The 144,179-nt window shown below is 42.5% G+C and overlaps 4 protein-coding genes and 1 long non-coding RNA gene across 7 annotated transcripts in view; 3 read left to right on the top strand and 2 right to left on the bottom strand.

Moving 5' to 3' along the window:
• The window catches only part of SCRG1 (stimulator of chondrogenesis 1), a 10,632-nt gene extending 5,593 nt beyond the window's left edge, over positions 1–5,039 (top strand). Inside the window, exon 3 of the mRNA XM_035113200.2 lies at positions 4,562–5,039. Within this exon, the coding sequence (XP_034969091.1) occupies positions 4,562–4,616 (55 nt within the window). The 3' untranslated portion in view covers positions 4,617–5,039. The remainder of the gene's footprint in view (positions 1–4,561) is intronic.
• An 11,210-nt stretch (positions 5,040–16,249) lies between these two features.
• SAP30 (Sin3A associated protein 30) lies at positions 16,250–25,742 on the bottom strand. The gene is made up of 4 exons (XM_035114022.2): positions 24,793–25,742; positions 22,527–22,649; positions 21,257–21,355; positions 16,250–19,228 (listed from the first exon to the last, which is right to left on the bottom strand). The coding sequence occupies exons 1-4, from the start codon at positions 25,129–25,131 to the stop codon at positions 19,106–19,108; spliced, it is 684 nt and encodes a 227-aa protein (XP_034969913.2). The 5' UTR covers positions 25,132–25,742; the 3' UTR covers positions 16,250–19,105.
• A 10,471-nt stretch (positions 25,743–36,213) lies between these two features.
• Positions 36,214–39,744, top strand: HMGB2 (high mobility group box 2). 2 transcript variants are annotated; one of them, XM_035111667.2, is made up of 5 exons: positions 36,214–36,384; positions 36,804–36,987; positions 38,292–38,434; positions 38,565–38,739; positions 39,215–39,744. In XM_035111667.2, exons 2-5 carry the CDS (start codon positions 36,838–36,840, stop codon positions 39,380–39,382), a joined length of 636 nt encoding a protein of 211 aa, XP_034967558.2. In that variant the 5' UTR covers positions 36,214–36,384; positions 36,804–36,837; the 3' UTR covers positions 39,383–39,744. The 2 variants fall into 2 exon arrangements, with proteins under 2 accessions (XP_034967558.2, XP_060134690.1); XM_060278707.1 differs by having other exon boundaries at positions 36,265–36,282.
• A 4,698-nt stretch (positions 39,745–44,442) lies between these two features.
• LOC132592641 (uncharacterized) lies at positions 44,443–45,788 on the top strand. Its single transcript, XR_009558147.1, has 2 exons — positions 44,443–44,836; positions 45,197–45,788. It is a non-coding gene; the product is annotated as an uncharacterized LOC132592641 (long non-coding RNA).
• On the bottom strand, positions 45,557–97,689 carry GALNT7 (polypeptide N-acetylgalactosaminyltransferase 7). Of its 2 annotated transcripts, none has more exons than XM_035111666.2 (12): positions 97,276–97,689; positions 71,094–71,554; positions 64,225–64,391; positions 62,344–62,474; positions 62,019–62,098; positions 60,013–60,195; positions 57,734–57,851; positions 56,115–56,237; positions 55,303–55,521; positions 53,707–53,805; positions 51,784–51,912; positions 45,557–48,200 (listed from the first exon to the last, which is right to left on the bottom strand). In XM_035111666.2, exons 1-12 carry the CDS (start codon positions 97,399–97,401, stop codon positions 48,063–48,065), a joined length of 1,974 nt encoding a protein of 657 aa, XP_034967557.1. In that variant the 5' UTR covers positions 97,402–97,689; the 3' UTR covers positions 45,557–48,062. The 2 variants fall into 2 exon arrangements, with proteins under 2 accessions (XP_034967557.1, XP_034967556.1); XM_035111665.2 differs by lacking the exon at positions 60,013–60,195 and adding an exon at positions 59,677–59,859 and having other exon boundaries at positions 45,559–48,200.
• Positions 97,690–144,179: the final 46,490 nt, after the last annotated feature.

Below are 144,179 nucleotides of genomic sequence, written 5' to 3'. Positions count from 1 at the left end.
CCATTTGGATCCCTTCCAGTCAGGATTCAGGCCTCATCATGGGACTGAAACTGCCTTGGTCGCACTGGTCGATGATCTCCGGCGGGCTAGGGACAAAGGTAAGAGCTGTTTCCTTGTTCTGCTGGATCTCTCAGCGGCTTTTGACACCATCGACCATAACATCCTTCTGGATCGTCTAGAGGGTTTGGGAGCTGGGGGCACTGTCATGCAGTGGTTCCGCTCCTTCCTCCTGGGCCGTGTTCAGAAAGTGGTGGTGGGGGATGAGTGTTCAGACCCCTGGGCTCTCACTTGTGGGGTGCCTCAGGGTTCTGTCCTCTCCCCCATGCTTTTTAACATCTATATGCAGCCGCTGGGAGAGATCATCAGGGGGTTTGGGCTGGGTGTCCATCAGTATGCTGATGATACCCAGCTCTACCTCTCTTTTAAATCAGAACCAGTGAAGGCGGTGAAGGTCCTGTGTGAGTGCTTGGAGGCGGTTGGAGGATGGATGGCAGCTAACAGATTGAGATTGAATCCTGACAAGACAGAAGTACTGTTTGTGGGGGACAGGAGGCGGGCGGGTGTGGAGGACTCCCTGGTCCTGAATGGGGTAACTGTGCCCCTGAAAGACCAGGTGCGCAGCCTGGGAGTCATCTTAGACTCACAGCTGTCCATGGAGGCACAGGTCAACTCTGTGTCCAAGACAGCTGTTTATCAGCTCCATCTGGTACGCAGGCTGAGTCCCTACCTGCCCACTGACTGTCTCTCCAGAGTGGTGCATGCTCTAGTTATCTCTCGCTTGGACTACTGCAATGCGCTCTACGTGGGGCTACCTTTGAAGGTGACCCGGAAACTACAACTAATCCAGAATGCGGCAGCTAGACTGGTGACTGGGAGCGGCCGCCGAGACCACATAACACCGGTCCTGAAAGACCTACATTGGCTCCCAGTACGTTTCCGAGCACAATTCAAAGTGTTGGTGTTGACCTTTAAAGCCCTAAACGGCCTCGGTCCGGTATACCTGAAGGAGCGTCTCCACCCCCATCGTTCTGCCCGGACACTGAGGTCCAGCTCCGAGGGCCTTCTGGCGGTTCCCTCACTACGAGAAGCCAAGTTACAGGGAACCAGGCAGAGGGCCTTCTCGGTAGTGGCACCCACCCTGTGGAATGCCCTCCCACTAGAGGTCAAAGAGAACAACAATTACCAGACCTTTAGAAGGCATCTCAAGGCAGCCCTGTTTAGGGAAGCTTTTAATGTTTGATGGATTTCTGTATTTTAATGTTTGATGGATCTCTGTATTTTAGAATTTCTGTTTTGTTGGAAGCCGCCCAGAGTGGCTGGGGGAACCCGGCCAGATGGGCGGGGTATAAATAATAAATTATTATTATTATTATTATTATTACTTTGTCGTAAGATCCCAGGGTGGATTCCGACTTCTGTTTTAGACCACCACCACTCTTGTTCCTTACCTAATAAACATTCAGATATTTTGGACCTAAGGTTAGCTAACAATATGTAAGTCCACTTAAGTCTTTGGTGTTAACACAAATCTCAGGACTATTTAATTGCTCATCTTCTAACATTGTGTATGCCATCAAATGCCAACAGTGCCCTTCAGCTCTCTATATTGGACAAACAGGCCAAACCCTACGCCAAAGGATAAATGGACATAAATCTGACATCAGGAACCAGAAGACAGAAAAACCAGTAGGAGAACACTTCAATCTCCCAGGACATTCTATACAAGATCTCAAAGTAGCTGTCTTACTACAAAAGAATTTCAGAAATAGACTGGAAAGAGAAGTTGCTGAATTGCAACTTATCACCAAGCTCAAAACCATGGAGGGACCTGGTTTGAACAGAGATATCGGATTTTTATCTCATTATACATGATAAGCGATCTTCAGCCATCTCAACCCTTGCTTTTTCATGCAAAACCATTTGCAGTCGTTTGCGGTCATCAACAGCTATCAGTCAGTCAATCACCCATTTCCACCACCCTTCTGAGTGATCCCCCCTCCCCATCCCCACCCCTCCCCACCCCTTCTCTACATAAGTGCCTGGAAACTTCCATTTCACTGTATCTGAAGAAGTGTGCATGCACACGAAAGCTCATACCAAAATAAAAACTTAGTTGGTCTTTAAGGTGCTACTGAAGGAATTTTTTTATTTTACTTCGATCCAGACCAACACGGCTACCTGCCTGTATAGGACATAGGGCCACTGATCCAATAGGTGTGTCCACTTGTTCATCAGGGAATTCTGGGTAGAAATGGTCATTCTGAGGACAGCACTGGTTGTTACAAGAGCATCTCTGTTGCTGCTAATTTCAAAGATGAGCAGCATAGACAAGAGGGACAAAGGGAGGGGGTGGTATTTTGGAGGTACCGGTAGCAGTGTGTGTACCGAGGTGGCGGCGGTATGGTAACTGGAACACACAACACCATGAAATCAGGTTATATGGAATAAGCAACAGGCAGGTTCAGGAGCTAGATGCTTCACATTTTCCCTTCTCCAGTAAGTTCCTTTCAATCCTATTCTATTTATCTGGCAGAAAGCCCAACATAACCATGCAGAACATTGTGCTGTTGGGGAGGAAAGTAAATGGGCTTGATATTTAGAAATTGGTCAATAACCCTCATTTCCAGAGACATTAGGAATTCAAATAAACTGAGCTCTTTAAGCTCTATCTAATTCAGGGATGGGGAGCCTGTGGCTGTCCAGCTGTGGTTGGACTACAGTCATCATCAACCACCTGCCAGCATGGTCAATTAACAAGCATGATGGAATTGCTGTCCTGCAAAATCTGGAGGGCCACAATTTTCCCATCTCGGTGTAATTCATAGGCTATAGAGAGACGGTGGCCAATATAACTAAGCATAATTGGTATACAAACAATGAACAAAAAATGGTTTGCTGAGTTGACAAAAGAAGTGATGATTAAATGGGCAAAAGATTTGGGGAATAATATTGAATATGATGCGTGGTTGAAACTATGGAATCAAACTTTAAGATTTACAGCATGTACTGCCTTGAAAGAAAATGTATATAAGATGATGTACAGATGGTATTTAACTCCAGTTAAGTTAGCTAAAATGTATAGAATGAGTGATAAAAGTTGCTGGAAATGTAAAGAGAAAGATGGTGAATTTTATCATATGTGGTGGACATGCGAAAAAGTTAAAAGATTTTGGGAAAGTTTATATAATGAATTGAAAAAGATGTTTAGATATACCTTCCCAAAAAAACCAGAAGCATTTTTGTTAGGAATAATAGGAGGAGAGATTAGAAAAGAAGATCAAACACTGTTTATGTATGCAACAACCGCGGCTAGGACTTTGTTAGCCCAAAAATGGAAATTACAGGAATTACCTACAATTGTGGAGTGGCAGATAAAAATGATGGACTATGCTGAACTTGCTAGATTGACATGCAAGATTCGTGACCAGGGGGAGACAAGGTTTCAAAAGGACTGGAGTAAATATGTGGACTATATGGAGAAAAACTGTAGATCATTAAAAACTCTCGCAGGATTAAAATAAACCTTACGAATTGACCAATATGTTAAAAAAGGAACTGCAAAAAAAAGGAATTAACAAGAAACCCGCATGAAGGGAGGGGGGGAAGTCATAGCTCGGCGGAGCAAGGTAAAAGATGTGAATATAAGATCTTGTATAAAAGATTGGTTTTGTTAATTTGTTGAATTTGGAAAATTGGAATAAAATGTATTTTAAAAAAAAAAGAACAAAAAATGGTTTGCAATAAAGAAAGGAAAGAAGAACATAGTAGTGTTCTTTTAATGAAACAAGTGTTTGAATACTAATGGAGCTTATTCTGAAACACCACTGCTTTTAACTGAGCAGTTTTAAGTAAGTATATTTTAGGACCCCTATATTATTAAAACCTCACATGTGGCCATGAGCCTTTTAACCTAAAGTTCAGGTAGAAGCCTGGGTAGATTTGCATTTAATGAAATGATTTGCCTCCAGTTTCAGTAGGGAAATTGAAAGACCACCTGGAAACTTCAATTGGTCAAAAATGTGGCTGCCTGATTATTATGTCACCTCTCTCTTGTAAGATCTGCATTGCTTTCTTACTCATTTTCTGACTCATGTATGAGTTCTAACCTTTAAATCCCTAAATGGCTTAAAGTTGAGTTACCTGGAAGACTACCTACTCCCACATGTCTGGCCAGAAGTTAAGGTCATCATCAGAAGCTCATTCCATCTTTACATGGAATTAAGACTAGTAGGAGGAACTCAAGGCAGAGCTTTTTAAATGGAATCATCACTGAATTGTGGGAATACACTCCCCATGGAGACCTACCTTTTAGTCTTCAGACAGTTGCCGAGAACTTTTATTATTATTATTTGCAGCTTCCCTTTTACATTTAGTTGCCTGCTTCTAATTTGATTGCTGGCTATAAAGTGCCTGCTTTTATATGGTTGTTTAGTCTGTCTTTCATTTATTGTATTTTCATAATTCTTGTAAGCCACTTTGCATATTTAAGAAACACAAGAAAAATGAAAGTATAATACCTATAGGATACTTTCCAATTTGAATTTCTGCCCATTTCTTTCAGGGGCATCTTTTTTGGGCCAAAAATATCATTTGTGATTCCCTGCAACAAGCCATGAAGAAACATTGTGTTTGAGAAAGGACGGCAAATGCAGGACTTCGTTCATGAAGGCTGTAATAAAGCTTATGAGGTCATCAGGTCTAAAGAAGATGGACTTTGAATGCCATATGGAAGCTACTATAGGCACCATTTTTAGGCAGTGTTTTGTTTAAACAAGACTAACAGTCCCACCATGTTTATCACTCATTGAATGGGTATTACCTCCAAGGAAGTAGACTTTAGAGACTGTAAAATTAAAGTCACTAAAACCCCATATGTAGCAGAGCTCTCAAATCTAATTTGGTAGTGATGTTGATGGACATTGACCTGACCCAAGTAACACAGCACAGAAGATACACTGTTTGGACTGCCTGGGTCTTAATAACAAAGACTAAATTAACTAAGACTTAGCTAAAGTGTTTCATATGACTGTTTTCTTTAATTCCTGGTGTTTTAACTATTTGTACGCAACTTGAAGCATCAGTTGTTACACAATTAAAGCAAGATTTAATTCTCAATTCTCTCATTTAATAGACTAAGACACTGAACTACAAGTGCAGTTAATCCTATCATACTACTTTTTAAGAAGGAATTCAATAGCCATTTAAAGTGATGTAGTTTCCATTGAAACAGCTAGTGCACACTTCACAGAAACTGTTAGCACATTTGCAAAGCTAAGCAGGGTCTTACATGGTTTCAAATTGGATGGGAGACCACATGTTGAGATGCCTGCATTGCAGGGGAGTGACCAGGTGACCCTCAGGGGGTCTCCTCCAGCTCTACAATTCTGATTATATTATCTGCCCTGCCGTTTGATGGCAATTCTTTACATTTTGGTTTCCCCACTCCCTTCCTCCTGGTTTCTTGCCATCTCTCTGAAGATGGGGCTGTTGCGACTAGTGGGACTTCACAAGCTTCTACATACATTTCAGTTATAAAATTCTAAAGACACCTTTATGCTTTTAAGGAGACACAGCTGCTATAAAAACAGACTTACAATTGAACAGCAGCTGGTCACGCATGGACTTGAATCAAAGCTCCATGAACACAACACAACTTCAGCTGGCTTAGATCAGGCCACGTCTGAAAAGAAGCAAGACATTAATAACTTTAAATGCTTCTCATCCTTAAAGGGAACACGGAGACATGACTGCAGTTATGCAAATTCATTTTTAAGCAAAATAAAATACGGCAACGTGTTTTTGTTTTCCAGTTTATGTCCCATTTAACGCTCCTTCCTCCAGGGGGATTTTGGGTAAGTGTGGGTTAAACCACGGAGCCTAGGGCTTGCCAATCAGAAGGTCGGCGGTTCGAATCCCCGCGATGGGGTGAGCTCCCGTTGCTCGGTCCCTGCTCCTGCCAACCTAGCAGTTCGAAAGCATGTCAAAGTGCAAGTAGATAAATAGGTACCGCTATAGCGGGAAGGTAAACAGTGTTTCCGTATGCTGCTCTGGTTCGCCAGAAGCGGCTTAGTCATGCTGGTCACATGACCCGAAGCTGTACGCCAGCTCCCTTGGCCAATAAAGCAAGATGAGCGCCGCAACCCCAGAGTCTGTCACAACTGGACCTAATGGTCAGGGGTCCCTTTACCTTTATCGGTGCTTATTATAGGATTGGGGGGGGGGGGGGAGTAGCTGTGACTGGGGTTAAGCATTTCTTTCCTTCCCAAGACTCCATTTTCCCGCCTGAAACTGCTTTTCCATTTTTTTAGAAAAATGGCACCAGTGTTCCATTACATGTATTTGCGTGTAAAACCAGTTAGCTTACGGAAATTGCTCACAACTCCTTGCAGTGCGCATTTTGCATGACATTGGCCATAAACACCCAGCCAGCAACAGAAGTATTTGGATATGTAGAACAGGACATGTGCAGTCTCTCTTGGTTTGTCAGCAATTCTCGTTCCAAGTACAGGATAAAAGAGAAGAAATTCTGTGCAACTGTGGAAGCACTAACAAACACAAAGCCTTCTTTGTGGAAATGATAAAAGGGTCGATAAAAAGTGCCAGGAGTAAAAAAAAAAAATTAAAGGGAAAGGAAAAGCAACAGATACATTTGCCAACAGGAAACATAAAATATTTTTCATTGATCTATGAAAACTTCTGAAGCTTCCAAATGTGTTTCACCTAAAAACTGCCAGGAAATACAATATAAACTGTAACATATTAACAGGGCTAGACTGCATTGAACCCAGGTGGCGCTGTGGTTAAACCACTGAGCCTAGGGCTTGCTGATCAGAAGGTCGGCAGTTCAAATCCCTGTAACGGGGTGAGCTCCCGTTGCTTGGTCCCAGCTCCTGCCAACCTAGCAGTTCGAAAGCATGTCAAAATGCAAGTAGATAAATAGGAACCGCTACAGCGGGAAGGTAAACGACGTTTCCATGTGCTGCTCTGGTTTGCCAGAAGCAGCTTTGTCATGCTGGCCACATGACCTGGAAGCTACACGCCAGCTCCCTCGGCCAATAATGCGAGATGAGCGCGCAACCCCAGAGTCGGTCACGACTGGACCTAATGGTCAGGGGTCCCTTTACCTTTATTAACAGGGCTAGACTGCATTGAAAGCACATTGAATAACTGATAATCTTCTGTCCATTAAGGTATTTAAATGCTGCTGGCATGTGTTTTATTTTTGCATAGTAAGTACAATGAGCGGCAACATAGCTTACCATCTTCAGCTCTTAAATTTTTAGTTTTCATTGTTCTAGGTAGCCACTATCCCATTAGTAAAATTCTTTGATACTTATGTACCAGGGGACAATCCAACAATTTTGACACTGCTTAAGAATGGGTCAGTAAGCCACACTTGAACACAGAGGGTTATACTTCAGAGTAGATATACATAGGGTTGCATTTTACATTTCACTGTTAGTGGGACATGCCTGCGGAACTTGTGATGCCCTGAGCTGATTGTATCTCCTTAGCACCAGCCATGATTTGTTGTCTTCATGGGAAGAAAGGTTGGAAAAAATAGGTATGTTTACTATGGAGAAATAAAAGCTTTGGGTGGAAAAGCACAGAAATGCAATTTTCAAATATTTAAAAGGCTCTTGGGTAGAAGAAAAAATTGCTCAATCCTATTCCTGAGATTGGAGCAAGAAATATGTTTCAGCTACCAGAAAATTAATGATAAAACACTGGGAAACTGTCCAAACGTTTAAGGGAAGCAAATAAATAAAGCTGCCTGTGGCTGTTGTGGCTAATCTTTTGCAGTATCTAATTAGAAGCTAGATAGGAAGCTTTCTTAGAGCAGCGAGTGGGGGGGGGATTTCAGCCATTCATTCAACAGTGTGCACACCTAGCTCAATTTTCTCAATACGATAATTGTGTTTTGCATTCATCTTACCTTTTTCAATCTCAAGAGCCAATCGAAGTACTCCCAACCAAGTCTAACGCTACTGTTAAACAAAGCAGGATTAACTTCCTAAGTCTGCTTCTAGCAACACAAGAGTATTATCCTCTTGTACCACCACAACACAATTTATGATTGTTCTACATATTGAAGTATTTCACAAAACAAATACTGCCTATGCAGTTATTATCTTAAAATTTATTTATAGGCACCTCCTTTTTCCCATTTGTAATAATGATTCATGTACGGTCAGTTCAAAAAGGTAATGCTTGCCTACATGCCAAGACTTATTTAAATATCGCTTTGAGCACTCATATAGTCCTCCCCCCCCCCAAGTGCTCATTTGTCCTTCTGGAACTAGACTTTTGGCACCAGTCCATCTCTGCAGTCTGAGGTCATTTTGAATGCTGTATCTATTATGTCTGCGATTGCTCTGATTTTTGCATTATCTACAAAGTCTTCTGTCTAATCATGACGTAGTACTGTACTGTGTAGGGCTACTAGTATCTCTCCTTGAGAAAGTTTAATACCACAGTCGCATACTTGTCCAAAGGATCTTATTAACTGTATTGCTTTTTTGCAGCTGAATCAAGCAGTTCTTATTGAAGAGATCATTTAGGTAATCAGTGTCAGTGGCCACAGGAACAAACACATCTGTATAGTAATCAGCTATATTTAGGTTTCTCACATGGGGGGGGGGGCTAAAAGGCTATTAAAGGAAGCCCCCACCAAAAAAATTTTGGTTACATTGCAGACCGATGCATAAGCAAGTCCCAGTAAATTCAAGGGGACTTACTCCAAGCGTGTGTATAGTATTGCAGCCTAACTTTGGTAATCTATTTCTTTTGGCAATGTTTCCGCACTATTCTGCTTCTGATCCAACAGCATCCAAAAGGGCAGGAAAAGGTTTATAGGTTTTTATCTTCCAGGGGTCTCTATGTGGGTTGTTGCAATTGGTATTCAGCTGTAAGGCAAAGATTTCAAATGATGGCGCTCACTACAGTACAACTTTTTATATATATAACTACACACAAAAATGAAATCCTTCTACGAGTTCTCAAATTGGAGATAATACAAACTACATGTAATTCAACCAGGGTTTCTAATGTCTAAAGCTTTGCCTTTTGTGTCAGTGGAATTCATTCCTAAGTTCTAAGAAAGTGTTAAGTAACAGCACAATGTTGGAGAAACTCTTGGCTGTCAACTGCTGGCTTTAATTTCAAAAAACAAGCTTTATACTCACAGTCAGATGGTAGAAGATGAGTGTTAGAACTTCAGCCTCACAGCAATCCTATGCATAGTCGTACCTTGGTTTTCGAACAGCTTAGTTCTTGAACCTTTTGTCTCCCGAACGCTGCAAACCCAGAAGTGACTGTTCTGGTTGACAAACTATTTTTGCAAGCCAAACGTCCAACAGGGCTTCCGATTGGCTGCAGGAGCTTCCTGTGGCCAATCAGAAGCCGCACTTTGGTTTTCAAACGTTTTCGAAGTCAAACGGATTTCCGAAACGGATTCCATCTGACTTCCAAGGTACGACTATACTGTACTTTCCTGGAAACAAGCCCCACATAACGCAGTGGAACATATTACTGAATAAACACACATAATTTGTGCTGCATTTAATATACAGATTTCGGTTGCTTTTCTAGTCACAAATTCAAACCCAAGTTCTCAAATTGACGAACACTGGTTGTGGTTTTAAATAAAACAGCATCTTTAGGTATCACTTACCTTTTGCAGGCTGCATCTTGTCTAAACTGGGAGTGACAAAACATGAAATGTGACTTTCAGTATAGGTGATGGCCTTGAGAAGAGCAGGTGGTTTGAAGATAGTATGTAGGGTTGGGCTTACTAATATTGCGCACTGGAGCACTGGCACAGAAGATAGGAAAAGGATATGCTACACAGCAGGGCCCAAAACATGGAAACAAGAGAGTGCATTAGGCTACACACTTGAAGCTGCGTTTGCAAAGACCCACTTCTATATCCAATCATCACTGTTAAGTCTCTAGGGCACCAATGTTGAGGTGGCAAACAGACGCAACACAAAGGTAGTATATTCCGGGGGTGACCCAGAGCAAAAGCAGGAGCCCCCTTTTATTGAGATTTTGTAACCAAGTAAATCATTAACAACCAGTGCAGTCCTCCTCCAATGACAGCCAGGACATCCCAGAAAAGGTGGAACTTCCCCATGTGTCACATCCTGCCAACACCCAGTTTTCCCTCCATAAGGGAAGTGCCTGATCCTCACGTATCCCTCAAACACCTCCTTGTCACATGTGTGCTCTTTACACATCCCCCTCCCCTCAATCTTGTGACTGCTGCTAGCCTCCCAGAATCTCCTCCCCATTCCATTGTTTTCCTCCCGACCTGGGTTCAACCTCTCTGGCTTGGACCTGCTTCCCTTGTTATAACTTGCCCAAACCAGTTCCATCCTGTTCTCCCCACCTCTGCCCAGTCCTATGGTGACCTGCTGCCCTGCTCTGTCCCAATGACCTAACCTATAGATACGTGTATGCTTATACCGACGTACAATGTGGCTTGCCAGCATTGCACGCGATAAGAACCTTTAACATTTGACAGCTCTCCTGCCAGGCTTGATGCGGCTTGCCGACATCAACCCCAGAATCACTCCCACATCTCCCCTTTCTTAGTTTTATTAAAATGTACAACTGGGACTAATGGGGTGAGTGTGTGCTTGTGCATACTGCATCCACCTTTCCAAAGAATGAAACAGTTGCCGCTTTTATGGGCATGGGCTGTCAAAACCAAAACCTCTTAGCAGTAAACATTCCACACCTTGCAACATGTAAACCTTAGTATAAAACATAAATAACATTGTGTCACACATTGTATCCAACCTTCCTATCATAGAAAAGATTACAAGTAACTTAAATAGAATACTGTAACAGTCTCTTAAATGTAGCAGCTGCAAGAAGGTTCAGTCTCTCGATTTGCGAGGGCTCAATAGCATAAAAATCCTTTTCAAACGTTGAAACGAAATTAACTGCATCCTTCAACGGAAGGAAGACTTCTTGTGCAAACTTTTAATCAGAGTTCTCACTGTCCTTATTGCGCCCGCGGATCGTTGCTAGTGCGCAGTCTCTCAGAGTTTGCAGCAAGACAGGAAAAGGCAGCGAGCAAAAGATTGTCTGGCGTAAGGTCCATGCCATGCGCCTGGAGCAGAATGACAGCTTGCGAGGACAGCGCTTTAATTGTCCCCCACGTCGGCTGGTGATGCTGGCGCGGAGCCCGGTCCCGATCCCTGTGCGCATCCTGAATCTGGAGCGACGCCAAGTCCGGAACTGGATCCTGAAGGCTGGACAGCGGTGGATTCAGGCCTCGTTGCCACGCCATCTTTCCAGGGCTTGACACACCTCGCAGGAACCCAAATCGCTTTTCCTGAGGAATCAAGAACAGCTGCATGTCCCCTGCCCCACACTAGGAGTGGAGCTGGACCTAGCCAATCAGGGGACGGCAAAACACGATAGCGAACCAGTGGGTGAGGGAAACTTTCCCTCTTGCCAAAGTGGTTCTCCACAGCTGAAGATAAATTTGAATTTGAAATATTGAGATGATTAAGAGTAAAGAGAACTCTGTTTAGCCATTCTTGTCTAGGTGGGAGTCCAGGGGGAATATGAGTTCCCCCTGTTTTTTTATGTTTGTCAAGAGCAGTCTTTAAAGTTAAATTAGCTCTTTCCACTATAGCCTGTCCACGTGAATTATAGGGAATTCCAAAACGATGTTCAATCTCCCACTGTTGGCAAAAATCTGCAAATGCCTGACTAGTGTATGCGGGTGCATTGTCAGTTTTAAGAACTTTCGGACGTCCCATAACTGCAATTGTCCTAAGGCAATGATTTATCACATTCTTGGTAGCTTCCCCCCGCTGGGGGGTAGCCCACAAAAAATTAGAATAAGTGTCTATCGTCACATGCAAACGACTCCAGGGTGCAAAAGGAGTGTACAGAGTACAATCCATCTGCCAAATTGAATTTGACTCTGTCCCTCTTGGATTTACTCCAGTGGAGGGAGAAGCAACAATCTGAGAGCATTGAGCACATTGCTGCACAATAGCCTTCGCATGTTCCAATGGAATTTTAAACTGCCTAGCCAAACCTTTTGCATTTTGATGGTGAAAAGCATGACTATCAATTGGAGTCATTGTATAAATTAGTTCCCTAGTAGCTCTGTCAGCTCTAGCATTACCTTCAGACAGAGCACCAGGAAAAGATTGATGTGACCTTATGTGTGCAATGTACACCCGATGTATGCGAGACTGCAATGACTTCTGCAATGTAAGAAAAAGACTTAAAAGATTTTCATCCAGGCTGGGAGTTACATAAGCTCCTGGAAGACCAAGAACTACCTGAGTGACATACTGACTATCTGAAATTATATTCATCTCTTGCGCTGCAAATTCCTGTAAAGCCAAGATCACTGCAGCAAGCTCCGATCGTTGAGCAGACCTTTGTGGAGGGGTGATTTTAGTTATCCATTTACCTTGATCCAGCCAGGCTACCGCACCCCACTGGGGTCCACCATCAGTGAACACAGTGACAGCCCCTTTTAAGGGTTGCTGTGACACTACAGAATGCACTGTGAGAGGGACCTGATTAAATGCTAACAGACGTGGATCAGAAGGTACATGATAGGCAATACGACCTACATAGTCTGTTAAAGCAATTTGTAAAGGCATGGAAAGATTGACCATCCTCTCCCATTCTCTTATTGGAAGAGGGACAATTATATTAACCAAATCAAAACCAATTAAAATCCTGCTTCTCTCCCTGGCCTTGTAGACCAGGTCTGCACACATCTGAGATAAGGAATAAATAGTTGCAGATGGTGTGTGCGCTAAGTAAAGCCATTCTACAATCAAAACAGAAGCCTTTTTCTTATCCTGTGCTGGAATTTCTTGGACCAAAGCTCCAGTGGGCATTTTAAGCGTAGAAATAATAACCAATGATAGGGGAACATTTTCCTGGCAACGATCTACCCAAATCAATTTAAGAGCCTCATTAACCCGTTGTATAACTGCTTTCTGGTCAGATGTTAATGAAATCAACTCTGCCGGTTCTTTTTTGGATTTTAAAGCCTCAAATAAGGGTGCCAACATGCTAGTAGGAAGTCCCACATAAGGACGCAGCCAATTAATTGCACCCAATAACTGCTGAAGCTGAACAAAAGACATTGTCCTTTCTATTTTGATCTGTGGAATTTGAGGATGAGAATAAGTTTGCAACAATTTATGACCCAAATATATGAACGGCTCCTTTAACTGAATTTTTTCCGGAGCAATTTGTAAGCCAGCTTTAGCCAAATCATTGGATAATTCCTCCAGCCACCCAGGTTCAATTACAGGTGCTGATACAAGAATATCATCCATGTAATGCACAATATACGCCACTGGGTGGCGCTCTCTAAATGGTTTTAATGCTTGTGCAACATAATATTGACATATTGACGGAGAATTCTTCATACCCATCGGTAAAACCCTCCATTCATAGCGTTGATTAGGCTCTATATTATTAATTGATGGTATCGTGAATGCAAAAAACTTTGTGTCTTTTTTACATAACGGAATAGTGAAAAAACAATCCTTTAAATCCACCACCATGACCTGAAAATCACGTGGGATTAAGTTGGGGTTAGGCAAAGCACTCTGATGCACTCCCATTGGCTCCATAATATTATTAATTAGCCTTAAATCATGGAGAAAACGCCATTTTCCATTTTTCTTCTTAATCAGGAAAACTGGGGTATTAAAAGCGCTATGAGAACATTGAAGATGACCAGCACTTAATTGCTCCTTTACCAGCTCTCTAAGAATTAAAATTTTCTCTTTGGTAAGAGGCCATTGTTCCACCCAAATTGGTTCTGTGGACCGCCATACTAATGGCAAAGCAGTGGGCTTTGAATAGCTCATTATGAATTTCAATCATCTATCACCAATCTTGTATCAAATTGAATCATAAGATCCCTTCCCCACAGGTTTACATGGATAGGAAGGATCACTGGCTTGAGACGTGCTGTTTTGCCTCCCTCAAGGGAAGTTACCGTTAACCAATTTGTGCTGCGCCGTGCTGATTGGGCTCCTCCGACTCCCCACACTGCTGGAGACTCACTGGACGGCCAATCCTGAGGCCACTGGGAAGCTGCTATCACCGAAACATCCGCTCCAGAGTCCAACACAGCCTCAAAGGATCTACCATTTAACAAATAAGTCCTGGTTGGCTTCTGTTCCTTAATAAATTCAGTGACAGCCAAAATATTAGGGTGCAAGGCGCGGTCAGTAGACCCAAAGCCCTTAGCTCCACGCACAACAGCCTGTCCCCCAGCCGGAAGGACATAAGGTAAAATCACTAGTTGTGCAAAAGAATCCCCTTGCTTTAATGTCATAGGAACATTGGTTTCAAACTGTATCACACCCTCATAATCCCAATCTATAACTCCTGGTATGACAAAAACTCCCCTTTTCCCTGCAGAAGACCTTGGAAGAATTAAACCCACAGTTCCCTGTGGCAAGGGTCCCCTCAATTGAGAAGGCATGAGAACCACAACCCCTGGGAAAGAAACAAATCTATCCTCCTGATTAATCAAATCTATACCTGCGCTACCTTTTGTAGCTGATTTCGCTTTAGCAACATCAGAAACAACTGGAGCACTAGTGACAGCATTTGGTCTAGGGCTAGCTGTCTGCCCGCACTTCAGTTTCCCTGCTGACTTCCCGAGGAGTTAGGGCATTGATTTGCCCAATGAAAACCTTGTTTGCATTTGGGACAAATCTTTTTTGGCCTAGAACTTTGCCCTCCTCCATTCCTATGAGCGCCCCCTCCTGGAAGTCGACAATCTGAGCGGTAATGCCCCACGCGTCCACAATTGTAGCAATTCCCCATTTTATTTACACCCTTTTCACCAAAACCTTTACGCAAAGCAGATGCCAAAGTCTCCATTTGATAGACATTAGTACCAATATCAGAACATGCTCTAAGCATGTCTGCCAGCTGATGATCTCCTCGTGCAACCACTGACTGCAATGCTCTACGACAATCTGCATTAGCCTGCTCATAAGCTAACTTCTTCATTAACTCACCACAAGCCTCTATATTGTCCACTTGCCGAGAGATAGCTTCCTGAAGCCTGTCTACAAAATCTGCATAGGGTTCAGTTGCTGCCTGCTTGATACTGGCAAAGGATTTTAAAGGTTTGCCAGATACTGGAACCCTGCGAAATGCTTTAAGTACACAGACATTAATGATAGGATAAGCAGCAGCAGGAATTCCAACAGCCTGCTGTGCCAGCGTAGAGAACTGACCTGCCCCATACAGCTGATCTGCAATATACAACCCTCCTGCATTGGCAGCAGCCTGTAAAGCCTCCTTTCTGTACTCTGCATCCCAAACAACATACTGAGCAGACGTAAGAAGCATTCGAAAAAGATCTTTCCAATCCTGAGGTATCATATTATGGGCTGTGCTCACGCTCTCCAATAAGCCTTGGGTAAACGACGAACGCAGCCCAGTCTCTGCGATACTCTTCCTCAGTTCTCTCAAAATCTGATACGACAAAGGAGACCAATTGTACTGAGCTTGTCCCTGGGCATTAACAACCTGAGTTACAGGGAAAGCTTGCATTCCCGCTTCTAACTCCTCGCTAGACAACGCTCCCTTATCTCTTTCCATCTGAAATCCTTTACACACTGCGCTCACCATCGGCTTTTCAGGGGCCAATGGAGAGCCCAAGGAATTAACATCCTGAACCCCTGCTGTTTCTGCATTAGCAGCTACTGTAGCTGTCTTTGCCTTAGGGGCTGAAACTGGAGAAGTTTTAACCTTCTCCCCTTGGAGCCGAGAATCGGGCAGGGACGGTCCCTGATTGCCTGTTTCTGATCTCTTTCGGTTAGATCCCAATGCAATCCCTACCTTTGCTATCGCGTCTCTACACCTTTGCCACAACAACACAGTCGCTATGGGGGCTCGGGGGGAGGACAACAACACTGTGCCTACTCTCTCCCAATCCCGCAGATTTAAAGAGCCCGCTTCCGGGTAGGATGGGCAATAGCTCTCTATATCCTCCAATAATTCCACTAGTGATTCCACACTAGGCACTACCTGACCAGAGGCTTCTATAAGCCCCTTCAACTTTTCCGCGTGCTGCAGTCACTGAGCTGATTCCTGTTGTCCCATACTCACGTTGAGCGCGCTGCGCTGAGGATCCAGACTATCTCAGTCTCTTATGAATAGGGTGATCACGTCGGGGTCACCACCAATGTTGAGGTGGCAAACAGACGCAACACAAAGGTAGTATATTCCGGGGGTGACCCAGAGCAAAAGCAGGAGCCCCCTTTTATTGAGATTTTGTAACCAAGTAAATCATTAACAACCAGTGCAGTCCTCCTCCAATGACAGCCAGGACATCCCAGAAAAGGTGGAACTTCCCCATGTGTCACATCCTGCCAACACCCAGTTTTCCCTCCATAAGGGAAGTGCCTGATCCTCACGTATCCCTCAAACACCTCCTTGTCACATGTGTGCTCTTTACACATCCCCCTCCCCTCAATCTTGTGACTGCTGCTAGCCTCCCAGAATCTCCTCCCCATTCCATTGTTTTCCTCCCGACCTGGGTTCAACCTCTCTGGCTTGGACCTGCTTCCCTTGTTATAACTTGCCCAAACCAGTTCCATCCTGTTCTCCCCACCTCTGCCCAGTCCTATGGTGACCTGCTGCCCTGCTCTGTCCCAATGACCTAACCTATAGATACGTGTATGCTTATACCGACGTACAATGTGGCTTGCCAGCATTGCACGCGATAAGAACCTTTAACATTTGACAGCTCTCCTGCCAGGCTTGATGTGGCTTGCCGACATCAACCCCAGAATCACTCCCACAACCAATCACCTGTCATGGCTCTATCTAGAAGAAGCTTGATCCAACCTATTTTAACTGGCAACTGGAGCATCTGCAACCCAGATGCTGGATATACACCCCCTCATCCTAAACAGAAAAGCAATTGGAAATTGCTCATTGGACCCATGTGACAGTCCACCTATAGTGCTGAAAACCGTTGCACCACCTTCTGATAGTGCACAGTATTACAAACAGCAGATACAGTCACTTTTCACATCACACCTGTCATATTTAGTAAGGCAAAAGGAGTGTTTTTTTCTTTTCTACTACTGAAGTGCAGAAGTCAAAGAGTGCAAAATACATTACTTAAGAAAGCAATTTAAAAAACCCACTATTCCCCAGTGGGAATGCTGTACTATACTGGCTACAAGCCACTGAGTCCTCTTTTTTTAAAGCTACAGTAGTACCTCGGGTTACAAACGCTTCAGGTTACAGACTCCGCTAACCCAGAAATAGTACCTTGGGTTAAGAACTTTGCTTCAGGATGAGAACGGAAATCGTGCTTTGGCGGCACGGCGGCGGCAGGAGGCCCCCATTAGCCAAAGTGGTGTCTTAGGTTAAGAACAGTTTCAGGTTAAGAACGGACCTCTGGAATGAATTAAGTTCTTAACCAGAGGTACCACTATACTAAAATTTGTGGGAGGAATACACCATCAATGGTTTGTCAACTATAACCCATACCCATAGAAGCACTATACCAGAGCTTTCCAAAATTTTCATGTTGGTGACACACTTTTTAGACATTTATCTTTTCGCGACACAGTAATTCAGTTTTGCTAGCAAATCAGAGGTTAAACTAACCCATTTCCAGCCTTGGGAGGAGCGCGGGGAGCATTTGCGTGATACACAGAGTTTGGAAAGCTCTGCGTTAGACAATAAACAATTTTGCTGTGTAAAACTGTGGTAGTTAATATGGAGAGCTGGACCATAAAGAAGGCTGATTGCCGAAGAATTGATGCTTTTGAATTATGGTGCTGGAGGAGACTCTTGAGAGTCCCATGGACTGCAAGAAGATCAAACCTATCCATTCTGAAGGAAATCAGCCCTGAGTGCTCCCTGGAAGGACAGATCGTGAAGCTGAGGCTCCAATACTTTGGCCACCTCATGAGAAGAGAAGTCTCCCTGGAAAAGACCCTGATGTCGGGAAAGATTGAGGGCACAAGGAGAAGGGGACAGAGGACGAGATGGTTGGACAGTGTTCTCAAAGCTACCAACATGAGTCTGACCAAACTGTGGGAGGCAGTGCAAGACAGGAGTGCCTGGCGTGCTCTGGTCCATGGGGTCACGAAGAGTCGGACACAACTAAACAACTAAACAACAACAACGTTAATATGGAACTGCAACCAAACCTTCTTTTGGAAGTATGCAAGACTCAACAGCAAATATTAAGATTCATTTTGAACATCCTGCCAAACTGTGGATTATGTTACCATAGTTTAGAACCCAGACCATAGTTGGAGCTTCTAAACATAGACAAACCTTGCCTTAGAGTCAGTTGTCTGCTTTCATTTTTTCTCTTCTCAGCACTTACAATTTACTCCCCTCTTTTATGGCAAAGCAACCTCGGGCAGTAGAGCAACAACCATTCCAATAGTTTGTCAGTTCAGGCACTGTGTTAAAACCATCAAGTAGCACAAATTATTGCTTTAAAACTCATTTCAAACCATGGTTTCTGTGCCTGGTTTGCCACCCTAACCGTATATGTCATGGTCTGCCAATTCAGACATCATATCAGCCCCTAGGAAATATTTCTGTACCATGGCTTGGCATGATTTTTGAACCAAACAAAAGATGATACTGAGGAGGAAAAAGCTTCAGAAAGTATGTTAAGAGCTGTGTTACACAAAGGTCTCTTAACGTATTATTCAAATATAATCACTCACCTTTGCAACTGAAGCACAAATTAATTCATGATGAAGCACAACCTTGACACCATTAGCTGTCTCCCTCCCAGCCCAGGAGAGATTTATAGGAGATATATTTGGAGGGTATTCCACATTTCAGCTTATTTTTACAAACTGAAAAGCAATATGAGTACAGTAATAGCCTTATACACTTGCCAGACACCATACACATGAAGGTGCAGCAACACCAATAGTATTTATTTAAAATATTTTTACCATGGAAATATCATTTATGAGCAGTATTTTCCCCAAGAAAAATATCAGAATTCTCCGTCTGAATACCAGTTACAAAGAAATCTTCAGCAAATCCAAAACAGTCTTTACACCTGCAGAGTTTCAAGTTTGCTTATTTAGTGAACACCACTGTCCATTTTTAGATCAGATTTGTTCTTATCGTTCTTCACAGAGTAGATGAAATAGGCCACAGTGTCTTTTTCATTCACTGGAATTGTCCGAAAATGACACCCAATTATCTGCAAGAAAAAATATATATCCTTGAACATAAGTAGGTATTGTGCAGATTTATGAAGAAAACACAGCAGAATCTAGCCTTGCTTTCAAACATAAGTTCTTAGAACTTGAGCATCAGAACTTAATAGGTGGTGCCAATTGGCACACAAGGAACAAGACACCAGTATTGTATTAGCACATTTGCATTTATTTTATACAGTACTGATTTAAAGAATTGTTGTCTCACTTTCCTTGTGGAAAAAACTCCTAGAAAAGCTTAGGAATATCAGTGATAAAGTATTCTACCCTATTTTCCAAGGAATACAGAATGTTCTTCTTACATTTCATCCAATACAAAAACATATCACATAAGCACTTAACTAGCCAATCCATGAGATGTTCTAAATCTGTTAACAACCTGCTGCACTCCATATGTTTTGGACTACAACTTCCATTGGCCCTAACCAGAACAGTTACTGGTTTAAGTTGTAGACCAAAACATATGGAGGGCACCAGTGGTGAAGTCTGTCCTAAACTGTCCAAATACAGAGGCCAAAGCAGTGGTGATAACTGGGAACTCTGGAGCCACTGGGAATTATTTCCATTTGTCCATTTCAGCAAAAAGCAACTGGAAGGAGCATAGCTCCAACTCACTGGATCCAACATTGGTCCCTGAACAGGGAGAGAGCTATAGTTCTACCAAGCAAGACAAAGTAAGTCCATACAAAAAGGTAATGGTTGTTATTGAAAACTTGTTCAAGAGTTCAACATTTTGAAGTGATGTAGAAGAACAATGGGCTACAAAAAAGTAGTACTGGGACTATTCAATTATTCAAAAACAACCTAGAATAAAAAACAGACAGTGAAGTAGCCAAGTCTGTAGATACCAAAATACTAAGTATGCTAAACCGAATGAAACATTCCAAAAGGATCTCCAAACTTCTGAAACGCCCCTAAGAATCTCTAAAACAGTGTTTGCCTTAACAGCCATCCTCCATTGTTTTTTTTTTTTAAAAATACTTTATTGGAACTTTAAAATGAACACATATCATTAAAAGACAGATAAATCATAATTTTTAAATCCACTCACTCCTCAAAAAAAGAGAAAAGAAAAAAAAATTATATACATATAAATCATATAACTCTTATAAATCATATAAATCATAAATCATATATAATCCATTCCATTCATACATCTTAATATAACACTTCGAGAAGACAACAGCAACAAAAGATTAAAAAGAAGAAGAAAAAAAGAATCCGGAGAAAGGGAGAAGAAATAGGAGAGGGTTAAACAAAAGAAAAGAAAAAACAATACAAAAAAAAACAAAAAAAGAAAAAAAAGTAATAGTATTAGCTAATCTTCCTACTAATTAACATCCTCCATTGTTTTGTCTACATTACAACATCCAGTAATCATCTGGTAAGCAGTGAATTCCAGGAGTTGTAGCTTTGTAGAATCTGAGATGACCCACACAATGCAACAAGCTTGAAAGAATCATTATCATACACTGTTCCACTGTTGCAGCATACTCAGCTGACATTTTCAATTAGTTTTCCACTAAGTCTCCGGACCTCTTTCTTAGCTGGTTAAAGTCAATTCAGACCTCCACCAGCATTTATGTGAATTAGCGCTGTCTTGTCTCAGGCACTTTGCAGCGATACCAAATATTATTATGTTGCCCAGCCATCAAACTTGCAGGTATCCTTTCCTTCACTGCCTGCTTAGGGCTTTAGCATCCCAAAGGATTTTGTTTCATGTGCACTCTTGGTTACATCTCATGTGCACAGTCCTATGCATGTCTACTTACAAGTAAATCCCACAAGATTTATTCCCATTTAAAATGCTCATAGGATTACACCTTAACCCTGTCAGAAAGCAGCATAATCATCAGTATGAACGAGTACCAAGGAAGCAATAGTCAGCAGAAAGGAAAGAAGAAAGTCGTCAGAATGCAAGGATTGGAGAACTCTAGTTCAAGTGAGCCACATAATGTAGCACATTGTTTATTTCTTTTTACTGAAGTATAAAGAAGTGAAATTTCACATACTTCAACAAGCTGTGCTTTGTTAAGCCCCGGTCTGGTCTGTAATTTGAAGTGCCTTTTGTATCTTCTTAGTGTGTTTACTTGCAACTGAAACAGATCAACCTGCAAGGGAATTACAAGATGCTTTTAACTCGAGAGCCATCTCAACAAGTTATTTTATAGTGTGGATGCTGCACAGAACTTTCTGGGCGATGTGCTTTCAGTGTCAGAAATCCTAAACTCTAAACATGGTAGATTACATGTTTTGCATGTATATCTGAAGGAGCGTCTCCATCCCCACTGTTCAGCCCGAACACTGAGGTCCATTGCTGAGGGCCCTCTAGCAATTCGCTCACTGCGAGAAGTGAGGTTACAGGGAACCAGGCAGAGGGCATTCTCGGTAGTGGTGCCCGCCTTGTGGAACGCCCTTCCATCAGATGTCAAGGAAATAAACAACTTTCCGACTTTTAGAAGACATCTGAAGGCAGCCCTGTTTAGGGAAGTTTTTAATGTTTGACGTTTTATTCTGTTTTTAATGTTCTGTTGAAAGCCGCTCAGAGTGGCTGGGGAACCCAGCCAGATGTGCGGGGTAGAAATAAAAAATTAGTATTAGTATAAAGCCAATGTTTCAATCCCCATAAATTCCAGCTAAAGAACATCAGGTGCTGGGAAAAGCCTGCTTCGAACCTTGGATAGATGATGTCAAAATTATGAACTAGATGGGCTAATAGCCATTATGCAGTATTCAGCAGCTGCCTATGCAATGATCCACACTGCACATTGAGGCAGTGGGAAAATGCAGAAAGACATTGTGAAGCAGGCCTAGTAAGGAGCTTCACAGCAAACGAAAGGGAACTTCAAATAGACAACTCTATGACAAGTATTTTGTACAGATCATACACCGGGGCCATCTAATTCACTAGCTTCCTCAAACTGGTGCCCACTTTAGTTGTTTTGGACTAAGTCCCATCAACCCCACACAGTACAACCATCTGTCAGGGAAAATGGAAGCTGCAGTCTAACATTTCTGGAGAACAGCAAACTGGAGAAGACTCGTCTGTACCTTCGAAGCTCCCAACTTCTCTCTCTTTTTTTTTTTAAATAGGATGAGCTAAAATGTCAATACAATCAAGGCACAATAAAGTAAACATACAAAAGCATGTGGGATTCAGTAATAAAAAATAATGTCTGTATCACCTAGCCCTTTTTAAAAAAACAACAACATTACTTTGTATGGCCTCCACAAAACATTTGCTTACATGGAGATAATACCAGGAATATTAATCTACTGTACCTCTGGAGCGTCAACATCTTGCACTGGTGAGTCACCATCATCATCACTGCCTTTTCTCTTTCTTCTGTTTCGAACACTTTGAATTAAGTTTTTGTGGAAATCACAAATATAGAGATGCCTTGCCTGAAAGTTTTTTAAAATAAAAAAGAACAACAGGTTAACATTGGGCAGCAACAACATTCTCAAACTTCACTACTCACAAGCTAAAAGGACACCAGTGATTTTCAGTAAAGGGGTCAAGTGACATTAGCCACAAACACATTCAAGGGTACCAAAAGTTGCCAGAGGAATCTTGTTATGTTAACAGGCTACTGCAGTGTTAGCAGCTTGGCTCAGGAAATGCCTTTTACTACTATTTTATTCCCACTGGCCAAGTAAAAATAGTTATCAGAAACTCAGTAAAGCCTTTTCACAAAAGCGGGCAGAATACAAGGATAGGAAAGTGACAACTTTTTGTTACTTCTAATATGATTTAGTATGTTAATGGATGTAAACACTATTTCCACCTTCCAAGAGTATATTCTATACAAACTTATGTTTCTTTGGATTGAAAATCCAAAATTTAGGATGCTATCACTGTGAGTTAGCAGCTGCCAAGATTCAGGGCCAAAGGGGTCTTTTTAATTTAATACATCTGTACACAAAAACTGTCTTCCACTTGGGTTCACTACCTAGAAAGTTCCCCACAGAACTATCAATAGATTTACAGTAAAAACCCTGCAGGATTGGCTGAAAATCTACTAGGAACTACTTGGAAATATCACTTTCATAATACAAACTAAGGAACACCTCCCCCACCAACCCTTCAAATTACCTCCTTGTATTATATTTGCAGTCTGTTATTAGCAACCTTTATTTGCTGCCAGCCATCAACAATGCACTTTTAACTGAGTCGGTAAAATAAAGAGATTCAAAATACTTGTTTGTTCCAGTTAAAAAGCGCAAGCACAGTGTTGGCCATGCATTAGGGAGCCATGAGCCGGCAGACATTTACTCCGCAGGTTAACGTGCTCCGACTTGAGGAATGTCTGTTGCACTAAATGTTTTTTTTCCCCTCTCTCCGCCTTTCCTTTAAACATGATGGAGGGAGTAAGGGTGGGGGAAGAATGAGGAAGACAAGTCGGACGACCAGCCCTCAGGGTTCCTACGATTGCGGGTGTTTCGCCGAAAGAGACAGGATTATAACGAGAGAGCCTGATGGCTGCCAAGGGGAAGACGACACAGTGGCAAAAGTAGGACGTGCAACACTGCAGCACGAGGCGGAGCAGCCAAGTACTGCCCTCTCTAGAGAAACAGAAACACTCCATGAAACACACACGTACACACACGAGACTGGTCCTGGGAGAAAGCGAAAGAAGACCAGGGATTTCTTACGAAGAGACATGCACACGATCACCACCATGATTTGCAAAGGGGGTTGGGGAAGAAGCAAAAGCAAAACCGAAGGGGGGTGGGGAGAGGAGAGAGCATTCACTTCCACCCGCACTTATAAAGAAAGACCAGTACCCCAGCTTTTGCAACGTCAGCCACGCAGCCAACTATATAGCAAGGGCACACAGAACAGAAAAAGGGGAGAAACCCACAACGGCCAGACATTCAATGACCGGAGGCGGGGGGAAGAAAGCAGAGCAAAAAAACAAATCCAACTGCCTTTTACTGCCTTCGTACGCCGGGAAAGGGGGTGGGGGTGGTGGTGGAGGTATAATCCAAGCAAGCACCTTTCACTGATTTCCTTCTTGTTAACTCACCCGGGGCCGCGAATGGATGGGCTGCAAGGGGAAAGGGGAAAGAGATCGATGGCTATTACCTGGGCTCCCCCTTCCAGGGCATTTGCCAGGGACTGAACGCCAGCCAGGTCGCCCAGTTACAAAGAGGCAAAAGGCAAGGAATGCCGCGTAACACTGGGCTTCCCAAGGAAGACCATCTCGCCCATTCGTTTCCCCCTCCTCGCATAGCTGCCAAGTTCTCCCTTTTTTTTAAGGGAAATTCCCTTATGCTGAATAGGCTTCCTCGCGAGAAAAGGGAAAACTTGGCAGCTATGCCTCCTCGGCTCGCTTTTGTTTCCTCCTCCATCGCAGCGTGCAATGTTAAGCGGGGAGATCTGAGGGCTACTGATGTTTTGTGTGCTTGCAGCGGGGCTAGGGCAGAGTGAAATGAAATGAGAGAGAGCAGGCGGCGTCGAACTGCGATGCCTTCGGGTGGGATCAGGCAGGAGGTGACAAAGCCATCCCGGCACGGAAAGCGAGTGACCTGCGCCAGCACTTACGCTCTTGTCCAGCTCGATCTTCACCTTCTTCTGCGAGATGCTCTTCTGGATGCGCTTGCTGAAGCTGGCGTTGCCCGCGGCTCGGCTACACCTCTCGCCTTCCTCCCGCAGGCAGCACAGCTGTCCCGCGCCGGGGCCCGCCGCGCCCGGAGGTCTGGCCGAGCCCGCCGCCGTGGCCGCAGCAGCGGACGAAGCAGCTCCGAGCCCGGCCGGCGGCTGCGGGAGGGGCGGCGGCGGCGGCAAGACTTCCACGGCGGCGGCGGCGTTGGCCACCACGGCCGGGACGGCGGCAGCTTCTCCCCCGCCGCGGGTCACTTCGTCGGGGCCGAAGCCGTTCATCGCCTACCTCCGCCCGGGCTTCGGGTTTTCTCCGTCGGCAGCCGATGCCTCGAAAGTAAAGTACTGTACAACTCAACGGGGCAGCGTTGCTGCTGCCCCCCGCCCCGCCGCGGACGCTCAGACGCCGCCTCCGTCGCTCCTTTTGTCAAGGAGCGGAGGGGAGGGAAGGCAGTAGCGGGCGAGGGCGCGAGAGCCACCCAGATCCCCTCCTTGCAGCCGCCTGCGCCGAGCCCCTCGGGGTAGCGGGGAGGGAAGAGTAGGGGGCTTCAACCCCGCAGCTCCAACTCTTTGGAGGGGGGCGGCAAGCAGAAAACGTCCACTCCGCTGCCTTCCTCCGTTGGACACCGGGAGGGAGGAAAGACACAAACACCCCCTCCTCCCTGTGTGTGGAAAGACTGGGCAGGACGAGGGAATCGCTTCCCTTCGAGCAGCGGGATCCGCACTGCGCGCAGCCGCCCGCGCTGGCCTCCCTCTCCTCCAGGCTACGGGCAGAGCAACTCGGCTTGCTTCCCTCTCATGTCATGTGCGGCGGACTTTTCAGCGGTTTCCCTGTTGCTACAGCAGCAGCAGCAGCAGCAGCAGCAGCAGCAACCTGCCGTACTGTGTGCGCTGGGGTGTTCTCCACCCCCCTCCCCATTCCTGCTCCTTCTCTTTTTACCCCCGCCTTCCACGGGCGCTCATGGGGGTTGTAGTTTTTCGGCATCGCTTTCGCTCAGGTCGCGGAAGGGGCCAGAGACTACAGATCCCGAAATGCACCGCGAAGCAAAGCACCCGCCGCCAGGGTTAAGCATATTTACCAAAGCGAGCGACGGAGAGTGCAGACGAATTTGCAAGCGTCTCCTCGCCTGGGCGCGCGCGCACCAACACAACAGGCCATTTTACTGGCTCATAGCGAGGGAGATGCTTGCAAATTACACACCAGAAAGGTCTTTCCGCTCGCCTTCCCCCAGCTCCGCCTTCTCTTAGACTCAGAGGATGTGTGCAACGGGAAAGAGTTAATGCGTTTGTTAGTTTGGCTGCAAAAAAGGAAGAAAGACGCAGTCCAAGTACGTATACGCAGCAAGCACTGCGTTCCTCCTTCCACAGCCGCGGACGTGAGGGGCGCATTAGTTACACAAGAGAGGGCGCTTTCAGTAAGCCCCTCGCAGCCGTTAGTGCATTTGAAACGGAAATGCTTCGGGAAAGTTGAAAATGGAGCAGCTGCCTTTTGCTGCTGCAGCTCAAGCCGCAGTAACCTCTCCCATTTGTGTTCATGGAAGCCCCGGCGCAGCCGAATTTACAGCTGCTGCCTTCCGGTGACAGTGCAAAGCCGAGCAACACCGCGCGCGCGCCCCCTCCTCTCCACGGACACCTTTTGTAATCGTTACCAACAAGCTCCTTGGGGCCTGCTGCATGTTTGCAAAAGCACATTCAGAACTCTGTTGGGGGAGGGAGCCTTTAGACTTGAGGCTGGGCCTCAATTTTAGGAAATTTCCCTCCCACCTCATAGACATCCATTAGGGCAGACGCCTCCGTCACAACGTTCTAGCCTCGGAGAGATACTCCTTTTGTGTTGTCACGTGTCCGGAGTTAAATACAAAACTCGGGCAGATAATCTCCCTGCTGTTAAAATGACGCTGCCTCCGAGACTGTCGTCAATGCGAGGGGGAGAGAAGTAGGCCTTGGGTACGTGAAACCAGGGAGATTTTAAGCGGCCGTGATTCTACAAAATCCTCTTTGTAAAAAATTATTTGTGTGTACTCAAGTGGAATGACTGAAGAGGCTTCACAAAAAGAAACATAAAAACCTTGTATCGGTACCAAGAGGGTGACTCATGAGATACTGGTACCCAACGTTTCAATTTAAAATGCGAACTAAAGCCCCTATTCTGTACATGCTGCATTTGCTACTTCAATCAGTGGACCCACTCAGATGCTCAGGCACCAGTTTCTCTCTCTCTCTCTCTCTCTCTCTCTCAAAACAAAAACCAACGAACAGCAGCAACACATGCAGATCACTGGGATTCATACTGCTTTATACCATGTCCTGAAAAAAGAAAATGTACAATTGCTTATTTAAATGCAGGAATCTTTCACCCAATGTGCGACTTGAACCCACAGCCCTGAGATTAAGAGTTTCATGTTCTAGCAACTGAGCTATCCCTCAGGGTTGGCAATCGCAAAAATGGCCTTGAAAACTTATCATTTACCATTTCTTTAAGAGAATTTTGATGGTGTTATCCATTCTTATTAGTCTGCATTTGATTCAACTCAATGCCTCATTCTCTTGAGTTTCTAATATTTTTATTTCTCTTGGTAGGCTGCTTTTGCTGGGGGTGAGCCCTGAAAAGTACAGTACTGTAATTAATAACTGCAATGAATAAATAATGTGTTCAAGATGGTCATCCCTGCTCAATCTCTTTGCTGCGCAAAAAAGCAACTCAAAGCACTTTCAAAGGATGCAGTTCTTAGTACTTGGAATAATGCTTTAGCCTTCATTTGACTGAAGAATTCTGTACACTGTCCAGTACAGCAGCAGCAGCAACAACGTTTACACAGGCAGTTGCCTGGAGACCCTCAGAAGGGCATGAAAGAGAAATGAGGGGTGACATACAAAAATGACAACAACCCCCCCCCCACATACCAAATGTATATAATTTCCATGTCAAAAGCAGAAAGTTCAGTTAAAATGTAGGCAAAGCAATATCTAAGGACAGAGCAGCTGCATCGCAATATTCTGCAAGCATTACATACTTATTATATGTCTTTGCTTTTCTCTCTCGACATTGCATAGTGTGCTTAGTTGATTTTATCCGTATAAAAGACACAGAACAGCGGAAAACTGGCTAGTTCACTTTCTGTCCAGATAACACCTCTGTTCAAGGATACTCTGGTGATAACGTGCAGAGCCTTGAATTTTCATGTTCTGCCTATCCCACTCAATAAGAAAAAAGCATTACTATATTTATTTATACTTTGCTTTTTTTCCCCTCACAGGGACTCAAGGCAGCTTATGTAAAAAAAATGAGAACTGCTAAAAATAATAATAGAAAAAGCTATCATTAAAAAGTAATTAAACCTTTTATGATGTATATACAGAAACAATGTACTGAAATGAGCTCACTTGCAGGATTTGATTAAGACACTTACAATTATCAAATATAAATAGAAAATATAAATATGAGGGTAAAAGGTTAATATGTCAATAAGGTATAATTTCAACGTACAGTGTATAAGGTATAGAAAATTACATGCAGAAGAAATGAATAACTGATAAACCAGAAAGGGAAGTTTGGGTAAGCCCGGGGGGGGAGGGATAGAAATGTAAAATGCAATTTGTGGTTTTTTTTTATTTAGTATTGATTATGGTAAATTTTGTTGGAAAAATTTAATAAAAACAAATTTTTTAAAAAGTAATTAAACCTTGAAATAAGTAGAGCTATATACGTACAGTATATAAAATCTATTAAAACCAAACAAATAATTACAATAAAAACAGCACGGCACCAGCCCTTTATTAAAACCAGTCGGTTCCCAAAAGTCTATTGGAACAAGAAAGTCAGCAGAAGGACAACAAGGAAGAAGCCAGTCTGGCTTCTTTAGGGAGGGAGTTCCAAAGTCTGGGAGCAGCCACCAAGAAGGCCCTCTCTCGCATCCCTATCAAGCATGACTGCGAGGATGCAGTACCAAAAGAAGGGCCTCACCTGAAGATTTCAAAACCTGGGCAGGTTTATATGACGGAATATGGTCTTTTGGATAGCTTGGACCTAAGCTGTATAGGGCTTTATAGCTGATAACCAGCACTTTGAGTTGTTCCAGGAAAGAGACCAGTAGGTGTGGGGATTACACAAGAAATGTGTGGGAATGACAGATCTGGTGCTGGCAAGCCACACCGATCTTCAAGAGTGTGGGCATTAGCGCGGCAAACCGGCTAATGTCAGAATGGGAAACACGTGAAGAAGGACAGGTCAGAGGCTCAGGTCAGCAGGGCAACAGGTCACAACAGAGCTAGAAGGATCTAGGCGGAACTGGATGAATCAGGACAAACCAGATGGGTCAAGCCAAGGAGGGCAACACAATGGGAACTAGGAGGGGGTGTTTACAGAGTGACATGTGCTTGGAGCATGGACAGAGGGCATGGCAAAACAACACGTGGGCTATGGAGGATGTCTTAGGGAGTGACCGGGTGTGACGTTACAGGAAACATCACCTTGTATGGGACTGCACTGCTGTAATTGGCTAGAAGTTACACTGTCGTAATGATTAACTGTCATCCTGAGCTTTCAATAAAAGGAAGCGCTCGAGCTCTGCTCTTGGTCGCCTTCCCATTGAGTTCAACCTGCCTTGAGTTGTGTCATCTTTGCCATTACAACAAGTAGGCAGTGGAGCGAGTTGTATACTTCCTATAACCAGCCATAGCTGCCAAGTTATCCCTTTTTTAAAGGGATTTCCCCTTATGCTGAATAGGCTTCCTCACGAGAAAAGGGAAAACTTGGCAGCTATGTAACCAGCTCCGCTCAATGATGTCGCTGCAGCTCTTGAGCCAGTTGACGTTTCTGAGCACTTTTCAAAGGCAGCCCCACGTAGAGTGCAATATAGTAATCCAAACAGGATGTAACTAAAGCAAGCATCACTGTGACCAAATCATACATCTCAAGAAATGGGCGCAGTTGACGCATGAGCTTTTACTGTGCAAATCCACTCCTGGGCACTGCAGAGACCTGGGCATCCATACTCAGGGCCGAGTCCAGGAGTATGCCCAAACTAAACCTGTGTTTTCATGGGAAGTGTGAGTGTGACCTCATCCAGCACAGGCTGAACCCTATTCCCTGTTCCATCTTCCAAATGACCAAGAGCACCTCTGTCTTGTCTGGACTAAGTTTCAGTTTGCTCACTTGGCCCAATCCACACCATAAAAATATATTGACTGACTCTACCAAGGCCATCCTGCTCCTGGAATCCTGTGGACACCAAGACAACCTTCTATAAATTCTAATTACTCATATTTATGAAAGAGAGAGAAAACCTAATCTGACCCTCCTTACTCTCGAACTTGGGGAAGTCACACACTTCAAAGACTTAAGCACAATCTTACGTATGTTTACTCTGAAGTCCTGCTATGTGCACATCAGATTAAAGACATAGATACCATATATTTATATCTATATACAGCCATTGAAAGCCTTCTTGTAAAACCTACAAATTTTACTTTCAGGAAATTCCTATAATTCATCAGGGCTCCCTGATAAATTCCAAACTCAAGGAACAATCACTAAGAATATATCAATACCTACCTCCCCATACACATTTGACGGTGCCATATAGTTCATTAATGAACTAACAGAACAATCCTAACCATGTCTACTCAGAAGAAAGTTCTGCTGAATTCAGTGGGGCTTATTCACTGTGAGTGGAGTCAGGATTGTAGTTTAACTTACGGTATTTTTTCTTCGGTGCACTGGCCTTCTCAGCACCTGAGCTCTTACCTCTGTCTCTGAATCTGAAGCAGAGATGGCCAGGCACTGTAATGTCTGTTTTGAGCATAGGAAGAAGGCAGGACTACAGCTATGCCAAGTTAGTTTTGTGGCCTGTCTGGGCACAAATCCTCCTTGATGAAGGTTGGAAGCAGTCTGGCAGCAGTGTCAACCTACCTCTCTTCCAAACCAAGCAAAGGGAGAGGGGTATGTGCCCGGCAGGGGAGCAATGGTAACTCAGTAAAAATTTGAAGGATGGGTGGAGACTGCACAAGTTACATCCCATAGCATCTGGTTGCAACACAAGCAACCCATGTTGGAGGCATACAGTAGTGCCTTTTAGAATTGGCACAAATGTTTCCCTGGAAACTCCAAACCAATGTCTGCATTGGATCTGAAAGTCAACAAGAGTCAGTATACATCCTGGAACACATGCTTCCAAGAGTTTACTGTTGTCAGGAGGAATGCAAATATTTTCTTAACCAGCTGTTATATCTGAACAATTTTAAAGGGTTGTTATTAATGCAATGTGCTGGTAGGAAAATAAAAACTTGCTGGATGTCACTCAAATGTTACTTTGCATTAGGAATACTAATTTTACAGACTAGACTTTTAAATCATGCATTTGCCCATGCAAGAATTAAACTCATGGAGTGCTGTCTGTTTGGGGTGGGGTGGTTAACTCTAAAAGTTGTAGCAATAAGGTTGGAAATACAAATAAAATTGAAAGTAGATTCCATTGAAGCAAATAAGTTTAGAAAGTCACGTTTAGGATCAGAGTGCCAAACTGGAAGTTAAATTCAGAATCTCATTTCTTACCTCATTTCATGGCTATACTTTGTAAGTGCTAAAACCCCCATCCCCGGCTGAGATGAAGTCTAAGTATGTGTAACAGCATTTGCTTATGTTCATCCCTTGTTTATCTTGCTTTCCCTATTTTCTACCCCAGCCATCTGAAAGAGGAACATTCTTCAGTAACTTGTGCCCTGAAGCAGATCATTCTGTTACATGAAAATTAATTATTCTTATATTCATTTCCCATATAACTCTTCTTCCAAAAGCTACTGTGCCAAATGTTAGCTAGCACTTTCTGCTGCAAAAGGCAGATTCTTTCTGAATAGTTTACTGTCTTATTGTTACTCTAATCTTTCAGTGATGGCTTCAACTCTGCAGGGAAGGAAACCACAATATAAAGGCAGAATGAAACTATTTTCCTTAAGAAACTATCTGGCTTAATCCCAGTGCCAGGATATAAAGGGCAAGCCTGTTTCTTTAATCACAGCTCCAGGGCTGCTGTTTTGAAGTACAGCAAAGTAGAATACTTCTTTTTTTAAAAAAATCTGATTGGACTTCAAAAAGTTTCTTCACACATAGTCTTTAAATTCCTAGTGGAAAGGACTATTAAATGTTACTTTTAAAATTTACTAGTGAAGGACTTGAGGACCATAGAAAATTTGAATGCTTATACTAATAGATAATATATTTTAAAAATCAAACTCATTTCATTATGTATCCTATGCATGTTAAAGACCCACTTTTGTTTTATTGGAGCTATGCCAATTATATATATAAAGCATTGCAACCTTAGCAAGTTTTTCTTTATGCCAGTGGCAAATACCGTGACAAAACCTATTTGGTTAATTTGATGTTGAGTATGTTAGTTTATTTATTTGCAAAATGCCTGTGCAATGTGTAATTATATCAATTTATATGAAAATGCATATGCTACAATGAAAAAACACACATTGACTTTTGATTTTTTAAAAGCAAGAACACTAGTATACTGGGGGGGAAGTTTAATTAATATGAAACACACACAATTTATATAATTATTTTTTTAATAATCCCTGAACTCCTCTTCTCCCTTCCCAGCTGCTTCTGGGAGAGGCTAATTGCTCAGCTGGACTTGATTGAGGGCAGGGGAGGCTGTACTTTATAATAAAGTGCAGGATACATGCACATTTTGGATAACATCTGTGAACACAGATTAAACACCTGGCACTGGAAATGCAGTGAGTGCACAGTAAATGGGAGTGTGACCACAGAAGCTGAAAACAATAGTCAGAAACGGTGCTCCCCCTTGCCACTTCCAAGCAGCCCACCAAACCTGGTTAACTTAAATGACAATATGGTACTCCAAAATACGGAATGCTGCTTTAAGGTCTGCTTTCTAACCAGAGTCTTAAATAACACACATGGTTTAAGATCTTGGTTAGTAAACCGATATTCAACTACCATTTCCCATTTGGGAACGAACAACAATGAATTGTTGTTTCAGCAGTTTTCAGTGAGTTGAGGAATTCATGGATCATTTCCCACTCAGGGAACACAAATCATGGTTACTTGTTGAATTAGTTTCCCTTGCTCCGCTGTTTCATACTCTATACAAGAACATTAAGTGATTTAAAAATATGTCAGGGTGGGGAATCCCTTGAGACTTAATGTGTACACACTATACTTTAAAAGTACTGTACATTATTTCCCTCCTCAGGGAATTCTGGACAATGTAGTTTACAGAGCTACAGTTCCCAGCAACCCTTAACAAACTATATTGCCCCAGATTCTTTGAGGGAAAGGATGTGCTTCGAAGGTATAGTGTGTATGGAACATAGCTGCCAAGTTATCCCTTTTTTACAGGGATTTTCCCTTATGCTGAATAGGCTTCCTCGCGAGAAAAGCGAAAACTTGGCAGCTATGGTATGGAAAGAGGAGGATAGTAGCCATGTGTAAGACATAGTAGTAAAACCCTCTCACCTTATGCACCTTAATAAGGCCTTTCTTTGCAACCAGCATCAATACAAGCCCCAGTCCTACCACAGTAGCATAATTTGCTTTTGTATGTAATGGATGAAAGAAATTGTCTGGTTGCTACCCCCTTTTAAAAGCCACTTAGATATATACTCTAATAGATCAGCCATTAAAATTTTAAACTACCAACTAACGGTTTTAAAAATGCTGCTTCCTCTCCTCCACCCCCTTCCAACCCAGGTGCTGTGCCTTTAAGTACTACCATAAATAAAAAATTAAGCAGGCTTGATTTCTGTGTTTCAGCAAAATCAGAACTTGTTGCAACCTTAGTTGCTCTTCCTTATTGCTGGAATTTATAGTCTTATAGCAGTTCGAAAGCACGTCAAAGTGCAAGTAGATAAATAGGGAATGCTACAGCGAGAAGGTAAACGGCGTTTCCGTGCACTGCTCTGGTTCGCCAGAAGCGGCTTTGTCATGCTGGCCACATGACTTGGAAGCTGTACGCCGGCTCCCTCGGCCAATAATGCGAGATGAGCGTGCAACCCCAGAGTCGGTCATGACTGGACCTAATGGTCAGGGGTCCCTTTACCTTTACCACAAGATTAACACAAGCAGTGAGATTGTCTTAGGGGAGTAGCACATTATATCCATGATCATGGGTTTCTTGAGGAATATATGCTATACAGTCATACGTCAGTTGAAGTACGCTTCGGTTTGAGTACTTTCAGTTTAAGTAATGTACTCCGCGGACCCGTTTGGAATGGATTAATCCACTTTCCATTACTTTCAATGGGAAAGTTCACTTCACGTTAAGTACGGACTTCCGGAACCAATTACAGTCATACCTCGGGTTAAGTACGCTTCAGGGTGAGTACTCTGTGGACCCGTCTGGAACAGATTAATCCACTTTCCATTACAGTACTGTACTTTCAATTTCTTTGTTTGTGACTCACTTGAGCACAATCTAACCATTTTGTTTCTGGAGGGACCCAATACCAAATGAAAGCAGCACATTCATATTCCACATAGTTGGGAGGAGTTATTCCCTTAAGATCACCACACAGTAAACATGGGGAATTATATTGGAACCTGTAATCAAACACATACACTAGAGTAGACGGTTTTGTTTTTTTAAAAAATGAGGGCCGCTTTATCAGGCATTTCATCAGAGTTTGAGGAAGTGTAGTTGTGTTGTTGTTACAGGTGCCTTTGGAGTATTCCCAATGTTTTTGGATGCTGCCCCTTAAGCCCATCAACTCAAGCGGTAGATCAATATACAGTGGCTAAATGCGATTCTTACACACAATGGGAAAAAATACTGCACATACACCCACACCCAGAACATAAATCTACATTTTATCCATTCTGAAACGTAATAAGAGTACTGGCAATATTTCATCTTGTCCACGTCCACTAAATAAATGAAAACTAACATGTAGGTGGGTGTGCGTACCAAAGGCCTCTTCTTTATATTTAAGGGAGTCTGTCAATCATGGACACCTATAGAAAAATTTCAAGGTAATGTATTTTTTTGGGGGGGTGCCTGTAGATTTTGCCTATTATCTCAGGCTCTACAATCAATAGAAACTTACTCCTTTTAAATAACAATAGTAATGAATTCTGGCAATTATGGTTCAGTGGGGAAGGTGCGTGCCTCCTCTTGCTGCCCACCCCACATAGACAGAACTGCCTTGAAAGTTACGACGGGGGCTGTTCTGCTTTTGAGATGTTCAAAAACCATATCCCGCCCCCCTTGGGGGCCAAAGAGGATCGATGAGGGACAGTCACCGCTGGCCAGACTATGGGACAACAGCCTTTTACAGTAAAGGACAGCTGGCTAAGCGACCATGAGGCAGACAGCGTGGAAGCAGCCTAGAGAAGCAGCAACAGGTGGCGACGGCAATGCGAAAACTTTCAAGCTGCCTCAAGCAAGCAAAGGAGGGGAAAAACCCAAGGCTCGGCAGAATCACGGGAAAGAAGCAAGGCGTGCACCCGTGTTATATCTGTTATAGCAAAAATGGCGAAGAGGGGTGTGAGGTACTTCCTCAAAAGGCAGCAAATCATCTACCCGGATGATTTGCAGTCGCTTCCTCACTGCAGCCAGAACAATGTTTGCAGAAGACAAAAGTAATTTTTGAGTAAACATGCGATAGATAAAGGCGGCCGGCGAGCCTGGGCACGATTACTTGGGCGTCCAATGTCCCTCGAAGTCGACTGAATGGACAACCGAGGACAAGACTTCTCTCCCCGACCCCTCCCCCCCTTTTTAAAGGGCAAATGTTGTGCAGCCCTTTCTTTAAAGCCAGAGGCTAGTGCAGCTTCCAACAGATTTACAACAAGGAGCAAAGCACAAACTCATATACGCTCCCGCCCGAGCTGTTTTCCTTCCCTCTCAAACACAGGAAAACTGTTGCCACCCGCAGATGTTTCCCCCCTCCCCCCTATTTCTCTGGAGCTCTTCTTGTTTTTCTCACTTCTTTTCCCTTCCCCCTCCTCCTTTGTATTTTTAAACCACGCGATTTCACCTTCCTCGGACCAATAGCAACTCCTGGTTTATGCCTTGGCCAATGGCAGTGGTTTCTGCGGGATTTTCCCTACCAGCCCTCCAATCGGAGGCGCGCTCTTAATCCCACTCTCTCCACACTCCCTAACCGGTTTCAACGGGTATGAAGCGCAAGCAATCCCCTCCCCCCGCCCTCTTTTCTTCCCGCCCCCTTTCTCGACCGAACATAACGACTTATGCTGGCGGCGTCGCATGAGCCCTCAGCCAATCGCCTGATTCGAAAGGCGCGGGGGCGAGGTTCAAACCAGCCGGGTAGCCAACCGGAGAGCTTGAGGGGCGGGCCCCGCCGCGAGCTTTGCGGGTAAAGTTGCTGTGGCGGGTAGGGCTGTGGAAAACAAGAGGCTATCAAGTGCGTTGGAAACGACCCATTCGACTGCGGCGAAGGAAGGTGATCTGTGCGCTTTACTTGACCCCCCCTTCTCGACGTCGCCAACGGCCGCTGCTTCTCTTCCTCAGCTCCACCAGGCGAGGGGCTAAGTACCACAAACGTGTAATTTTTACCCCCACCTTTTCTTAGAAAAGCGGGGCTGGGGCGGCTTGAGCTCTGGGGCGCGGCTGAGAAATGGTGACTGGACTGTTTGGGGCTGGGGCGACCTGGGAGCCGTAGGGCAGGCTGAGGGGGTGAAGGCGTCGTGTTTTTTTCGGGCAGGAAAGAGTACGAGGGTACTAGTGAATTTTTAGCCTATCGGTAGGCCTGTGTGAAGAAACCTCGAAAGAGCGGTTGGTGGTGAGGCGCGGAGGAGGGGGGCGAAGTATTTTGGGCGGGAAAGTGTCGCCTCAGGCCCTGGGGGTGGGGCGCGAGGGGAGGAAGGCCAGGAATGCGGACCTCATTGTAAGCGGCCTCTTTTCCTCGTTGCTTACTCGTTAATTTTCCCTCCCCCTTTTCTCTCTTCAACCCCCCCCCCCCAGTTTCCCCCACCGATCAGGGACCGTTGCCGCAGCCATGGGCAAAGGCGACCCGAACAAGCCCCGGGGCAAGATGTCCTCGTACGCTTATTTCGTGCAAACGTGCCGCGAGGAGCATAAGAAGAAGCACCCGGACACTTCGGTCAACTTTTCCGACTTCTCCAAGAAATGCTCCGAGAAATGGCGGGTAAGGAAGAAGCGGCTCGGCCAGGCCCAGCCAGGGCCCGCCTCGCCTCGCCTCGCCTGGCGTTGCTCGGCTAGGCACCGCCTCCCAGCACACTCCCCCCTCCCCCTCCCAGCGGCGTTGGCGCGCGTTGCAGTTGCTCGCGCCCGCCCAAGGACTTAAAAGGCGGGAACGGAGCTGGAGTCGGGCCTGCCAGCGGGCCCGCCTGATAAACAGCTTCCCTTCCTCCTCCCCCTTGCCGAGCTTCTTTCGGCGGCCGCAATTTCTGGCAGTGCGAAGTTGCAGGAGCGGCTGGGTTTTGTAAGCAGGGATGGAAGCAATATAGAGCAAGTTCAAAGTTTTCTAGGCCTGTGGCAAAAGCGCTAGCATGTTTTTTAAAAGAGTAACCCCGCCCTTAAATTTGTAAGGCGAGATGCTTGAAATGTTGCAACAATAAAGGCTGCTGTGCTCGAAGTGCAATTTTAAGCTACAGGTACTTCCAAACCGGGCTTGCCTAATTGTGTCCCCTGCTCCCCACATTAAAATACTTTGCTTTTCATTTTAGAAAACTATTGGAAGTTCTGAGTATTTCCATAATACTCTTTGAACTCCTCAACTCTTCGGGACAAAGTTGCAGACTGCCAGGATACCTTACAAAAGCAAATTTGCTAAAGTTACAGCAGATTGAAAATGGCCACCTACTGGAATGTCTTAATGTTTGCACCTTCTTGGCCTGTGTCTCCTTCACATTCTCATTAAACTACAATTAAAAGGAACTGTGATATGTTATCAGGAGGTTTACATAACAAGTGTAGGTTTGGCAGTGTAGTTTTACTTCAGCCTTCCCCACTTAAAAGCAGCAAGAAATATTAATAAATATTACATAAATGTGTATATTTGTTCCAGGCAGTTTCTGGGGTATTGGAAAAGGAATGTCTTATGTATGGTCTGGGAGAAACATTATTTTCCCCATTCTTGGACTTGTAATAAATGCCTGTGTTCATTGGTTGTATGAGAATTCAGTAAGTCCCAACTCATTTTTACAACCATTGTTTGGCAGGAATTCATTTTTTTCCTTTCTAGTGTCTGTAGCTAAACAAAAGGCTTTAAGACAAATTTGGAATAATGAGAATTAACATAGTGGGGAAAACAAATTGGCTTGTTTGGATATGGTGCCTGCCTTATGGTTGACCTGCAGTATGTTTTTGCAGCTTTTCTTAACATATATAGTATATGGAGATGCTCTCAGTATTTATTGAAAGGTTGCTGCCAAGGCCCAAGAACCTTAAATATATGTGGTTTTAACACCCATTTCTCCCTCCTTATAGACAATGTCAGCAAAAGAAAAAGGCAAGTTTGAAGACATGGCAAAGGGTGACAAAGTTCGTTATGATAGGGAGATGAAAAGTTATATTCCTCCTAAAGGGGAGAAGAAGAAGAAAAAGGACCCCAATGCCCCCAAAAGACCACCGTAAGTTTATCAAAGATACCAATTTTTTTGTCTGCATGTAAGTTAATTTCAAAATGAGTAGAACATTTCTATCACCCCCTTAATCTGCAATCACGGCAAGTTGTCTGACATGTCTTTGTTCATCCTCTAGATCTGCTTTCTTCCTGTTCTGTTCTGAGCATCGCCCAAAGATAAAAAGCGACCACCCAGGTTTGTCTATTGGTGATACAGCAAAGAAACTAGGCGAAATGTGGTCTGAGCAAACAGCAAAAGACAAGCAGCCCTTTGAGCAGAAGGCAGCAAAACTAAAGGAGAAGTATGAGAAGGTAATGTGTTCCTTTTAATTTTCTGTTAATGGTGTGCATTATGGTTTTACTATTTGGGACCTTAAATTGCCAACTGAAAATTAGTGTTGATTATTTGGCAATAGTTAATGTTGGTACAGTAATGACCTAGAGGGGTACAGTTTTTACTGGTGAGTCTAAATGGTACAGCCCCGAGAACACTACTGGAAGACCACCTAAGGAACAACTTCCTTGGCAGAAAACTAAGCAAAAGTAATTGGTTTCAGTAAAAAGCAAGTCTTCTAGTGGCATTGCTGCTGTTTTTAAGTTTCATACCCTTATATGTTGTTGTTATGGGGCATGGTTGCAAGGATGATTGCCATGGGGAGAAGGATAGATGCTGTGAGCATGTTTTGAAAGTGTTGGGAAGCGACCCAAAGAACAAATGGGAAGAAATCCCAATTTATCTTTCTGAAGGTGTGTTTTTTTCAAACTAAACTTTGCATTGCTGTTGCAGGATGTTGCAGCATATCGTGCCAAGGGGAAGGGTGATGCAGGAAAGAAAGGTCCTGGTAGGCCAGCAGGCTCCAAGAAGAAAGTAGAACCTGAAGAAGATGATGATGAGGAAGAAGACGAAGAAGAGGAAGACGAGGAGGAGGAGGAGGAAGATGAAGATGAAGAGTGAAGTTATAAAGCTGCTGTAAAGATTTTGTGCTCAAAAGTCAATGATTCTGCTAAGAATGTGAAATTGAGTGCAGCTCATTGTTAGCTTCAGTATAAAAACTGTACAGAATTGTGTATAGGTAATGTGATTGTAGGGAGACCTGTATTCTGATGTAAGTAGTAGCTGAATGCCACTACTGTTAGATTTTTAAAAGCTGATATTGTCAAATGTTCAGGCATATTTAATGGTTCTTTGGATTCAGTGACAGCTTGATTTTGAGCAGAGTTAAAAAAATGGTAGTAAAATTGGTAGTCAACCTTGTCTTGCATACTATTGCATTGTATTACTTTTTTAACAATTTTGTAATAAAATGATGTACATTATTCTTGTTACTATACTGTAGTGTTAATTTGCTTAAACAGCTGGAAATTCTAGTATATGCCTGTGGTAATTTCATAAAGGGTAAGGTAACCTTAAAGCAGCCTTCTCTAAATTGGTATGCTCAAAACATTTTGAGCTGCAACTCATTTTCCTTGGCAGTTTACTCTTGCTGGATTTAATGACATTTGTGCAGAACATTATAAGGCATGAGGTTAGAGAAGGCTGACTTAAAGGAGAAGCTATATTAGACTTGATTCATGTTGCAACTTTTGAGACTGGAGTAATTACAAGCAACTTTCTCCTAATTTTCACATAAAGCAGAAGTGGGCAACCTGTGGCCTTTCAGATGTTGGACAGCAATTCCCTTCCCTGACTATTCTGATGGTGGTAGTTCAGGAACAAGTGGAGGGCCAGAGGTTCCCTACTCCCAGTTGTACAGCATTGCAAATGTTCCTTTGCGTAACTAGGACTGTGTATCACATGCCTCTTAAAGTGGTACTCTGAAGTGGGGCTTGTAGTATGAAAAATCTTGTGTAAGTTCAGACCTTAAAAGTCTGTAGGAGAAAATTAAAATGTCAAATTTGGCCACATTAGAGATGAGTTGATTTATTGTGCAACAATGGCATGATACAGCCATGGGTTGGTTTTGGATGTTGCTTGTTTTGAGGTTAGTGTGGCACATGTAGAAGGTAAGGAATAGCCACTTAACTCCCTAAGGTTCTCCCTTTAGGCTAGCTCCCATTAAGGCTGTAGTATGAAGTGCACCTTTTTGAAAATGTGCTTAGAAATATGCTGCACTGAGTTCTCTGGCGGCTTCCCATTTTAAGTTACAAATATTGCTTGTGTGTTGTTGGATCCATAGTTATATCAGGATACTCTTAAATCCTATAAATCAGATACATGGCCTCTTGACAAAGTTGTCCAGAATACAGTATTGCATGATGATTAGTCTTCCAATTTTTTTTTATCGAGAGGCTTTTGGGGGATGTTAGAGATTAAAACTGGCTCATTGTACCTAGAGGACCCCTCAATATAGTGCAGTACAGGAGGCCTTGCTGCATTCTTGCTTTTAGACAATCTTTCATAGGTTCTAGACTAGGATTGGGGAACTTTAGGCCTGGGATTTAAATTGCCTTCAGACTCTCAAGTCATGCTGCTGCTTTATCTGCTCCATGCCCTCCTTGAGTGCTTCTGCATGACTGGAATCTGTCAGTGAACAGAGATACTGAACTGCAGTAATACTTAGTTTGCTTGGTTGGAGACACTCTTGTGGCTGGGGAGCCCTTATATTCTGTAGGTCCTCAATAGAGCCTGGGCTGGCACAGAAAATCCTGCTTTAACCCTCATGTTATTGAATTGACACAGTAGTTACAAAGCATCCATTAAAGGTTCTGGCAGTGAACAGTGCTAGCAACATTCCCTAGACCTTGGGTGCTGCTACTGGTATGGCTGTTTTACATTCCACTTCAAAAGTTCTATGGTTTCAGAATAGCTATGCCATAGCTTTTAAGTGATCTCCAGCATATACTCTTACATAAGATCTGCTCTGCGCAAAGCTGAATGAGGTGGTAAGATTGAATTTGAGATTATAGGTGGTGTGCCATATGTCAATGCTTTATTGAAAGTTCAGAACAAGTTTATCACTGGGAACAAAGGCTGTGGACCAACTACTGTAGCTTCCTGCTCTGCTAGCTACTACTTGTTGAGAGTGATGTGTTAAGTAGAGCGCTCAAAAATGTGATCCCCACCTACAATTTAAATTCTACTGCAGGATTTTACAACTTGCATCAAATTTGTGCACAGCATGTAACTGCATGAGTAGCTTTTCAAGGGTATGTGATCTGACCTGGACTTGCAAGCAGTGTTACTGTGTGAATTCATACCTTGAATTTTGGAAGAGGAAGAGTACATACTAAAAGTTGGCAAGTTGCCTCATGACACTGGAGCAAGTATTGGTTGCTACAGCAATATATAAAGCATCGGTTGGCCTAAAATGTTCTGCTTCTAGCCTAGTTTACACATTCAAAGTATGGAAACTAGGAAAAATACACAGTTAAAAACACTTAAGAGGAAAACAACCTTTGCATGGCATATCTTCCTTGAACTCTCCTAGGAACAAATATTTTCCTTTTATGCTGATCTTCAGAAAAGGTGAATCTGGAAGCAGAATCCTCAAAGGTTCAACACTTTCCTAAAACTGCTATAGGTATAGGTAAAGAACCCCTGGACGGTTAAGTCCAGTCAAAGATGACGGGGGTGCAATGCTCATCTTGCTTTTCAGGCTGATAGCTGGCATTTATCCAGACAGCTTTTTGGGTCATTGGCCAGCATGACTAAATCACTGCTGGCGTGTGGAGGAGTTCATTGTCCAGAAAGTGGGAGAAGCAACAAGAGGATCAGCCATTTTAGATCTGGTCCTAACCAATAGTGATGACTTGGTTAGTGGGGTAGAAGTGGCAGGATCATTAGGTGGGAGTGACCATGCTCTTCTGGAGTTTATTATCCAGCGGAAAGGAGCAACCAAGCATACTAAGGTCCAAATTCTAGACTTTTAAGAAAGCAGACTTCAGAAAACTTAGGGAAACGCTGGGTGAAATCCCATGGACAGTAATACTAAAAGGGAAGGGAGTTCATGATGGTTGGGAGTTTGTTAAAAGGGAGATATTAAAAGCACAACTTCAGGCAATACCAATGAGACGGAAACATGGAAGGTGCCTAAAGAAGCCAGGCTGGCTATCTAAAGAACTTTTGACTGAGTTAAGATTTAAAAGGGATATGTACAAAAAATGGAAAAGGGGGGAAATCTCCAGAGAGGAATTCAAACATATAGCCAGCACGTGTAGAGACAAAGTCAGAAAAGCTAAAGCACAGAATGAACTCAGGCTCGCCAGAGAGGTTAAAAGCAACAAAAAGGGCTTTTATGGGTATGTCCGTAGCAAAAGGAAAAACAAGGAAACGGGTCACTCAGAGAAGATGGTGAAATGCAAACAGGGGACAGAGAAAGGGCAGAACTCCTCAATGCCTTCTTTGCCTCAGTCTTCTCCAAGAAAGAAAACAACGCCCGACCTGAAGAATATGGAGCAGATGATTCAGCAGGGTAAACACAGCCCAGAATAAGTAAGGAGGTAGTACAAGAATACTTGGCTAGTTTAGATGTATTCAAGTCTCCAGGGCCAGATGAACTACATCCAAGAGTATTAAAAGAACTGGCAGAGGTGATTTCAGAACCACTGGCAATAATCTTTGAAAATTCCTGGAGAACAGGCGAAGTTCCAGCAGACTGGAGGAGGGCAAATGTTGTCCCTATTTTCAAAAAGGGGAAAAGAGAGGACCCAAACAATTACCGCCCAGTCAGCCTGACATCAATACCAGGAAAGATTCTAGAGCAGATCATTAAGCAAACAGTCTGTGAGCACCTAGAAAGAAACTCTGTGATCACTAAAAGTCAGCATGGGTTCCTGAAAAATAAGTCATGTCAGACTAATCTGATCTCATTTTTTGACAGAATTACAAGCCTGGTAGATGAAGGGAACGCTGTGGATGTAGCCTATCTTGATTTCAGCAAGGCCTTTGACAAGGTGCCCCATGATATTCTTGTAAAGAAGCTGGTAAAATGTGGGCTAGACAATGCTACCATTCAGTGGATTTGTAGCTGGCTTACTGACCGAACCCAAAGGGTGCTCATCAATGGCTCCTCCTCATCCTGGAGAGTAGTGACTAGTGGGGTGCCACAGGGTTCTGTCTTGGGCCCAGTCTTGTTCAACATCTTTATCAATGACTTGGATGATGGGCTTGTGGGAATCCTGAGCAAGTTTGCAGATGACACCAAATTGGGAGGGGTGGCTAACACCCCAGAGGACAGGATCACACTTCAGAATGACCTTAACAGATTAGACAACTGGGCCAAAGCAAACAAGATGAATTTTAACAAGGAGAAATGTAAAGTACTACACTTGGGCAAAAAAAATGAAAGGCACAAATACAGGATGGGAGACACCTGGCTTGAGAGCAGTACATGTGAAAAGGATCTAGGAGTTTTGGTTGACCACAAACTTGACATGAGTCAGCAGTGTGATGCAGCAGCTAAAAAAGCCAATGCAATTCTGGGCTGCATCAATAGGAGTATAGCATCTAGATCAAGGGAAGTAATAGTACCACTGTATTCTGCTCTGGTCAGACCTCACCTGGAGTATTGTGTCCAGTTCTGGGCACCACAGTTCAAGAAGGATACTGATAAGCTGGAACGTGTCCAGAAGAGGGCAACCAAAATGGTCAAAGGTCTGGAAACGATGCCTTATGAGGAACGGCTTAGGGAGCTGGGTATGTTTAGCCTGGAGAAGAGAAGGTTAAGGGGTGATATGATAACCATGTTCAAATATATAAAAGGATGTCATATAAAGGAGGGAGAAAGGTTGTTTTCTGCTGCTCCAGAGAAGCGGACACGGAGCAACGGATTCAAACTACAAGAAAGAAAATTCCACCTAAACATTAGGAAGAACTTCCTGACAGTAAGAGCTGTTCGGCAGTGGAATTTGCTGCCAAGGAGTGTGGTGGAGTCTCCTTCTTTGGAGGTCTTTAAGCAGAGGCTTGACAGCCATATGTCAAGAATGCTTTGATGGTGTTTCCTGCTTGGCAGGGGGTTGGACTGGATGGCCCTTGTGGTCTCTTCCAACTCTATGATTCTATGATTCTATGAGTGCCAGATGCATGGAAACGCCGTCAACCCTCCCGCAGTAGCAGTACCAATTTATCTATTTGCACTGGTATGCTTTTGAACTGCTAGCTTGGCAGAAGAGTGGCGTAGTAAACCTTGCCACATCACTTAAATCATGCAATTTGCTTTTGTAGGTCAACATCTTCATTGCAGCATCCTTTTCCCCAGGAATTTCTTCATGCAGCTAACTACTTGAGCCTATAAGGTGGATCAATATGTGGTATTTATTTTCTAGTCAACAAGATAAGCAGAGCAATCCTAACCCCTGATCTGTAGTAGCATAAGGGGTTAGAAAGTGGCAGTAGTACAGTATCTCACTGCCTAATTCTGTTGCGCTCATCTGGGCTTTGAGGCTACTACTGCACCTATCAAAGACACAGGTAAAGGTAAAGGGACCCCTGACCATTAGGTCCAGTCGTGACCGACTGGGGTTGCGTGCTCATCTCGCATTATTGGCCGAGGGAGCCCGCGTATAGCTTCCAGGTCATGTGGCCAGCATGACAAAGCCGCTTCTGGCAAACCAGAGCATCACACGGAAACGCCGTTTACCTTCCCGCTATAGCGGTTCCTATTTATCTACTTGCATTTTGACATGCTTTCGAACTGCTAGGTTGGCAGGAGCTGGGACCAAGCAACGGGAGTTCACCCCGTCACAGGGATTCAAACTGCCGACCTTCTGATCAGCAAGCCCTAGGCTCAGTGGTTTAGCCCACAGCGCCACCTGTGTCCCAAAGACACAGGTAGAAGCTACTAAATGGTATTCCCACCAGTGGAAAGCCCTGGAATGGGGCATTTTGGGTATGGAATTGGACCATTCCAGGATCCATTGCATGGTAATCTGATTCAGGTATGGCTATCGGAACTGCTCTGCTGAAGCTGGCACAGAGGAGCCCACAGCACAAGCAGCAGACCTACAGGTGCTGCTGTGGTTCTGGCTCTGTTTAGTCTCGCTGCTCTTTTAGCTGAGAGAAAGGATTGCTTACTTATGTTAGGGAAAAAGCAAGAAAAATGAAAGTATTCTATTTAACAATTACATAGGCACTACATACGTACACTCAAGGAGTTTCGATTCAATAGGAACATGATTAGAAAAACAAGTTTTTGGTGCAAATATATAATAAACCCACAAGTTAAAATTTATTTTCCTCACCTAAAAAACAAGCAACCCAGAATTAAGATATACACAAGATACCCAAGTTTTATCCCTATTAAAACTTTTGAAGATTTATACAATCTTTACAGAAACATACAGTGTATCAAAATCTGCATAAATCAAATTTATAAAATGTGTAGAAATGCATAGTGATCAACTTACAAAGCAAGGATATGGAATCTACTTTTCAAAAAGCAGGTTACAGTAGGAAAAGTCATTAGGAGTAACAGCTTATGTTGTTTTGTAAGATTTGGAGTTTAAAAATACAGATCCATATTCACATACAGTATTGGATTTTAATGTAATTGCACACAATACCCATTTGATACACACGCCTGCACAATCGATGTGCAATCTTTCATTTATGCATAGTAATGTGATTAAATTAACCTCTGTCCAACAAAGAAAATGAAAATCTGTTTTCATACACACAAACAATAAAATGTACCCACACCCTTATTGTCCTTTTTATTTCTTCCTCCATATTCTAATTTAATTATTCACACCTTTCAGGAGGCCCCAAAAGATCAACACCAAGAAATAAAGATTCCAAACTATATGTAGTAGGCCTTTGTTAAGGCCAGAATTTTGGGTTCACTAAATGTTGTAACACACTAAGCTACACTAAACTAAAAATTTGGCCTTGTAACTGAAGCATCTCCATTGCTCGCTTTTAGGAGTTGCTTGAGTGAAGATCAAGGAGATAATACTATGGGAATTTATCCAAATGACCGAATTTAATTTTGAGCTAAAAATCCTGCATAGTCACATGCATATGAACCTAGCTGATTTCAGTAGAATTTAGGTGTGCATAACTGTACAGCAGGGGCCAGAAACTAATACCAAACCTTTTAGTATCTCTGCCTTTGAGTTGGATTAAGTATTGAAACAGGTATCGTTTATTATCTCTCCCCCCCCCCCCTCCCCGCCATGTTTAGGGTAATATTCAGCACAAATGTTTTAAGAAACTTTCCCTTAGTTTATATCTTTTTAGTATCTTTATTATCCATTTTCTGTTCATGCCATGGCATCATTATATAATTTGGAGTCATAACACAATCCTAAAGTTTAAACATCCTAATTCTTTGGAGGAAGAGAGAGAGCCTTTGAATTCACCTTCAATTCCCATTTGCTCACTTCTAATCTATATATGGATCTTTAGCTAGTTGACAATATCCCTTTACATGCCGAGTGCTTGTAAAATAATTTTGTAAGGCATGATACAGAAGGGAAGTTAGTGCTTGAATTTTTTTTAGTTGCAATTTGGATTGCTCACTTCCACTGAATGCATCACTTAGTGCTAAATTTCAGTTTCAGCTATATACTGTAACATAGAAAATGTAAGCTGCTTCAATGCTATTTTACACAAGTGGCTCATGGATTTAAGTGCTATTAAGCATATGTTGACTACAACCTTCTTTCCAAAGATTCCAGGGAAGCTTTAGCATCACTATCTCAGGTTCCTCTCACAGTATCCCTGGTATGACTTGTGTCTCAATTGGTTGTCCTTAACCATAATAAATAAGGAGTGTTACTGTAAATTTGGCAAAATCTTAAACCACAAGAGCTTTACCAACTCATCCCTATTTTAAAAGAGACACTTCGACTAACTTGTTCTATGATTATTATTTTTCTCTTGTGAACTACAGAGGAAAAATTAAAGAGGCACTAAATACATTGAAAATTCACCTTTCAAAAAAGCAGCATGACTGTGAAAGAAGGCCACCCTGGCTAAAAAAAACCTGTGGCAGTGCTTGGTAAGATGTAAAATCAAAACAACGTACAACAGGTTGATAATCACCACGTTATAGCAAAGTCTGGTTACTCCAACCTTTTTCAAGTGTGAGTGTTTAAAAAATAAAAACTGCCTGCAGACCCCTGAGTGTAATCCCAAAGAAGACAACAACATGCTTGGATCCAACCCCCCTGGCTGTGCACAAGTGGATCACTTATGCACACATGGGAAGCTGCCAATTTGCAGCCCTTTATGCCACTCAAAAAGCCATTCCAGAAGTTCCTTCAGCCATCAGGAGGGGCTTTTGGGGTGGAGGCTGTCACCAGAAGACGGTGCAGAAAAGCACCCTTTGCATGAGTGCAAGCAACTTCCTGCTACTTCAGATCCAAGTTGGTGCTTTTAGCTTTGCTCCTAGTGAAAGAGAAACAAAGTCAAAAGCACATTCAATTATTAACTAACGCACCATAAAACAAAAACATCCTAAAAACGAAACGAAAAGAGAGAGAGATGTAAACATCTATTAAAGTTTAAGGTAAGAGCAGTTTTGTAAACATCAACTGCAAGTTGATAAATCTATCACTGTCCATCTATGTCCTTCATCTAGATCAAGAGGTTCCAGGCTCACAGCTGTACGAAGTTAATAGTTGCAGCAGTTTTCAGGCTATCTTCAGTCCTATATGAATTCAATTTGTCATAGGTAGGTCTGGGCTTATTTCGTCTACACATTAAGGATATTGTTCATTTCCCATTTTTGTGTTGCTTTATTTGAGTCGCACTCTGAAATAAACACTTGGTGTAGAACTTCTGAACGGTCCAAACATTTTCCTGAAGGGATATGGGTAAATCTATGTAGATTCTGCAAAACAAGAAGCAAGCAAAAAGCTGTTACTTCCCAAAAACAACCTGCCAATTTTTAAAAGTTGTCCAAGTCCTACTGAAACTACCGTTCTTATCAGTTGCTATATGGTTTGCCTTGAAAATGATTAGAATACATTTTATTTATTTATAAATGAGCAAAGTTAGCACAGATACCCTAATCATCTAATGCGTTGATATATGTAATATCTGAAACCCTTTATCCATATAAAGGGTTTCAGACAATGCATATATCAATGCATTAGATGCAGGGGTCAGCAAATTTTTTCACCAGGCGGCCGTACTATATTGGACAAATAAAAGGACCAATTCTACTCATGTAAAAACACGCTGATTCCTGGGCCGGCCGGATTGAGAAAGCGACTGGGCCAGCCCCAGCCCCCGGGCCTTAGTTTGGCTATGCATGGATCAGGGTAGTAGTAGTAACTTTGATCATATATAAAGTGGTAACTTTGCTCCTATATAACTAAGGGGTTTAAATTTCTGAGCAGGGTGTGTTGGGGGGGGGGGGGGAGAACAGTTTCTGAAGCCACAGCGTCTGGGATAGGTCATGCCAATTAGCTGCTCAAAAGGCATGGGCTGGTGATCTCTCCCATCCCCTCAAATTCCACATAATTTGACCATATCTATTAGATGTTACAAAATGTATTTACAAAGGGGTGGTGGTGGGAGAGAATATCAACATTCTCTTTTCCTGGCCACCTTTCCCCTATGTACTGTAGGCAATCAGTTACTCCAATATTTTTTCCTATACCCTTCTTTGCTCCCCTGCCCCAATCATGTCTCAGACAATATATCAGTCATTCTTACCTTAGTATCATTTTAATGCCCCCTCTGTATTCCAGTTTAGCAATTTTTCTTCTTCTTGTGCCCCTTTGTTTTCCCTCTGCCCAGATCCTATTAACATGCTTTCCCTTACCCCCATCCTTCTATATGTTAAGGCTCAAGTCGCTTGGGAAATTAAATTCATAGCTGAGACAATGTGAATCATGACTCCCAACCTGAGGTGAGGGTGGAAGAGTTGTTTTCATTCAGCTGGGAAGGAAACCCACCTGATTGTATAATGAGAGATTCTGTTCATTAATTGCTAGAGCTCAAGTAAGTCCCTGGCTAGTCTATCCTGATGTATTGGATTTCTGGTGGAAGAGAAGATGAGAACGTGCCAACGAAGAGGTAAGATATATTATCTCATCTGTGCACTTAAGTTTCCATCTTTTGTGTCCTCCAATATGGCTCCTATGTTTACAATAAAATAAAGCTTGCACTGTTGCCTGAGCAGGATACTTTTGAAAGAACTTTGCCAGATATCCCCAAATCTTATTTCTCCTTCATTGAAAGGAACAAAAGTAATTAAGATTCTTCATTTTTTTTTTGAATAATTTTTATTAATTTTTAGGAAAAAAAACACATACAAAGTATACAACATAAACTCTGTCCCTTCATTTTCCCTCCACCCACAAGCCCACCTCTGCCACCAGTGAGCCCCATGGGTATTGGGGAACAAAGGGGTCCATTTTAAGCTGGGTTTGACCTCCCCCCTCCTTCCTCCCCCCTCATCCCCCCCCTGCCACTGAGAGGACAAAGGCGGAGGATCTCTGGGGATTGGCTTATCCCCCAGCTATTTCTTCACTGTACTGGAAAAAAGAAAAACAAAGAAAAAAGGAGAGAGGAAAAAAAAAGCAAAAATATGAGAAGGGGAAAAAAAGGGAAGGAAAAAAGAAAAGGAAAAAAGAAAAATATTAATGGCTTCCACGACTCTCCTCCTCCTGGATTTCCCAACCTCTTTACATAGTTATGGCGGGTTTTCTAATCCAATTCAGAATCTTATTCTTATAATATTAACACAATCCTCCTCCTTCTTCATGCTGTCCCCCTCTGAGCCCCCCCCCCCTGCCACTGGGGTAGCCCGAGGAGTCCAGCAGTCAAAAGGTTCCATTTTTGTGTCTGGGTTTCCCTCCACCCTTCCCTCTCCCCTCAAGGCACCCCCTGCCACTGGGTACCAAGAGTAAGAAGGGGGAGACAGGCAGTTTTCCACCCAAACACCTGATCACCAAAATTATTCAAAAACAGACTCTAAGCATATTTCCTCAGCCATTCTTTTTACTCCCTCCAGAAAGCTCTTAACCTTAAACTATAAAAATCTCTCCTTCCCCCCCCCCAATGTCCCTCCTCCCAATTGGATCAGCATATCCTTTTAACAGGCCAAGATTCCGACACCGTTATTCATAGACCAAAAACAGTACCTTAAACTAAAATTTTTACCCCACACCAATTCTTTCCCACATCCACTTCCAGACCTCTGCTCCTCCCTCTTTCTGCCTTTCCCTCCCTTCACTAACACCATTCAACATTTCAGTCTCTCCAGGATTTTCACTTCCATCAATCTTCTCTTCACTTTGCTTCTCCTTGTCGGCCTCATCTCTTTGTTCTGATCTTTGTTTTTCATCATCCAACACATATTTTTTATAGTCTGAATCAGTCTCCAAATTGTCCTCAAATTGTTGCTCCTCACACACAATCTCATAATCAAAATTGTCCTCTAAATCTTGCTCTTGCACCTCATTCCCCTTTTCTGGTGGATTGAAACATTGCCTTTCCTTGTAGATATCTTCCCATGTTTGTAGATAACCCAGCACAGCTTCCTGGAAAGCTCGAGAGAATTTTGTTTTCATAGCTCACTTGACCACAGGCAGACCAGAGATAAGGGCAGAAGGGTACTGGAAAATTCCTCTCTACAACGTTTTCGGCTCCATCTTGGCTGTTCTTATCCTTTGTCTTTAACCTCATCAGATTTCAAATTTACAGTCCGCTTAAATCCTTTTAAAACCTTTTGAATCAATTTTTCCAATTCACAGGAATAAAATCGTCTTTCTTAGCCCTTTAACAATTTGACAGCTTTTGATAGCTGTCAAAACGTCCTCCCCCTTGTTGCTGCTGAACCTCAAGGGGCAACGACACCGGGGGGGCTGGGGAGGTTTGGAAAAGTCTTTCTTTCTCTCGGGTCCGCAATCTTGAAAGAAGTTTTCCCTTTTCGGCTTGGGAATATTTAATGCGCCTCCCGATTGTCCATTTGGAAGAGATCGGCTTCCGTTACTTTAGAATCTCTTCCTATCTTCAAATTTAAATTTTTTAAGATCCGAATAGAGATTTAACTTACTTTGAAGAAGTCTTTTATTGCCTTTTATTGCCTTGGAAGAATCCGCCGCTTGCAGGCTGAGGACTCGGAGCTTCACTTCAAGGAGGTAAGATGAAACCCAAAAATGGCTCCCGCGACTCCACTCCGCTGGCTCTCGATTGCTCTACTGAGCTCTCGGGCAGCAGAGGATTCGCGTTCGGAACAAACAGCTGGGCACTATGTCACCGAGACTCTCTACTCGGTGTTTTTTCGGGGAGTCCGCTCGCTCTGCGGACTTCCCCCCCCTCCACGAAGCCAGGGACTTCAGAGCACGAAGTCCCTGCGTCCAACTTCACCAGCGCGACGAATCGGAAGCCCGTAATTAAGATTCTTCAGTACACAGATCACTCACAACAGAAGATGAAAATTCATATCATTGATTAGATACCTTGAAGTACTGCCACTCCTTGTATTCATTTAGATTGCAGTGTGTAATCATAACTTTGGTGCCATCAGGTCCTTTACTCAAGCACTGATCATACTGCATGAGCTGGTTGGCTTCATTAATTCTGAACAACTAATAGGAAAAAATATGACATTAAAAACCACTATATATTTTACACCAGTAACTCCTGAAATGCTAAAGTAATAACTGACATGTTAAAAATGATACTGCTCAGAAGAAGTATTACAATTATTCAATCTATTTGTCTTTTGCTTTTTAAAATTAAGAAGTATACTGAAGAGACTTTTACAGAAAAGCACAGTACATTGGCTGCTCAGAAGTAAGTCCCAGCATGACCTAAGGATACACAAAGTCCATCACATTGCACTGTCATGTGGTCACGCTTATCAGTGATTGAGGTACAGCTTACGTCTGCAGGTAAGTGGGTCCGATATTGCTTTATTGATTTGGAAACAGTAAGCTGTGCAACTCGAAGGAGCTAAAATTTGCTGAGCATCAATAATTGTAACATTTTTACTGTATTTAACAAAACTAATATATCCCTAGATTGAAATAAGACCTCTTAGCGCTTTACAATATGTTTTGGATTGGTCAGAAAAAATGAACTGTGAGCAGATGTTCGGGCCAAAAGGGGGAAATGGCATTGTTCAACAGAAGCCAGATTTGGACACATGTCTTCTGATTTAAACATCAGCATCCCAAACACTGGCCTTCAATACCAGTAATGAGTTGAATGAATCACAGAGGTCAGGGCTACTGGTCTGAATCCCAACAGCACTCATCAGCTATGGCATGAAGTGATGGTAGAAGGAGAAGAAAGGAATTGTATGTTGCTGAAACTCCCATCATGAAAGGCTGACTCGTGGGGATGTATTCATGCTCAGCTGATAGGAGGTTCCCATGAGCTGGAACAGAGAGGAAGCAATTTTCAGCAATTCTCTTCCCAAAGCAGCACCCTGCTAAATTGGCTCCAGATAGTTGGAGGTCTCTCTGGAGCAGATTTAGAGAAGTCACAAGGAGGCTGCAGGGGGAAATGCTGAAAAATTGCTTTAGTTTTCTTTCTGCCACTGGAAACTTTTCACTGTTAGCTGGGTGACACTAATTGGAAATACGCTTACGCTAGACTCTCATATTTGTATACCCCTTGGGGATTTTAAAATATTAAGCTGTCTAGAAATGCTTTTAAATAAAACGAATAAATGTTATGAACATAGATTTGGACTTTGCCTAGCAAATATGTGTTTTTAAGTTTTCATAGATTGTTTTATCCTAAACTTTATACTAGTCATAATCACTTTATTTGTATACCACTTTTTTGGGTAAACATTGCACTCAAAGTGGTTTAGAAAACACAATATATACCCAAAATAGAATAACTTCTATTTACATCTACAGAAAGCTTTTGATTCATTTAGTGGAAGGGAGGAGGCAGAATTTTTTTGATGATTCTCCTTTCTCCCTAAAGCTGCCCCAAGTTGCTCCATAGAGCCCCTAATCCCCCAAGCAGATTTTCAGAAGGCAAGAGGCTGCAGAGGAAACGTAGGAATAACCACAAATAGTATCTAAATTTGAGCCATCAACAATGCTTTTGTGATCCGCAACAGTTCCCTATGTAAGACAATTAAAAATAATGGTTATTATTTAATTTATATCCTGTCCTTCCTCTTGAAGGAACCCAGGATGGTTCACTAACATGATTTATAATTTTATTGTGATAATGTAGTAGTGGCCTTCACACACACGACAGCTCCCAGTATGCACACTCTCTCTCTCTCTCTCTCTCTCTGTGTGTAGTTGTGCTTCAACAATTTAGTACTGTTTACAGCGATGGAAAATCCACAGGCAAAAAGTTTAATCTTTTGGCATTCCTCGTAATTCCAAAGATGTTGCTTTGAGACTACTTACTTGATTTCCTCCCATTCTGTGACATGGTCCAAGTTCCACAAAGCCCCCATTGGAATGCCCCATGCTGTCTATGCAGTAAGCAGTTTCAAAGCCTCTGATCTGAAACACATGTATAATTTATATTGTAGCTAAACATTTCAAAATAAAATTAGGAAGATAATAACTTGGTTATGAAAAAAAGTATTATGTAGTTGTACAGAGATTTCTGAAATTACACACACAGCTCACCGAAGACCTCAGCATAATGTGCTGGAGTCAGAATACTGATAACTATTAGAAGGGGGGGGGGAATCCATTATATCAATAGATGTCATGGGCACCCTTTTGGTATACTATACAAAAAGGTCCAGCAGAACTGGAGCCTGGGGTTCATAGCTTTCCTGTAAGTAAACATAGTTAGCAAGGAGAGTTCAGTGGATTGTATTCCACATAAAGCTAAAGCTTTCAGTTCTGTCTCTGCAAGAAGTTCTCCTTGTATGGTGGGACCTCTCCCCCCACTGCATACTCCCTAACATTGTTATGGGAGTTTCACCAAATCTTTGGAGCAGATTTAGGTATGGTGCAGAAGGAAGAGTAGGAGAGAAAATCAGCAGCACTAAAGATAACCTTGCATGCATGCCAGAGCAAGGAAGATGAGTTCTCCCTGCTCTGCCGAGTGAATGAGGAGATAACGAATCTTTCAAGTGAGTCCATAGCAGATTAGCACAAGGGAAGTTATGACACTGAGAAAAATAATCAAGTAGGAGTTGGATTCTTCTTTCTTTTTCCAACTTTATGCTAGCAATTTAAACAGTGACTGTCAGGGAGTTGTTGCGGCTATTCCCGAGTAAAGACGCTCCAGTCCGTTGTGTCTTTAAAGGTTTTATTGTGCATACTATTTACAGCGCGGAGATAGCAGAAAACATGACCTCCTAGTCACTCTCAGAACCTGGCAATGGCGTCTGTTGGCTCCGGGGCCAGCATAATACCCTGGGCAGCCTGAAACGCCGCCCCCTCGCCCTGCGTCTGGGCACGTGCCTCTATTTGGGCGCCGGAAGAAGCCGTGCCCCTTCTTCCCCTGGCCAGCTGGGGCAGTGCCTGGGCTCTGACGTCTCCCTGAGCCATCCCTCCTCCACTTGTTGGCCAGAGTGTTGCCAGGGCTCTGATGCCTCACTGAGCCTTCCCTCCTCCATTCCGCTTCCCCCTGACCCACTGCTAGCGCTGTAGGGAGTCCCCCTGACAGTGACACTTTTCTTTTTTGGCATTCTTGCAACTTTTTATCTTCTCTGTGTCTACTGTTCACATTTAACCCAGTCAAATTCCTATATTGAAATCTGCACTGATTTCACATCAACTCATTGTTTTGTTCATAAGCCCTGGGACTCTTAAGTAATTCATGCAGATCTAAACAGTTTTAGAGTTTGAATGTGCTGGTTCCTTCCCTGCATATAGCCACAAAGAGATTCCTATCCCCCCCCTTGCCTTCCAGCACACACTAGTCCTTCCTATAAATACTGGACTGGAAGAACAAGGGGAATAGGAGTCGTTGTGACTCTTTGTGACACCTGAAATAATGACTTGTATCAAGGAATGGATCTGCAAAAACACTGCACTCACCTCTCCCCACTCCAGATTTTTAGGTGGCAAAGGATAGTGAGAAGTTATATCATAAGCTATTTCTTCCATAAACCACTTAAAACTTTTGCACTTGTGATCTTCACGAAATTTCTTCAGGTCAGATATATCACCATATGCTAGTGCTTTTGTCTCAGGACGACTAGCATAGAAGTAATCTTTGTATTCATCCCACCAGACCTCCACAACTCGGACATAGTTCTGTGGGGGAAAATATACCAAATTCATACAATAACCCAAACAAGAGTTTACCAGAGCATGGGTAATTGTGGCTAGGCTTTCTCTTTATCGCTTTATGTGCACAACACTTCCATTTGTGGGTGCATCTTTTGATAACCCACTGTAGTTTCATTTCCCAGAAAGTTAAAGGAAAATTCTTATGCAACATTCATATTTATATCAACTTTAATGAAACAAAATGCTGGTTTTATGTGTGTGCTTTTCTATATTTAAAAAATAAAGACACCTTCAGGAATACAGGTATAATTTAAAAGTTCCCAAATTTAGTAATAAAATAAAATGTTGCTCTTTTTGGTTAGGAGATGAAGAACACTGAGCCCTCAACATGGTTATCCAGTTATGAAACCATGGGATTAGTGAGTGGTTCTACAGATACACAAATGCGCGCACACACACATGATTAACTTAGATGTGTTTTTTAAAAATCAAATTACATGTTTTCATTCAGTTAGAATTAAACTCATCATCTAGGGAAGAGAAAAAGGTATAGATTTGAATGTGTCTAAGATTTTTAATTTAGCAATCAAATGCTAAAGAGCAATCAAAAGCTTCACCTTTAAAGTAGGAGATGATCCAACATACGCTGGAGGTGGATTCCCTTGCCATCCCTGGAGACGATAAATGTGTCCAACACGAGAACAAGGCACAAACAGAAGCCTCCCTCCACATTGCCAAATCTGCAGGTTTTTATATGTTGAAAGAGATGAGAATGGGAGATTTACACATTCACAAATTTCAAAATCTCATAAAACATTTGTAAACATTAAATTACAGTACTAGCTATTATTATTTTTCAAAGCTTTCAGCATCATTGCAGGATGTCAATAACCACCACCACCACAGTCCTTTAGTATTAGGAGCCTTTACATATCATTTGAAAGAAATAATGTCAAATATTAGTGCAGACCATTGACAAGTAGTCACAATTGCCTAATTCCTTAACTGGATTGCATTAAATTTAGACGTTACATCCGCAGATAATATTAGGAACTAATTTCATTTAATATTACATGTCATTTTAGGGTGCCCATTAAGTTTTAAATTGAAATATTAAATAACTCACTTCAACACCTTGAGCAATTTTAACCACTTTTTCAGAATTTGTTGGTGGTATTTGTAAATCCCTTAAACTGCAGTAAGCTCAGCTATCGTCTGTCTGATTTCAAACCTTCTTTCTCTATTAGGAGGCATTAAACGAAACATTTTGCTTTGCTGCATAGAACTTGATATTATTCTGGATTATTTAACAAAGCAGAACAGAAGCAAAGAAGTTTGGCTGATGGGGCAGAGCTCCTATGCTGGTTTCCCAGCAGGTGAACTGCTTTCTGGGAGAGAGAAGTGAGACGGCAGGGAGGTTGGCCAATCTCCCTGCCACCTGGCCCCTCTCCCTTCCAGTAAACAACAATGACCCATCTACCAAGAAGCTAGTGGTAGCTGTTCTATCCCACCCAGTAAGCCACATCTGGAACAGACACAGATCTAAGATTTCCAATATATTTCTTAAGATCTTCCTTCTATGCATGTTTGCTCAGAAGCGGGCCCTACTATGTACAGTGGTACTTAGTCCCTAGGAATTGTGTTATAGTATCAATGTCATTTCATCAAAGCTGTAATGTAGCAACTTTTAAAGCAAACATGTCCAAACCTGAAGCTCTCTCATCTAATCTTCAGAGGCTATCCATGCTACAAAATAATTCAACCCAATTTTGCTCTAGCCTCAGAATTACAAGCAAAACTGGGCTGCGTGAATAAGGTGCCAGTGACTAAAACCTACACCCTTATTGATCTATAAAATAGTGTCTCAGACTTTACTTTAGCAACCACTAAGTCAACAGAAAATGTGAGGCGGATGTGACCTCTAGTGGTTTTGAGTCTTTGGTTCAGAGAAGAGGAGGCAAGAATTTGGCATCATTATGGCCTTGCTGAGAAAGGTACATCTGAGAATGAAGAGCCCCATAGAAAACAAGGTGTAGGCCTAACAGTTTCAAAAGCAATAAACATATTAAATGCAGCAAGACATAGTTGTCTATATGGTACTAACCAGGAGTTGGCTGATGGAAAACAAGGAAAGTATTGCTGGGCCAAACAAAAAAACTTGTAAGAACTGAGCTGACTGATGGTCACACATTTACTTGAAAGATGATAGCTATCAACTCTTGGTATGGTTGCTTACCTTGTAAGATATTTCAAAGTTTTCACCACCCCAGATTTGTAGACCTGGATCATAGAGACCCAGCTCAAAAAAGAAATCACGTTCGATGGCAAACAATCCACCAGCCATTGCAGGTGACCTAGGAACGAGAAGAGGAACTAACAGTTTGTATGCCATGGGCCAGAAGGAATCACTTTTATATGTAGGAATCAACTGACAATTGTTTTTCATAGGTAGAAATTATAAAGCTTTAATGGTGTTTAATAAAAAGTTTATAGCAATTTTTTGAACTCCGAAGTTCAGATAAGAGGCTAAAGCGTTTTGGAATCCTAGGTACCAGGTAACGTACAGACTAAATGTTGGTATGATTTAGTCCCAACACTTGTTGTTTTTAATGTATAAGCAGTCACAGAGGCTGTGACCCAGAATGGGGGAAAAAGGACTGGGCTGGAGGCTTGCTTTCTCCATGACCTGCTTTCCTTTAAATGTCATAAAACAGTCTTAAAAACACTCCTAGTCTTTTTGCAGTTGTAGAGAAATGGTTCATAATACGCCCAGAGTTTGTGTCAAGTTCAGAAGAGCTGAAAGGTCAAAATCAAACCAAATGGACAGTTAACCAACGTCTCAGAACAAAGTGCTAAGATGCTGGCCTATATTTTCTTTCAGAATAAACATAATTCAATTCATTATTAAAAATATTTAGATTAACCCATACCCATGTATGCTATACTGAGCATAACAGAGGAAAGATGGGATACAAATACGAACAATGTCAATTTTTCTTTATGGTCTTTTAGGTCTTTAAAACATTCAGCATGTTCTGGTTCAGTTGGCCATCATCAACCAAACCCATTTTTTCCCTCTACAATCATGAGGACTAGAGATTCTGTTCTTTAAAAGTGGTATTGGAGGTTTCCAGGTTTATCTCCAGATGCCAATGTAAAAACTTGCATAACATGCATTAACCAGTGTCAATATTCCAATAAAAATATGAAAATGTAAATAAGTATAAATGTACAGTGATGAATTTCTGTTGTGATCTGCTCTTTAAATTTTTTGATTCCCTCCTTCCTAGAACTGTTTTATTAATAGTGTACAAATGCAAAAAAATGCTCATTTCTATGAGAGGACCCACAACTTTTTATGTCAGGGAGGAAAAATTTCTGCTTATTGCCCAAAGCTTCATAATTTCTTGAAAATGATTTGGAATATTAGTTCGAAAGATACAATAAAGTGAGAGTAAAATGAAAGTAGCAGAATTCTTAAAATGGCATTATTGCATATTCAAATAATACAAAAATACATTTACTTTGGTTACAGGAAAAAAGAAATTTTGAAATGAAATGAAAAGGATTCTAGTTGCAGGATTAGTGAATCAAAGCAGAATTGCAGCCTAATTAGTTTAGGGGAAGAAGTAGGTATATTAGAAAAATCTCAGTCCTTTCTGGCCAAATTTTGTTTTTGAACAAATCATGTTATAGGTCAAGGCAAAAATTCAAAGAAACATAACATTTCCCTTCACCATTAAAATAACAGGTTACTTAGACAAAAGACACATGGACAATGCATTTTCTTTCAGTAAATATCTATAAATTATACTTCCATATGTCAGTTCACCTGGCTGGGCAGGACAAAACAGCACCTAATAAGGATACTAAGCAATTTCTAACACAATCAAGGTATAATGGCAGACCACAGGTTTTGTTTAAACAATCCAATTAGCAGCCACCCTACATTTCGCTGAAAGAACTGAGTATATAAGTACAATACACAGAAGAGCAAAAGGAGTTAGTAAGGCTACGTTAGAAGAGCTTGACCAGAGATTAGTAAAAAGAATGATGTATCTCCACAGAGCATCTGCTCTTGTTAGCTTTATTTAAAAGGTCTGGAGAGTTCATGCAAATATTTAATAGTTCAGTACATCCTTAGGAAAAGGAGAAATGTGTAAGTGGTTTAGTGATTACCGATACGGCTCAGTTTTTGTCTTTCTCATTTCCTTCTCACGTTTGGTCAAGGGCACCCTCTTCCAGAGCATACTCCAATCCCATGCTCCTCTAGCAAACCCATCTTCGTCACCACCCCCTTGGGGTACAATGTTATAAGTGTTGCCATCTATGACATCTATAAGCGGCACAGTGCATGTGGTTCTGCAGGATTATGGATGGTGGCGGTGAGGATGAAAGCAGGTACATGGCACATTTAAACGAATCACATGGTTCATGGAAAAGAAAGGGGGAAAATGAAAGGATTTAGATAAGCATGAGTTATAAAGATCAATAGAATGAAACAGCATTCTTTACCGATATGGCTCAGTTTTATATTTTCTTTTTGCCTTTTCCTTGTGGCTTAATGGAATACGCTTCCATAGCAAGCTCCAGTCCCAGGCCCCTCTGGCAAAGCCATCTTCATCCCCACCTTGCTGTGGTTCAATGGAATAGTCATTCCCATCTATGTAATCTATTAGAGGCACAGTGCATGTAGTTCTGAAACATTTATGGAAGGGGAAGAGAGAAGATTAAGCTGTCTAATCCAATAAATCACCTACTATCTCTTACAATTTATTCCAATATAACTTCAATAAATATAGCATATACATACAGTGCTCCTTACAGAAGGAAAGCAGGGGAGTTGGGATTATGAATGAGCAGGATGAGGTCAAATTTATATAAGAATACATTAACGCTGAAAGCAGAAACATTAACACACCAATCTACCTCTTCTTTTGCAGATTTCTGATAACAAAATATCAACGTGAATGATGGAAGCTATGTGTTTCACTTTTTGCAAATATGAATGTATTTGTCTCTCTAAGCTTTGAGAGTAAAGAGGACTGTCGTCGTGTTTACAGAAGCCTTGTTTTTAAACCAGTGATTGCCAAATTTGGCCCTCCAGCTGTTTTGGGACTGCAATTTCCATCATCCCTGACCACTGGTCCTGTTAACTAGGGATGATGGAAGTTGTAGTCCCAAAACAGCTGGAGGGCCAAGTTTGGCCATCACTGTTTTAAACCCACTGGAAGGAGTTTTTGAAAGGTCAGGTATGATTTAAAACCAGGCAATAAACCAGGCATCCCCAAACTGCGGCCCTCCAGATGTTTTGGCCTACAACTCCCATGATCCCTAGCTAAGAGGAGCAGTGGTCAGGGATGATGGGAATTGTAGTCCAAAACATCTGGAGGGCCAAAGTTTGGGGGTGCCTGAAATAGACCATTTGAATTTTGCAGGTGTTTCAATATTTCACAAATGAAGATGTTTGCTTTTCTTGCTTGCAAGGTGGCAAAGCCAGAATCAGCTCTCCTACTGTAGGACCTGAACTACAGTTCTCTATTACTGAAAAAGGGGAAGGGAGGGAATAGAACCAAGTGTATGTTAGAACATCATATGCTAGAATTTACTTTTTAAATACTGTTCTGGTTTGTACTTTTGAGAGGAAATCCTCATATGTAGATATTTATCATAACAGTGTTTATTATTTTATACGTTGCTTTAAGTATCTTTGATTTGCTTATATGGTCACATTAACAATCCACAACACTTTACAGCCATAAGGGAGTGGGGAACCCCAAAGTATACTGTTCCAGACTTTGTTCCTTTTCAATTTACCAAATTGACCAAACCCTCTAAAACTTTTCTGATTAAAAACTTTGCATAGTAAGTGTAATCTGCTGTGCATTTAGTGTTTTCAAACCTTGGCAGATGTTTACATTGGTTTTACTGCTTATAAAACAAATCAAGTTTCTTAATGCAGCTCTTTTTCTCACTAGAACAGCACTGCAGGCAAGTTTTTATCATGCCTATTCAGGCAGCCTGGAGAATGAGTTAGAACGACGCGGCCCAACTTTTCATACCAAGTGGGCCACAAGAGTACTTTGATATGGAACCTGTAGGCTGCACACGACTTGTTGTGAAAGGGGGAAAGCGATGCCAAAATTTGACCCCTCTAGCCCTTGTACTGCCTCTCCAAAGCCAGCTAAGCAAAGCTTTGGGAAAGAAGCACAAAGCTCTGGCAGGATCTTAGAGCCTTCCCACCTCCTTCCCAAAGCTGAGAAAGTACTAACTAGGCTAGCGTCTCAATTACCTGGCTTTGGGAAGGCAGCATGTGGGCTGGGGGGAGCATCAAATGTGGCTGAGGGTCACCAAAAAAGGCCTTAAGGGCCATGTGCGACCCCCAGACTGCATGTTGGACCACCCTGAGCTAAAAAGTTACTCACCCAGAAAGAGCTGCTACTTGCCCTGGGTGAATTACTAACTGTTAAGGCTATTGTTAAAGGCTTTCTGAGGTATAGAAATAAGCAGATTATTATTACCTGTCTTTAGCTATTGGAGCAATTAGTGCTGCATACCAGTTTACTGCGACCTCACAGTGGGCATCAAGGTAAATTAAAACCTTCAAAACAAAGAGGAAAGGAGATTTCAACTCATTTGAGATTTCCTTACACAAAACACACATTGATTTAATTGAACTTTTTGCATTGTACGTTGACATCAGTTTATAGCTATCTTTTAAAAGACTACATATGCCATTTTGCAATTAAGAACTATACTTGAAATAATCAAGTGGTTTAAGATCTGTTAAGAGCAAAATTCAGACTGTAGGGAAAGAAGGGTTTTATTTAGCAAATGGTTTTCTACCTGTCCAAGTTTAGCCTTCTGGGCTCCAATGCTTCTAGCTTGAATTAAACCTTCTCTCCTTTCATTTCGAAAAATCTTTACAAGGCCATTCCACTGCTTAATATAATCCTCTAGTCTTTCTTTTAAGTGTGCTATCAAATAATAAAAAAGAAGTTTCCATATTTGTTATAAAATATTTAGCTTAGAGCTTACAACACAAACTAAATCTATATTAAAAACAAACTAAATATAATTGACTTAATATCTAAATACTCAGAAGTTAAGGATGTTACATAAATCACTGCCTGGCATATTTGTTGATAACAACTGTAACCTCATTTAAAAACTACTACCAACAATACTTGGATTTTTAAAATACATGCAGGGGAGTAGAAAAGATGTGTGCCCTTCTAATGTTGGAAAGGTCAGACCTAAGAAAGTGATGTCTGAACTCTGGAAAAGTTCAGAACTCATACTATAGACTCTTTCGACAACAGAAAGGCACAAAGCTCCAGTAATTTTTCTACTCACTTCCCCCCATAGTTTTATAACATGAGTAAGGAAATGTAACAATGGAAGTTGTCCTGGTGTCGTAAGTGTTCCATTTTTCCCTGTGCATTCCTTATTGCTTTACACTAGGTCTTTACTAACTGTGGGAGAGTGACACATTCACAGCTCTTCTCTGACATGCCAAAAATGAATATAATCAAGTCTTTAAGCTCACATAATAAAATGTCAACATTTATAGGCAACAAAATCCAGGTGGTGATGCTGGAGATGTAGCATTCACTCTCCCCAATAAATATTAGTTATGTCTGAATTTGAAGACAGATGTGGATGCAAAAAAAAGATTATTAAATACCTTCAAGAAAACACTCATGACTTTTATTAACATTTAAGGCTACCACAGTCAATTGTGGCAGGAAAACACTGCTGTGGATTATAGCATTTTCTCAGCATTGTTATTTTAGGACTATGCAAAACACACACACACACACACGTTTAAGATGCTCATCTGCAACTCTATTACATTCTGCCATAGGTGCTGGAAAGGTAAATAAGGCACAGTAGAATTCTCTCTCTCTACATCAGAAATAAAGGAGAAGATAGCACAGTATAGAAGGAATATTGGTTCACATATGCATTACATATTACCCTGATTATCTGCTCCTTCATTTGTATCTACATTAACTTTATCTGTTAGAAATCCAACCCCCTACCCATATTTCAGCTTAAGCACTTCATCGTCTTGAACTTCCCTTAACTGTGTGGAACAATTTGCGTGTGCAGGGGACAGATTTCACACTATATCTAAAAGTCTCTGCTACTGTAATAAGCATTTAATGCAATGAAAATCCAAGGCTGACAGATGAAGTACCTACAGAGGCATAGGTGAAGCTTCCTACACTATCCATTTTGACAAACCCTTCAGACAAAAAAATCCATATGTTGGAAAGGAGTGTTGATTCCTGTTCAAAATTGGGCAAATATAGAAAGTTCAAGGGAACCCTTGCTTTATCTCTGAACTGATGTAGCCTTGAATGAAAATTTGAGTCATGATTACTCTTAGAGAGGGACTGAATTTTCCTGCAAAGTCTCCATTTAAAGAAACAGAAAGACAGATATTTGCTGAATGTGATAGCACTTACGCTTCTTCATTCAATAGGCTTAGAACAAGCTACATTAAGTCACTAAAACTTTTTTAAAAAACTGATCTATAATGAAAACCATGCTACCGACTCTATCCACAGATCAATATTCTTAAATTTGCAGGCTGGTTTCTTATTAAGAGCAGAAACCACTGAATTATCAGCACAGTATTTCTTTATGTTGGTTCAACTACCCTGTAGAATGACAGATTCAGCTCTTACTGGGTTTAATATTGATATTAAATTCATTTACCTTTATTGCTAAAGTCATCAATTAATACAATTTCAGCCAGGTATTTCCTTGGAGTTCTTTTAATTACACTGTGAACTGTCCTCATGAGTGTGGACCACCCTTCATTATGGAAGACAATGATAACGCTGGAGGTGAGCAGGTTTTCATCATAATGCCAGTATTTGCACCTGCAATAGATAAGTGTGTTATATTTTAACATTTTTGAAATATCTACAATCAGAACATGGTTGTTATCAGAAGCACTATCAGTGAAAAAACAGAATTAACTAGAGCACTAGTTATGGCTGTAATAAAAAAGACCATTTGGAGAAAATTCTTTTATAATACCTCTTTTGTACCACCTAGTTAATTAAAGTGCCCCCACCCCAAAAGAGGACTTAAAATATACACAGTACTCGGGATAGAGTGTGATTATGAAGCTAGTTAAGAAGCTAAGCTTGCAGTAATGATTGGAAATTAATGATTGCTGCTTCTTACGTTTTAAAGGATCTTGAAGCAGTTTTCAGAATGAAAACCATGTTTAAGACATTCTTTTGTTCCATGAAAAAACAAAACCAAGGACAAACATGAAAGTTGTATGTACTGTAATTTAAACATTTTGATGTTACATTGTACCTTCTAGGGGAAAAAACAAATCACAATGTTTTCACATCATATAGCTAGAAATCTCTGCAGCCTTCTCCTTCATGTAGTTTTTCAGAAGGAAAGGTTATCACATGGTTGTTATAATCACAACAGAGTAAGAAAATTTTAATTTGTCAGAGTGTTCACTCTTCTGAATTGTCGTAAGCTTCCCCTCTGTTGCAACACTGCAACATAATGTAACCTGCAATTACATTATGGTACCCATTCTGCTCCTAACTGCTTTCTGCGTTTGCCTGTTGAATTGGGGCCAATTTGCATGACTCTTTCAGCCCATGGCAGATACGATTTTCTGCCAACTTGCAGTACCAGGTGCTTCTGTCGCATCAACTAGTCTTAGCTTTCTGTACCCCACCCACTAAGAAAAGTTTTAGTGCCATACCAAAAATATGGCTAAATTTCCTGTTTTATTGCTTTTCAGTACATTATCATTCAGTACACTTCTCCTAAGAGACAGCTCAGCCGGTAGACCATGATACTCAAACTAGGGTTATGGGTTTGAGCTCCACATTGTTGGGATTGCAGGGGGTTAAAGTAGATGATCCTTGTGGTCCCTCCTAACTCAATGATTCAAGCTTCAAGATCCCATCACTTGCAAGCTGTGCACACACAAAAACATTACAGCAGAACCCATGTGTGGTTAGTTTGTGTGTTTAGGTGTGGTACACACACTTGAAATACAAACAAGATTGTTGTAAACCCTCTGGGGTGCTAAAGATATATACATGGCTTTCTCCCCTCAGGTACCTGCAATAAAAGTATTACCCAAAAAGGAGTCTGAATCTCATGCAATAAATTAGTAACAACTGTGCATTTATCTGATGAATCTCCATAAATCTAATGCATCCCTTTTGGGGCAAGGATAAATAAGGAAGAGAAGTGTATTAAGGCATAAACAAGTGTTCCATTAGCAAAGAAAAAATCAGCTGAAACACACAGTTAGACCAGCCCTTTTAATTTTGGGGAGGAAAGGTTGAATTCCCCTTGCTTACACATAATGCAGGAAGCATATCAACATACAAGAGGCATGTGGTCAGGTCAGAGAGTGAGAGCACATTCCGCAATAACCTGTAGTGTCAGATTCTAAGATTTTTGGGCCTTTAAAGCCAAAGCATGGTAAAGAAAAATTAGTAACATACATTTTACATATTGAAAAATCAAAATCAGTATAGCAATTAAACAGGAACAACTAGCATCAATAAAAATATAAAGGAAGTAATAAAAACAGGATACAGAAATAAAATTGCCCACTAAAAAGCCTGGGAGAGTAAAATGTCTTCATTTGGTTCTGAACAGCGTCAGCACTGGAGAGTGCAGAGTATTCCACAACTCAAGTGGGACCAATAAATGGACATGTCTCTATTCACTACCTACCACAGTTCCGCATGGAGTCTGATGCAGATCTTAATCAATTGACTAGTTTATATGGAAGATGACTGACCCTTCAGATATTCTAATTCCAGCCATACAGAGCTTCAGAGAGTTAAGTTAGAGCCTTGGATTGTGGCAGTCTCCCCCAAAGGAAGCCAGTGCTTCAACAGTAGCAAGATATTGGTACTGGATGCTTGGAAAATAAATTAATCTAGTGACCTAGTGTACTCTAGATATTTTGCACTACAACACCCTTTAATCCTAATCAGCAGACTCAAGATTCAATTCAATGTGCATTTTTTTAAAAAAAAAATCACCACCACAACCCACTTTTATTAAGGGTGCCATCTATTATCTGTTTTAACAAAGCTCAACAACCTTTTGTTCACCCCCTTAAGAGCTTGCACTTCAAACTCAAATAAAGCTCAAGCTTTTCAGAATTTTCAGAAAACCCATAATTTCAATGCTCTATTTGTTCATCTTAAATAATAATAATACAAGTCTTCTATGAGACATGATATTCAAGTCTGATTCTCCTTCAACAAGGAGTATAAATATACCTTTAACAGTAGTTATCCAACAGTAATTGCTATGACCTACTGTTGTTCCAAAATAGGTTCCCAAGCAGACAGATAACTACCAGATAAAACACCAAGTGCTATTGCAAAGAACAATAGTGACATCCAGTGGTTTGCTAACTAACACCAGCAAGCAAATATTAAACATCAACTATCAACTAAGCACTGTCCTATAAAGTTACACCAGCAACTTTTCCACTAAGGATATAGAAATAAGGTACCGTAATTGTTAGCCATCATTCAATATACCTTATTCTAAATATGTTTAAGACTGCAAAATAAGATGCTGGAAGCTCAATTATGTTTCAGACTGAACAATTTCAGTATTAAAAATGATGATAAATTATGTTTTCCAGGGTTGCCACTCTTTTTCTTGCTCTTTAAAAATTCCACACTGGGCAGTGGGAACAAAGGTAGTGCACTTTACAGAGCACCCTGTCTGATACTGGGAACAATATTGAGCTACCAAGTGCAGAAAATCTCCACCCTTGTGAGCCCTTGTGTTACAGCACAATTTTAAGATGCTGATGCTATTCACTATTATTTACTGCCAGGTACTAAAGGACTCAGATAAGCTTTTCTGAAGATGGACCTCATTTTGTGTTTCGGATTGGGTTCAAGCTTCAGAAAAGATATTAAATGTTATTGGTCAGTAGTGAAAATTCTCAAAGCACTTCCAATGTATATTGTACAATGCTAATAATTAAGTTGTATGAAGAGGACAATGATTCTAATTGCACACAAGGAAGCCTTCATATATATAAGATACATTTTAAAACTGGGTTTTGCTTTAAAGCTAAATGCATCCTGCCACCTAGTGCTTCTACTTGATTTTTTTGTTCTTCTACTTGATATTGCAAAGCTGCAATTTAGCAGCACTTTAGCTCTTATCTTTATAGCTGCCAGAGCAAAGACATTATCAGATATTCCTGTCTCCATACAGCATCTGTGTCGTTGTTGTTGTTTTGCAACTCTGAGAAGATGAGAACATCTGCACACCAGATAGCTCTTTCATTTTGTTATATAGGTCACATTAAGATACCATAGTAAAGAAAGCTTCAATCACAGTCTCTCACCACACATATAATGGCACGAATCATATCTGATCCTAGCCTAGCAACCCTTTAAAACTGCAGCTACCATTGGGTGGTATTCAACCAGTTTTACTCAGAGTAGAGGCATTGAAATTAACTTATTCATGATTTAAATGGTCCTAAAGCTTAGTTGAATAAGACCCATAGCCTGGAACCCTTCGCTGCCCCAGCAACACAAACAATGTACCCAACAAAACATTTTTGATATGTCAAAATTAAGTTTGTAAGTACTGTATAGGAACCTGTCTTGTGTGGATTCAGACAATTAGACTACCTAGCATTAGAAATGGGAAACATTTTTCAGCCTGACAACCGCTTTCTCTCATAAGCAACTACTGGGCACCATATGATGGGGGCGGGGGACGACGACAGTCAGAGGCAAAAGTGGGACAATGGATGTGACTACTTCTGTAGGCAATATCCAGCCACACAAAATTCAGAGGTTTCTACGTACCCAAAGCACATATCTCTTCATCTTCCCTAAAGGCAACCAAGAGACATCACAGTACAAGGACACATTCCAATGATCTAGTTACAGGTAGGTAGCCGTATCTGAAGAAGTGTGCATGCACACGAAAGCTCATACCAAAATATAAACTTAGTTGGTCTTTAAGGTGCTACTGAAGGAATTTTTTTATTTTACATTCCAATGATGTAAGAGTACTTAAGAAGGGTGTAGATTAGGACTGAAGAGGGGGGCACGTGGCCTGGGGAGAGTCCTGAGGGCGAGAAAGAAAGATCTGGAGGGCTGCATTTGATTCCTGAGCCTGAGGTTCCCCCACGCCTGGTCTATACACTTGACAATGACCGTCCAGGGTTTCAGCCTTAGCTAGAGAGAGTCTTTTCCAGTCCTAGATAGAGATAACTGGGATCAAAACAGGAACTTTATTTGCAAAGTACAGTGGTGCCTCGCAAGACGAATTTAATTTGTTCTGCGAGTCAATTCGTTTTGCGAAAAATTCGTCTTGCGAATCGCGGTTTCCCTTAGGAATGCATCGAATTTTTTTTTTGCCCATAGGAACGCATTAATTAAATTTCAATGCATTCCTATGGGAAACCGCGATTAGCAAGATGAATTTTTCGCAAAACGAATTCGTCTTGCAAGTCACCATCAGATTGCAAGACGCATTCGTCCTGCAAAAAATTCGTCTTGCAGGGCATTCATCTTGTGAGGTACCACTGTATGTACTTTATCACTGAGCTATAGCATTACCCCCAATTAACCTGTTTAAGCAGCCCCCACAAAGTGAGAGAACACCACATTTGCACATAATCCTGAAGTAGATCAAGTCACACATATCTGAGCATGCTCCTCTATATTGTACAGCATTTACTATTGTTTTAATATTTTGATGGGGCAGTGTCAATGCTATGTGTCTGAACACATGAAGGTGCCAGCTTCAATCCCGGCATCTCAAGGTTAGAAGTACTGTACCTTAGGTAGCAGAGCTACAACAGGTCTCTCTCTACCTGAGAGCTGTTCCTAATTATAGAGAGCTACACTAGGCTAGATGGAACCATGGGCTGGCTGGGTCAAGTCAGCTGTTTCTAACAGTTTTCTCAAAATGGACTTTGCAAGAAATGGAAGGGTTCTCAACTTCTTCTCGCATTAAAGTACCATTTTCCTCAGCATACCATGTTTCTCATGTTACCTGAGCTCCATAAAATGTTTGCCATGTTATTTCAAAGGGGGGAAAGCCCATATGCTTGGGAAATCAGCCAAATATTTCAGGAACAGCTGCCATGGTCTTGCTTGCTTATTTAATCATCAAATGTGCTTCAGGGTCTGCAGCATTGTTAGAATTAGAAGCAGTGGGACAGTTCTGATATGGAATAAATGATATTCATCACCTGTGCTTCACAGATATACAAAACACACTGCTGAAAAGGATTGTGCCTGCAAATAAAATTGACTGAGAATAGAGTACAAAGGTATTGTAAGATATTTCGGCAGAGGCAACAAAGGTTGCTTTAATCAACCCATCTAGATGTAAAGCCAAGATCAAGCCATCTACAGAAAAAAACCCACCTTATTGCTACCACAATCTAATCACATTAATGCCAACATCATAAGCACCTTTTATGTAGTCAAAGAAACTGATGATGAAAATGTACTGATCCTTCAATCTTATTACTTCCAAAAAGTTCTAAAGTAATGACAGAAGTAAGCTATAGAGGGCACAGAATTCTCACAGACAATTATGCACAGAAAAAGTGATATGGAAATCACATCTCCTGAGGATAGGGTTTTCTCTCCTTGTCAACAAACCCCTGTGTCTCTTTGGATTTATGCATTTTAAAAAGGGCAGAGAAGCAAATAACTCCAATTCGAAGGCTCTTAAGTTATTGATGGTAAGAGAAAGTGGGGGAAACCTGATGGTTTACATCAAACACTCGCACACAGAAAACACAAAATGAGAACTCTGTACAAAATCTTTGCACAACACAATTACGTTTTAGTAGTTACCACAGAAACATGAAGGGAAGAATGTTTTTCATAACTGTTAAAAGAAGCCATTGTACTGTTCTCCCCTGAATTCACTCAGAAAGAACACATTCTGTAACAGACAGTAAATGCAAAGAACAAAAACAAGCAGAAGTACAAGCTGGTGAGTTCTGTTCACAGATCACATAGTGGAAAGCCTGCCTTAGACAAACAGCTGAGTTGCAACAGCTAACACATTGGTTCAGATGAAGGCAATATGGTCATCTGAACCTGGCATCATGCCTTATTGGAGAGTTAAGGGTCATATATCAAAGACCCAGCAGATCAAAGGGGGTTGGAAAATTGCATAAGCCTTTTGAATATCAGGCTAAATCCCATCTACCCACCACAGAAAAATGTTTTCTTATCAAATGTGATCAAGGTTTAAGCAACTGTAATTTATTACTTATTATCTGAATGCCTGCTAGAACACTTCTGGGAACTGAGTTTACAACACTTAGGTATGACCAAGCTAGTTATGCTTTTTAAAAGTTCTGCTAATTTCAGTAGGAGTGTCACGCAGATGATTACATGTCAGCTAAAAAGAAAAAGGAAAGCTCATTTTTAAAAGAAGTGCTGAATTGTTTTCCTTTACTATCGCTAATATATATTCATATAAAATGATTGTCATAGTGTACAGATCGCATAACAAAAACACAATTAAAAGAGGGGGAAAGAAGAGGCAGATCAGGTACTTACTCTTTTTGACGCAAGTCATTAATGCTTCGATCTAGTGAGATCATATCACTTGCTACCATGTTAAACCCAAACTCCTTAATGCTGCTTTGAACAGATTCTTTATACTCTGGACCTAAAACATATGGCTTGGCTTCCTCACCAGGACCACCGACAACTCCATGAGGCTCAGGTTCTTTGGGTTCAAAATTACCAAGAATTCCAGGTCGTAATACAGGATCACGGTAGATCAGTGTCTGTGGCTTAAATGTGAGATACTGTCGCTGCATGATGTTCTGCTGGTCATTATTGCCACCAAGAGGATTCCCTTCATTTTTGGCCTTATTCCTTCGCCGAATTGATTCCAAGTCTACTTCCACACCTTCGACGTGAGGCCAGGGTAACACAGGCTTGAATTTGTCATTTCCAGGAACCAGGACATGGTCTCCATTGTTTGGCAAAGGATTGCTGGCTTCCTTGTTATCCTACATAAGAGGGAGAGATAAAATTATAAAACAAAGAAACTGGAAGAGTTGCTGGCCCAACTTCAGCTTTCCATACCCCTTTCACTAACAATTCTGTAACTCTAATCTCTGTGGAATTTGTTCAAATCAATGTATTCTTCAAGCAACTTGATACATTAAAAAAAATTATCTGTAAATGTAAGGTTAAAAACAAATGTCAATATTTGAAACCCACCTGTGCAGCTGCTAATACTGTTACATTTAAGTCTTGCTGGCTAGTACTTGGAAAAAAAGGCTGCGTTTCTGATTTATATATGGACATTTGTCAGTATTGGCAGAGCTGTATCTCCCTTTATTTTATTTTTTTAAAATAATTTTTATTGGATTTTTATACAAACAAAACGAACAAGACATACAATATATTTTCTGTCCCTTCAAATACCCCCCACCCACGAGTCCACCTCTGCCACCTGTGGCACCCGCTGGTGTTGAGAATCAAAGGGGTCCATTATAAGACTGGGTTTGACCTCCCCCCTCTCCCCTCCCCCTCATCCCCCCCTGCCACTGAGAGGACAAGGACGGAGGGGTTCTGGGGGCAGGTTTCCCCACAGCTGCTCCTTTAGACACAGTACCCATAAAAAATACAAATGAAAAAAAGCAAAAATAAAAAAATAAAAATAAATAAAAAAGAGAAAAAAACAGACAAAATTTTTAAAAAAATTCCCCATTCTTATATTCATCACATTGTAATTATGACTTCCTCAGATCTCCTCTTCCTGGTTTTCCTAACTTTTCTAATTAATTATGGCGTGTTTTCTAATCCAGTTCCAAATCTTATCCTGATAATATTGACTTAATCCTCCTCCTTCTTCATGCTGCCCCCCCACCAGTCCCCTCCTGCCACAAGAGGAACCTGTGAGGCGCAGCACTTCAAAGGTTCCATTTTTGTGTCTGGGCTTCCCTCCGCCCCCACTCTCCTCCCCAGAGCACCCCCTGCCACCAGGTGCTTCTGAGCAAAGAGAGGGGGAAGGCGGCCCTCCATCCAGACACTTATCTAAACGCAATCATATTAATACAAATCTAAAAATTGTTTCCCAAGCCATTCTTCTACCTCCCTCCAGAAAACTAAAGTTTTATATCTATTCGCTCCCCCTTCTCCTCCCGATGTCCCTTTCCCCCCTTGAATCAGCAGTCCTTTATCAAGCCAAGATTTCAGAAACCGTTAATCAATCACCAAAATAATTTTTTAACTAAAAATTTTTTACCCCACACCCATTCTTTCCCATTTCCAGATCCAGGCCTCTGTCCCCCCCTCCCTCTGCCTTTCCTTTCCCTCGGTTACCCCTGCCCAATTTTTAGCCCCTCCAAAAGCCCTCTTTTCTTCAGTCTTCAATTCATTTTGTTGTTCTTGACAGCTGTCACTTTCCTTTTCAAGTCCTTGTTGTTCTTCCTCCAAATCACCTATTTTATAATCCACCTCAGTTTTTGCAAAGTCCAGTTCTTGTTCTTTACTTTCAGGTAGGCTTTCCACATTGTCCTCTAAGTCCTGCTCTTGAATCAAAGTCTCTGAACATGTTAAACTGGAGTGTTGCAGTGTCCTGTGAATGTCCTTCAAAATCTCTAAATAGTTCTTTTTTTAAAAAAATACATTTTATTCCAATTTTCCAAATTCAACAAATTAACAAAACCAATCTTTTATACAAAATCTTATATTCACATCTTTTACCTTGCTCCGCCGAGCTATGACTTCCCCCCCTCCCTTCATGCGGGTTTCTTGTTAATTCCCTTTTTTGCAGTTCCTTTTTTGACATATTGGTCAATTCGTAAGGTTTATTTTAATCCTGCGAGAGTTTTTAATGATCTACAGTTTTCCTCCATATAGTCCACATATTTACTCCAGTCCTTTTGAAACCTTGTCTCCCCCTGGTCACGAATCTTGCATGTCAATCTAGCAAGTTCAGCATAGTCCATCATTTTTATCTGCCACTCCACAATTGTAGGTAATTCCTGTAATTTCCATTTTTGGGCTAACAAAGTCCTAGCCGCGGTTGTTGCATACATAAACAGTGTTTGATCTTCTTTTCTAATCTCTCCTCCCATTATTCCTAACAAAAATGCTTCTGGTTTTTTTGGAAAAGTATATCTAAACATCTTTTTCAATTCGTTATATAAACTTTCCCAAAATCTTTTAACTTTTTCGCATGTCCACCACATATGATAAAATTCACCATCTTTCTCTTTACATTTCCAGCAACTTTTATCACTCATTCTATACATTTTAGCTAATTTAACTGGAGTTAAATACCATCTGTACATCATCTTATATACATTTTCTTTCAAGGCAGTACATGCTGTAAATCTTAAAGTTTGATTCCATAATTTCAACCACGCATCATATTCAATATTATGCCCCAAATCTTTTGCCCATTTAATCATCACTTCTTTTGTCAACTCATCTTTTGTATACCACTCCAACAACAAATCATACATCTTTGCCAAAAGCTTTGTTTTGCCTTCTAGCACTTCTATTTGAAATTTGGATCTTTTATCCTCAAAACCTATTTTTCTATCTTCTTTAAGCACATCATTTATTTGATGGTATTCTATCCATCCTGTTAACACTCCTTTAATGTCCTCAAAAGGTTTTAAACTCCATCCTTTTTCAGTTTTTGTCAAGATTTCCTCATACGTGGCCCGCCTCTTCTCCATATTTACTTTCTTAACTGTTAATACCTCTGCTGGTGAGACCCACCAGGGTGTTTTAGTCTCTAACAGCCTTTTATTTCTTTCCCACACCTCATACAGAGATCTTCTTATCACATGATTCGTAAACCCGGTATGTGATTTCTTTTTGTCATAACATAAATATGCATGCCATCCATAAAATCTCTAAATAGTTCAGAACTGACTCTTGGAAGCTTGATGAATACATTGTTTTCATTCCTTCTAACCACAAACTGGCAGATTAGGAGGTAGAGCACACTGGAAATTTCCATTCGCTCACGCTTTACTCCATCTTGGTTATTCCATCCATTGTCTTTAACTTTTCCACAAAAAATCGTCTCTTAGGTCCAGATGCTTATCTTTTAATAAAATCAGCCAATAGAACTTTGAACAAATTTTTACCGGTTTCCTTGTCTTTTAGCAATTTTGACAGCTTTGACAGCTGCCAAATGAAGCCTTCCCTTTGTGCACTTACTGATCCTTGGGAGGTAGCGGCACCGGGATTTGTAAAGGGATACAAAGTCTTTGTTTCTTTCAGGTGCTAGAGACAAAGTATCTTTTTCGGCTTTGGAATGTTTAATGCGCCTCTTATTCAGCCATTAGGAAGAGATCGACTCCCGTTTTTAAATCTCTTCCGATTTTTCCAAAATTGTTAAATTTAGTGTCCAAAAAATCCCCACGGAGATTTCACTTACTTTGCAGATGTCTTTTAAATTCTTGGGAGAATCTGCCGCTGCCCGGCAGAAGACTCGGGGCGTCGCTCTATGGAGGTTCCGATGTTGACCAAAATGGCTCCCGCGACTCCAACTCCGCTGACTCTTGGGGACTCTACTGGGTCCCCGGGCAGCGGAGGAATCGCCGAAAACGGAGCCCGCCGGTCTCTGAGCCTTCGGCACGCTCGACCCGAAGTTCTTATGGGGAATCCGCGTGCCCCGCGGAATTCCCCCCCCTCCGCGATGCCAGGGACTGCGGAGCTCGCAGTCCCTGCGTCTTCTTTGTCCGGCGCGGCAGACCGGAAGTCTGTATCTCCCTTTAGAGACAGGAGCAATTTATCCTAAAGCTATGAGACTTTTCCCACTGTTAAGGTATGGAACTAATCCTCCTCCTCGCTCTTTGCTCACCATGTGGCCTTCCATCTAACCCAGGGGTAGGCAACCTAAGGGCCGGGGGGGGGGGGGGCTGGATGCGGCCCAATTGCCTTCTCAGTCCAGCCCGCAGGTGGTCTGGGAATCAGTGTGTTTTTACATGAGCAGAATGTGTGCTTTTATTTAAAATGCACCTCTGGGTTATTTGTGGGGCATAGGAATTCATTCTTTTTTTCCTTCAAAATATAGTCCGGCCCACCATATGGTCTGAGGGACGGTGGACTGAAAAAGGTTACTGACCCCTGATCTAACCCTACCTTTGTCCATTATAAAATATGAAACCACTGTAGTAAAAATACATTAAAAACAACATAATTAAATATTACACATCAAAAAGGGCACACTACAAATGTTCCATAAATTCCATAAATAAACTGTTTGAAGATTATGATTTGCAACTTTTGTGATAAGTAAAGTCCACACACATCATCAACACACACAAATATAACAACATGTCTGTGAACAAGAGAGGCATCAGTAGGACGTCATATAGCACCAGCAGCAGATGAAAAATGTAAGGCTTATGAAGCCAAATATGATCTGGAGCCCTGAAAAGCTCTATTTCCTTAAAAGAAAAAGAAAGAAAAAATACATACATAAACAGATGCCTTAAAAAAAGATTTTTGGTTCTGAATCAAAGACAAAAATTCTTAAACTGGAAGTTATGAAAACCAACGTGTCTCAAACTTGAATGTCTAGCTAATGTTTCTGAACATTGGGGGGCAGCAACACATGATGCTGAGTTATCATACTTTCTCACAAGCCAGAACTACTACTGAAAATGAAAAATAACACGCAAGGCAGTGTCTGATGAACAGCTGAGAAGGAGAAACTCCAAGGGAGGTTTTCAAGGGAGGTTAACACATTACTAAGAATGAAGATATCGCTACTGTTTACTAATCATTTCGGCCTTGTCACTTGAAAATAGAAAACTGCAATTGGTGAAGAGGTTCTTACCCACCTGATTAAAATGATCTACACTGCCAATGCAATCTCAGCAACTAAAATTCAAACAGTCAAGGGGGTTGCTACATCACCGAGGCAATATGGTGTTTTTATTTGCTGCTCCTTCCTTCCCAAAATCAAAAATAGCTAAGCTTGCTCCAAAATGAAGTCTTGTTCAAACTTTTAACAATTCCAAGCAGGCTATGAGCTGCAGAATCAGAGACTCACAAAGCAGCACTCTGGAAGAATGATTTTCACTTCCATTTCCAAAATGGCTGCCAGGGCTCAATGCAGTGAAAAACAACTCAGAGAAACCAGAAACTTCATTTGACACAGCAGCTTTAGTTGCTCTAATTAAAAAAGAACTGTCTGAGGACTGAGATAAAGCACTAAAACCATTGAGAGAAGGTATTTTAAAACTCACTCAGTATGAGACATTTCCAGCACACAATGGAAGTGAGCATGAAGAACAGAACTAAGATTAACAGAATCTGCACCTTTGAGTGGCTTCGGAGAGACCAACCTACATGAGGCTATTGTGCACTAGATAAAGGAAATACTTCCTGATGCCTGCCATATCGAGAGGATTCACAGCACACTCTGTCCAAAACCCCAAAATGGTGAGCCCCCAAGAGTCATTGTTGTTTGCTTTTAGCACCTTCATAATTAAAAATGACTTATTTCAAAAGTTCAGAACACAGTAAAAAAAACTTAACAGAAAACTCCACCATCCTTCCCTTTTCCCTCCACCTTGCTGTTCTTAGCCATATCCCTTCAATCACAGAATACCGTGTTTCCCCTTTTTTAAGACACCGTCTTATAACTTTTTTTCCTCAAAAAAACACACGGTGTCTTATTTTCAGGGGATGTCTTATTGTTATTATGTTTTTATGGTATCTATGGTTCCGGGCAGTGGGGCGGCAGGCCTCCTCGGCCGGGCCATGAAGAGGCCAGACCGCTGGCTAGGCGCTCCGCCCGGCGATGCCTTTGTCTCGGTTTTTTAATTCTGTCTTCTATTTCCCCCCTGCCAACCGCTCCAAGGTTCCTGCTACTTTATTGGGGGGGGGGTGTTTCGCATGAGGATGAGCAGGGCTGAGGGATCCCGCCCGGCCTTAGACAGGCCACCCGCGCGCCTTCCGAGCTTGGCCAGCCGAGCTTGGCGAGGCGGAAGCCCTCCGGGGAATGTGGGGCCCAGGCAAGGTGGCACTGAGAGCCCCCACGGCCGCGCAGCCATCGCCCTTGTTGCTGTGTTCCTTTCAAGCCTCTCGCTCAAAACGAGGCGCTCACTGCACTTGGAAGGAGCCGCGCGCCCACGGCTCATGAAGCAAGGGCCCTCCCGACTCCTTCCCAGGCGCCCCTTTCTCCTCCTCCTTGCCGGTTCCGGGCGGCGGGCGGCAGGCAGGAAGAAGTCAGGTCGCTGGCTCGGTGCTCCGCCCGATCGGGGCTGCGGAGCGCTCCGCCTGATCGGCGCTGCGGAGCGCTCCGCTCTGTCGCCGCTGGTTCTGGGCGCCGGGGCGGCAGGCCTCCTCGCCGGGCGCTCTGGCGGCGCAGAAGGGGCCAGCAGCGCTCCCACCGTGTGTCGCCCCGGTGGTGCGGAAGGGCCTGCGGGCCTCCCGTCACCACTCTGCCTTGGGCCATGCAGCCCATGACACTCCGGCGTCGCGGAAGGGGCCAGCAGCGCTCCCGCCGCCGTCCATCACTCCAGTGGTGCAGCCCACAGGGGCGAGCAGCGGCCTCACCTCTGCCTGGCCCGGCAGCAGCAGCAGCAACAGCAGCGGGAGGACAAGGACGGCGCTGCTGCTGGGTCCCGCTGCCTCGAGGCGAGCGGCGCTGCTGCGCGGAGGTATGGCTTATTTTCAGGGGGTGTTTAATCTGCACAAATGCTTAAAAAGCCTGCTATGGCTTACTTTCTGACTACGTATTAAAAAGGGGGAAACACGGTAAATGTCACATCCAATCTTTTGATGCCCTTTGACACCTGTTTGGCTGGACAACCTCTATGGTAGGAATTGTGTGGATCAACATGTTAGATACTTTAGATTAAAAGAACTGAATAAAGCTTTGCTGGATCAGACAAAGGGCCAGTCTAATCTAGCATCTTGTTTTCATAGTGGTCAAGCATATGCTTATGGTAAGCCGGCAAGCAACACCCGATAGCAATAGCACTCTCCCTACTTGTGATTCTCAGCAACTGGTGTTGAGAGGCATATTGCCTTGGATACAAGAGACTGAACACAGCCTATCATCCAAGAACATGCAAGAAAGATGCCATATTCCAACATGCTATGTTACACAAGCTCACATACAATTGCACACTGATCAAGTTACCTCTTCCCAAACCAAACCTTTCAAACTGCAGTAAAATACAGACTAGAATGTTGGCTCATGGACATTCTTGATTTTTTTACCACCCCAAACTGAAAAGATAGCAGTTGCCTTTTTTTTCATTCACACAGCATATTGCAATCTGCATTTCAATCAGTGATGGATAATAAAGATACTGATACTATGTGGGCCAATTTGTACTTTCAGATTTCATTAACTGCAGCGCAAGCAGTGTGGTAACACAAACAAAGGTATCTACCTTGTATCTGGGAATATTTATCTATTCAACAAAAGGAATTTGGAGGGAGTTATTGGTTTATTTTTGTTTTTATTGTGTATTTTGTGCTTTTTTATCTTGTATTTTTATGTTGTGAACTGCCCTGAGATCTACAGATGGAAGGCAGTATACCAGGCATAGGCAAACTCGGCCCTCCAGATGTTTTGGGACTACAACTCCCATCATCCCTAGCTAACAGGACCAGTAGTCAGGGATCACGGGAGTTGTAGTCCCATAACATCTGGAGGGCCAAGTTTGCCTATGCCTGCAGTATTCTAACTAAGCAATCAATCAATCAATCAATTAATTAATAACAATACTTTCCACAACTTGTCTTAAAGCTAAGAACATGTTACTGCTCCTTACATGGTTAGCTGCTGAACTTCATGACAACTCCAGAGGTTATGATATAGCTCTCAACTCATCAAAAACATAAAAATAAGAGACAACCAAGTATGGCAAGAATGCAGAACAATATGACCAGAATCAACAGATATATAAGAGAATCTACTCAGCACACACAACTGCAATAGTGGGAATTTCACTTATAGCATAAAACCTTCATGGCATTTAATGTACAGAGCAATCCTATCATGTCACGAGAGGCCACTTCAGGTGAATTGTCAATCTGTGGGAAGGGGGGCTGCATTTCCTTTTCTTAAAATATTAATGATAATAATAATTCCCCCTTGTTCCAATGGGAAGAAGGAAAATCCGGATGTCAGCTCCAGGGCTCTTGGGATCCAGCTGACCCAAAGCATTCCCTGATCTGCTCCAACATTTTACTTATTTGCTGGGGAGAATGAGTTCTGCATAATCCATATTCCTTGGGCCACCCTACTGTTGTTGTTGTTTAGTCGTTTAGTCGTGTCCGACTCTTCGTGACCCCATGGACCATAGCACGCCAGGCACTCCTGTCTTGCACTGCCTCCCGCAATTTGGTCAAACTCATGTTCGTAGCTTTGAGAACACTGTCCAACCATCTTGTCCTCTGTCGTCCCCTTCTCCTAGTGCCCTCAATCTTTCCCAACATCAGGGTCTTTTCCAAGGATTCTTCTCTTCTCATGAGGTGGCCAAAGTATTGGAGCCTGAGCTTCACGATCTGTCCTTCCAGGGAGCACTCAGGGCTGATTTCCTTAAGAATGGATAGGTTTGATCTTCTTGCAGTCCATGGGACTCTCAAGAGTCTCCTCCAGCACCATAATTCAAAAGCATCAATTCTTCGGCGATCAGCCTTCTTTATGGTCCAGCTCTCACTTCCATACATCACTACTGGGAAAACCATAGCTTTAACTATACGGACCTTTGTCGGCAAGGTGATGTCTCTGCTTTTTAAGATGCTGTCTAGGTTTGTCATTGCTTTTCTCCCAAGAAGCAGGCGTCTTTTAATTTCGTGACTGCTGTCACCATCTGCAGTGATCAAGGAGCCCAAGAAAGTAAAATCTCTCACTGCCTCCATTTCTTCCCCTTCTATTTGCCAGGAGGTGATGGGACCAGTGGCCATGATCTTGGTTTTTTTGATGTTGAGCTTCAGACCATATTTTGCGCTCTCCTCTTTCACCCTCATTAAAAGGTTCTTTAATTCCTCCTCGCTTTCTGCCATCAAGGTTGTGTCATCTGCATATCTGAGGTTGTTGATATTTCTTCCGGCAATCTTAATTCCGGCTTGGGATTCATCTAGTCCAGCCTTTCGCATGATGAATTCTGCATATAAGTTAAATAAGCAGGGCCACCCTACTATTTTATGCAATTTACCGTTTTTTTCTGAAGTTGTTTTGGAGTTTATTTTTTTTAAAGCAGGGTGTAATTTTTTAAATAAAGGAATGGCCAAGTTGAATTATCACAGACTTAAAATATGAATGGTAAAACATTCCCAAAGACAATGGCTGGATAAAATATGAATGCAAAACGACAAATTAAAATTGGTGCAAGCAGCAATGTAGACAAGCCAGTCTATTTTGCCATTCTCCACACGGGCCAGCCAAATCTCCCACTAAAGACTTGTGTGGAAATCATAGGCACAGCTGAATGGATCCTATGAATTAGAAACACAAAAACAATCTACACATTCCCTTGTGATCATAGGGAAAGCTTTTATACCTTTGATGTTCTTGTTAAGATTTTTAATTTATAAGAGTACAATTTCACTTTTATTTGATATGATACTGAGCTACAGTATTTAATACCTTGGGCTGGAATAATTTTACATTAACATTAGCACACTCATCAGGAAGAACAATGAATCATAAATCACTTGTTTATTTGACTGGTTTGATTCCCAGGCTTATGATGATTCCCTTGACTGTCCGAGTGAGAACTGAGTTCTTACAACATTGTAAAAGAAAATCACTTCATGTATTTCATTCTTATCTCAACTGAGGGAAGTGCTTCACAGAAGCCTCTCTGTTACACTTCTGAAGTAGCAATACAGGGGGGGGGGGGGGAAATAGAATCATCATGAATCTTAATGGATGAGTATTAGTTTCTTCACAAGAGCTGTTGCTGTTTGATATACAGACAGCAACATGGTAGAGCATACAGGAAGTAATTAAAATATGCAGAGCCATTTTGAATAATCTAACACGTAAAGATGTAAAAGAAACATCTTTAGACATGCACATCAAAGCATTCATTCTGAAATAAAAGCTCTGAATATGGGAGGCACTGGCCAGCAAGCTATTTTACTGGGCAGAAGTAACTACCATGTGAGATTAGGAAAACAGATTTTGACCAAGTTGCCTCTGATACTGATTGTAATATCTGCATTGCCAGCAATTAAATGGGTATAAAGATAATTGTGCCAGTGTAGCTATATTACCAGTTATACTGGGTCACTCACATAAGTCAAGGAGGCTGTCACTGGAGGCTCAGTAGCTAGAAGTGCCTTTTACCAACTGCAACTGGTTTGACAGATATGGTCATTCTTTAACCGGGAAAGCCTTGCCACAGTAGTTCATGTGTTGGTTGCTGCAATGTGCTCTATGTGGGGCTTCCCTTGTGCTTGATTCGGAAGTACGATTGTGGACAGGAGTGAGGCTTTGTCAGAATATAACAGCATCTAAGAACAGCGCATACACTTTGGAACTCCCTGCCTGTTGAGATCTAGCAGGCACCTTCACCGTACTCTTTTCAGTGCCTTTTAAGCACTTTTCAGTGCTAAAAACATTCTTGCTTAGACAAGCCTACCCAGATGCTTAGAAAGTTGAGGTAATTTTAAACTGTTTTAGTGTTCATAGCATGGTTGAGAATTTTTCTTGGTTTTTTAAAATAATCAAGTGGTGTATAAATTTTATGAAGTAATTTTATGAGATTTAATATTTTGTTGGAAGCCACCCAGAGTGGCTGGGAAAACCCAGCCAGATGGGCGGGGTATAAATAATAAATGTATTATTATTATTATTATTATTATTATTATTATTATTATTACCTGGAACTGACTATTTGGTGCATTTCATGCTTTAGCTGTTTTTAAGATCCGCCTCAAAATGGCTTATACTGCATGGGGGGGGGAAGAGATTTCTTTACTGTGTTAGATGTATTATTGCAAAACTGAAGGCAGGAATCAGGAAACCCCAGTTCTTCCACAAATAAGCCACTTTCATCATGCTGAGTTGGTAAAACTAGTATTAACAAAATATAAACACTCATTCATATTCAGGCTTTCCCAGTCATCAGGCTCTCCCTCCCCAATCAAATTGCTGTTCCTTTTTACATACTATTTGCAGGTATTTTATTTAAATGTTGAGGCTTGCCTGTTCCCTGTTGTTTGCAGGCTATTTTTTTTCCAAGCTGAATTTTGGGAAACCTATTTGCTAGAAAGCAAACTAGGAACCGTTGGCACAACACTTTAACAAGTAATCCAACAGAACATGCAAATTGATTTGTAGAGATTTTTTAAAAAAACCCTCAAACAGTGCAGTTTACTCAATAAGAGTTTCCTCTGTGCTCAATGAAGCTTGCTCCCTTGTAAGTGTATTCAGGACTGCAGCCTTAAGCTTTGTTCTTTTCCTGTCTTACTTCAGGAGGTTTTGTAGAATCTAGCCTTGGGAGACTTAGTTGGTGCCAATAAGTCAAACATATCATTGCTTGCTACTATCTATTTGCCTGCAAGGAAGAGGCTTATTACTCAACTCTTCAGCACTTGCCTGTCAAAAAAAGAAGAAAAAAAGGCGTATGATAGTGTGTCTCATCTCTCCAAAAGACGGCCCTGGCATTATTTTTGCTCATTTTTCAGCCGCTCTCTTAAGGCAGCTGCTAGAATCTGCATCTTAAGCTTTCCTTTCGGCAGTACTATTGAAAACATTATGGGGAACATAGAGCACATATTTAATGAATGTGACCTATAACAATCCATTTGTCATCCGAAAACTAAAGCAAGTTGTGTGAGATTTCAAAGTTGTACATGCTCAGAAGGCTTACCCTTCAACTAATTAATTCATGTGATTTTAGAGCAGAGTAGAATCCTGACACCTTAGACATAAAACTGCAAGCCACTAGTTTTGCACATCACAGGCAGCTGCCAAATCTAATGTGGCTGCCTAGACTTTAGTACCATAAAGGAAGAGATTGAGATAGCAATAGCAAGCCATATGAAATATGATGTAACAAAAGTGATCTACTTATCCTGCGTATTATTTACAGTACAGGCCACAGATAACCTTGAATAGAAAAGGGTGAGAGAAAGAGCAGTTGGGCAGTAGAAAGAAGGAAGTGTCTGTGAAATCATAAGGTTACAATAGAATGCAGCTATATTAGAATCAGATCAAATTCCCAAAACATCTTCCAGAAATACAGTTATGGTATTCTGGACAAGTATTCCAGAAATACAGTTATGGTATTCTGGACAAGTACTAAATTCTCCAATCTTTACAGAAATATTTCATACCACATGACTGAATTACTTGGGGGTGGGCTCTCTCTCCTTCACTGGAGATCTTGAATCATTGGCTGCACAGCCATCTCTTGAGTATACTCAACTCTTAATTTCTTGCATCCAGCAGAGGGTTAAATTAGATTGCCAATGAGGGCCTCCCCAACTCTTGTGATTCTATGAATATTTTTGATGACTACCAATGACTATATATGAAGCATCATAATTATGTAGGTAGGTTATTTTATATCTGGCCTTTCTTCTACAGAACTCAATGCAGCTTACATATGATTCTCGGGCAGTCTCCCACAAGTGGAGATTAATTTATTGTTAAGTACGGTAATGTGTTTTCTGTCTGTTTTCAAATACATAACTTAAAATATCTATTTGTGCGAGAAGTACTTGTGGAGGTTTCAGTTCCCTCCTGAAAATAAATCACCCCTTCTACAATCTTCCACGTGCGATAAGATGTTTTGAAAGCTCTACACCAGTGGGGTTGGAGGCGGTGAGCTGGAGAACAGCCAGTTAATTAAGGCAATACTGATAAGGGCAAAAATTGGACCCAACCCCCAACAGCCCACACAACAGAATTCAGATTTCAAATCAGTCAATCAACCTACTTTATGTAACTTCATGAAAAGTTAGAATGGTAGACTAGAGAACAAGTGACTGAGAGCACTGCATGCAGTCATGCTCAAGGATTGCAGAAATAATCAATTTCTACTTGAATACACTTCATATGCAGTTTGACCTAGATATATGCCTTCTAAGAGAAATACATGACTGAAAGTTTGTCATTACTGTCTGTATTGTAGAACCAGAAAACATATCTACCCTCATGCATCCAATTTAATAGAAAAAAAATTCTGGTTTGTCAAACCAGTTTGCTATGACATCTGAACCAGCAAGCTGGAATTTCCGTAATCCCTTCCAACACAGATTGCAGACCAGGACTGATTCCACGAATATTCTGTAGCATGCGTGCATCATTTCTGGTTTCTTATTTATACACGTATTTGAATTTTAGATTTGCCTTTTGCTCTAGTTTTTGAAATTTCTGTTATTTCTCCCAATCCTGAGAATGCAAAGTGTTCAGACTATTTAAAAATACATCAGGCTTGAAAATTACAGTGCCCATTTATCTCAAAAGTGGTAACATTCCCAGTTGTTGTAGTATACAGAAAACTGTGCAGTATCCATTATTTCCATTTTACAGGTGTCGAGTTGAGTACTACTCAAAACTGCTGAGGTTGATGAGGCTGGAGGTGAACTCAGGGCCGGTGCTAGGGTTTTTTGCGCCCTAGGCGAGATCACCTTCTCTCCCCCCCCCCCCCGGCACTTTGAGACTCCTTCGGGTAGTGATAAGGCGGGATATCAAATCCAAACTCTCCTCCTCCTCTTCTTCCTATACCACCCTTCCTCTGAAGATCACAAAAACACAAAAATGCATACCATAATAATAAAAACATATACCGGTACTGTCAAACAGCATTTTTATTTTTAGGACTGCACCTAAAACCCATTTTTGCAAACTATGTGCACATGTCATTTTAACTCTACTACTAAAATCAGTTACAAGGGAGATTCAGATTAACACAAGCAGTTCCCTCTAATATTTGAAATGTCAACTTCCCATATTAACTGAGGAGAAAAGGTACCGGAATGTTATTTACAAGCTACTAGAGCAGCAGAATCAAGGACAGGAAGATATACCCCCTTGCAACATGCAGGCAGGGCTGAGATTAAAGATCTACTGTTTCCTGGTCCCATGTGTGAATGGGCTGGTAAGAAGGTCATTCCATTGCCTCTTTCTCAACTTTATGTGGTACTTCTGCTGGGGGAAGAAAAAAAAGTTGGTATAAAATGCACAAATAATGATATGCATAATCAGAAAGTAATTTGCTTAATGCAAGTTTAGATGCTCAGACTTGGGGACCTGGCAGACCTAATTAGTGAAAATAGATGAAGTTATGCATAGGGTGGAGAAAGCGGATAGAACACAGCAGCTCAAGGTCACCCAATATCAGATAACACTAGACTGAAGACAGACAAAAGAGAAGAGTTTGTCAAAAAGCACATATTTAATATACAGAATTCGCTGCAAAGAGGATATGAGGAAAACCGCTCTCATTTACAGAGGACACGTCTATCAATGACTATTACTACCAGGGTCAGCCCAAGACATGATTGCCTAAGATGGAAGTCATGGCGACACTTCCCCCATTCCATGTACAAAACCTGACCAGGCTAAATGGTTGAACCTTACAACAGGGTCAAAGGACTGAGTGCGGGGAGGGAGAGCACAGAGCAACATAATGCTGTTTTTAGGATTGCAGCCTCAAATCCTCACAATGTTCCCTCTTTCATACAACACTCTCAACCTGATGTGCTCTAAACCGTTTTGGACTAGCTCCCATCAGCTCCTTCTAGCAAAGCTGCCACAGTCCGAATCATCTGAAAGGCATTAGGCTGAACAAGGTTGACGATCACTTATTTGCCTCACATAAAAAATATTAAGCATATCTCAACATTCTACACCAAAGACAGGGATTTCTGGAACAGAATGGAATTCTCTTATATCGTGTATTAACTAAGGTGTATAGGGGAGGACATTACCTCTGGTGAGGGGGACATGTTGTGCTCCTTCTGGGGTAGTTTGTCCGCCTTTGGTTCCCACCCTGCACTCAGCTCTCACCTGTGGTTCCTAGAAGCTATCAGCATGTGATAGCAGCCACACCCTGGGAAATGGCTTCAATTGGCCGGCTAAACCAGGTGAGGGGTCTCAAACCCTCAGTGAGTTTGGGATTTCCCCTGCACGCAAAGACAGGCTCTGGTGGATTGAGTGAATGAGACCAATAGTGGGTCCAATGGTCAGGAAGGTGGTTACTGCACATGCTGCAGAGGGAAGTGAGGGGCAGATGGGGCTCATCAACCTGGGAAGACACCACATCTAGGAGAAGGAAAACTCTGGTCTTAAACATCTGCTCCCTTGTGGCTATACTCATCCGTGAGAAAGGCTTTGGGGAAAAACTCCAAGGAAAAAGCTGTACTCGCTGCCTTGCCTAAGAAGTAAACCCTACACAAATCTGGAGTGGAGTCTCTAAGATGGTTGGATGGTGCTTTGTACGCCTACTTCCAGCAAGTCCTGCAGCCAAGCTGGTGCCAAACATATTGCTCTGCTTTCCTTTGGACCACATCCATGAGGCCAAGAGGGCAGTATTGTCTGGGCAGCCCAGGACCTCCATACACACTGCCCAGGCTTGCGCCCCGGGTAAGTCACTTTGGTGCTGCTAATGTGGCAGTTTTAACTTCACCCCCAAAGGCACACTCCATTGTCTCTCGAGAAAGACAGGTGTCAACAACACAGTATTAACAGCCCAAGGTCATATACAACAGCTAACTGCAATACCTACAGAGTCAGATAAAAAGATGGGGCTGCAGAATTGTTCAGAAACTGTATTAAAAAGCTAGTAATACAACAGAATAAATAAATAACATTTTGTTCCACATAGCATTACTCAAATCTCACTGTAAAAAAGAATTACCTTTCTGCATTATCTAGCATTCAATTGTTTCTAAAAGGCAATTTTATTTTTTTAAAATATCCAAACCAATATTTTAAGGTCAATAAGAATTCTTCACCAATTCTGAAACAGGGCATATAAACAAATCTCACAAAAGCAAATGAAAAGCTTTCTAGGGGGAGTTTCATCATTCTATGCTCTGACATTTTAAAACACAGTGCTAAAGAGCTTATAAATGGACACTTGGCAGCAACTTCATAAGAACAGACAGGTGCCTGTAGATTCCTTAACCTTTCTCAGCATCCAATGAAAAGAAGGCTGCTGTTTCTTCCAGATGCTGTCAATGTACTTTGAAAATATTGCCTTTAACTTATTTATAATATAGTGAAACTTAATACAATTCATATTTTGTGTGTCTAAAAATGTTATATTGTCAAAATAGGGACTGCTACTCTCAGAGAGAGGGATGTTGCATGAAACCCATGCCTTGCACAATAATCTAGCATCATAATACAGTAGTGGAAGGATAATACATTAAATAACTTTTGCTGCCCATTTGCAAGTCACAAGTTTACTGAACTGAGCTAGCGCTTCTTAATGCAAAACAGGATCTGTCTCCTCTTTTACCAAATTTTAAATAATCTTTAAGATGAGCCGGTAAAATTAGAATGAGTTTAACCCGCTTGCTATGATAATAGGTGTCAGGGGGACTCCCTACAGGGACCCTCCCCCAGTCATCCTGACCAGCACTTCGCCCAGTGACAGCTCAAGCAGCGGGTCAGGAGGAGGGAATGAGGAATGGAGCGGAATGGAGAGGGGGCTCCAATATGTATCAGAGCCTCAGCACCGACCCATCTGGCCAGAGGAGGAAGGACAGCACAGCGAGGTGTCGGAGCCTCAGCAACGCTCCAGCCAAAGGATGGGAGAAGGTACGCAGCCCCTTCCGGCGCCCACGTTGGGTCATGCACCCAGATGTAGGGCAAGGGGGCGGCGGTTTGGGGTTCCCAGACTTTTATGCTGGCGCAAAAGCAGACAAGCGCCATTGCTGGGTTCTGAATCAGACTATGCAGTCATGTTTTCTGATGTCTCTGCACCTTAAATTGTATGCACAATAAAGCTTTTAAAGACAGAGCAGACTGGAGCGTCTTTACTCAAGAGTAGCCGCAACAATCCCCTGACAATAGGGATGGGTTTATAGAATGTAAATAGTAACTTTAATAAAATAACTGAGTGCCTACTCTAAAGGAAAGCTTCTGGAAATGAGCTGTGGCCCATCATTTTACCAATGTATTTAAGTCTGACCTAGTTCAAATCTGACCTCAGCCATGAACTCGCTGGATGGCCTTAGGCAAACCACTATCTCTCTGCTTCAGAACTCCAGCTTTAATATGTTGACGGTCAGGGTGGCCTGTTGCAAGGATTAATTGGAGAACATGAAATACTGCAGGATTTTAGGGGAAGTGTTATATCAATACTAAGTAATATTATTGAATAATCACTTTTACTTTCCACATTTTGTTACCTACTTCAGAAGAAGCACGATGCATTTTGTCTTTGTTTGTTTCACCATTCCTCTTGGTCAGGCTTCATCTTTGCATATGAAATCTATTGCAACAAGAACCACATCTACTATTCTAAGTTCTTACTTTAAAAAAAAAAATCAACAGCCAGATACACTTCTGTGTATTTGACTGGTTTGAGGCATCCAAATAATTATTGTGCAGTCCAAGCAAAAAATTTGAGAACCTGCAAGAAAATACAGGTGGCTACCATTTCGTTCAGGGATTCCATTCCTAGCCCCTGTGCACATCAGTAGAGTGCGTCTAAGTGTGCCCCACACCATTCTGCCTTCTTCCAGGTCCAAAAGGACATGCATGTTGGCAATCATATGTGAACTGGATGTGCCTAAAATGGTTGCTACCTGTAATGCAGTATATCCTTAACTCACAACCAGGCCTCACCTGTTCAAGGTTAAAGCCAGTCATTCATGCCATCCTCTGGAACCTTATAAGCTACTAGATATTCTAGCAAGCCAACTCCCCCAACCTTGGTTTTACTTTTCAATCTGACATGCAACAGTTCACAGCTTCTGGAGCTCCAGCACTGACACATTAGGCTTTTAGTGGGTGTGTTCCTTCTTATGGGGGTTTATTTAAAAGTTTTATTTGCATTTTTGCAAACTTTGGAGTCTTCTTGAATGTGCTGGTACCTCCCTTTTGTTTTGTTTTTTGCCTGCTACAATTTCTGTAAGTGCTCACCTCTTGAAAATTCACTTTTAGATGGAGTGATAACCTACATAAACAATGTAGTTCTGGAACAGCAAACTGTTTTCTTTACATAACAAATATATTGGGAACATATTTAATTAGTATGCTTCAACGTATGATATGTGATAGAAACGGCATGCATGCTGTTCCAGGAGTACCAGACATTTCTTCAAGTCCAAGTTATATCTGACACAATGAAGATTCACTTTTACTGATTTTGTAAAGATCACAAACGATGTTTTGCTATACAGTCCAAAATAAACAAGAGCAGTAAGAATTGGACTGACTATTCAAATACCTCAAAGGTATTTTTCTGGATTATTTGTAAAATTAAGATACTTCAGTATTCTCATGTACAAGGCTTCTTGAGCAGCATCTAATGTAATTAGGTCATTCGCAGGTGTTCCTAAAATATCAGAAGCCAATTTGTATCCCTCCATGGAACTTTTGGAAACTGGATACTAGATTTCCTTATTCCCCTGAAGTTATTATCAGAACATGTAAAATACATGCAGCAACCATTTTGCACACGCCCAATTGATGTGCGAATATGCACACACTCATCGCTGCTGACCCAGAAGTGGCCCAAACATGGAACAGGCGGAACGGGCTTATGCGTGCTCTGCCACCATGTGCAGGGGCTCAGGAACGAAACTCCCGTACAAAATATTTCCCGCCTGTAGGTTATTTGGAGGGACTGTGACTACCCTAAGGTGATTCATGGCGGACAGGTTGGAGATTTGCATACAGATCTCAGAATTCTATTCCACTAACACAGTGCATTTATTAGGGTGGATTGATTAAGGAATATTAAAGAATGTTTTTAATCTGCAAGGAACCCTCCCCTAATTTAAAGCTGTGATTTAACTGAAGTTTCCCACAGATACTTCACATTTTCCTAAACAATGGCACAAATTAACCACAACGTTACTTTACAGTACACCTCAACAGCATGATTTATACTGCTGTTTCATTCTTACAACCAGGCCTTGCATCTCCTTGTTGCACTGTTTACAGTTTCCAACTTGCCCTTTCTTTAGACCTATAAATGGAATGTCTAAAACATTCGTTTACAGTATTGTTTTTCTTACACATGGCAGTTGGTGAGGTTAAGTATGGGGGGGAACCCAGAAACTTGTGCACAGGAGAATTTCCTCTTTTTGTTTTACGTAGCATGGCTCCTTTCTGTGCAATTCTGCCTTGGTCTAGCCCCACCCTCCCCAAAATAAGTGGCAAACAAAAGTGAAATGACTGTGACTGATAAGGTCACAGCAAAGTCTGACAGCTACTGGCCAGACTAGAGCACTCACTTTATTTTCATCAGGTGAAATGTAATGCCTGTGTTTGGTAGGAAAAGTAAATATACAGTGGTACCTCTACTTACGAATGTTTCTACTTACGAATGGAGCTCTGTCCGCCATCTTGGATGCGGTTTAGATAAGATTTTTTTCTACTTACGAATTTTTAGATAGGGTTGCTTCTACTTACGAATTTTTTCTCCCAATGCATTCCTATGGGATTCGAGTTACAAATTTTTTCGACTTACAAATGTGCGTTCGGAACGCATTAAATTCGTAAGTAGAGGTACCACTGTACTTATATCTGAGAAGTGCTCAAATTGATTCCTTTGTACAGAAAAACCTTTAGCTATGCAATCCTAACCTACACACACCCAGTGTTGATGGCTGGGGGGGGGGGGGGTTGGATACTGTCGGGTCTGCTCTCTGCTGACTACCACTGACAGAGAGGCAAAATGCCAGTTGACTATAGAGGAGGCCTAGCTTTGCCCATTCAGGTGGCAAGCTACCACCAGCATTTCTTCTGCTGGAAGTAGGCAGCAGAAAGCCCCTAAATGGGGTGTTGATGGATGGGTGCTTTGGACTGGCTTGATCTAAAGCTCCATGAATCCCCCAAGAGGTCTGATCCTTGGGCCTCTCAGCCATACCAGACTGGAACCGGATTAGTGAAAAAAAATCAGGAAACCTACCACCTGCTCTGGGCAGCTTGAGCAAGTTAAGCTTGTGATTTGCTGGGGCTAAAGTTAGGATTGCTCAACCCCTCATCATATCTGGGAGAAGCAATGAGCCAGTGTGGAGATAAACTGCAGGGCTAACATGCTTATATCAATATTATTTAGTATTAACCTGATTATTTAAAAGCAATCTCATCATTACAATTTTTAAAGAAAATTTTTTAATCCACCCTGGAATTTAGTTTTGTGACATAACGTTCTTTGTCTTCCCTTTCCTCTTTTCCTCCCATGTCCAGAGTCACTTCCAAAGAGGCTGGGAGAAAGGACAGACATGTGTCAAAGGGGCAGCTTGACCTCCTGAAAACTAGTTGCCAACCATGGCTAATCCATAACCAAGAAATAAATCAAGCCAAGTAACCTGAGAATTTGGTGTGGATGCTACCACTCTTCTACGAAATGAAGAGTTTTTCAGCCTATGGCTAAATCAAATTATTCAAGCGACCAGAAGGCAATGATGTATACACCCTATAAATAACCAGAAAAAAATGCATAAGGATTGCTTCTCATTCAGGACCTGTTCGTACAGGTATTGTAAGAAAAAAGAAATCTCAGCTATGAGTAGTTGTCACACGAGACTTCTTACAAATGACCCAATATGGCTTTCACTGCTTGAATGAAGCTGAAAGTGTGCATTCAAGGAAACACATCAGTAACCCTGCTGCTTTTCTGCTTGGCACTCAAATTTATTACAGCCTTGATGCTGAAGTTAAAAAGACTTTTCAGTGTTTCATAATCAGTGTTATCATCCCCCAAAGTATACCACCCCTCACCATTCGATTTTTAGCTGACAGAACACTTTTATAGAGAAAATGACATGAATACTGAAGGCCGTTATAGCAAATATGACACTTATGAAAATACTACAATCCTGTATTTTCTTCTCTATAATGTGTAGTGTATGGACATAAATTATCATATATTACCTTACACCTCTAATAAACCTCATTCTAGACTTGCAAATAATTCCGTAAAAATGCTTAGCACCTTGTCTGCCAACACATATCTATGATACACCTTTCATGTCACATGATCTACCTTCAAGAAAAATAGATCCAATTCTTTTTTCAGTTTGCAAATTTTTTTCCGACTGATCCATTTTTGCTAGTCACCCATGAAGGAGGCAGGAGCCAAACTAGATTTTATGAAACTTCAGAGTAGAAGGGGAATTAAGTCAAAAAATCAGTATGGGGCCAAAGGGTTAATACACAGAGATGAAATTACCCTTTACTTCTCTGCACCTTTTTGATTTTTTTTAAAGGAAAAATCTGTGGGGAACTCCAAATATGAAATTCCCATGGTAACATCGACTTTGCCCTGAGCACTAGTCATAAGCTTGCTTTCAGAGAAACACTTTTTACTCAGAAAACATTACACCTACTTAATACCATTGGCAGAGATCATAATTTCTCCCCCCCCACACAGTACAACTTACTAACACTTTTAATAAGCCCTATTATAGAAACAGATTTCAGCTACTTTAAATGGAAATGTCATGAGTTTACAGGAACAGATCTTCACACTGAGGGGAACAGAGATAAAGCAAGATCCCCTAGGGTTTGAAACATGAATTCATGCACAAAACATGCTGGAGTTTCCTTATGCCAAACCCTCTTCCCCCTTCAGCAGCCCTTCCACAATCCTCCTTAACAGCACAATTGGGGGATCAACAGCATCAGCCTTTTAATGTGGTAGTTGCTTTATTATTCTTCCTTTCAGTGTTCTCACAACTTGCAATTTTATTTTAAAAGACCTTTTCTACTCTGAACTCTAACTTACTTGAGGCAGTGACTACAACATCCAGTCACTATGGTGAAATAGCTCTTTTCTTGCTTAGAATGAACTGGCTTAGTTTAATATAGATTCTAAACTAGAGAGATTCTCTATAAAAGTTCACAGAGTTGTTGAACCTGCAAATCTGTTTCTTTGGCCTGGCCTCACAGAATGCTATTTTTTACAAGCTACTGGCAACAAACGTTTAAGAGGAAATTCTGCAACCAAGGTGTCCAGGATTTCCCAAGCTATACAAGTGTCAGAAAGCTGTGATTTATGGCCATGTTTGAGGCTTGTTCTTCCTTCCAATTTTTCATATTCTATCAGCAATATTTTCCATATACAGCTGGAATTGCACCTCTCACTTTAACAATCTGTGCTCTGTCCATATGTATAACACATTGGTGAGAATGTTACTTTTTCACTGAACTACATGTAAACCAATTTCATGGCACACTGCCCCAAAAGCAGACAGTTCACTGCTAAACAATTATTGTTTAGAAAATAGTCTTGTAGCACTGAATGCTTATTTACACAAAGTCTATAGTCCAGCACAGACTACAGTCCAATATTCGGCTAAAACCCTATTGTGTGGGATTGCAATTACAATCAACAACAATAAAAGGAAGTTTCTCTGCAGAATCCTCAAATTATAGTTTTTGTAACATCCATACATGCAGAGGGTCCCAGGTTCAATCCTTGGCATCTCCAGGTAGGGCTAGGGAAAATACAGCAGTCTGAAACCCTGGACAGCTGCTGCCAGTCTGTGCAGAAAAAACAGAGGTAGATGGACTACTTGGCCTGACTCAATATAAGGCAGCTTCCTATGTTCCTGCCTTTCACTGTCCTGCTGCACTTTATACAGTCGTACCTTGGATCCCAAACACCTTGCGAGTTTTGGCTCCCAAATGCTGAAAACCCAGAAGTGAGTGTTCCGGTTTGCAAACATTCTTTGGAACCCGAATGTCCGACGCGGCTTATGAACGTTTTGGAAGTCGAAAGGCCTCTGGAACGGATTCCATTCAACCTCTGAGGTACCACAGTACAGTGAAGTTTGGCACAGAGCAAAGAAGACAGAGGCCTGGCAATTAAAGCCCTTGCTCTCTACCCTATAGGTCTCTCAGTATTATAAAGGCAGAACTTTATAAAGATCATGGTTTTTGCAATGGTGGGAAAAAGCAAGAACATGTTTATATTGAGGACCCATACCCAATTTTTTTTAATTCCACTGATGTTAAGGGTTATGAAAATTACATTTACTGTGCAAATTCTTGCATTAAGGAACAATACATGATAAACAATGGCACCTATAAATTGTTGCATGCAATCTTCTCTAGAAACTGATTTCCATACTTACTTCAGCCCTAGAGCTCATTAAGTGTGACCTCACTTTAACTGTTCTATGCTGTAAATGCGGTACTGTCACTTGCAGCAATATCCGGCTGGGTTCACTCAAGCAAACAAAACTAACCACCACTAAGTACTTCTTTAGGGACTAACAGGCAGTGAGGCCAAAGATGAGTGCAAGAGCATATGCAGAAAGCCTTAGGTTTTTTTTCTGTCCCTTAGCACCTTCAGTCTGAATAACGAGGCAATGGAAGTACCTCCTCACTATAATTCTTCTGCCAGCAAAACTAAAGTCACTGCTCAAACAAACATGGCCTATGAAACTTTAGTCTTTAGAATCCTAAGACTCTGAGTTTTCAGGTAAGTTTGCAGATCTCATTAGTCAAAAGCTTGAAAATTCATCCACTATAGGTCAAAGAGCAAATAAAAAGATGGGCCCTTGAGCAGCTAAAGACCTGTTGTTGAATTTCCTCTCCCCACTAGCAAATCAATTTCAAATCCATCATCATCAGGAAGGCACTACTTTGGCTATCCTTGAACTAGAATATTTTGTTGGTGGAAGGAAACTCTCCACAGCTGGCACTTCAGGAAGAAGTGTTTATTGAAAATGAAATGCCTCACAATACAAGGTCAAAAGCATTGTGGTTCATGTGGCATCAGAGCACTGCACGTGTATGGTTGCTCCTATATTCTCATAAATGATGTGCTACTAATGTGTGTGTGTTATTAAATCCGTATTTCTGTCCTAGGTTTACGATACAGTTAAATATAAGTCTTAACTCAGACATTCTACACTAATCTGAAAACAAAGCAAGCTTTAAATCATTAAGGAGTCAATCGGAAAAAGGCCAGACAAGAGAAAGTGATGCTTTACAGAACTCTTCTACACTTGGGCACTTATATACAGTACATTTCCAGAGGGAGCACATTCTAGAGGTGCTGGAAAGCAACCCTGGGGCTGATGTATCAGAGTGTATAGCATTAGCAGTTAAATGTTGTGTTAATTATGTTGACTGCATGTATTTGAGTCAGCGCCTTGCCATTAAGTTTAAAAATAAACACACACTGCCACCTAGTAACTAATGTGAAGAAGGCTAAATCTAGCTGATGTGGAAATAACCAAGCACAGTTAAGGAAGTGCACTGCTTATACTACTTGATTCAAGAAGGAACATTTTCTTCACCCATATCATGCAAAGTCACAATGTAAGGAGAGAACTGCATCTACAACATTACCCAAACTTAGGTATGGTTACTATCTTGTTTTATGGCCCTTATTGTATGCCTTTAACAGCAACCCAACACACAGAAATTCAATGGCGGAACTTTTTCTGACTTTGAGAAACACGTTGCAATAAGCTTCACTAGCTATTTTTTTTCTGGGTTCGGCAGCAATAAAAGGAACAGATGCAGGACTTTTAAAAAGAGTAGCAACTCTGCAGTGTTGGCATTACAAAATTTATATTCACTGCTACTTAACACCACCAGGCCTGTTTACGCAGGCTCAGTTTAAACGTGACACCACACGAGAAGAACCTAGCTGTGAAGCTCATTTGGACGAGGCTCTCAACCACTACAACTGCACACAAGTCCCCTTGAACTCATGTACACTTCTGAATAAGTGCACAGGACTGGACTGCCAGCTGGCAGTGTTGGATGCCAATGTAACACCTGCTGAGTTCAAATTCCCAACATGCTGCAAGTACACAAGCAGGTGAGATGACCTGGTTTAAATGAGCTACCTAAGCATGCCATGTTCTTATCTGCCAGGTATGGCATTTACACAGGGCCTCACACCACAGTTAGTCCAACTATCCTTGTGGTAGTTATAGCGGAGCTCCTAATCCGTGATAGTTATCGGCAGTATTCATCTTTTGGAGAGTAAAATAAAACACACAGAAAACAGAATATAAAGTAGTCATTAATGTGAAAACCGGACCTCCACCACCACCCTACTCCATGGGCAAACAGTATACTCTCCCAGACCTATAGAAATGCCCACATCTCGCCCTAGCCACCTTCTACTGCGAGTGGGTGAAGCAGTTAGGGGGCCAGTCCCAGCCAGCGTTCACCGCTTGCTCGCCTCCCCACAACCAGCTCACACAGGAGGGCGCAATTAAGCGCAATTGAGAGGTCAAAGGTCTGGGGCGAAGCGGCAGCGCACCTGAAGGAGCCGGGACTAACTTACGGCGCCTGCCCACCTGCTTCGGGAGCCGGCGCCAGGCAGCACTTCCCCTACCAGCAGGCGGCGAGGGGGCGCCCGCGGCTTACGGCAGACCCCCCCGTCCGAAGCCGCCCGAGTCCCCCTTTCTCAGGCCTCGCCAACGCCACAGGCCTCAGCCTGGGCAGGGACAGCCGCCACCGCCGCTGCCCCCTCCCGGCCCGCCGGCCCAGGCTGAAGAGGAAGGCAGCGAGAAAGAGGGCTTCGGCCCGGGCGGCAGGCAGAGAGGGAAGAAGGGCCGCCGGGGTTTGTGGGTCCGCCCGTCGCGACCCCTCGGCCGGGAAGCAGCGACTCACCCGGATCCTGCCCCCCGGGCTGGGGTCTTCGGCGCGGGGCGAGAGCGACGACCAGAGCAGCAGGAGCCCCAGGAAGGAGCCGAGCAGCAGCACCGCGCGCAAGAGGAAGCCCAGCTTCAGCCGCATCCTCAGCGCCAGCCCCTCGACGAGCTCCACGAAGCCGCCGCCGAAGCCGCCGCCGGGCTCCCCGCTGCCGTTCCCACCCCCCTCCCGGCGACTGCTGTTGCTGCTCCTCACTTGTGCCGAGCTGCGCTCTGCGCGGCTTCCCTCCCTCCCTCTCTTCCCTCCTCCTCCTCCCTCTTTCACTACTGCCGCCTTTCTCCTTCTCTCTTTCTCTCTCCGAGGCAGAAGGCGCCTGGCGCCGAGCCTCGCTCGTACTCGCGCTCCCTCCCTGCAGCTTCGCTTCTTCTCCTCACTCCTCCCCTCAGCCTTTTTCGAGCTGCTGCTGCTGCCGCCGCCTCCCCTCCTTCCTCGACTCCGGCTGCTCGCTCTGCTCTCCTTGCAAACCCAAAAAAACTTTGTTTTTTTAAAGAACCTCTTTTTCCTCCCCCCCCCCCCGCACACGCCCCGCTTTCTGGTTTTTCCTGTTCTCTATGTATCTCCCGTGTTGAGTCTTCACTCTCTCTCCCTCTCCCCCCCCCTTCTCTATTCTTCCTTGCTAACGTTCAGCCCAGCTTGCTAAAATGAAGCAGGAAGTCGCCACCGTCGCCACCCCCAGGAGCAAAGGCTCCACGTGGCTGCTTTACAGCCCGAAGGGTTGCTTCAGGTTGACTTTAGAGGCGGCTTTTCGTGTGTGTGTGTGTGTGTGTGTGTGTGTGTGTGAGAGAGAGAGAGAGAGAGAGAGAGAGAGAGAGAGAGAGAGAGATTCGTCCCCATCCGGAGGTAGATTTCGAAGAGCAAACCCAGCAGAAGCTATGCAAATACGAGGCTTGCTTGCTCCTGGCTTTGGCAAGGTGGAAACGAGGATCAGTGTGGGTTTGCTTGCTTGCTTGCTCTCTCTGCTCGTCTTTGGACTGGCACAGGAGCAAATCCAACGGTAAAAGGTGTGATCAAGAATTGCAATGTGGAAAAGAGTAGCAATGCCCCGTGATACCCTTCGCACAACGGCGATGGCCGTCACAGAAAGCCCAAGATCTCTTTATGGTGTGCATGCATGCATGTATGAATGCATGCATCTGTCTCAAAGGAAGAAGGTAAAGTCACCTTAAAATTAGCTCACAATGCGTTTGATCTGCCTCCCGAATGTATACCTTTTTTTGTCACACAGCAATACCCATGGGAGAATACAGTAAGCCACAATTTACATGGGGGTTACTTCAGGGGATCGTGCCTAAAGCTAAAATCTCGTATAGTCAAAACACATTGGGTTCAACTGCAGGTGGGATTTCCAAAGTCTTTCCCCCCCCTCCCTTTTCTTTTTTTCTTTTTAAAAATTTGCCAAGTGTGTAAAGCTGAATGTGCATACAAGTTGTGGGCTTACTGTATAGTGTAGTAAAAAGGCAGCTGCCCCAAATTGATGTTTACTCACCTTGAACTGGTGTAAACCATCAGTGGTAGCTTGGAAACCATATACTGTACTGTATCATCTTGCAAAGGGGAGTAAGGATTCTCCTACACAGGCATATTTCTGCATTGCAGGTGGTTGGACTAGATCAGGCACCCCCAAACTGTGGCCCTCCAGATGTTTTGGCCTACAATTCCCATGATCCCTAACTAACAGGACCAGTGGTCGGGGAAGATGGGAATTGTAGTCCAAAACATCTGGAGGGCCGAAGTTTGGGGATGCCTGGACTAGATGATCCTCAGGGTCCCTTTCAACTCTATAATTTATGATTCTGTGATCATAGGAAGGCAGCCCATCATAATAAATAATAGCATTCAAAACTACTGCGGGTTCCTTCCTCTGTTTCCGTCCTTCCTTGTCCCTTTTTTATGTGTGTGTCTTGCTTCTTAGACAATTCCTTGGTCAAATACCTGTGAACTGAGTGAGGTGGCAGCAATTTGTAAATAAATTGTTTTGGTGCTTGAAATATCTGTGCTGTAGTAATGCAAATGGGCAGGTTGGATTTGTATATGTTAGAGTTGTGCTAAAGAACAGTTACCCCTGTCCCATGATGTAATCGTATATTGCGGGGGTAGTCAACCTTTTTATACCTACCGCCCACTAATGCATCTTTCTTGATGGTAAAATTTCCTTACCGCCCACCATTGCTCAATGGGAGGAGGATTCAGTTTGTGCCGTAGAACCCCCTACCGCCCACCTAGAATCCTGAAATGCCCACTAGTGGGCAGTAGGGACCAGGTTGACAACCCCTGGTATATTGGATACACTTGCATTACAGATGAATCTGGCCAGTGTGAAAGTGTTTTTATGGCATCAAGGTCAGCATTGTGGTTCTGTGCCATGGACTTAACAAATTTCAAAGGTTCAGCTGCAAGCACTTTGACTCGGGATTAAACCTTACTGATATCACTGCATTTTATTTCTGTATAGGATTGTGCTGTATATTATCGAACCTTACAAACTCTTCAGTTTCCTGCTGTGATGGACCTGGGGATCCAACAAATCCCTCCCCCATTAACTTAATATTTGCAGTCTTTACAATACAGCAGCATGGCATCAGAACTCAGCAAGCTCAGGCTGAAGCAAAATTAAACCATTGCTCACTTCTTTTATTAAAGACTACTTTTTTTCTTTTGTAGATTAACCTAATACTTATTCTTGGCATTTTGGTAGCAATCTCCCCAATAATTCATAGGCAGTATTTTAGAAAAATCTATTTTCAGAAATGTAGCTATGCCAACTTATTATTATTGCTCTGTTGCTTCTGTGTTTTTTTGGAGTAATATATTTAGCTTGCATTATTAGAGGGGTAGAATACGGTATGTGCTGTAATTTTAAATCCTATGCAACTTGCAGAAATGTGTGGTATCCGATACACCTGAAAATCCCTTCCAGATTATATTTTATTTTAAAACCAGAGTACGTTTTGTGTGAAGAACAATATGCCCTGTAAAATAGGTTTAAGATTTCAATAATCTTAAATCTCTTAATGATCTTAAACCTCAATAATGATAAGAAGTTCAGCTTGACACACCTGAAAAGCAAAGTCTTAATTTGTTTTCCAAATCTGGCTGAGTTCTGCCAGCAATGGGAGCTATTTCTGCTGTCTGTAAAAATTGCTGTGTATCTCTCCGTAAAAGGTTTAAGCTGCTGTAAAGTTCTCCACAGAGTACAAATACCCCAGATATTGCAGGTGATAATCTTTACATGAGTTTACTGAGAGTACAGATTATTGAATACATATTGGGTTGAGATAGATAATAAAAGCATAAATCTTCACAGGCTTCATCTAGTGAGTAAGCCCCAAAGAGTATAATGGGGCTTTCAAGTAGATATGATTATATTGCAGTGCACATCAAATTTTTCCTGATTCAGTTTCTCACACTGTAATTTTACTCAGCAGTCCATGACAATGTATCTTAGCACAGCATTATCTATTGAAAATCTATCTATCTATCTATCTATCTATCTATCTATCTATCTATCTATCTATCTATCTAATCTATCTATTCAATAGATAATGCTGTGCTAAGATACATTGTCATCTCAACCCAATATGTACTCTCTCTATATAAAACCTTAAACAGGACCACTTCTATTAGGAGGTGAGGTTACATTGCAATATTTTGCTGTAGGTCCCACTTATGATTATCTGCCTTTGCCATATCCAGAGCTGTGTGTTACCCTCAGCCTCTGTTGTATAGCTTTAAAAATTACAGGTTTGGCATTAGTAGCTGTCTAACATTATGCAAAGGCTTGTCCCAATACCTTTTGTTGCCTAAGATGGAGCAGGAACTGGTGCTTCCCCACCCTGCTCAAGGCAAAGTGCATGCTATCCAAGATTGCTCAACTTAGTTTGACACCAGAGGCAAATGATACAACAGGCAAACCTAGTTGCAGCAGTAGGTAGACAACATTATTCTAGTCAGCGTTGGGTATCCCTAGTGGCAGTTCGGTGGCTGCAATATAAATTTCCCATGATGCCCCTGGTAAAGTAGAGAAACAGTGCATTGGGAAAATTAAATTTGGGGCTCCTGACTGTGCCACTGACCACTAGGGAGGAAATGGTTTGAAAGTGGACCAAAGGGCTGGCATCAGCAAGTCATGGGCCTTGTTATGGCACAAAACCCCAGACGGCTGCTGATCACAGGCCTGCCTTGTCCTTAACGTTGTAATGCTACACGGTTGGGCTTAGTCACAAAGAAGCAGGTAAACTAGCTATCTAGGCTAACTCTGTCCAAACCCTAACTTGGTATTGTTTTCAATTTATGATATATTTGGAAAGCAATTCATTGGTTACCAATCTACTAAATATTTTGGAAAGCTGTTTTCTGTACATTTTGACACCTCGTAAGATAACATAACCTAGGGTTGCTATACGTCTGGAATTTCCTGGTCATAGCCAGTATTTAGCCCTTGTAAACAGTGCCTGGGTAGAAATAGCTGAAATGTCTGGGAAAATCCATACACAAAAAAGCTCAATAACTTTGGGCAAAACTAGAAAAGCTCAACAATTTTTGTGTGCGGATTTTCATTTTTTGAAATATGGCAACCCAAATTTTGTAGAACTTGTCCTGAGATCAGTGGTGTCTATGGATACAATTGGACACCTTTTGAATGATGGACTGAAACTTTCAAAACTGCACTTATTTTTGGTTTCTTTGCATTCTGGAGTGACACCAAGTAAAAGGTTGCTATTAATTAAGTACAAGTTTTGTGCTGGTTAAGTATATGGCTAAGATGGGATGCAAACACACAATAATTTGCAGAGGGACTAGTTGTGTTAGTTGCTTGCAGCAAAAACAATAAAGAATCTTGCCGCATGACTCTTTGTTGTATTAATAATTGTGCGTCTAGGCCAAAATATGGAAAATTGAATGCGGACCTGCTGGTTTTGCTTGCTGTTTGATACAGTCTAATTGATGGTTTAGTCTTATTATATGGCTTGCTTGCTTGTTTTTAGCTGTATGTACCTGCCTTGAGACAGCATGGTGAAAGGTAGGCAATCAATCAGTAAACCTAGCAATAGGAAACTCTGTCAAAATTCTGTAAACAGAGGCTTAGCTAATGCAGCCTAAATAAACTTTAAAAATGCTACACATCCTCTTCCTTGAGCCAACTCATGTCATGGAATTATAGAGTTGTACCCAACTCTAGTCATCTAGTCCAACCCCTGCCATGCATTTCATTTTATAACTGTCTATATAGGCATCGTACAAGTTGATAGAAAGAAACCTCCCACAGGACCAGTTTGACATAAAGAATAAGCAGATACCAAGTTGGACTGCTTTATTTACAGAAATTTAAGAATGTGTCTTGATGCAAAACTGTGAATAAATAGACTACGTGTTCATTCTGTCAGCATTAGTATGAAGAATTGCCAAATGTAGAAACACAGTTACTAACTAATGTAGGTGGGTTTTTTTGTTTTTGTTTATATTTGCTACTGAATCATTTTTAAATGGCATTGTAATAGCACACTGGTGCCTTAGCTGAACTGGTGAACTGTTGTAACCTGAAGGTGGCATATCCCATTACGAATCTCATTAGCCATTTAGGTCACTTTTCTGTAGAAGATTTAGGGCTTGTATCTCCACTAGGGCTGCAGGAACACAGTGCACAGCTTTGCAAACAGTGAACTGGATCTCACTGTAGATGTGATGCTATAGCTTAAAAGGCCACTGACATCTTTGGTGGATTCAACAGGAACACTGTTTTCTAAGACTCAACAAATTATTGTACAGATCTACTCAGCACTGGTATGACCTCATTTAGCTGCCTATTTTTAGTTCTGGGCATCTGAGGAGAGTTGTAAAGATACTGAATAATTTCACAAAGCAAACCCTATGAACACAGGCTGAACAGATCCATTTAACACTGCTTCCCCCCGGAAGATTAATGTTACAATCCTATAATACTTTCCCGTGAGCAAGTACCATTGAACTCAGTTGGACTTACTTCTGAATAAACACACTTTGGATCGCACTGTAAGGAAATAGGGGAGGGTCTGCTTACAGACTTTAAATACTTAGGAAATTAGAAAGAAGATAAATGACAATAGTTCAGAGAGTCTTAAGAACAGAACAATTCACCAATGCAACATTGGGCGCATGCTGTCAGTGCAGCCCTTGTTCTTCCATGGAACTTCGGGAGGTAGTGGTGCAAGCGTTTTCTATTTCTTTGTGTCTTGGTACGACCTCCCTCAGCAAAAAGTTCAGTGAATACATTTATAAGCTTTTTTTTTAATAAACTAGGGGCTGTCACACAAACTTGTTCTGAACAAATATTCTGAACTTTTTGAAAAAGACATCATTGATGTTGACATGCTTGAAAGTCAGCCGAGTCATGTAGTGGTTAGATCCAAACTAGGACCTAGAAGATCAGGTTTCAAATCCTAATTTTGCCATGAAGTTCATTGGGTGACATTCTGCTAGTTTCCATAGCTCAGTCTCATCTACTTCACAGTGTTACTTTCAGGATAAAATCAAGAGGGAGACTAACTACCCTGAGCATCTTGGAGGACCAATGGGAAGTTTTGTTTGTTTGTTTTTACAATCAGTCATATTAATTTTATGAAATAAATAAAAATAAAGTTAATGTAATGTACTATTTATTTTTTTGCAGATAATGTGTCAAGTCCACTAGCTGCACTGAGAAGCCCAGGTAGGGAGATTCAGCAGGTTTCCTTGCATGTCATAGAATATATTTAACAATTTATTCTTCTTCTTTGTCTTTTGGTTAATAAAGAAAAAAGGAATCTGCCCTAGCAGTGCAATTAAATTAACTTTATATGGTGTAATTAATTTCTGGACTTGTGGTTGCTTTCAGGTAGTAGTGTTCTTGAGGATGCTGAAGCTTCAGCAGGCTCTTACTGCTTCAAACACTTCCATTTTTAGTGGCCAAACACATCCTGTATATAATAAATACCTTAGTGCACTCTTTGCTAGCCTGGTGCCAAATATGACTGTATATTTGTTTGTTTTCTAATTAACTAGATGAAGGGATTTGGTTTGGTACAGCAATGACTGAAACCAATTTCTCATCCCAAGACATACCTCAGTTTCAGTCACGGTGATATAGGGTGCTATAATCTACAAAAACTGGAAAAGAAAACATTGTTCTCCAATTCAGTTTTCAACTCTGATCCAACCAGGGGGGGTTCTTGCTTTCTGTAGAAAATTAATTTGCCTGTTCAAATTTCAGCCTATTTAGTTCACTCTCCTCTTCTGTCAATATTGCCAGTCGTTTGATTCACTGAAATTAGGCTCAAGAGGCTTTCATGCATTATTTTGCTTGAGGGGATAATAAACTATAGGATTTGTTGTCTTAAGAACAGCATGTCTGTTTTACTCAAAGCTATACCTGGTAAGGGCTGGTGAGATTGCAGGAACTGGCTTGGCATCAAAGGGTTAACTTGTTAAGATACAGCTGTGTTGGCACAAAAATGTCTAAATGATGTGGAAGTGCAGGTATAATGATTGCAGATGTGTCAACAGTTTTGTTAGAAGGGCCAGATCGAACAGGTGGTGGTGCATTGATAAAAGGATGGAGGATTTTGGTGTGGCTATTGGAATACTCAGGGCAAGATTTAGAATTTATGAAGCTAAAGAAACACAACTGTCTGCCTTTCTTTCCCCTTTTCCATTGTTTGCTAATTTTGCTAACAGATATGTGATATGATTGCCTTACTTTGAATTTGATTCATTTTCATATAACACAAACAAGTAATTGCCAACAGCTAGATTCAGACTTGTTTTTCTAAGCAGCTGATTTTAGTATTCTGTTTACCAATTAGTGCCTTTTTTCTTCATTATTTATTATTGTTTCCCCCTGTTTTGACATGGGGATTATAATAATTTCAACATGCTAATAAATGATTGGGAAGTTTGTCTAGTTTCATTTTAACTTCCATTGATTCTAATGATGGCTTCTTTTGTTAAGATAATATTTTAATTTGCACTTCAATACAGCCTCCCTTTTGTGGAGCTCAAATAGTTCTGCAAGTATTAATAAATTCAGTCTCAGGAGTGGAGAGTAAAATATTATTGTCCTCATTTTACAGAGAGGAAAATTACTGATGCACAGTAAACTGTCCAGGTACAGAAAGTCTATGACACAGAAATAAGGTTAGAATATTAAAGTCTTCCCTTACCAAGCATCAGTTACATCATACCGGTATGTACTCCCTTTTGTGCACTTAGCCTTAGGCTGTTATGAACATGTCGACTCTTGGGGGTTCAGCCTTCCACCTGGCACCACAGCAACTGAACGTGAACAATCAGCACATTTCACTAATTCAGGCTTCCTGCCTTTCCTCATTGCAAATTGAAAGACTTAAGGAATAAGGAGAGGAGCTGTGTGCGGCAGCTGACTGAGAGATGCAATTCACACATCTGTTCTTTAGGCTAGAGGAGAAATAGATTACAAACCGAACCTTGAGTTCCCTGCATGCTCTGGTGACTGGTGTACATAAAGAACACATGTTGAGGATCCCAATTATCTCAACGGAAATAGCCAGACCTCATGCACCAAGGAATGGGAGCATTTTGCCTCCCTCAAATTAAATGAAATGAATGGAATGCTGTATACACATAGAACAGATCATTGCAGCCTTCGTCTCTATACAATACGGAATCTGAGAGTGGACTGCAGTTTAGGCACGGCAGAGGACCAATGCAAAGAAAATATTATTATTATTATTATTATTATTATTATTATTATTATTATTTTAAAAAATACATGTTGCTGGTTCAACATGAAAAGGAGGCTTTAGTGCCATTGCCCCAGCTCTGTGGAACACTGTTCCAATAGAGATTCAGCAGGTGTCTTCTATATTGACCTTTAAACATTCACTGAAGACCTTTCCTTGCTTCGTTGCTTATGAAGACAATTCAGATAAAGAATAAAATACTTTCTGTAGTACTAGGTGGTGATCTGCTTCAATGTATATTTTGTGGTTGTGTATTTTGTATATATAATGGTTGACATTTTGTATGAGATTGTGGCACACATGTATTTTTTATAAATAAAACCAGTAAAACCTACACAGGATCTTGTGGCACCCTAAAGGCATTATACTAGCAAATTTATTGCGGCACAGGCTTTTGTGTGCCAATGCTCACTTCCTTAGATCCATGGAATGTTGTCTTCAGTTGGCAAGTATAGGTACAGTGGGGATTAGAGAGAAGAAAATGTCAGCACGTTGTCATTTCTTCCTGTTTCTTTTCTGAGGTGTCTCTTATCTGTTCCTGGGCTGTTCTTTGCATTCCTAGAGCATGTGGTCTTAGTTTATCCCTGTTGACTCTTCTATCTCCTGCTCCTAAATGTGTAGATTTTGAGTCTCAGATAGACATTTGATACATTTCCATTAAAAAACACAGCAGAGGCTTGCCCTGATTTTTGTACTGGAGAGACTTTTGCGTTCCTCTGCCTGCCAAAAGGAGCCACTGTGATTCCTTTACTTGCCTCCTAATATATCTTGACATATGCTCACTGCACTTACTTTTTTCTTTTTTTTCTTTTTGGGCCTCCGTTTTTTTCTTCCATGTTCTTCTATGTTGACATTCTTGTCATGAAGTCCAGCCCACTAAATTCTTTCATGACTCATACCTTTTCTCTTTCTGAATTCCCCTCCTGCAACATCACCTCTAGCTCACCCCACATTTCACTGTCTGTTAAAAGCAATATGTATTTCTTCACTCTCGCCTCTCTGTAGACTGCAGGCTGCCAATCTTATGATGTGCTTTTTTTCACAATATTGTGCCATTGTTAAGACTTTTTTTGGGAGGGGTGGGAATGAAATAGAAAGAAATGTCCTCTAATTTCATTTTTAATTTCTTTAAATTCATTGGATTGCTGTCCTTTGCCTAATGTTAAGCACTGATGCTTAGCATCACTATTATTTTTGTAATTAGTATCCTGATTTTTAGAGAAAGTGGTACCATGTTATTTGCTGACTTACACTTTAAATTGAACAGAGCATTCGTCTTTACCCCTTAATAGAGGTGTAACTAACATGATAAGCAAGATACAACAATCACTAGGACTTCATACCAAATATTTTGTACTTTATCCACTACTGCATAAAACTACGGTTAATTGCATATTGCTGAGGACCATGTGTAAATGCAGGGTTGTGTTGGTATATATTGTCAAGTGAAGCACAGAAACTTCATGGGAGTTCTGAAAGAGTTATTAGAATAGATATAATTTATAGCAATCCCCCCCGCCCTTTTAAAGCTGAAACTGCTGCTTCAGAACCAACATGATGCCCATAGAGGCCTTCCCGAGTATCCACAGAGTCACCACTGACCACCCCCAGCCCCTCTACTGCTGAAATTCGGCTTGAAATAAGCATTTTATTCTAGCCAGTAGACTAGGTTGTGCTGTGTGCTTAGTTGCAGTGTGTGTGTATGTGGTTTCCAAAGCTGCCCATGGACCCCCAAGGGTTGGCAAACCCTGTCCCCCCCCCCAAATAATCCATGCTTACTTGAAAAATATCAGTGAACAGGACATTGCAACTAAAAGTGGATGTGGTATTCCCACCGTGAGTTTCCTTTTCATCTGCTTCTATGACTGGTTCATGTGTTGCTCTGCAGACAGTTCTAGTCTGTCGTAGGAACATAGCAAACCAGCCTAATGCTGGGTCAGACTATTGGTTCATTTGGCTAAGTATTGTCTACACCGGTTGGCAGTGGCTCCCCAAGATTTCAGACGGGAGCCTCTCCCATCCCTACCTGGAGATGCCGGGTTTTGAACTTGGGATGTTCTGCATGTAAAGCAGGTGATTTACTGCTAAACGTTAGAGGGGTCAAAAGTTGGGCTTGCCTTCAGTAGCAAGGTTGTGAATCCTGCAGGGGTACCACTCAGACCCACAATAATGGTTTCCCATTGTTTTTCTCCTTCCTAATGAGGTTCCCAACCTGGGTTGTGTTGCTACCTCCTGTGAGCTTGGTGTTGAAGGGTGCATTTGGCCTTCTGTTGGAAGCTCCTTTGACCATCACAGCCACACCATACATTTCAAAGCACATGACTTCTCCTACAGCATCCTGGGAACTATAGTTATTTAAAAATCCTGGGAATCGTAGCTCTTTGAGAGGCTAAACTACAGTTCCCAGGATTCTTTGGGGGAAGCAATCGGCTATAAAACCATTTAAATATATAGTATGAATGTGGATTGTTCTTGTTTATTTGTTTAAATGTCTAAATCATTCTTCTTCCAGAAGGATCCCAGCTTGGTGTACAACAACAACAAAATGCCAAATAAACCAAAACGTAATAATCCATCCCATGAAGGTAGAAATTAAAGAAACAACAACCAAAGCCAAAAAGCAGCCACCAACAAATGTAATGCCTTTAAAATGTCTGAGCAAACCCCAAAGTCTTAACCTGGTGCTTGTTCTACCACACAGACACCAGTACTGTACAGAAATGGTGCATGCAGTGTATTCAGCACTGTTTGTGTGGAAGTGTTTGTAACGTTACAGGACTTGAGCCCTTCTTCTGGGAGGAGCTGCGGCTTACAGGTTTCATGTGCTGCTTCCTAACTACTGCCTGGTTGCATTGGAGTGCAACTGCACATTCTTCCCAAATGTTCCTTGCCTTTTCCCTGACAACAGGGTGGTTACTGCTGCTATCTGTTTTGGGTCTGCCAGGGAGCCCTGGAACTTGTGACGGCATGGGCTGTTGTTCCTCTGCTCACTAGCCTGTGGTTTTAGTTGTGCTGTGGGCGCTTCCTGACTCTGCACTCATCCATTGTGTGGGAACATGTCTGGTCTGGAATAATTTATGCACCATCCCGTGAGCCTTCCCACATTCAGCCACACGTTGATCAGTGCCTTCTGTGCTTGGCTATTGGCAGGCTTCGGCTGGAGTTATGTCATGATTGCAAAAGAGTTGTAAGGATGCTGTGAGAGTCCCTGTTACTGCTCCTGTATCATCTCATTTCTCCCACTGCCGTTACTGTGTATTTGATGTTGCTGGTGGGAGAGAGCAGCATATTCCTACGCCAGCTTAAGCTTGGGTGTAGGGGTGGCCACAATTCAACCATAGAATTTGTTTACCCAAGTGTTGTGTTTTTGGATGTCACTAATACATCTCCCTGTTTCGCTGTACTCACAGTCATTCTTACTCTGAAGGAGTGTCATTTTTTGGATGAGTCAGTAAACACACACCCGTTTTCCTGTTGTCACATTAAATTTTCATCATGTTTTCCATTTAGACAGAACATTCCATTTTTGAGCTTCCACCCAAACATTTACTGGGTGGATGTTCCATCAGCATGACCTTATCCTGCCATTACTTTATACTGGCACTTGGATTCTAAATTAGCCTGGATGAAAGTCTGATTGATTCAGTAGAGCATATTTCCAAGTAAATGGACTTTGTATTACAGTCCTAGAGTTCATGGGGCTTTTCCTAAAGAGTTGATTTTTTAATCAAAGGTTCTCATTTCAACTAAAGTTCTTCCTGCTTAAGATTTCAGATATGGATGGGTGCCCATTAATGACTTGTAAGTAGGTCTCATTGGTTTCTAGAACTTCCTTATATCTGACAGTGTATGTGTTACAGAAATTGAGCATACATTGTTCATCTTTAAAAAAACAACAACAACACATGTACATTGTATGAACAGGTATACAGGTTCAGCCAATGAAAATGGATGCTGGAAGCTTCAGGATGGACAAAAGAAAACAAATAGTTAAACTTTGGAATTCTCTCCCATAAGAGGCAGTGATGGTCACCAGCTTGGAATAAGCAAGAGGTTTACGCAAATTAATGGTGTGTAAAGTTATCAGTGGCTACCATCCACAATGCTCTCTGTTCAGTATCAAAGGCAGTATACCTCTAGATACCAGTTGTTTGGAAGCACAAGAGAGAGAATGCCATCACACTCAGGTATTGCTTGTGGGCTTCCCATAGGCCAGGAGTTGCCAACCTGACATGCACAAGCACTATACAACCCACAGTGTCCCATGGCAGGGCCCCCAGACCTATCAAAGATAATTATGAAATGAAATGTGCAGATAGCACTATAAGCAATTTATTTGAAATGAATGAACCTGGTGCTCCTCTTGCCTTGTGACTAGTGCCCTCAGCATCTCTAAATTTCGAATGTGCCCCCAGGCCCAAAAATGGTGGCTATACCAACGCTATAGGCATTTTGCTTGACCACTGTGAGAACAGAATGCTGGACTTCATGGGCTTTGGTCTGACCCAGCAGGGATTGCTTTCTGTTCTTAATATCTAATTTCTATAATGTATGAACTGGCACAGCATGTGCCTAAGATTGCAGCGTCTTCTCCCTGTGTTTCAAAGACAAGCTAGTATTGCAAGTGCTTTGTTGTTTTGTCTCATAGTCAGGATAATATAATATGTGGCTCATAGATCTAACGGGCAGATTACCTATGAGGTTGTCATCAAGTAAATATCAGTAGGGATAGGCTGCTGGTATTGAAGGAGAGAATGAAAAATCTAAATCTGTTTTAAAGCTGAGGTTTAGAACAAATAACAAAAGTATTCTTCATGCTTATCTCTCCTTTTCCTTCCTTACAATGCACCATGGCATTGACAGATGTATCCTAACTAGGCTCACTCAGATATTTGTTCCTTTGATCCCAGTGGAAACTACAAAGTATACCTGGGATTGCAATGGGTCTATCTAGCCCTACAGATTGGCAACAATAGGAGTGGCATGTTTTAGTTCAACTGCTGCAGCATCCTAACCAGCCTGTAGTGCCTCATCCTCATGTGTCAGTTAATTATGTGATGAGGCAGGGGTAAAACAACACACACACACAGTCGTAGGTAGCAGCCTTGCCATGTTTGGGCTTGTAGGTTATGAGGAGCTGGAACCAGGAGATGTGACTCAGGGTCCCACCCCTCATCCCAAAGGGGAATGTTTCAAAGGCATCAATACACATGCCTGCTTGATGCACAAGACAGGGTAGAAACCTGGAGAAGCAAGGTGGAATAAGAAGTTATACAAGAAGCATGGTCAAATTGGGGTCAAACTACATGCTGCTCTTAATGCATAGTGTGCAGCTATATAACTTCTTTTGATTTATTTGATTGGTGTGCTCCATTCTACTGAAGTCCTGCCTGCCTCTGATTTTCATGTTCTTTGGTCAGCCTCCAATAGGGATGGTGAAGGGCAGTGCTGGATGTACGTATAAGCTAAACAAGCTATAGTTTAGGGCCCCACTCTCTTGGGGGCCCCCAAAAAAATTTCAAGGGGGAAAAACCTGAATGTACAAATAGGCTCCTATGATGTAAGTAATAGGTCCTGCCTGCTAGCCTGCTCCCTAAAATATCACTGGTTTTAGGTACCTATTAGGTCCATAAATTCCCCTTCATGGATCAATGCCTTGTCGTGGCGAAGGGGCTTGAATAACTCAGAGAAGCTATGAGCTATGCCATGCAGGGCCACCCAAGATGGACAGGTCATAGTGGAGAGTTTTGACTAAACGTGATCCACCTGGAGAAGGAACTGGCAAGCCACTCCAGTATCCCTGCCAAGAAAACTCCATGGACAAAGACAACAGGCATATAAAAGTTATGACGCTGGAAGATGAGCCCCTCAGGTCGGAAGGCGTCCAACATGCTACTGAGGAAGAGCGGAGGACAAGTACAAGTAGATTCAGAGCTGATGAAGCGGCTGGGCCAAAGCCGAAAGGACGCTCAGTTGCGGATATGCCTGGAAGCGAAAGGAAAGTCCGATGCTGTAAAGAAAAATATTGCATAGGAACCTGGAATGTAAGAACCATGAGTGGAGGTAAGCTGGATGTGGTCAAAAATGAGATGACAAGAATAAATATCGACATCCTGGGCATCAGCGAACTAAAATGGAAGGGAATGGGCGAATTCAGTTCGGATGACTATCATATCTACTACTGTGGGCAAGAATCCTGTAGCAGAAATGGAGTGGCCCTCATAGTCAACAAAAGAGTGGCAAAAGCTGTAATGGGATGCAATCTCAAAACTGACAGAATGATCTCGATACGAATCCAAGGCAGACCTTTTAACATCACAGTAATCCAAGTTTATGCACCAACTACCGGTGCTGAAGAAAGTGAAATTGACCAATTCTATGAAGACCTACAACACCTTCTAGAAATGACACCAAAGAAGGATGTTCTTCTCATTACAGGGGACTGGAATGCTAAAGTAGGGAATCAAGAGATAAAAGGAACAACTGGCAAGTTTGGCCTTGGAGTTCAAAATGAAGCAGGGCAAAGGTTCTGTCAAGAGAACAAGCTGGTCATCACAAACACTCTATTCCAACAACACAAGAGACGACTCTACACATGGATATCACCAAATGGACAGCATCGAAATCAGATTGATTATATTCTCTGCAGCCAAAGATGGAGAAGCTCTATACAGTCAGCAAAAACAAGACCTGGAGCTGACTGTAACTCAGATCATCAGCTTCTTATAGCAAAATTCCAGCTTAAACTGAAGAAAGTAGGAAAAACCACTGGGCCAGTAAGATACAATCTGAATCAAATCCCTTATGAATACACAGTGGAAGTGAGGAACAGGTTTAAGGATTTAGATTTGGTGGACAGAGTGCCTGAAGAACTATGGATGGAGGCTCGTAACATTATACAGGAGGCAGCAATGAAAACCATCCCAAGGAAAAGGAAATGCAAGAAAGCAAAATGGCTGTCCAACGAGGCCTTACAAATAGCGGAGGAGAGGAGGCAAGCAAAATGCAAGGGAGATAGGGAAAGATACAGGAAACTGAATGCAGATTTCCAAAAAACAGCAAGGAGAGACAAGAGGGTCTTCTTAAATGAGCAATGCAAAGAAATAGAGGAAAACAATAGAATGGGGAAAACCAGAGATCTGTTCAAGAAAATTGGAGATATGAAAGGAACATTTCGTACAAAGATTACCATAATCAAGGACAAAAGTGGTAAGGACCTAACAGAAGCAGAAGACATCAAGAAGAGGTGGCAAGAATACACAGAGGAATTATACCAGAAAGATATGGAGGTCTCGTACACCTCAGGTAGTGTGGTTGCTGACCTTGAGCCAGACATCTTGGAGAGTGAAGTCAAATGGGCCTTAGAAAGCATTGCTAATAACAAGGCCAGTGGAAGTGATGATATTCCAGCTGAACTATTTAAAATTTTAAAAGATGATGCTGTTAAGGTGCTACACCCAATATGCCAGCAAGTTTGGAAAACTCAGCAATGGCCAGAGGATTGGAGAAGATCAGTCTACATCCCAATTCCAAAGAAGGGCAGTGCCAAAGAATGCTGCAACTACCGCACAATTGCGCTCATTTCACACGCTAGCAAGGTTATGCTTAAAATTCTACAAGGCAGGCTTAGGCAGTATGTGGACCGAGAACTCCCAGAAGTGCAAGCTGGATTTCGAAAGGGCAGAGGAACCAGAGACCAAATAGCAAACATGCGCTGGATTATGGAGAAAGCTAGAGAGTTCCAGAAAAACGTCTACTTCTGCTTCATTGACTATGCAAAAGCCTTTGACTGTGTCGACCACAGCAAACTATGGCAAGTTCTTAAAGAAATGGGAGTGCCTGATCACCTCATCTGTCTCCTGAGAAATCTCTATGTGGGACAAGAAGCTACAGTTAGAACTGGATATGGAACAACTGATTGGTTCAAAATTGGAAAAGGAGTACGACAAGGTTGTATATTGTCTCCCTGCTTATTTAACTTATATGCAGAATTCATCATGCGAAAGGCTGGACTAGATGAATCCCAAGCCGGAATTAAGATTGCTGGAAGAAATATCAACAACCTCAGATATGCAGATGACACAACCTTGATGGCAGAAAGCGAGGAGGAATTAAAGAACCTTTTAATGAGGGTGAAAGAGGAGAGCGCAAAATATGGTCTGAAGCTCAACATCAAAAAAACCAAGATCATGGCCACTGGTCCCATCACCTCCTGGCAAATAGAAGGGGAAGAAATGGAGGCAGTGAGAGATTTTACTTTCTTGGGCTCCTTGATCACTGCAGATGGTGACAGCAGTCACGAAATTAAAAGACGCCTGCTTCTTGGGAGAAAAGCAATGACAAACCTAGACAGCATCTTAAAAAGCAGAGACATCACCTTGCCGACAAAGGTCCGTATAGTTAAAGCTATGGTTTTCCCAGTAGTGATGTATGGAAGTGAGAGTTGGACCATAAAGAAGGCTGATCGCCGAAGAATTGATGCTTTTGAATTATGGTGCTGGAGGAGACTCTTGAGAGTCCCATGGACTGCAAGAAGATCAAACCTATCCATTCTTAAGGAAATCAGCCCTGAGTGCTCCCTGGAAGGACAGATCGTGAAGCTGAGGCTCCAATACTTTGGCCACCTCATGAGAAGAGAAGAATCCTTGGAAAAGACCCTGATGTTGGGAAAGATTGAGGGCACTAGGAGAAGGGGACGACAGAGGACAAGATGGTTGGACAGTGTTCTCGAAGCTACGAACATGAGTTTGACCAAACTGCGGGAGGCAGTGCAAGACAGGAGTGCCTGGCGTGCTCTGGCCCATGGGGTCACGAAGAGTCGGACACGACTAAACGACTAAACAACAACAGGTTCATAAATTACCATATAACATATATTCAACACAAAAAACAGTGGCAATTTGTTGTTGACAAAGGACAGCTGGACATATAAAGGGCCCCATCATTACCTTCAGTAGCTTAGGGCCTCATCAAACCTCAATCTGTCCCTGGTGAGGGGTCTCAATGGAAAGCTGAGGCAGGAATTTTGGCAATTACAGATCCAAACTGGAGTGGGCTTGAAGACTTTGGGGTCCAATCCACAATGGAGCAGAAGGTAGAACCTAAAATCCAGAGGCAAATCTCTCCCCAACCCATTTTTGGAGTTCATTGCATCGAAATCAATATTTCATTGTCTGCAAGATAGCACTTCTTTTCAAAGCAGAATTGTAAATAAGAGACCCGAATGCATTATGTATAGAGGTTTATGATGGTCTCCATCCTCTTTTAAAAGGGACTTTTAGCAGGTTTTATTTCAGTCTTCAGATTCCAGTTCCAAAGGAACCTTGATTTAGTACAGTGCTTGCCCATGTGCCATAAGGTCTTTTCATCAAAGAGATTGCTGAGAAAAGGATTTCAGAGAAATAAATACAGCCATGAATTGTGCATAAAAGGTGAACAGGGAGCTGTTATATGGCTGTACTTAGATAAAAAGAACTAGAGGGCATATCAGGCAAGATATTTAAGACAATGCTTGATGGGAATGAATGACATCACATCCCCCCTCTGATTTCTAATGCTCTCCATTGCCAGAGAGACGTGATAAGAAGGCTGAGTGGCCACTTGGTGTGACATGGTGCTATTCCATGTGAATGCAAACATAAATGCAACCCTATATGCTTTCCTGAATTACAATTCAGAATCGGAACAAAATATATGCTTCTTGTGGACGTGAAAGACTATGGCTAGCAAAGTGAGTCTGAACTAGTTTCACTGGTGGGTGAATCTGTTAGTTTTCCTTCCTCTCTGTTCCTCATTTTTCCAATCTTAAATTCAGTTCTCCACATTTCCACATCAATTTGTGAATTTTTGTGCAAATTTCTCCTGAGGGACCCATTTCTGTATGCAGTTTTGTCCAATCTATACATTTTTGCAAAGCAATTTCCCCTAATATAATGCATTTTAAATATTATTTTCAGTAATACAGTGGTGCCTTGCTAGACGAATGCCCTGCTAGACGAATGCCCTGCTAGACGAATGGGTTTTGCGATCGGAGGTTGCCTCACAAGACGATGAGGTTTTCTATGGCCGCCGCTTTGTCTTGCGAAGCGTGAACTTAAAAACCTCCGATCACAAAACCTACAGGGTATTCCTCTAGCGAAAGGGGAACCAGCTGTAGTGTTGGAAGAAGGCAAAGGAAGATGAGCTGTAGCTGATCTTCCTTTGCCTTCTTCCCGCGCTGCCGCTTGTTCCCCTTTGTGTTCCGCTGGTCTCTGCCGGTTGCCACGAGCAGTGAGGGGCAACCAGCAGAGACCAGCGGAACACAAAGGGGAACTAGCGTGGGAAGAATGGGGGGAAAGCGAAGGAACGGATCCCCGCCGCCTCGCCCGACAGAGCGGCATTTGACGGGGCTTCCGAATTCCCATCAGATGCCGGCTCTGTCGGGCCGGGGGGGGGGGAGAGGAACGAAGGAAGAGAAAGCTGCCTTTTCTCTTCCTTCATTCCTCTCCCCCTGCCGCCGACAGCAAGGACAGATCCCGGGGTTTGGAGAAGCGCTGCGCAAGTGCTTCTCGGAACCCCGGGATCTGTCCTTGCTGTCGGCGGTGGGGAGAGAGGAACGAACGGAGAGAAAGGGCAGCTTTCTCTCCGTTCGTTCCTCTCCCCCCCCCCCCACCGACAGCAAGGAGCTTATCGCTTTCGCACCGCCGCACTTCGGCTCCGGGGGACGGAGACGAAGCGCGCTGGTGCGAAAGCCCCCGCACCACCACGCTTTGGCTCTGACTCCCGGAGCCGAAGTGCGGCGGTGTGGGGGCTTTTCGCCGCCTGCCTGCCTTCCCCGAGCAAGCGCCCTTCCCCGAGCCGAAGCACAGCAGCCGCTTGGCTCGGGGAAGGGCGCTTGCCCAGGGAAGGCAGGCAGACAGGCGGCAACAGCCCCGGAGCTTCCCTGGGCTGTTGCCGCCCGCCTGCCTGCCTTCCCCGAGCTGAAGCGCAGCAGCCACTTGCTTGGGGAAGGCAGGCGGCAGCAGCCCGGCAAGGCTCCGGGGCTGTTGCCGCCTGTCTGCCTGCCTTCCGCGAGCCAAGCGAGCAAGCGCCGCCACTGCCGCCAATCCCCTGGAGCCCATAGGAACACATTAATTAACTTTTAATGCATTCCTATGGGAAACGGAGCCTCACAAGACGAATTTTTCGTAGGACGAATTGACCGTTGGAACAAATTAAATTCGTCTAGCAAGGCACCACTGTATGTGCATTTTTTTTGCACACAGTACCCTAGTTTATACGTTTTCATACATTGCTGAAGAACTGCACTGCAAAATTTGGAGAAGTGTGAATTTTGAAGAATGGCGCTGTGTTTTGATTAACGTATTGTTTCAGAAAATGCAAATGAGGTAAAGTTTGCCTTTGAATGCAGACTAAATCAAATTTCTGCCCTATCCCTACTCATAAATGCCACTTTGTTCAGAATTATGCATGGGAAACTGTGCATAGGATTGTAGCCTTACTTTGCAATCCTGTCCATGTTTATACAAAAGTAAGTCCCACTATGGCTGCATTCACACAGCAATTTATTCTGTTTTCCCGATGTTTCCCTAACTGTTAATTTTCACTTTATATTTGAGCTTCCACAAGGTGCAAACTCCATATCTGGAAATATAGCAGAATGTGTTATTTGCTTCCAGAAAAAAAGTTTGCAAATAACAAGGAAATGAAGCATGAAGTTCGAATTATATCCCGCTATATTCCTGGAAGTGGCTTTTACACCATGTGAAAACTCAAATATAATGCGGGAATTAACCATTAGGGAAATGTCAGAAAAACAGAATAAACTGCCATGTAAAGGCAGACAATATATCATGGTACTAGACCCCTTGCCCCTGTGCAATTGCTGTATGGTGCTTACTTCCAGGAAAGTCTGCATAGGGCACAAAAGGGCACGACTCCAGACCTCCCCAAACAGTGATCTAGAACAAATGCTTAGATAACTTTGGTGGCATCATTTCTGAGCAGCCAGCACATTCAGTTCAAGCAGTCAATCAAATTATACTAGCTGCCCTTTTTTGTCTTCATAAAAAAGCTTGACACCCACAAATTGACGTTGTGCTAAACCAGAGCATTTGCTTATGTCTGCTTTCTGTGAAGCTACAGCACTTCACCAGCACATCTCAACTAAAACATAGTTGTTGGTGTTTTGTTTTGTTTTTAAAAAGAGGATTCATGCATGTATTCACTAGCAGGAAAGTCTCGTTTATGTTGAAATGTTGGAAGGAGCTCAGTAATCCCCATCTCTCTCTCTCCTCCCTGAAGTATAAACCTGCCTGCATTTTCTTGTTACAAAGCTGCTGAAGAGACAGATGAATGACATGGTGATAGATTCTCCATGGAGTGACTAAAAGCCTCCTCCAGCTTGCAGGTGACCCTCCTTTAACAATTACTGGGATAGTGAAGCCACCGCAGAGTTGTTTGTTTTTGGTATGTCTTTCTGTGTTGAATGGTCTGGCACACCACAGACAAGCGGAATGATTGAAATTCATGTCCTGACTCAACTCAGGTAAACAGTAGAGAGGGAAGGAGGCTTGTAAAGGCGTCTCAACAGGATAAAGTGGAGTTTGGGAGCCTTGGACCTAGGGGCCAAATGCCACCCTCTAGGCTTCTTTATTTGGCCCCCAGGCCACACCCTCCTTAAATGCTTTTGCCCAGCTAAAATTGAACTGCGACAATGCCCCTTGGTTGCTGAAAGAGAATGGGAATATATGAGTTGTAGAAACCTTTAGATTTTGCATGGCTGTAGTGTAACCTCTTGTACAAAGGTAAGAGTCACATCTATTGCTCTGTCCACTTTTGAATCTGGACCTGCCCACCACTGGTATGCAGCCCTTGGAAGGTTGAGCATAAGGGAATGTAGCCCTCAGCCTCAAAAAAGTTCCCCATCCTTGAACTAAATTGTAGGATCCTAACTCCAATGAAGTCACTGCCCAGGTGACACACGGAGTCTAGAATTCCAGCTGATCGCATTTGTGCAGTTGTGTGGGTGGGTTCTCAAAGAATCTGTCTGGAAGCTTACAATTATCCCTGTTCTCATGATGAACTCATTCTTGCTCTGGTAACCCAATCCCAAAGGCAGATGATTGGAAACGAAAGCAAGCCCCCTGCCTTGCTTCTGCAAAAACAAATAGGCATCCATTTGCATTATTGCAATGCACTATCCTTGGTCCAGATGTTGCAAAATCCTGTGGCTACTAGAATGAGGGGGACAGACTATCACCACTGGTGCTCAAAAGCTTACACTGGCTGGTGATATGCTACCAGGTTCAAGGTTCTTGTATTCATTTACAAGACCTTTAACAATGTAGGTTCAGGTTGCCCCGAGGGAGGGCCTAATGTCACTGTTAGTGCCTCCCTGGCTCAGATGCATGGATCATATCCACCAGGGCCAATCACTCAGGATTGTGGGCCCAATTTTGTGGAACTCCCAGTTGAGATCAGACAGGCCCCTTCCCTGTAGAACTTCCAGCACTTATTACAGACTCCCCCACCTTCCAGCAGGCATTTTAATTGTAGTTTAATGTTATTGTTTTAACGAATTTTTACCTTTTCTGAATGTCACTTTCTACACACCACTTAGACATGGTTGTAGTTTAACGGCACATAAATTATTTCAATAAATACATAAAAGTATCACTACAGACCCCTCAGTCTTCACTTATTTGATCATTGGGCCTGAAAGCAACCTGGCAAGGTGCCAGTGTGATGTAGTGGCCAGAACATCTTTCCCTGGCCTGACCACAACTCACAGGACTGCTACAACGACAAAATGGCACCAGGGACAGGGTAGAGACTTTGGAGGAAAGTTTGGGTATAAATGCAATAAGTCAATAAATACAAAATCCTTATCATGCCTAGCCCTGACTTTGTTCTGAGTCCTCAGAAGGTGAGCCAGAAACACCACAGGTCAATGACCTTAAGGAACAGGCAGGGCCAATGCGAGGATCCCCTTGTGGGGTTGATAATTTATGAAGAACCTCTGAAACTCTGGGAAGATGAGGTGGAGCTACAAATACCCAGTCCTTGAGAGTGCCAGCTCCAAAACTTTGGGCCCAGGCCAAAGAGCAATGACACAATATAGCTCTACAGATCCAGAGGAGTAGGTCTATCATGAGTAAGAAATTCCTGAGACTTGTCTGTTGACTGTGGTTGTGGATAGGGTGTGGTTTTAGGAGGGCAGAGTAGATAAGGCCTCCCTCTTGGGCCTTACAGTTGCTGCTGGAAACAACCCAACTCTCTGGTTCCTGTGTCAACTTCTCCCGCCTTGCTGAATTCCCTGTGACTTTGAGCTATTTCCTGACCTTGTTTCTGAATCACGTTTTTGACCCAGCTGCTTCTTTGTGCTTGATGTGGGCTTGTTGAGGCTACACTGAACTTTCATAGAATCATGGAATTGTAGAGTTGGAAGGGACCCCAAAAGTGATCTAGTCTACCCCCTGCAATGCAGGACTCTCAACTAGATCATACATGACAGGTTGCCATCCAACCGTTGCCTCAAAACTTCCAAGGAAGAAGAGAGCACAAGCTCCTGTGGGAATTTGCTCCACTGGCAAAGAGCTCTTACTGTCAGAAGGTTCTTCCTGATGTTTAGTTGGAATCTCCTTTGTTGTAATTTGAATCCATTGATTTGGGTCCTAGCCTCTAGAGCAGGATAAAACAAGTTTGGCTCATCCTCCATGTGATAGCCCATTAAATATTTGAAGATGGCTATCATATATCCTCTCAGTCTCCTCTTTACCAGACTAAACATACCCATTCCTTCAACTGTTCCTCATAAGGATTGGTTTCCAGACCCTTGATCACCTTGGTCACCCTTCTTTGCACACATTCCAGCTTGTCAATAGCCTTCTTAAACTGTAGTGCCCAGAAATGGACAAAGTACTCCAGGTATGGTCTCATCAAGGTAGAATAGGGTGGGACTATTACTTCCCTTGAGATGTGGTTGACGCTGTGGTCTAAACCAGTGAGCCTAGGGCTTGCCAATCAGAAGGTTGGCGGTTTGAATCTGCGCGACAGGGTGGGATCCCGTTGCTCGGTCCCTGCTCCTGCCCACCTAGCAGTCCAAAAGCCTGTCAAAGTGCAAGTAGATAAATAGGTACTGCTCCGGCGGGAAGGTAAACGCCGTTTCAGTGCGCTGCTCTGGTTCGCCAGAAGCGGCTTAGTCATGCTGGCCACATGACCTGGAAGCTGTACACTGGCTCCCTCGGCCAGTAAAGCAAGATGAACGCTGCAACCCCAGAGTCGTTCGCAACTGGACCTAACGGTCAGGGGTCCCCTTTACTTTATTACTTCCCTTAATCAGGACACTCTACTTCTGTTGATGCAGCCTAGAATAGCATTAGCGTCCCCCCCCCCCCGCTGTATCACACTGTTAACTTAAGTTAAAATTGTGGTCTACTAAGATTCGTTACTTGTTTTTGAGAAAACCATGCTTTGTCTTAGTAATCACACCATCATTTAATAGACAGTAGAGCACGAGAGGGCTATTTTCTGGCACTAAGTTTGCCCTACTTCTCAACGTGTAAAAAAAAGCTGCCCCTCCATTTTCATATAAATATGTGCACATTTAAAACAGTTCCTGATATTGAGCTAAGTGGTGGGTAAGGTGTCTGGGGAGGGGAGATAATCTGGTCCTTTTTGTCATCTTAACCAGTTTAACTAAAAGCAGCCAGAAGGTAACCCTGATTGCTTTATGTACCTTTATATATATATATATGTTAAAAAATCATTGATTTATGAAAGCATTTTATTTAGAAATGTTCATCTTTTCCTGTAAGGATGAAAAAGCACCTGTTTTTAATGTCTATTAATTATGGATCAAAATAATAACAACCCAAACATTTTTGTAGCATGTGTGATTTTTATATTTCCGTGGCACCTTCTGTTTTGAGATATATCAGGGAAATCTCGAGAGTTATTTTTAATCAAAGGTTTTTGTTGCATGTTAAGCAAGTCAGTTGTCGGGGGGGGACCCTTTAAATAGCTTCAGCCGTTGGCTTTTTGAATGGAAAAATATTACAAATGTAAATGGGATGCAGATTGTTTTACAGACTACTTAGAGACAGGAGAAGCGATTAAAATATTCAGATTTCATGGCTGCATTTCTTTACCTGTCAAATGTCAGGAGCACTGTGGAAAAGTGAGAGCAATCTCACTACAAAAACATTACAATATTTTGCCTAAGTAATTAGTGTAGCTGAACTTGAGTTTTGGTTCATGTGCCATTTTGCCTTTAACAAATGTTATTTAAAAACCTGGAAATATTTGGAAAGTAAAAAAAATCTGCACCTTGAGCTGAAAATACCACAATGTAGGCACCAAGGAAGGGTCTCTGGGGAGAACATTCTGCAACCAGGGTGCCACCACTGAAAATGCCATCTTTCTGGTAGCCGCCAATTGCACCTCATTTGGTGGGGGGACCTTTTTCTTCCTTTTTATCCTATGCATGTTTATGCAAACACTTTGTCTAATTGAGGCTGACTCCCAGTGTGCATAAGATTGCAGCCTTAAATCACAGCTGCTTCCTGCAGTACCCTGTCAATCCCTTTCAATTTTCTTCTTAACATCTTAAACTTCTATAATTCTTTCCTGGCAAATCCTCTCAAATCCTTTTTGCCTTTAAAAAAGAAAATTAACTAATGGCTAGAAATGCTTGTAGGCCTTTGATATCGTGCCTCTGACTGTTCTTTGGTATGTTGACTTGGAGGGCTAAGCGGCTTTTTCAAATAACACGATTTGCATACAAGGCTTCCATACATTGCTTTGAAGATTGCTTTGAAAAACTTTCCCCAAGAAATCAGTTCCTTTGCAATGGTCTCTCAATTGAGTGAAGGCTTACTATGAGACGAGCAGTGTGTGTGAATATACACACAATGATGTTAATTGGAATAGTGTGTGATAGATCCTGTGGCGTTTGGGAACAGACTGCCTTCTTGCAGGGTTTGCTAGCGCAGTCTCTGTGGGTGCCAGTGTGCCTGCTAACACCTCTTAAGGCACCTGTGAAAGGACTCAGTTAATATCTTCTCAATAATCTATGTGCAAGATAGTAGGAAAACCCACACCTCTCTCCTTCTCCTAACCTGGCTAAGATGTATTTTTCACATTTAACCAGATATTCATCCATTACCCCCCCCCCCTCCTTTTTGGCTCATATCTTGTGACGGTGTAGCCACAAAGGATCCTTCTTATGGCTCATTGTGAGGAATCTATGGGCTCCATAAGCCATTGTTGCCGACACAAGGGATGAGCATAAAGTTGCAAAGCTGCTGAGGTCTTTGTGTGTACATGGTTGATTTCCCTGCACCCTTTCATTTGTTTACTTTATGAGTTGTTCACTTCTTATTTATCTGCACCACTGTGGGTGTGCTTATTTCACCCAGAAGGACTGGCCGAGGCACCAAAGATCTCTCTGTTGTGTTGCTGATTCTTCCAGCTGGTGATTCGGCAGCTGAGTGGTCTTTATTAACTCTCTCCAGTGTGACCATCTGCAGCTTGCTGCAGCACATAGATTTACCACAAGAGCAGTAAATTTCCAGTGGAGCTTGCTGCTGATTGAAAATACAACTTAGGCTTGAGCAATATTATCCCCGCATAAAATTGTCAGCTTTGAAATAGTTGACCCGACATTCAGATCTCTCTGCATGTTGAATATCAACATTCCTGGATAGGCAGCTGGCAATGAAGAAGGTGGATGCAAACGCAATGCCTATGTTAGACCTCTGCCTGAAATCCTGGAAAGCTGCTGTCAGCCAGTGTAGACATTACTGAGCAGGATGAACCAGTGGTTTTGGTATAAGACAGTTTGCTTTATCCCTGTTGAAGTTAACGCAGCCTAAGGGAGTGACCCTCCATCACATCCAAGGTTGCTTCCAGACAATTTGTTTACTGGACATTCATTCTGATTTGTTTGCAGGGTAGTTAGACCACACTGCATCAAGCAAATGCTATATTACACTTTCCAATGCATTTCCTCTTCACTTACCATATAAAGTCCATTTTTGAAAGGAAGCAGGTTTGTTGCTCAAGAGCTCCAAATCGACCTGAATTTTGCAGTATGTGATTGAACCCTGCCTGAAAACAATGACTGTCTGGAAGTGCTCTTAGACAATGGTACAGACTCCGTTGAGCCAGGCTTTAAGATGGTCTGTGCAGTCCTCCACATGATCTTCAAGATTCCTTTGTTTGAGAAGGGATTCACTGGCTGCTTTAAAACGCCAGTCCTTAGTGAAGACAACACCATGTGAAAATGGTCTCATTTTTCAAGAAAGGACAGGTAGCTGGCTGACGCTTTGTTAGAATGTTTTAACAGCAGGATTTCAGGAGTCACCTCAGGCCTGTGATTTGCAGGCAGACACTTGTTTCTACAAATCCGCAAAACAAGAGACGTTCAAATTGGGGGCAAGGGAGGCCTTGCACATCCCGTTTTTCAGAAAGAGGGAGAGACAACAGGAATAAAGGAAGTACTTACCTTTTGTCTGTTTTCTTATATTGTAACTATATGTTTTTTTCAAGTTTCTAAGAGCAGCCCTCCTAAGGCTGTCATGGTGTGTATATATATAAAAGATTCATATCAAGCTGTTGAAATGTTTGGAAAATATATAACTCGTGTAGCTCTTTTGTTCTACAAAGAAAAGTCGGTTAATGGGGAGGGGACAGATTGTAATTTGGGTTCAGGTGACAAATGAGTAAGGATTGGTTAGAGGCCGTAGCTCAACAATTATACATAATGTGCTTTGCATGCAGAAGAGCCAAGGTTCAATCCCTAGGAATGGAACCAGGGAAATACCCTTTTCTGAAACCCCTGGAGAGCCACTGCCAAGTCTGTACAGACCATGCAAAGCTAAATGGGCTCAATGGTTTGGTTTAGTGTAAGGCAGATTCCCACGCTGGCCCTATTCACATGTGTACTATCAACACTGACCTACCTTATAAGGTTCTTGTAAAGATTAAAGACATAATGTAAGTGAAGCACTTTGATCACTTAAGGGGGAAAGTGCTATGTACTACATACTTACTCTGGGCTGTTGGATTGCTGTGGATGAGCTGCCAGCTCTTGCCCTGGCTTTTAAAAAGTACGTACAAGCAAGAATGTAGGCACCTGGCTGGCGTTAGAGGATTTTCTTCCCCCTTGTGCCCCAGGATTTGAGCCTCAAACATGGGAGAAATCTGTTAAAGGTCTTGAACCCATTGTTGTGATTATTAAAAATATTATTATTATTACTACATTTGCACAGTGCATTTTGTGTGTTCAAAGTATGCAACTTCCATTATTCTCCCATCAAAAGCTGCTTTGCACAGGTTTCTAATTCAACACCCACAAGCTGTGCAAGCAGAATGCCTTCTCCCCGAACCGACTGCAGATTTATTGGCCTTCTGATGAACAAAGACTATGGCAAGAAATGAGAGGATAATGATGGGACAATGACTGCGGCAGCACAATCACCTTTCTGCAGATGTCATGGAATCTTTGCAGAACGCTCTTCATCCAAAAATAAGCCTCCACAAAGGAGAAAGGAACAAAACAAGAAGAGAAGGAAGACAGATATGGAAGCCTCAGTGAGGGTTGATTTAAGGCAACTCGGGTAGCTGTGGCCCATTTCCTTTATTTGCTTCCTTCCCACTCCGAACCTGTGACAGTTGTGACCTCCTTTTCTTGTTAAACAGCAACAGTAGCTTGGTGATCTTTTCAAAATACCTTTAGGATTTTTTTAATCTGAGGGCTAAAATGAATTGTGGCAGATGCAGGAAGCTGCCTTAAACCAATCCAAACCAACCATTCACCTAGCTCATTTTTGCCTACCCTGACTGGCAGTGGCTCTCTAGGGTTTCAGACAGGGCCCCCCCCCCACCTGGGGTGGCTGGGGATTGAACCGGGGACATTTGGCACATAAAAGAGATGCTCTCCGACTGAGCTCCCTCCCCCCCTTTTTACCTGTCCCTATCTTTCCCCCATAATACTTTCACCTTAATTTTCACTAGAAATCACCAGCAAATTCACTGATGGATGCTCAGATTCCCAGTAGCCTATCAGCCTAGGAAATTAAGTTTGTGAAGCTGAGAATTTGCTTTAGCTGCACTGAGCAACCTGAGGTTTCCTGCTGCTCTGCAGCTAAACTAAGCACGGCCACTGGCTGTGCCCCTCATGCTATCATCCTTCCCACAACACATTCCTTAAGCTCATTAAGCTCACAGTGAAACTGTTATAATAGCCCTGAATCTGACACAGTATATTTCTCTCGGATCTTGGTTAGAAGAAAATAAGAAAGCTTGCTGGATCAGACCAAGGATGCAAGCTAACACATTGTTTTTCACAATTGGATGCTTCCAAGAAGTGTTGGACCCCTTCATGGATCAATGCCTTGTCGTGGCGAAGGGGCTTGAATAACTCAGAGAAGCTATGAGCTATGCCATGCAGGGCCACCCAAGATGGACAGGTCATAGTGGAGAGTTTTGACTAAACGTGATCCACCTGGAGAAGGAACTGGCAAGCCACTCCAGTATCCCTGCCAAGAAAACTCCATGGACAAAGACAACAGGCATATAAAAGTTATGACGCTGGAAGATGAGCCCCTCAGGTCGGAAGGCGTCCAACATGCTACTGAGGAAGAGCGGAGGACAAGTACAAGTAGATTCAGAGCTGATGAAGCGGCTGGGCCAAAGCCGAAAGGACGCTCAGTTGCGGATATGCCTGGAAGCGAAAGGAAAGTCCGATGCTGTAAAGAAAAATATTGCATAGGAACCTGGAATGTAAGAACCATGAATAGAGGTAAGCTGGATGTGGTCAAAAATGAGATGACAAGAATAAATATCGACATCCTGGGCATCAGTGAACTAAAATGGAAGGGAATGGGTGAATTCAGTTCGGGTGACTATCATATCTACTACTGTGGGCAAGAATCCTGTAGAAGAAATGGAGTGGCCCTCATAGTCAACAAAAGAGTGGCAAAAGCTGTAATGGGATGCAATCTCAAAAATGACAGAATGATCTCGATACGAATCCAAGGCAGACCTTTTAACATCACAGTAATCCAAGTTTATGCACCAACTACCGGTGCTGAAGAAAGTGAAATTGACCAATTCTATGAAGACCTACAACACCTTCTAGAAATGACACCAAAGAAGGATGTTCTTCTCATTACAGGGGATTGGAATGCTAAAGTAGGGAATCAAGAGATAAAAGGAACAACTGGCAAGTTTGGCCTTGGAGTTCAAAATGAAGCAGGGCAAAGGCTAATAGAGTTCTGTCAAGAGAACAAGCTGGTCATCACAAACACTCTCTTCCAACAACACAAGAGACGACTCTACACATGGATATCACCAAATGGGCAGCATCGAAATCAGATTGATTATATTCTCTGCAGCCAAAGATGGAGAAGCTCTATACAGTCAGCAAAAACAAGACCTGGAGCTGACTGTAACTCAGATCATCAGCTTCTTATAGCAAAATTCCAGCTTAAACTGAAGAAAGTAGGAAAAACCACTGGGCCAGTAAGATACAATCTGAATCAAATCCCTTATGAATACACAGTGGAAGTGAGGAACAGGTTTAAGGATTTAGATTTGGTGGACAGAGTGCCTGAAGAACTATGGATGGAGGCTCGTAACATTATACAGGAGGCAGCAACGAAAACCATCCCAAGGAAAAGGAAATGCAAGAAGGCAAAATGGCTGTCCAACGAGGCCTTACGAATAGCGGAGGAGAGGAGGCAAGCAAAATGCAAGGGAGATAGGGAAAGATACAGGAAACTGAATGCAGATTTCCAAAAAACAGCAAGGAGAGACAAGAGGGTCTTCTTAAATGAGCAATGCAAAGAAATAGAGGAAAACAATAGAATGGGGAAAACCAGAGATCTGTTCAAGAAAATTGGAGATATGAAAGGAACATTTCGTACAAAGATTACCATAATCAAGGACAAAAGTGGTAAGGACCTAACGGAAGCAGAAGACATCAAGAAGAGGTGGCAAGAATACACAGAGGAATTATACCAGAAAGATATGGAGGTCTCGTACACCCCAGGTAGTGTGGTTGCTGACCTTGAGCCAGACATCTTGGAGAGTGAAGTCAAATGGGCCTTAGAAAGCACTGCTAATAACAAAGCCAGTGGAAGTGATGATATTCCAGCTGAACTATTTAAAATTTTAAAAGATGATGCTGTTAAGGTGCTACACCCAATATGCCAGCAAGTTTGGAAAACTCAGCAATGGCCAGAGGATTGGAGAATGGGAAGGGTAAACTGTATGTCCAATGGAAATCTGAGTTTGTTGGTTTGTTTTAAACCCTGATGTGGCTTCAAGTCATACAAGTACGGATGAGTATTGCTGTTCTTGCCCTTGGATGGGATGAATTGGAAAAACACAAGGGGATGTTTGAGATCCCTGGCCCTGGAAATTGATGCTGAATCCTGGGAGCTGTTTAAGCAGCCTGTAACTATTCCTTGTAGAGCACAAGAATTTATTGCACATGACCAGCTGTTATCTGATACGACAAAATGTGCCTTGAAAAAGTGAGTGTGTTCTGGTTCCTATTGACACTTCCGTGTTGGAGTTCAGCAAGCAAAGGTGTGTTCTGTGGATAAAACATGCGCTTGCTTTAACCTTTGTACTCCCTTTAGCATCTTACACAGAGGAATAAGGCTTATGTTTTTTCTCTGCTAACACAGTGAACAAGATAGTGAAATTTGCTCCTGTGTAATAAACAGCTGCCCTCCCGAATTTCTTTCCCCTGAAAGGTGCATGAAAAATGTAATGTGCCGTCACACAGAGCATTCAACATTACCATGTCTGTCTGTGCATACGTTTTTTAATTGCTGCTCCTGTGTTCCTGCATTAAGTGAGGATCACAGCCCCTCTGTAAAGACAACTCCCTACAATTCCTTGTTATAGGGCATAGGCGAAATGACTCTATTTTCTGCCAAAGACCACATTCCACGAGATGTAATCTACTAGGGACTGTATCTGAAGCCTCCCCTTTTCTCTTTGTCATGTCTTCTCGCTTGCTCTTTCCCTTTCTGTCAGCCCTTTCTTTCTTTAACAGACAAGAGATTAAGGGTAGAAGGTATAAACAAGGAAGCACTTCGGCACTTCCAGGTGCCAGCATGGCATAGGATTGGGTCATTTTTTGTGTTTTGTTTGCAGAATCTCAGGTTATATATATATTTAAAAATCACTTGCTTTGTCTTCTTCCCCTTAAAGTAAACCTGTTCTTGAAAACCTGTTCTTCAAAAAACATCCGCTTTGTGGGCTGGGAATAGTGTGGACCATAGCTGCCAAGTTTTCCCTTTTCTCGCGAGGAAGCCTATTCAGCATAATGGAAAATCCCTTAAAAAAAGGGATAACTTGGCAGCTATGGTGTGGACAAGTAATACTAATCCAACAGGGTTGGGTTTTTTTGCACATCTGTGGTTCATTTAAACCCTAAACTGTGGATGTAAGAATACATTGATTTCCTTTCCGACCAGCTTCTGTTCTGCTGCGGTTCAACTTATGGCAAAAAGGTGTTGTGAGTTCTGCTATCTGCTGTGGCAGAATTTATGTAGTTAATCAGGTTATAATTACATAGCTCCACACCATTCATTTCATTGCAAAGGCTATTCATTTCAGTGCAAAGGAAGGACAATGCAGAAAGCGGGGGAAAGTCATCCATTACATACTGTTTGCAGACTGAAAACAAGAACAGTGAATGCCACTTGTATTCTCTGGATTGATTTCCGTTTTGGACACAGAGTGAATAAGCAAACACTGGCAATTTCCACTCCCATTTCTTTTTCTGTCAGAATTCTCTGACAACCCTACCCTAAACCAACTCTGTGACTGTCCCTGGTAATGACTTCAGCACACAGCCTGGCAAGTTCGAAAATAGGAAGATAGAATAGGCAGGTCTGCCTTCTGTCTTCTCTGTGGAAATACTTTGATGGCTTCACAACTGAATTCAAATGCTGCATGTCACTAATGCTCAGGCAAGTGAAAACATGTTTTTTTTCAGTAAAAAAGAAAGAAAGAGTGCTTTATGGAGCTTGCATAAAAATGTTTCAGTGGAGTGTGCTCCTCAGGATTAGTACGTATATATTCTTTTATAAAAAGTGTGTGTGTGTATTCTTGTATAATTTATCTTCCCTGTTACTCACGTGTGTGAGCAGGATGTTTAAAGTAAATCAGTTTAGCGTTTAGACTTTAATACGCTTTGTTGTTTTTGTTTAGTCGTTTAGTCGTGTCCAACTCTTCGTGACCCCATGGATCATAGCACGCCAAGCACTCCTGTCTTCCACTGCCTCCCGCAGTTTGGTCAGACTCATGTTGGTGGCTTCAGAAACACTGTCCAACCATCTCGTCCTCTGTCGTCCCCTTCTCCTTGTGCCCTCCATCTTTCCCAACATCAGGGTCTTTTCCAGGGAGTCTTCTCTTCTCATGAGGTGGCCAAAGTATTGGAGCCTTAGTTTAATACGCTTAGAAGAGTTAAAACACCATCCCTTGCAGCATTAAAGTGCAAACTTTGGGACTAGGCTGTGTAGCCTTAGTTTTTATTTCTCCAGCCTCCAGTAGCAGACTGGACTTTTCCTATTATCTCCTAATAAAAGAACCATGCAGACTGTAAAGTAAGCATAAAAAACAGTGTTTACTTACATAGAGTCTAGCACTCAAATCCAGCAGTAACAAAAACAAGGCAGGCAAATTCTACTTCTATTTTGCTTAATTTTTTAAGTTGAATTCATTTCATAATACAGTAAAACTACAGAAAATACATATCGACATGGGCGTAGGCAGGGGGGGGCAGGAGGGGGCAGCTGCCCCCCCCTAGAAGCAAAAAAATATTGTATTTTACAGACCATAACCAGCACTTTTCCCCTCCAAAAACTGAAGTGGAAAGGGCTTTGCTTTAGCGAGAGCAGCTCTCCACTTGCTGGGGGGGGGGGCGCGGGAACACAGCTGTAACAAAACACATCAAATAAATAAAGCAAAGTGGCTACCGGTACTTAAGCAGTTAAGACAATGGAGCAGAAAATCCCTTCAGGCAAGGTTTGATAGCTGACCAATTCACCCTATTGTTCTTCAGTGGTAGTTGTTAATGAGCATTCAGGGATCACATTAAGAGTTCTATTGGCGATTTAATGAGGGTGCATTGACTAAGGTGGCTCTGCAAGGCTAAAAGGAAATGAATAAGAAAGGGGGGGGGCTGTAGCTTTTGATAGACACAGTGATGTTTATAAAAAGCAGAGGTGTTCCAGTCTGCCCCTCCTCCTGCATCTGTATACTGTAAATCAGGGGTGGCCACCTCCCAAGAGACTCTGATCTACTCACAGAGTTAAAAACTGGGAGTGATCTACCCCCTTTTGGGGGGTTCAGGTCAAAGCTGTTGAGTTTTTTTAAGGAAGGGAAGCCCTGTTTTTTTGAGTTTAGGTCAAACTTGTTGAGCTTCTTTTAGGAGGAAGGGAGGCCCATTTTTGTTTAGGGCTTCAGGACATAGTTCAGCTTTTTTTAGGGAGGAGGAAAATTTTGGGTGAGCTTTTTTTAGGAGTGCCAGTGATCTAGCAGTGATCTACCACAGACATCCAGTGATCTGGATGTACCAGTATCTTCCTCTTGCTGCAGAGTTCCAGCATCACAGCGTCACGTCACCCAGAGGCACCCACAAATGTGAGTTATCCCTCTCTCTATTTCTTCCTTCCTTCCCTCCCTCTTCCGTCCTTAATAAAATACTGGGGGGGGGGGGCAGATAAGCCCCACATAGAAAGCCCATCAACATGGGGGGATGACTCTTTTAAATACAGTATTTACCAGTAATTGGGGGGGGGCGGCACCTAGGCCTCTAGGAGTTGGCTGCTATGCCTAGGACAATTCAAGAAAGCAGATTGATGCATATGCTATGGTAATATATCAACAGAATCATGGAATTGTAGTCGGAAGGGACCACAAGGGTCATCTAGTCCAATCCCCTGCAATGCAGGATCTTTTTCCCAAGGTGGGGCTTGAACCCACAACATGGTTGAAATATTATGCTGAAATGCAGCAACGCCTCGGAGCTGTCGTGACTGCGGCTGTGCCTTCCCTCACCCTCGTCCGCCCTGCCACCCCCTCTCGCCTGCCCGACCCTCCCGTCCTCTTACTGCAGAGTTCCAGCATCACAGCATCACCCAGAGGCACCCACAAATATGAGTTATCCCTCTCTCTATTTCTTCCTTCCTTCCCTCTTCCATCCTTAATAAAATACGGGGGGCGGCAGAAAAGCCCCACATAGAAAGCCTATCAACATGGGGGGGGTGACTCTTTAAAATACAGTACAGTCGTACCTCGGGTTGCGAACACCTCGGGTTACGAACAACCCGGGTTACGAACTTCGCAAACCCGGAAGTATTTTTGCCCCCCGCGCGTGCACAGAAGCGTCGCGCGCCTTTGCGCATGCGCAAAGCGCAAAAATAGCGAAAACAGCGCTTTGCGCATGCGCAAAGCGGCAGTTCGGGCCCTTTTCGGGTTACGAACTTTTCGGGTTGCGAACTGCGACCCGAAACGGATCGCGTTCGTAACCCGAGTTACCACTGTATTTACCAGTAATTTGGGGGGGGGAGATGCACCTAGGCCTCTAGGAGTTGGCTGCTATGCCTAGGAGTAGGACAATTCAAGAAAGCAGAATGATGCATATGCTATGGCTATATATCAATAGAATCATAGAATTGTAGTCGGAAGGGACCACAAGGGTCATCTAGTCCAACCCCCTGCAATGCAGGAATTTTTTCCTAAGGTGGGGCTTGAACCCACAACATGGTTGAAATATTATGCTGATATGCAGCAACGCCTTGGAGCCATCGTGTCTGCGGTCGTGCCTTGCCTCGCCCTCGCCCGCCCTGTCACCCCCTCTCACCTGCCCGACCCTCCCGTCCTCTCCAGCCAAGCAGGGTAGCCACCGATGCTGCCAGCCCCAGAAGCACAAGGTGGCTGCTGCCGCCGCCGCCACAATATCATCAGACCAGCTGGCCCTGTAGCCCCGCCCACGTTCCCACTTCGGGGCCCCGCCCCTGAACAACCATGGCTTGCCCCCCCCTAGTTTTGATCCTGGCTACGCCCCTGCATATCGAATCGGTAGAATATGTAGAATTACTTAATAGGTAGAATAGGTAGAATTACTTAAAAGTAATTATTAGCCTTTACTACCCACAGAGCACAGAAGCTCCCCCCAGCTCTCACCTGGCATCATTCATTTCATCTCCCAGCTCTAAGAAACTGAACTTTCCTTGTCGCTCACCCAGGGTCCTCCATCAACCATCTTCCATCTGAATATATACCTGGTAATCCCTGGACCTTAATAAAGGCCCCAAACATAGGACTCCAAAGAAAGAAGAGAAAGAAAAAAAAACAAAGAAGAGAAACGGTAAGGGACAATAAAAAGAAAGAAAGGAGATAGGGAAGGAAAGAGAGAGAAAATAAAGTGAAAAAGACAAAAGAAAAAGAAACATTAGAAAAGCATACAAAATGAAATGTTCTGATGGATAATCTGCCATCTGCCGATGATATTAAAAAAGAAAATATGTTTATTTAAAACATTCAGTCTATGGTAACATCCATCTTCACTTTCTGATAAACAATACTTCTTCTAAGTCAGGATGTCTCAGAATCATTCATTTCCTTTCCCCACAAAAAGTCCAAGATGGGTTCCCTAATTGTTATCTATATACCGGTATATAAAAATGTAGAAGTTCCATGTTTGTTAAAGCACAATGTTCTCCGAAACCGCTTACCCGATTGGTCTCAAATTTGGCCACAACCTCACATGCGGCTGCGGCGGGAGTGTTTCCATGCACTTACATTGGACAGAACACACCTAGGGCAGGTAAAAAACCTGGATTTCCGTAAAAAATAATTGCACCCTCTAGTGGACGTCAAACTCACATACAACAAAAATACTGCCACAATCCCGTCCACTCCTCATTGACCCCCACCACCATGGGACCCAGCCCTCCCAGGGACCACACCCACCCCGAGAACAGGCCGATCCCCAGGGAGCAGGCCGCTCCACAACCCTCGCCCACCCCAGAGATCGCGTCGCCTCCAGGGAACAGGCCGCCCCAAGACCAGGCCTCTCCCCATCCCTCACCACCATGCAGGGACCACGCTGATCACCATCCCACACCCGCCCCGGAGATCGCCACTGTCCACGGAACAGACTATAAAATTATCTTCCTAGGCTTTCCCTAAAAGTTTGCTTTTCTTACCTAAGGAATTAATTAGAATTTTAGTTTTTCTCTATGCATTTTCCACAATCAGTTTATCTAGGCTATGAATTCCAAATGACGCAGAAGGAAAAAGCCTTCATTATCCTAATATGGTCCGCTTCAAGCTTTGTTATTCTCTTACAAGTGACGGAGAACTGCTTTAGATGGATCTGATTCTAAACTAGATTGCTATTATTTTCATAACTGATCTTTCTTCCTACTTATTCATTTGCAAAGGGGAGCTGAGCAATCATAATTCCTCCAGCTTCCTTTGGGATCCGGTGCATATTTTTGTGCTGACTTTGTTATTCACAAAATGTCTTTTTTTTTTTAAGTCAACCACTGTGATATCAATCAAGGCAAACACAATTGAACTGCCTATAACGAATTAGGCACAGACAATTGAGTAATTGGAGTGATTAAAATGGCTGTCGACTTGATAGTTATCCTTCATGACTTGCTGATATTTTTAGTTAGTGTTTGATTACAGGCTCCTTTACGGCTCCCTAGAAAAGCATCAATGTGTTATCTTAATGGGAGTTCTTAGCTATCTATATATTTAAAGGTATTGATAATCAATGCTTGCTTAATTGAGGCTTCAGAAAAAAAATGCTTCTATAAATAAGCACTTGCTAAAAGAATGCTAAATCAGTCTTTGAAGTCTAGCTGATGTCAATAGTAAAGGGCACTACTGTCCTGCCCATGGGCGTATTTGGGGGGGGGCAGGAGGGGGCAGCTGCCCCACCGAAGCCAAAAGGGGGGGAAAGGTGTAAAACAGCTCGACGCAAAAAAAAACAGCCGCTGTTTTTTTACACAGCAGCAGCAGCAGGAGTCCCGCTGCTCCTCTGGCACTGCGGCGGAACAAGCGCCGCCATCCGCCTCCCTCCCTCCTGTCTCGGAGGGTCAGGACGCGGGGGGGGGGCTCTCTTCTGACGTCACCCTCCCGGAGCCCCTCCCGCCCGCGGCTGGTCACGCGCGTCCTGGGTGAAGGTCCGCGCCAGCTGTGCCGGCGCCGAGAGTGCAGGAGCTGAAGGGCCATCACGGCTGGAGAAGGTGAGCAGCTCACCCTGTCCCCTCCACCAGGACCCAGCAATGGCGGCCGAAGCGCATGGGCATCCGGGCAGCCCCCCGGGCAGTGTGGCGGCGCCGAGCGGCCCGCTGCCCATGAACCTGTTTGCGGCCTGGGAGGTGGACGGCTCCGGCCCCAGCTGCGTCCCGCGGTTAGTCCCGCCTTCCTTGCGCTCACTACGGCGGGCCCTACCGCCCAGTCGAGGCTCCACCTTCCGCCGCCCCAGCCGGGATGCTCACCCTCCGGGGGGCATGGACGTAGACCACGCTTCCTGGGGGGATCCCGGCCACATCATCGCCAGCCAATCGGGTGGCTGGGGGGCGTGGCCGGGCCCCGTGGCTTGCCTGCCCCCCCTAGTTTTGATCCTGGGTATGCCCATGGTCCTGCCCGCTAGGTGAAGTGGAAAGGGGATGGGCAAAAGCACCTCTGGATTCAGGCCAGCCTGCTGCCCTCCAGATGTTTGATGGGAGTGGGTGGCACTGTGGTCTAAACTACAGTGCCTAGGGCTTGCCAATCAGAAGGTCGGCGGTTCGAATCCCCGCAACGGGGTGAGCTCCTGTTGCTCTGTCCCAGCTCCTGCCAACCTAGCAGTTTGAAAGCACATCAGAGTGAAAGTAGATAAAGAGGTACCACTCCGGTGGGAAGGGAAACGGCGTTTTTGTGCACTGCTCTGGTTCGCCACAAGCGGCTTAGTCATGCTGGCCACATGACCCGGAAGCTGTCTGTGGACAAACACCGGCTCCCTCGGCCAGTAAAGCGAGATGAGCACCCAGGGGCAGAGCTTCATGCTCCGCCACTGGGGGCAGAGAGCAGGCGCGCTGCCCCCAGGGACGTGGCGCGCGTTCTGGGGGTGGGGCGTGCATTTTGGGGGCGGGGCACACGTTTTGGGGCGGGGCAGGCAGCCGCGATGGCGCCCCTGGGATCACGCTGCCCGGGGCGCCCTGCCCCCCCTATCTTCCTACGCCCCTGTGAGCGCCGCAACCCCAGAGTCATCTGTGACTGGACCTAATGGTCAGGGGTACCTTTACCTTTACCTTGTAGTCCAACAACAACTAGAGGGCATTAGGTTGAAGAGGGTTGCTCTGGCATCTGTGGCACTAGCTGTGGTGCTTTGTGAAATAGCTGCTTTTCCGCCTGTGTTGTGGGAACTGCCCAATCAGATGTAGATTGTACACAGAAAGTTGGGAAAGAGCCACAGCCAATGAGCATTGGAATCTCCCCCCCCCCATGTGAGGTGACCCAATTATTCGAGAGTGAGCAGCAATTGGATTACAAGCTTTTAAGCTGTGCATACCAGCCATAGATTCTGATATTGGCATTATTGTCCTCTGTTCCATTGCTGATGTTTATATTGTTTTGCATTTATATATTTATTTGCCATTTTATGCATTTTAGGGAATTTGAAACATAGCGTGGAAGGAGGATGCAAGCAAATTGATTATAAATATATTATGAACACTTTGTAAGAAACACAATGTGCTTGGAGTGAAGAAATGATTTTCAGTCTTTTGCTATCAGATGGTCTAATGTAAATATCCCTGCATATTTGTCTGTTGGATAGATTGCTAGGGATCACCATTGTATATATTTAAGACACACATGTAGGTTGGCCACCTGGGAGTTTCAGCACCCAACATGCAGGGCAGAAGTGCCTTCTGAGCAAAATTGTCTCAAGAACAGAGAGAAGGCAAATGAGGTATGCGAGAATAGGAGTGGCAATGAAATCTTGTATAACCATGGTAAAAAGTTCTGAATCTGAACTGTTATCACACCACTCTGGAAAATATCCAAGCTGAAAAGAATACATACACTAATTTTAGAGAGGTATTTATTAATTCAGAGCAAATCTTGCAAGCTGTTCTGAAATGTTTTTACTCATTTCCCCATTGTCTTAATACATGGAAGTATAAAACAAAAACAAGAGGGGCAGAGTTTTTATTCCAAGTCAAGATGTTCGGTAAACATCTAACACAGGCATGTGCTCTTGCTTAATCCTTTAAGCCTGTCATTAAAATGTTATTTTGAGGCAGCCATTCATCATTGATCAGTGTTTCTACATACGTTATTTGTACTACATCTAAGCCGGCTCATCAGCCAGCCCCACTTGGTTATGCTTTCGTGTTTTGCATCAAAAGGTCTGTGTAACTGGATATGAAACATTCAAATGCCTTTAACAGATAGAGTCATGAAAAATAAGACACCCCCCCAAAAAAAATATTACAAAATGGCATTGTCTCCCGAGAGACACTAACAACGATTTCATTTAAAAAAAAAAAAAAAAGTACTTGACTGATTTTGACTTGCAATGGACCAATTTGCTTTCCTTAAGGACATCAATCCAGGGAAATAAGTGAAGCAACCTAGAGAGATCTGATTTAGGGGACAATCCTGTAGAAATGTATCAGGGCGCAAGGGCTTGTCCACACTGGAGTTTACTGTGTCTTTGCAGCTGTTTGTGTTTCCATTTAATTTCTGTCATCTTCATGATGTTAAACAACACCAACCTCCCACCGAAACTCATGTATTCAGGTATACCCAATAGGGAGATAGTCCAATAAGTTTGGGGAAATTGGGCTCCAAACCAACTTACTCAGGGTTCATGATCAATTTGTTTCAGTATTTCCTTTCCATGCCCACTATTTCCTTAGCACTTTCTTTTCCAGCTGTGCTCCTAACTAGCATGCTCCTGAACAGAGGAGCATAGCATTATACGTGTACATATTTCTTTTGATCCCTCAGATTTGCAAAAAAACGGAAAACTGCACAAGCAAGCCACATAAATAATTTTGTGCTGAGAATTTGCAGTTGCCTGACGGTGCTTATGCACAGTTCCTAGGTGGGGAGATTTTTTTTTTTAAAAAAAAATGCAAGTGTGTGCAGCTGTCTGCTAGCATGCCCTGTTAGGACTTGATCAGCATTATAAAATCAACTAATTAGAAGTTGTGGATAAACAGAAAAGGGAAACCTATTGGTATGAAAGGGAAAGATCAATGTTGCACCTCATCAACAAAGTCAGATTCAAAATGCTACTCCAGTCTAATTTGAATGGTGGGAAATGGATCGACAGCTACATAATGCTCAAATGTGGACAAGCCCTAAGTCCCATTAAGGACTTACTTCTAAGCAGGCATGTATAGGATTGTGCTGTTAGCTCTCAATTTCAATGTCTGAAGCTTCTTTATACTGAGGCAGACTTATGTCCCTCTTGTTCAGTGCTGCCTATTTAAGCTGCTGGTGGTTTTCCAGAGGAGATACTCCTTAACTCTTCTCCCTGGGATTATTTCTAATGGGAGATTCCAGTGATTGAACCTGGGACATTTTGCAGCATATCTTCTTCTTCTTCTTCTTCTTCTTCTTCTTCTTCTTCTTCTTCTTCTTCTTCTTCTTCAATCACTCGTAGCCAAGTAAGATCGTCTTCCATAAACACGGTTTTAATGATGAGTCGTAAGTGACTGTGGAGGCCAGTTCTGGATCCACACGTCCTTTCACAGTGGGGATATTGGTTTCCGGGCGGGAGTTGATCACAGTGTGGATTTGCCAAGCGTGCCTTCCTCATAGCACGTTTTCCCCTTGCGTTCTGAGTTTGAATGTCTTCAAAGCCCATGACACCTTTGGTAAAGGCTGTTCTGCAACTGGAGTGCTTGCAAGCCAGTGTTTCCCAGTTGTCAGTGTTTATACTACATTTTTAAAGATTTGCCTTGAGACAGTCTTTAAACCTCTTTTGTTGACCACCAGCATTACGCTTTCCATTTTTAAGTTTGGAATAGAGTAGTTGCTTTGGAAGACTATCATCAGGCATCTGCACAACATGACCAGTCCAACGAAGCTGATGTTGAAGAATCATTGCTTCAACAAGCAATGATTTGGCAATATATAAGGCTCATGCTTTTCCACTGAACTGTAGCCTCGTCCTATTTCCATGCTGATGTTTTTGGTATATGTTTATGACTAAAACCACCTCACTGGCCAAATGGCGAGGCCCAAAGGCCTGAAGTAGGCCCCCAGACCAAAGCATGCTGAGGTCATACTTACTGGTGGTTGCCCATGTGTGTGAGATCACTTCTATTAGTCACATAGAGACTAATTAGGAATCATTGCATGTGCAAAGCTTTCAGACTGAACCCTTTCACCTTAATTTGATGAAGAGTTATTGATTTATTATGTTTTGCGGTTTTTGTGGAAAGCAAAGTAAAACCTCCAGGAGGGTTGGATTTCCAATTATATGATAAGATTGTATTTTACCTTAAACTGTAACTGTGCAGTCATTTTCCTTTCTCAAAGAAGCCTGCTGGATGTATGGCTACTGGCATCCCCCCCCAATATTATTAATGAACACAAAAGCTTTCTAGAACAAATAATTCAAGTTTCCAGTAGTTAAACTCTAGGAAACGTATTCTTTTCATCAGCTCATGGGGTCTTGGCTGCCTGGTTTTCTATGCCATTTAAAAAGTCATAATTATTACCACCTACATTTAATAAAGGTTTCAGTCTTGGTTACAGAACATTGAATCTGGGTTTATACCCGTATTCCTGAAACCAATTGGAAGAAACTTTGTCTTTAGTGTTGTTGTGGCAATAGTCTATCCAGCAGCAATGATACACAGACATAAGGGGATAAAGGGCGACCCTGCTGAGGCTTAATTGCTAACCCCCAGGCACTTTTGATTGGGTGCAGTTGGATATAAGTGAACTTGAGTTATTGTTTTTAATAACACTGAATCACACTTCCCAGTAAAGTTATTGTTTCATATTTATTATACGGAACCATTTAGAGAAATCAGAGGTCCAAAAATATAAAAATTTCCACTCATTGGAGAAAGATTCAGATTTTAAAAATAAATAAATGAAAAAACACACATCTTGGTTCTAAGGAAGTAACATTATGCAGGCTGGAGCGGATGAGTATTGCTCTGCCAAGTGCTCCCGTTACACTTTTGGGGTCTGCTCATGATGGTCGTCCTTTTTTTTCCTATGACACTAATTGCGGTCTAATCAATTTTCTTCAGACTTTGCTTTTTATTCAGCTAATGCCCCCTAAAGACCCACCAATACAAAATTGCACCTATGAAAACAGTAGTGGGTTGCCACTTGAAACACCTCTGTGATAAAGACACCCATACCTGGGAAGGCAGCTCTCTGCATGATACCTACCAGTGATGTCAAACATACCCACGGCTATTTTGCACCTATGTGAACCTGAGCTCATTGTATCATGAGGAGTAAAAGTGCAATCTGCTTAACCACCTGTTGCACACTCTGCCTTCATTTCAATAGGACTCATATGTGCAGGATCCATTGAAATGAATGGAGAATGCCGATTAGCAGTAGAATTTGGGGGATTGCATCCTAACTTGATAAACATACAGTATTTGGCCTGATTCCAATATATACCGGTAGCACTAAACAATGGCTTAGTTTAATGTGCATGAGCCTTGCGCTTGTGTGTAGTCGCCATCATCTCTTCTTCCCTTGAATGGCTGTGAGGCTAACAGAAGTTTTTGATTGGTTTCAATTAGCCATAGTTTAGTGGTATGCCCAAACTGTAAACTGAGGTTAATTTAACTTTGATTTGTGAAAACAAAATCAATTAACTTTGTTTTGTATTATCTGCTGCTGTTAAGTTGATTCTGTGTACAGACACAAATGCTAATCCAAAGTATTTGAGAAATATTTCAAGAAAGTGGATATTACTTTTACTGTTAACGCAGAAAACATGGATGTTCCCAATAGCTGGAGATCATAATGTAGTAGCAAAATATTTGATACTGCTGTCTCAACATGGAGGTTTGGAAGCACCTGGGATGTCTGGGCTTGTCTCTGGGCAAATATTTCTGGTATGCTAGTGGGAGGGTTCAGACATAATGTCAAACCATGTTTTAGCCTTCCTAGGAAAACCCAACAGGAGGCTTGCAAGTACCACCTCTCTTCTCCTCCAACATGGACTTGATGAGGAGATAAGAAGCCCCTTTATTTTTAATTAATCACAGTTTAGCATTACGTTTGCATTCTAAACTGTGGTTAATTTTAACTATGGTTTGTTGAAACAAGCCAGCTTCCTAAACTGTCATCTGAGGCCTGAACAAACCATAATTAAGATGAACATGGTAAACCTAGATGGCATGGCAAACCTGTGATTATAAAGGAATATAAAGCTTCTGAAAACCACCTCATGGTTTTGCTGGATGAAGAGGGGACAAACGCATGAATCTAACTTAGTTCTTACAACTGTCAGAATCTAACACTAAACTGTAGTTTGGTCTTCCATGCAAACCAGTCCATTTGCTGTTCTTTCTAAGTTATATTTCTATAGCTTGCATACTGTAAAGGGCTGCAATACAAAATCACAAAATTTAGTTATTTCACAAATGTTTGGAAGAAGGTTGACTACGAAACAGGATGATTTACACCAGCTGCTAAAGTTCTACCATACTTTGATATAGATGCAATGTACAATTCATATAACACCACCAGCCCGTCCTCCAAAAAGTTTGGTAATCCAGAAAAAGATTTCATGGCACGGACCCAAGAAAGCACATGTGGGAGATTTGGACTCACGTTTCTTGAACAGTAGTACACTAAGCTGCATGGAAAACCTCTTTTGAAATGAAGATTTCAAAAGCAATTTTTGATGTGCACAGGGGCTCATATTCAGAATATAGGTTCAAAAATCCCATCGGGCATTTGAATTAGTTTGGGTGCATTTAACGTAGCTGTTTGTATCCCAGTCTGTGTGCACAATCCTATGCATATCTACAGCATCAATGGGACTTTCCTCCAGGTGAGGGCATATAAATTATTATTACTATTATTATACTGTAGCATTGCAGCCTTAATCTTTGGATATTAGTGAGATTTAGGAACATCAAACTATTACAGCCATTACTTATGTAGAAACATGGCTGTATCCAAAGTGCCACAAGGACTCCCTATTTTGGGGTGGGATTCAGTCCCATCCCAAAAAATTCAGGCAGTGCAGTTAAAGCTGATTTGAAGCTCTTGTGAAACAAATCCACTTCCTTAAAAAAGATCAGGCATTTTCCTGATAACAAAAGTGACGTGAAAATGCACTGAAAAGTGTGGCATAACACTTGCTTTGATGCAGCACCATCCAGCCTCCCCACAAACTAATCAGGATGAATGCTAATTAAATAGCCAATATCCTCCAATCTCTCCACAAACAAATCAGGCTGAACGCTAATTAAACAGGTTGTCTGGAAGCAACCATATAGCCATGATTCATGGAAAAGAAAATGGCTGCTAGTGTTCCATAAATGCTTTTTTTTATACCTTGCATGGTAATTCATGCAATACAATCACGGGGGGGGGGGGGGGTCCATAGTAGTTCTCAAGCTTCTTTTTGCACAGTAGGTTGGCCAAGCTGTCTTTGGATTTAGGATCACTTTTCTCACGCAGTACTCAAGTGTGAGGTGTAAAAACAGCCCTTCAATAAGCAGAAGACATATTCCACACAAAGAAGAGCACTGATGTTCTTTCCTGGGAAGACCTCATAGAACTAATGCTTGGTGTACATGATGAGCCTACCGTAGAAACCAGCAGTCATAAATTTCTTGGTAAACCAAGGTCACACCCAAGCCATACATTTAAAGCACGTGGCTTTCCCAAAGAATCCTGAGAACTGTAGTTTGTTACGGGTGTTGAAAATTGAGCTGTGATGGGTAAACCACAATTCCCAGGATTGTTATTACAGTACTGTATTTGTGTGGGTGGGGAGTCATATGCTTTTAAATGTATGGTGTGGATATTACCCAACATCGCTATTGGTAGTTTCTGCTATCACCCTTATTAGTATAGTCCACCTTTTTGACAGTTCCGTTCGCCACCCATTTAAGCCAGAGTACTGTCATACCTCGGGATACGTCCGCTTCATGATGCATCTTTTCAGGTTACGGACGCGCTGAACCCAGAAGTCCCAGAACTGGTTACTTCTGGGTTCGGTGCATCTGTGACCTGCGCGCATGCGCAGAAGTGCTAAATTGCACTTTGCGCATGCACAGAAGCCTCGATTGCGTCACGCATGTGCGCAGATGCGGCACTTCATGTTGCGGCCTTTTCATGTTGTGAATGGGCCACTGGAACAGATCCTGTTTGCAACATGAGGTACCACTGTACTTGGATTTCACATGGCTTTACTCCCCACAAAGTGAATGGGACTATACTGTGTAATGTTCAAACACTTTAGCCTAACTTGGGCGAGAGGAGACTGTTCCCCAGTTTGAAGCATTTTTAATTCTTTCTTGATGGGTATGGGCCTGGATAGCTCAGTTGGTTAGAACGTGGTGCTGATAATGCTAAGGTAGCAGGTTTGTTCCCGATATGGGACAGCTGCGTATTGCTGCATTGCAGGGGGTTGGACTAGATGATCCTTGGGGTCCCTTCCAACTCTATGATTCTATCCAGGTGTTGTGCTTATTGTACAAGCAGAAGTAAAACATACTTGGGCAGCCACTAGGCAAGCAAGGTTTTCTTACCTCTTATTGCTTGCTGGGCCTACATTACTCTACAGGTACAGCAGGGATACAGTGCCAGCTGAAATTTCTCATTTCTCCTTAAATATGTACTTAAGGAGGACATCATGAAGTGTGCAAGCAAAAAAACTGCACACCCCACCGTGCTCTGTGACAGGTTGTCCCCTAAACCTGGCTACTTACAGTAAACAGGTGTGTATTATTTCTCCTGTTTATTAGACCTCAGGTGCTGATAAGACTGTCAGTAAATGCAAAGCAACCTGGTTGGTGGTTATTGCAAGGGATATCTGCCCACTATATAATAGACTAATAACACCATATTCATTTCACTGAGCTAGTATACAACCGTTGTTAA

Source organism: Zootoca vivipara, chromosome 9 (assembly GCF_963506605.1).
Source record: "Zootoca vivipara chromosome 9, rZooViv1.1, whole genome shotgun sequence".
Taxonomy (NCBI): domain Eukaryota; kingdom Metazoa; phylum Chordata; class Lepidosauria; order Squamata; family Lacertidae; genus Zootoca; species Zootoca vivipara.
Note: the sequence above shows the minus strand (reverse complement) of the source record. Positions and strands in the feature narration are given on the sequence as shown.

Bases quoted from the DNA above. Each gene is read 5' to 3' on its own strand.
- HMGB2 (XM_035111667.2), top strand. From the start codon at position 36,838: ATGGGCAAAGGCGACCCGAACAAGCCCCGGGGCAAGATGTCCTCGTAC. The intron at 38,435-38,564 runs GTAAGTTTATCA...TTCATCCTCTAG, and splicing joins AATGCCCCCAAAAGACCACC to ATCTGCTTTCTTCCTGTTCT. The intron at 38,740-39,214 runs GTAATGTGTTCC...TTGCTGTTGCAG, and splicing joins TAAAGGAGAAGTATGAGAAG to GATGTTGCAGCATATCGTGC.
- SAP30 (XM_035114022.2), bottom strand. From the start codon at position 25,131: ATGAACGGCTTCGGCCCCGACGAAGTGACCCGCGGCGGGGGAGAAGCT. The intron at 21,356-22,526 runs GTACAGTAGATT...ATTCCCTTGCAG, and splicing joins AAGATGTTGACGCTCCAGAG to GTTGATCTGTTTCAGTTGCA. The intron at 19,229-21,256 runs GTATGTGAAATT...TTTTTCTTGCAG, and splicing joins ACAAAGCACAGCTTGTTGAA to ATAATTGGGTGTCATTTTCG.
- GALNT7 (XM_035111666.2), bottom strand. From the start codon at position 97,401: ATGCGGCTGAAGCTGGGCTTCCTCTTGCGCGCGGTGCTGCTGCTCGGC. The intron at 56,238-57,733 runs GTAAGCAACCAT...AAAAACCTGCAG, and splicing joins ACTTTGAAATATCTTACAAG to ATTTGGCAATGTGGAGGGAG. The intron at 53,806-55,302 runs GTGAGTGCAGTG...CATGTGTTTCAG, and splicing joins AAAATCTGGAGTGGGGAGAG to ATCAGAGGCTTTGAAACTGC.